Below are 105,938 nucleotides of genomic sequence, written 5' to 3'. Positions count from 1 at the left end.
CAGATTGTAGGGTACACAGAGATAGGATGCTGGGCTAGATGGACCACTGGCCTGACCCAGCAGGGCTCTTCTGTGTTCTTATGAGGGGAAGGCCTCGGCCTCCCTGCCCTGTTGCTGGCCCTGCAGAGGGACTGGCTGGCCCCTGGGTGAGGCAGGAGGCTGGACTGGAGGGACCCTCCCTGGTCTGACCCAGCAGGGCTCTCCTGTGTCCTTATGAGGGGAAGGCCTCAGCCTCCCTGCCCTGTTGCTGGCCCTGCAGAGGGACTGGCTGGCCCCTGGGTGAGGCAGGAGGCTGGACTGGAGGGACCCTCCCTGGTCTGACCCAGCAGGGCTCTCCTGTGTCCTTATGAGGGGAAGGCCTCGGCCTCCCTGCCCTGTTGCTGGCCCTGCAGAGGGACTGGCTGGCCCCTGGGTGAGGCAGGAGGCTGGACTGGAGGGACCCTCCCTGGTCTGACCCAGCAGGGCTCTCCTGTGTCCTTATGAGGGGAAGGCCTCGGCCTCACTGCCCTGTTGCTGGCCCTGCAGAGGGACTGGCTGGCCACTGGGTGAGGCAGGAGGCTGGACTGGAGGGACCCTCCCTGGTCTGACCCAGCAGGGCTCTCCTGTGTCCTTATGAGGGGAAGGCCTCCGCCTCCCTGCCCTGTTGCTGGCCCTGCAGAGGGACTGGCTGGCCCCTGGGTGAGGCAGGAGGCTGGACTGGAGGGACCCTCCCTGGCCTGACCCAGCAGGGCTCTCCTGTGTCCTTATGAGGGGAAGGCCTCGGCCTCCCTGCCCTGTGGCTGGCCCTGCAGAGGGACTGGCTGGCCCCTGGGTGAGGCAGGATGCTGGACTGGAGGGACCCTCCCTGGCCTGACCCAGCAGGGCTCTCCTGTGTCCTTATGAGGGGAAGGCCTCGGCCTCCCTGCCCTGTGGCTGGCCCTGCAGAGGGACTGGCTGGCCCCTGTGTGAGGCAGGAGGCTGGACTGGAGGGACCCTCCCTGGTCTGACCCAGCAGGGCTCTCCTGTGTCCTTATGAGGGGAAGGCCTCGGCCTCCCTGCCCTGTAGCTGGCCCTGCAGAGGGACTGGCTGGCCCCTGGGTGAGGCAGGAGGCTGGACTGGAGGGACCCTCCCTGGTCTGACCCAGCAGGGCTCTCCTGTGTTCCTATGAGGGGAAGGCCTCAGCCTCCCTGCCCTGTTGCTGACCCTGCAGAGGGACTGGCTGGCCCTTGTGTGAGGCAGGAGGCTGGACTGGAGGGACCCTCCCTGGTCTGACCCAGCAGGGCCCTCCTGTGTCCTTATGAGGGGAAGGCCTCGGCCTCCCTGCCCTGTTGCTGGCCCTGCAGAGGGACTGGCTGGCCCCTGTGTGAGGCAGGAGGCTGGACTGGAGGGACCCTCCCTGGTCTGACCCAGCAGGGCTCTCCTGTGTCCTTATGAGGGGAAGGCCTCGGCCTCCCTGCCCTGTTGCTGGCCCTGCAGAGGGACTGGCTGGCCCTTGTGTGAGGCAGGAGGCTGGACTGGAGGGACCCTCCCTGGTCTGACCCAGCAGGGCCCTCCTGTGTCCTTATGAGGGGAAGGCCTCCGCCTCCCTGCCCTGTTGCTGGCCCTGCAGAGGGACTGGCTGGCCCCTGTGTGAGGCAGGAGGCTGGACTGGAGGGACCCTCCCTGGTCTGACCCAGCAGGGCTCTCCTGTGTCCTTATGAGGGGAAGGCCTTGGCCTCCCTGCCCTGTGGCTGGCCCTGCAGAGGGACTGGCTGGCCCCTGTGTGAGGCAGGAGGCTGCACTGGAGGAATCCTCCCTGGTCTGACCCAGCAGGGCTCTCCTGATGTTTACATTGTACAGAAAGTGCTGCCAATGATCAACTTCACTAAAAGCCCTAAGTTACAAGCGAAGGGGACAGGGTTGTTTCAATCTGCTGTCTTCATACTGTGCATAAAATTGCATACTTCCCCAGTTCCCACGCAGATACATTAGAGCCCCTTCTTTTCTAATATTATGACCTAGAGATGTACGGACCCAACTGGACACACGGGGGCAGTGTTGTGCTACATGAGAAAAATCCTTCCCCCTGATATCTACCCTGCTCGTGTAAAATAGACTGAACCTCTCATTTGTCCTGTCTTGATTTGCAGGTGACAAAATGCAGAACCTTGCCAGGGGGTTTGAAGGCAAACTTGTGCGATTGCAAGCCTGTGGCAATGCGGATTGCAGCTTGCAGTAGCTGTGAAACACAGAATCAGATCTGAAGGGGTCGTCTTCCAGTCTGCAGCGCAGTCCATCACAGAGAAAAACATACCCAGATCCACAGAACTTAAAACGATGGGCAACTTATGTTCAAGAAAGTGAGCACGATTTGCAGCAGTAGATTAATCCACTGCATCTTTGACTGATTAATCCATCTGGCACCATTTTTGGGTCCCTAGCTTTCTTGTTCTCTCATTGTCCCTTTTACCCTCACAACAACCCTGTGAGGTAGGGACTGGTCCAAGTCCCCTCAACAAGCTTCAGGTTTGGGATGCAGGTTTCCTGGCACCGCCATCCTTAAACCAAACCGGCTGTCGGGGCCTTGTTAATCAGTGAGAGAGAAATGGAAGGGCATATGTGCTTATTAACAGAGGCTATTTTGGTTCCAGTGTGTTAATAGGAACTGACAAATGCAATATTAAATATGGCCTTTCCTTTTTATAACGGATGGTGGCTTTTCTTGATTAAGTTGTAAATCTTTCGCAAAAGCACCCTGTGGAGATTCTGGCACTTAAAGGTCATGAGATATCTATTGGCTGCTTATGGAAACACAAGCCAGTTTTATTGGGTTTTGTTGCCTTCACAAAATCACACACACACACACACAGAAAGTCTATGAAAAGTCACAAGCTGGCTCACACGGAGGCTTAGCCAGGGCAGCAGGTCAGGCACCACCGTAGGTTTGCAAGGTCCCCTGATGCAATGGGAGGGCAAGGTTGCCAGATCAAGAGTGGGGTTGCCAACCTTCAGGTAGTGCCTGGAGATGTCCTGGGATTACAACTGATCCGCAGGCGACAGAGATCATAGAGTTAGAGGGCACCTCCAGGATCATCTAGTCCAACCCCCTGCAGTATGCAGGATATTCACAACTACCTGCCCACCCACAGTGACCCCAATTCCATGCCCAGATGATCCTCCCTCAAAAAAAAAGCATAGTCCCTGGCCAGTCTGGTTTGGGCATGCAGGAAAGGGCCACAAGAACCAAGCACTGGCACAGTCCCTTCTGCTCACCTACTCACAATCTGCCTAGATCCGTTGTTGTTGTTGTTGTTATTGGAGTTATTTTTATTTATTTATTTAGATTTTTATACTGGGCAGTTTACATAAAACATTTTAGAACATTTACATTATTAACAAGAACAACAACAACGTTTGTTGCCAGTGTGGAATGGTGAAGAGTGGCCGCTTCGGATCAAGTCCTCCACATGCAGCCAGCTGGGGGATCTTGGGCTAGTCCTAGTTCTCTTAGAGCACTTCTCACAGGGCAGTTCTCTCAGAGCTCTCTCAGCCCCACCTACCTCCCAGGGTGTCTGACATAGGGAGAGTAAGGGGAGGTGATTGTCAGCTGCTTTGAGACTCCTTCGGGGAGTAAAAAGCCAGGTATAAAAACTAACTCTTCTTCCTCCGCCCAATCTCAGTGGGGGACTGCATCAAGTTGCCCTGAAACAAATTGCTGTTTTAGAAGGTGGACTTTCTGGCGCTCTGCCCCACTGAAGTCCTTCCCATCACCACATTTTTCCCAACCAGGACCTGGTTTTTCCCCAGCCACAGCCAAAATTTAGGAAGTGGTTGCAAGGGGACGCACTCTGTGCACGCTCAGAGGCACGCGCGGCTCATTTCTGCATGCACGTGTCCTACGACAAACGCAAGCAACGTGCCGCCCCCGCCGCCAAGAGTCTCGTCCAGAGGAGACGGCAGCGGTGACGTCTCCGATTGGAACTCCCCTTGCGGACTAGCGACTTGCGCTTTAAAAGGGCAGCCTAGCGCCAGGATCGCCGGGCCCGCGCAGAGACCACCGCCGCAGCCGCGAGCATCCCTCCTTGCGCCACGCGGAGGAAACCGGGCGCGCGCCCCCCAGGTGAGTTCGGACAGGTCAGTTAAGAAAGGAGGCGGGAGGAAAGGGGAGCTTTGTGGGCGTGGCTTAAGAGCACACGTTCCCATTGGCTGACCTCTCCCCCTCCCAGTCCCTGCCCCAGGGTTGCTAGGAGACCAGCCCAAACAAAGGACCAAAGAAGCCAGGATGGCAACGCATTACAGTTCTGGACAGGTAAAGGGGGGGGAGGGGGTCATTTTCCAGGAAGGAATCCCCCCCCTTTCCTTTCTCCACTGTCAGGGAAGGAATTTGCTATCCTATCAGTTTCCTCCCAGTTTAGAGAGGATCTCCCTGGCTATTGACCCCATCCCCCAAGGAAAACACTCCCCCCCCCCCCAAATGCTTCATTCCAAACGAAAAGCCCCCTCCCGTTTCACCCCCATCCCTGCCAGACCTTTGGTCCCCGGGGAGGGAAACCAACTCCCTTAGCGAAGAGACAATCCTACAGTTCCCCCCTCCACAGTTAGAAGAAAAATAAGAGTTTGTTTTTGTATGCCGCTTTTCCCTACCCGAAGGAGTCTCAAAGCGGCTCACAGTCGCCTTCCCTTTCTTCTCCCCAGTTAGTGGGGTTGCCAGTTCCAGGTTGGGAGATTCCTGGAGATTTGGGGGTAGAGTCGAGAGAAGGTGGAGTTTGGGGAGGGGAGGGACCTCTCAGCACAGGGGTAGTCAAACTGTGGCCCTCCAGATGTCTATGGACCACAATTCCCAGAAGCCCCTGCCAGCATTTGCTGGCAGGGGCTTCTAGGAATTGTGGTCCATGGACATCTGGAGGGCCGCAGTTTGACTACCCCTGAGAGAATAGGATACAACCCAGCCTCCCAAGCAGCCATGTCCTCCCAGGGAGTTGATCTCTATAATCTGGATAATTTATAACTCCAGGAGATGGCCAGGTCCCGCCTGGAGCCTGGCAATGCTATCACCTGGCCCCCTTTCTCTACCTCCCCTGCCTCTCTCCATACAATTGAACCCTCAGCCTAGCTTTCTGAAAACTCCCCAAAGCTAGCTCTCGTGACTGAAAGGAGACTCCTGTACACCCTCCCCCCAATCTTTCCCTTCCCCTGCAAAGACCCCCTTCCCCAAGTTTTGAGTCATTGTTCTACATTTTTTTTGTCATTCAAAGGAGCAAGATGAATCCCCAAACTTCAGGGGACTGGAAACCTCATCCGGCTGCCTCATCTGTTTTCTAACCCTTCCTAACACATTCCTTTTCAAACAATAAGGACTAGAAACTTACTTATTTATTTATTTATCATACTTCTATACCGCCCTCCCCGGAGGCTCAGGGCGGTTTACATTATAACAGAGAACCATACATATTTTTTAAAAAAATGAGGAAGCAAAAGTTGAGATTCTTCCTGCCTGGTGCAGCAAGATGAACTCTGCATCTGGCAACTGGTTAGTGCTTCTTTAGCAGCAGCAGATCCTGCCCCCCCCCCAAAAAAGCCCAAAATTGTTGTGCTCCTCCATAACCGCCCCTCCCTCTCTCTTCTTTTGCAGTATGAGGATGCTTACATCCCCCGGAATTTGCAAAACTGGAGCCTCCCTAGAGTGTGTAAGCAGGTGAGTTTTTCTCAAGGATGGATTCCTTTGAAGCTGGGGTGACACCGCCCCCACCTTCCAGCTTTTGACATAAAAATCCCTTTCGGGATGCCTAGATTAGGAGGCAGAACTGGCTGCCCTTTCTTCTTGGTGAAGTCTGGGATTGGGGGAGGGGGTTGGCTATCATGTATTCTTGTTCTGCTTTTTAAAAAGAAACTATACAAATATTTTATTTATTTATTTATTTATTCGACCTATTGCCCGCCACTTTCATAATAGGCTCGTGGCGGGATACAACTGTCCGTCAAAACCCCATTAAAACCCCATTAAAACCCATCCGGAGATACATTAATATAGACTCCTAAAACAGTTAAAAACCATATGGGTCACTAACCCGCTAGCCCCTCAGAAATCTAATGGAGGAGGAGGAGGAGGAGGAGGGAGCACAGATCACATTGCGGGTGCTACACTTTTAACGCTGGGGGGCCCATCAGATCTTCCTGCCCACCTGGTGGCAGAGCTCCATTTTGCCGAAAGCAGAACGCCGAAAGCTCCCGCAGGGCCCGCACCTCCTCCAGTAGCTCATTCCACCAGCTAGGGGCCAGGACCGAAAATATGTCAGGCAATGGGAACAATAATGAAATGGAGCCTCACAGTTCAGGAGCAGTGTACCGCTAAACACCAGATGCCAATAACTAACATCAGGGGAGGTCCTGTTGCCTCTGTGTACAGCTTGGGAGCTTTCTGGGGGCCTTTGGCTGTTGGACCATCACAGCTAGGCCAGATCTTGCAAAGCTATCAACTTGTTACTTCTTTTCTTCCTCTTCCTGTGTCAACTGCCCTGATTGTCCTCCTGCCTTCTGCCTTCCAGCGCCCTTCTACACGAGACGGCTACACTCAATTCATAGCCAATGACCGAGGACATCTACTCCCTTCGGTCCCACGCTCAAAGGTGAGTCTCTTCTCGTTCTGCAACTCGACTGGCGCTTGGGGGTGGGAGGGGCTGTGCAAAACACCTACCAGCTAACTATTGACATTTTTAGCAATAAAAATTAGGAGGAGCAGGTGGAGAAATTATTGGCCAGCTATAGGGAGGGGCTCTGGATCTGTGATAGAGCATCTGCTGGGCTTGCAGAAGGTCCCAGGTCTGATCTCCATTTACAAAGGATCAGGTAGGAGGCAATATGGAAACTCTTCACCTGGGACCTTGGATGGCTACTTGATGGGCCATTGGTCAGGCTGAAGATAACAAAGTTTAAGTAAGAAATTGGAGGGGGGGTAGGGATTATGAATCTATATCCCTGAAAAAAAATCTCTTTCGGTTTAAAAAACCCCCAATAAAACTCACCCGAAATGTTCCACATTTATGTCAAAAGGGTCAAGCTGCTATTATTATTATTATTATTATTATTGTTATTGTTATTGTTATTGTTATTGTTATTGTTATTGTTATTGTTATTGTTAATATTAATATTAATATTAATATTAATATTAATATTAATATTAATATTAATATTAATATTAATATTAATATTAATATTAATATTAATATTAATATTAATATTAATATTAATATTAATATTAATATTAATATTAATATTAATATTAATATTAATATTAATATTAATATTAATATTAATATTAATATTAATATTAATATTATTAGATTTATATCCCGCCACTCCCTTGCGGCTCGAAGCTAGAACAAAGAAAATATTTATTATGTAGGGTTCACATATCACATTCAAAACATTATAGGGGTCTGAATGTCAGACTGTACAATTTACAAATATTCCCGGTGGGTAAATACATTCTATGCATTGACTCCACAAATTGGTTGATGTTACGCGCATCCAGAGCTATTTGAAATTCCACACCAGCTTGAAACTGTGAGAGGCCTTATATATAAGGAATTCTTTGCTCGACGAAAAAGCATGGGGAAAAACACCACCGATTTGTGGAAAAGTACAGAATACTCTCTGAATGCGTGTTCCGTATATTTAAAGTATTTGTGAGCACTGAGGAAGCTTTTCTCAGCTTATTTACCGTTGAGAAACCCCTGAAACCTTCTTCAGGCTTTGTGAAACCCCATAAACTGCTTTGGGGAAGCAAGTTTCTATTTTTATTTCATTTGTTTTATGCATCAGATCTTTAGGCCTCCCCTCTCTAACAACAGTCCCGGGAACGGCTAACAACATTTAAAACTCCCATATACAAAATTATAAAAACCATTTACAGTTAAAGTACCAGTTTAAAAAAAAAACATGCTCTGTCACTGCTCCCAAAGACCCTGGGTTCCAGTAGATCTAAAATTCAGTTTACCTTCCCAGGCTCAGATGAGGGGGTAGAGTAAGGGACCAGGGGGGGGGGATTCTGATGTCACTGTGTGTTGGCCTTGAAGAGCGCCAGTTTACAGGCCCTTTGGAGTCCCTTATCGTTCCGAAGGTAAGCCTGGAATCCTGTGGCAAGGCCTAAAGCAGGGGTGGCCAAACTGTGGCTCTCCAGATGTCCATGGACTACAATTCCCATGAGCCCCTGCCAGCATGTAGTCCATGGGCATCTGGAGAGCTACAGTATGGCAACCCCGGCCTAGAAGATTCTCAGAAGGTACATTCTCGGGCGCTGAAGGCATTTCTCCTGACTCGTCCCCGAAATAGACTAAATTAATTATGTAAGATGATGGAACATGACCCACATGATTTATTCATCAACTCAGCATTTCTGGACTCGAGCCCAGGAGGACCTTAAGAGACCTACAAGATTTCCAGGGCTGGAGCATTAGAGAGTCAAACCTCCCTTCCTCGGAACGGCAGCCCCTCATATGCCAGTCAGAAGGCGGGATAAAAAGGCTGGGGGATTTCCATTCCCACTTGTATCCGAGGAAGGGAGGCCTTAAGCCTTAGAAGCGCAAACACTGGAAATCTTGTTAGTCGCTTGTTGGGATTTTATTGATTTTGGTCAATTAGCGGAGCGCACAAAGCTTTACAGGGCAGCAACGGCCATCTGGAGCGTGCCCGCTAGTAAGAAACAAAATAATAAACAGAGAGTCCGTTAGCTTTGCCATCTAATATGGATCCTTTATTACAAGGAAATCCATTCTAGACAGGAGTTCTGATCGAGTCTACCTGGCGAGGATGGAGGGAGAGGCAGGAATCTCTGTCTGGGTCTCATGATGGCAAGATGGAGAACTTCCTGACTGCAGTAACAACGGGAGGACCTCAGCCATAAACTGGGGGCAGAATGTGAGTTCCTGGCCCACTAACCAGTATGTGGAGTGAGCAAATTTTAACTTGCAAGGGATACAAAGTTTCTAATCCTCATGGGATCATGACAAGAGACTCCTGAAGTGCTGGAATTAGAGGTGGAGCATGGCTTCCTCTGGCAAGGGATGGGTGGGCTGTTTTAAATTTTAAAATATCTGTAAAAGATTTGCCGTTGCCTGCCTCTGTGCTGGAATCCTGGACTTCCTTGGACGTCACCCATCCAAATTATTAGTTATCCAAATTATCCAAACCAGGGGCAAGGCAGCTGATCTTCTGAGATCTGACAAGTTTGGGCCAGCCTGGGCCTCCCGGCAAGATATTGTTAAATTCTGATAGATTTAAGGCTGTGATTGGAAGGCCCATATCCTATCTTAGCACATCTCATCCACTGATGGTAGAAAACAGCATCCAAATTTGCAGTGGGCTTCTTGTGCCTATGTAAGACAGGGATTCCCAACGAGGGTGCTGGGGGACGCTGGGCTTTCCCGGAAATTCAGGCGGCCAATGACATCGCTAGACGCCCCTGCAGTCCACTTTCCCTGTTCCTCTAGAGCAGGGGTAGTCAACCTGTGGCCCTCCAGATGTCTGTGGAATACAATTGTAGTCCGTGGACATCTGGAGGGCCACAGGTTGACTACCCCTGCTCTAGAGCAGTGGTTCTTAACCTGGGGGTCCTTTGGGGGTCGCGGCAGGGCAAGTAGCTGGGCCAGGAGGGTGCCATCCACACAACAGTCTGGCGGGGTAGATCGAGATAGACGTTCGTCTGTCTGGAGCAGTGGAAAAGAGCGAGATGGGCATGGTGGGACAAGAGGAAGAACTGAACTGAGAAACCCCAGAAAAAAAACAATTTATAGACAATCCTGAACCATGGATCTTCACGCCATTGGTCAGTTTTGGTTTAATTTCCATGAAAGAACCCTTGCCTAATTTTATGGTTGGGGGTCACCACAACAGGAGGGACAGTATTAAAGGGTTGCGGCATTAGGAAGGCTGAGAACCACTGCTCTACAGTTCTCATCTCTCTTTCTCCACAATGGAAATGATAAAGAATTCATCGATCAGTTGATCAATCGGCTGGCTCCCACTTCTCCCTTCTGCACCCGTTTCTCTGAAGGGGTCTGGCACCACTTCCAGTGTTTCAGGAGTTCCTCCGCGGCCAAAAGACTGAAAAAGGCTAAAGTTTTCAAGTCAGTTTGCCATGGCCTGCCTCTGCTTAGCAAGCCTGAGATTTCTCAGCAGCCTCCCATCCAAGTCTTAACCAGAGTTAACCCTGCTTAGCTTTTGAGGTCTGACAAGATCAGGCCAGCCTGCGCCACCCAGCTCCTCCTTGCTCAGGTATCCTCAGGGGAGAGAGAGAGAGAGAGAGAGGGTGGGGTCTCTCACTGTGCTGTTGCCCTTCTGCAGGCTTCCCCGTGGGGCACCTACCTGGGCACCTGGGATATGCCGCTGAAGATACCGCCTGCCAGAGTGAGCCTGACGTCCCGCTCGGTCGATGCTGCCGCCCAGCTCACGGAGTGGATCAGCAAGTCCAAGGCTCTGAACACCGCCTGCAACGGCCTGGTCCCAGAGATCACCGGCAAGGTAACCAGGGGCAGGCAGGGACGGCTCAGGAGATGGCCATGCATCAGGCGAAGGATGCCCATCAGTCGTCATCGGAGGTTCAGGGGTTGATGCCAATCAATTTCTGTACCGCTGGGGGGGGGCTTTGGAGGGCCTTGGCATCTCTCCTGGCCCCTTCCCAGCAGGCTTGGCCAGAAGGAAGAAGAGCTGGTTCTTTTAGGCTGCTTTTTTCTACCCGAAGGAGGCTCAGAGGGGCTTACAGTCGCCTTCCCATTCCCCTCCCCACAATAGACATCCTGTGAGGTGGGTGAGGCTGTGAGAGCCCTGAGATAACTGAAGAAGAAGAAGAGCTGGTTCTTCTATGCCGCTTTTCTCTACCCGAAAAAGTCTCAAAGCTTCTTACATTCGCCTTCCCTTTCCTCTCCCCACAACAGACACCCTGTGAGGAAGATGAGGCTGAAAGAGCCCTGAGATAACTGAAGAAGAAGAGTTGGTTTTTAGATGTCGCTTTTCTCTACCCAAAGGAGTCTCAAAGCGGCTTACAGTCGCCTTCCCTTTCCTCTCCCCACAACAGACACCCTGTGAGGGAGATGAGGCTGAGAGAGCCCTGAGATTACTGAAGAAGAAGAAGAGTTGGTTCTTATATGCCGCTTTTCTCTACCTGAAGGAGTCTCAACGCGACTTACAGTCGCCTTCCCTTTCCTCTCCCCACAACAGACACCCTGTGGTGGGTGAGGCTGAGAGAGCCCTAATATCACTGCCCGGTCAGAACAGCTTTATCAGTGCCGTGACAAGCCCAAGGTCACCCAGCTGGCTGCATGTGGGGGAGCGGGGAATCAAACCCAGCTCACTAGATTAGAAGTCTGCACTCCTAACCACCACACCAAGCTTGCTCTATACCAACCCAACCCTGTGCATAGCCGTGCACTGGATCTTTGCCAAACCTGGGAATCGCATCCCGGTCCCTGCAGCTGCATCACAGGCAGAGGCACGAATCGTAAAATGTACTGGAGCAAATGCCACCTCTTTGCACCCACCTGGTTTCAGTGGTTGGCTTTTGCTTGGAACTGTCATTGTTTCTTTGGGGATTTTCTTACTCTGTTCTCATTTCAAAAATACCCCGTCAGCAGCGGCTCTGCCAGCATGCCAGTAATTCTCCAGCTGCATTCCATGAATGATGTGCCAGGAGAGAAGTGCTTGTGTACAAAACAAACAAAACAGCGACCGTGGTTTTAATTATATAGATATTTATGCCCTGCTTTTCTTCCCGGTGGAGAGCCAAAACTGCTGACGTTCTTCTCCTCCCTGCCATTTTTTCCCCCACAACTGCCTCCTGCGGTAGCTTAGGGAAGATTAACTGGCATAATGTCACTCATAGAACCACAGAATCATAGAGTTGGAAGGGGCCATAGAGGCCATCTAGTCCAACCCCCTGCTCAACATAGGATCAGCCCAAAGCATCCTAAACAGCATCGCTGTTACAATTATTGTAAATCATTGGTTTTTATTGTCATTTTATGGTTTTAGGGGACGGGTTTATGTAAGCCGCCTCAAGCCTTCGGGGGGAGGCGGGGTATAAATATAAATATAATAATAATAATAATAATAATAATAATAATAATAATAATAATAATAATAATAATAATAATAATAAAGCATCCAAGAAAAGTGTGTATCCAGCCTTTGCTTGAAGACTGCCAGTGAGCGGGAGCTCACCACCTCCTTAGGCAGCCTATTCCACTGCTGAACTACTCTGACTGTGAAAATTTTCCGCCTGATATCTAGCCTATATCATTGTACTTGTAGTTTACACCCATTACTGCATGTCCTTTCCTCTGCAGCCAACAGAAACAGCATCCTGCCCTCCTCCAAGTGACAACCTTTCAAATACTTAAAGAGGGCTATCATGTCCCCTCTCAACCTCCTTTTCTCCAGGCTGAACATTCCCAAGTCCCTCAACCTATCTTCATAGGGCTTGGTCCCTTGGCCCCAGATCATCCTCGTCACTCTCCTCTGTACCCTTTCAATTTTATCTACTCAGCAAGAGCGAGGATTCGTATCTGGGTCTCTACTGTAACACCCTGGTGGTGCTGCAAAACCCAAAACCCTCATTCATAGAGGAGTATACACACTGGTTCCCTGCATGATTTAGTGTTCTGGCCTTAACCCTTTCCTGTCAACCTCTCCTGCAAAATGAGCAATAAACTATTCAGGTCACCGCAGGGGAAGCAGCTGGAGCATCCAATGCCCTTGGCCTCAGAGAACGCTGCTTTTATTTAAGGACTGTACACCCCATGCCTTTCTCTTGCCAAATTAGTTAGGAACCCGAAGGCTGAGCTACAAGGATAATTTTAAAATGCAAATATTTATTGCAATAAAGTATACCCATAAAAAATTTAAAAACATCGATACATCACAGAATTGACGAGCCCGGGCCATGACGGCCAGGGCCATGGTACCCAGTTGAAAGTCCGGTGCTTGCAAATTTAAAAACCCTCTCCAAAGTCCCCTTTTAGGACACTGTCTTCTAGTTGCAGGGATGTCCTGTGGTCCGGAAACTTGCCTTGGGGTGCAGTGCTGTCTCAATGGCTTCAGTGTTGGGGGCTGGGCTGGAGAAACAAGGAAGCAGGAAGTGCAGAAGAGAAACTGGAGACTTAGACGTGTTTTAAAGGGGGAGGGGGCTTTGCCCAAACAGAGGTTTCGGACAACCAAGAAATGGGAGATTAACGCCCAGGCTCTGGGAATACTGAAGAAACCCCTTCTGCACTGACCTTCTGGCGCTGCTCCCTTGACCACTGCCTGGAACCCACTTGGGCCAGCACCCCCCCCCCCCCATTGGAGCTGGGCCCTTCATTCGGCTACACTCGTGCCAGCCGCTGGCCCCAGTAATTTGGTCTAGCTTCTGTGAGGTGTCTGCTACAAAATGCTCCTGTACGAAGCTGTCAAACTGCAAAGCGAGCGAGTGGAATCAATTTAACAGGCTCATTCAAAGTGTTTGTTTTATGAAGGGCCAGCTATGGAAAGAGGGATTTCTCTTCAATGGAGCGAGCCGCACTTGGAAGTAATAATTAGGGAGAAAAGAGAGAAGGACTGTTTTTTTATTCCGTGCTTTTCACTCCCTGAAGGTGTCCCAAAGCAGCTTACAAAAACCTTCTTCTTCTTCTCCCCACAACAGACATCCTGGGAGGGAGGTGGGGCTGAAAGAACTGCTCTAAGAGAACATTAACTAGCCCAAGGTCACCCAGCTGGCTGCATGTGGAGGAGGGAGGGGATCAAACCGGGTTCTCCAGATTAGAGGCCACCAATTTTGGCTCACATGGTGTATCTTATATTATTGGATTTTAGCTTCACAACAACCCTGTGAGGTAGGTTAGGCTGCATGTGTGTCTGCCCCCAAATCCCCCAGCAAGCTTCCATGGCAGAATGGGGATTCAAATTTAAGTCTTCCAGATCTAAGTCCAACAGTCTGACTCAGGGATTCCCAACCAGAGGTCTGTAGTACAGGTGTGGGGAAGAGAGCAAAAGGAGGGCTAAAGGCATGGGTAGTGATGTCACTTCCTGGGTGTGGCAGGGGCCAGCTGACATCACTTCTGGGGCTTCTCAAAGTCTGAAAAATTATTTCAGGGGCTCCTTCACAATCAAAAGGTTAAAAAGGCTGGTCTAACTATTATACCATACTGGCATTTCTGGATACCCTTTTGGTAGGGGTTCTCAACATGGTGCCCACATTGCCGGTGACCCCTTTCCTGGTCCCCACAAAATGGTCATAGAAAGTGGGCGGGGCCAGGTGGGCCTCTTGCCAGCAGAGTTGCTGACTGGCCATGAGAGGTCTGATTGGCTGCCCAGATTAAAATGACGTTGTTCCAGCAGCAGTTGCCCCCACGGTATGGCTTTTATTCGCTCCTCCGTCCCAGCATAGAATTTCAAATCATCCCACCTCTTCCCCACACTTCAGCTTCTTGTGTGTTTTTGTTTGGTTTTGGCTCCACCTCCTGGGACAGCCATTTAGTGCTTGGCCCCTCCTCTTGCGGCAGCCATTTTGTGATTTTTACCTGTCTCAGTGTTTCAAAGGCGCTGAAAGGCTCAAAAAGGTTCAGGACCCCCTAGAGCAGGGGTAGTCAAACTGCGGCCCTCCAGATGTCCATGGACTACAATTCCCAGGAGCCCCCTGCCAGCATTCGCTGGCAAGGGGCTCCTGGGAATTGTAGTCCATGGACATCTGGAGGGCCGCAGTTTGACTACCCCTGCCCTAGAATAAGCCAAGGGCTGATGATGAGTATCTTAGAAGTAAAAATGGATTTGATTTGTTATACAGCCCGTCACCCTGTGTGGAGTCCACTGGACTGTGCTTGTACAGATATTGTATTGTTTGTGGTTTAGATCTTTATTGTCATTCCCAGACCACACTTTGACTCAAAGTGTGTTTGGGATCCTAAGGACCACTTGAGACTGCCTTAGCAGATCTAGGATTACTCTCCTAGCCTTTAAGGCAGGGGTTCCTACGCTCTTTGAGCCTGCAGCCATCTTTGCAATTCTGACACAGGGCAGTGGGCCCAGTCACAAAATGGCCGCTGCAGGAGCCATTTACCGGCTGGCATCTCTGCCAGGTTCTATAGAACTCTAACCGTGACTCTGACATCTCAGGCAGGAACTCCGGTTAACAGGGTGCCTGTTAATCTGCACAGCCAATCAGAAGCCGTTGTGGGCAAATGACCCACCTGGCCATTTTCCTAAACTGCTCTTACCAGGTAGTTTTAATTATGATAAGTGCAAAGCATTTTGCTTAGCTCCGGATTTAAATGCCATCGTTCCCGTTGTCCCCTGCAGCCTAGCGACCCGAAAGAGGCCCCTGCCAAACCCGGACGCCCGCAGCGTCCGGATTCGGCGGCCAAGATGCCCGCTCAAGGAGAGATCAAGCACATTGGCACCGCCACTCCCAAAGGCCCCCTCTCACGCCAGCCGGGCTGCATTGACGTCCGGCTCAAAGAAGACGGTTCGCTGGACGTCGAAGACCCCAAGGAGTCGAGGCTGAGAAGCGCCAGCGAAATCCCGCTCTCCCGCCAGCCGGGCACCATGGACGTCCGTCTCAAAGACTGCGCCATGCCCCCCAAAGCCCCGGCCCTGAGCCGTCCCGGCAGCAGGGAGCCCACGCCCAGGAGAGCCACCTCTGCCGAGGCCCCCCCTTCAGGCCGGCCCCGGTCGCTGGAAAGGAAACCCAAAGGGATCAGCAGCCCCGAGCTCTTGGCCGCCCACTGCCCAGGGTCTATGGAGGCAAATCCCAAGAACAGCCTTTTGCCCGAGGCCGTGGCATCCAGCCGGCCCGCCACAAAGGGGAGCCACGCCTCGGAGGTTCGGAAGACCCCGACGGGATTGGACGAGGACTGGAGCGAATCGGCCCAAAGACCTCCATCTTGCCCGGAGCAGCCGTCCTATTGAACGCCTCTCTGACGGTCAAATCAAAAATTCTATTACCAATGACTAAAACCAGCCATTTTGCTCATGTTTTTCAAGCCCTTCTAGGTTTCGCCCCCCTTCGTCTTTTCTGCCTTTCCTCTCCTCTCCTCTCCTCCCTTTCCCCATCTCGTCTCAAGGCACCTGCGTTTCGGCCTCACCACGTCTCCTGGTTTCCTTTCCGTTTTGCATTTATCGGCTAGCATCCCTGCGAGAAACACCTTCCATCCTGAAAAGGACAGCCCAGCCCGGCCATGGAAGCCACTCCGTTCCCAGCTTGCCCCTGGAAAACAAGGGGAGGGTGGCATTCTCACTGCCCAGGAGAAGATACACCTGATCGGGCGTGGGCTGATCGATACAACCTGAGCTCTGCGATTAAAAAAGAAAAAAGCACGGGGACCGTCGATGGAGGAACGGCGCCGTCATAACCTACCTGGTGTTTTCGTGGTAATAGATACTAAATAAAGCTAACCCGGAAAAACAGTCCGCTCTTTCCGGAGGTTTTGTTTCACTTAGGGCTGTCGGACTGACCCAAAAGGAAAAGTCTTCTTAGAGACAGTGACCAGCTGCCCTCAACCCCCAGTCCGGAGACCGGGACCGGTCCATAGATCAGTCAGTACTGAGCCGGAGCTCCTCCTCCTCCCCGGCTGCTGCCTCGGGGGCTGCCCTGCCACTCTGCCGCTGGCTCACCTTTGGTGTTCTCCGGCAGCCGCCATGGCTGGGGCTCCCCCTTGGTGTGACACTGTGCAGCTGCTGCTGGCAGCGCCCCCCAGCGGGCGGCAGGAAGTCAGGGGCGCCGGCTGGAAAGTAAGCCGAGCAGGGGCTCAGGCAGCGGCAACGTCCCTCGGCAAAAGACTACCCCCCGTCCCCCCCAGGCCTCAGTAAATTTGTCAAGCGTTGACCGGTCCCTGGTGATAAAAAGGTTGGGGACCACTGATGTAGACCATCTAGTTGTAAATCGCAACGAGCCGGCTGGACCAAGAGCGGCAGTTGAGAAATGTAATAAATAAGTAAATAAATAATAATAAATCAGCCCCCTGGCCAATGCAAGAAATCCAAGACCTAGAGCCAAAACGGCAGACGGGTGTTTAGGTTGCGTCTAAAGATCTCCAACAAGGTAAGATTTGCTAAAATCCTTCCCCAAATAGAACCACTGCTGATTTTGCTGAAGTTCTTGGAGGGCTTTTAGCATCAGATGTCTGAAAATGCTACATTTTATTACTTTAAGCCAGGGGTACTCAAACTGCGGCCCTCCAGATGTCCATGGACTACAATTCCCAGGAGCCCCTGCCAGCGAATGCTCCTGGGAATTGTAGTCCATGGACATCTGGAGGGCCGCAGTTTGACTACCCCTGCTTTAAGCACTCCTTTGGTGGCTTGATTAGACACTGAGTGTAGAGAGGGAAGTAAGGGGATGCTTTGACATGTTGGGACATGTAGACCGGAGCAGGCTGGAAGTTGTGACTGAAGATTGCACAGTACCCTATGGAGCCCCGTCCCCCCCGTCCCGTCCCCCAGCCAGGCTCTCTAGATCTCCACAAATTTCCCAACTGAGTGCTGGCAACTATTTTTTCCAAAGTGCCACCCCAGGGAAAATCCCTGCATTTCAAGGATATTTATAGTCCTGTTCCCAAGTTACGGCAAATATTAATATATATATATATTTAAAAACCTCTATTCTTGTAGCTCACCCTTCCTTGCAGGCTCAGGGCGAGTAACAACAAAATCAAACATTCCGTCCAGAAATTCTAAACAATTGTTGTTGTTGTTATGTGCGAAGTCGTGTCCGACCCATCGCGACCCCATGGACAATGATCCTCCAGGCCTTCCTGTCCTCTACCATTCCCCGGAGTCCATTTAAGTTTGCACCTACTGCTTAAGTGACTCCATCCATCCACCTCATTCTCTGTCGTCCCCTTCTTCTTTTGCCCTCGATCTCTCCCAGCATTAGGCTCTTCTCCAGGGAGTCCTTCCTTCTCATGAGGTGGCCAAAATATTTGAGTTTCATCTTCAGGATCTGGCCTTCTAAAGAGCAGTCAGGGCTGATCTCCTCTAGGACTGACTGGTTTATTCGCCTTGCAGTCCAAGGGACTCGCAAGAGTCTTCTCCAGCACCAGAGTTCAAAAGCCTCAATTCTTTGACGCTCGGCCTTCCTTATGGTCCAACTTTCGCAGCCATACATTGCAACTGGGAAGACCATAGCCTTGACTAAACGCACTTTTGTTGGCAGGGTGATGTCTCTGCTTTTTAGGATGCTGTCTAGATTTGCCATAGCTTTCCTCCCCAGGAGCAAGCGTCTTTTAATTTCTTTGCTGCAGTCCCCATCTGCAGTGATCTTGGAGCCCAGGAAAATAAAATCTGTCACTATCTCCATTTCTTCCCCTTCTATTTGCCAGGAATTGAGAGGGCCGGATGCCATGATCTTTGTTTTCTTGATGTTGAGTTTCAAGCCAACTTTGGCACTCTCCTCCTTCACCCACATCAACAGGCTCTTTAGTTCCTCTTCACTTTCTGCCATTAGAGTGGTATCATCTGCATATCTGAGGTTGTTGATATTTCTTCCTGCAATCTTGATCCCAATTTGTGACTCCTCTAATCCCGCATTTCTCATGATGTGCTCTGCATACAAGTTAAATAGGCAAGGCGACAGTATACAGCCTTGCCGAACTCCTTTCTCAATTTTGAACCAGTCAGTGATTCCATGTTCAGTTCTCACTGTTGCTTCTTGACCTGCATATAAATTTCTCAAGAGACAAATAAGATGCTCTGGTATTCCCATCTCTTTAAGAACTTGCCACAATTTGTTGTGCTCCACACAATCAAAGGCTTTAGCATAGTCAATGAAGCAGAAGTAGACGTTCTTCTGGTACTCCCTAGCTTTCTCCATGATCCAGCGTATGTTGGCAATTTGATCTCTAGTTCCTCTGCCTCTTCGAAATCCTGCCTGTACTTCTGGAAGTTCTCGGTCCACATATTGCTGGATCCTAGCTTGTAGGATTTTGAGCATAACTTTGCTAGCATGAGAAATTAGTGCGATGGTGCGGTAGTTTGAACATTCTTTGGCATTGCCCTTCTTTGGGATTGGAATGTAAACTGACCTTTTCCAATCCTGTGGCCATTGTTGAGTTTTCCAAATTTGCTGGCATATTGAGTGTAGCACTTTTACTGCATCGTCCTTTAAGATTTTGAATAGTTCAACTGGAATGCTGTCACTACCACTAGCTTTATTGTTGCTCAGACTTCCTAAGGCCCATTTGACTTCACATTCCAGGATGTCTGGCTCCAGGTCAGTAACTACCCCATTGTGGTCATCAGGGATGTTAAGCTCGCTCTTGTATAGTTCTTCTGTATAATTTTGCCACCTTTGTTTGATCTCTTCTGCTTCTGTGAGGTCCCTACCATTTTGGTCCCTTATCATACCCATCTTTGCATGAAACGTTCTCTTCATATCTCCAATTTTCTTGAAAAGATCTCTGGTCCTCCCCATTCTATTGTTTTCTTCTATTTGTTAGCACTGTTCATTTAAGAAGGCATTCTTATTTCTTCTAGCTTTTCTCTGGAATTCTGCATTCAATTGGGTGTATCTTTCTCTTTCTCCCTTGCCTTTCACTTCCCTTCTCTCCTTAGCTATTTGTAAAGCTTCCTCAGACAGCCATTTTGATTTCTTGCATTTCTTTTTCTTTGGGATGGTTTTAGTTGCTACCTCTTGTACAATGTTGCGAACCTCCGTCCATAGTTCTTCAGGCACTCTGTCTATCAGATCTAATTCCTTAAATCTATTTGCCACCTCCACTGTGTATTCGTCAGGGATATGATTTAGTTCATACCTGAGTGGCCTAGTGCTTTTCCCTACTTTCTTCAATTTAAGCCTAAATTTTGCAACAAGAAGCTCATGATCTGAACCACAATCAGCTCCTGGTCTTGTTTTTATTGACTGGATAGAACTTTTCCATCTTTGGCTGCAGAGCACATAGTCAATCTGATTTCTGTGTTGACCGTCTGGTGATGTCCATGTGTAGAGTCGTCTCTTGGGTTGCTGGAAAAGAGTGTTTGCTATGACCATTGTATTCTCTTGACAAAATTCTACCAGCCTGTGCCCTGCTTCATTTTGTACTCCAAGGCCAAACTTGCCTGTTATCCCGGTTATCTTTTGGCTTCCTACTTTAGCATTCCAATCCCCCATGATGATAAGCACATCATTTTTGGGCGTTGCTTCTAGAAGGTGTTGTAGGGCTTCATAGAACTGATCAACTGATCTAAACAATAGAAAACATTAATTACATAACTGATTAGGTTCTAAAATTAGTTTAGTTAAAAGCTGTCTCTTCACAGTTAAGAACCTTTTTTGGGGAGGAGGGGTCGGTTGGCCCTTGAGTGGATCTCTTTGGATGGTTTTCGGGTAGAGGGGTCGGTGTTTGATGGGGGTCTGCTTCCCTGGCCTCAACCATAGGCCTGGCAGATGAGGTCGGTCTGACTGGTCCTCAGGAATTGTCCTGGAAGGGTCTCATCTCATGAGGCAGAGTGCCCCACCTGCTTGGGTCCCAGGGTAGAAAATCCTGGCCGAGGCCCATATTATTTCTTTGGGGCCAGGGATCCTGAGTGAATTTTGATCCTGCAGTCTTAACTCTCTCAAGAGGGTGTAGCACAAGCTTTCTGGATGGTCCTGGAAGGGTTTCCCGAATGGGTGGGAATTAATTTTGTAAATATTTTTAAAAATTGTGAAACATTTATCGGGTGATAGGACCGTACATGGTCACGTTGACCCGCCAACACCTTTCAAAATGGCCAATGATGGGTCTGAAGGGGAGGGGCCCCAGGTGGCGTGTCCACAGCTCTGCTTCCCAACCATATTCTACATGATCCTGCCACTTCTGGGGTTTCTTGAAGCCTGAAGAATGTTTCCGGGGTTTCTCAACGGTAAAAAAAGTCGAGAAAGGCTGGTGTAGTGGAAGAGGCAGTCCTTTGAATGTCAGGATCAAATCCCTGAACCCGATTCGGTCTCCAATCTGCAGCCAGCGCAGCTGGGAGAGCACTGGTGTAATACGCTCACCATGGGGTCCCAGTGAGGACCCGAACACATGTACAATGCGCGTACACAGTGCAAGAACATAAGAAGAGCCCTGCTGGATCAGACCAGTGGTCCCTCTAGTCCTGTATACTTTTTTCTTCATAGGTACATCAAATAATTGTATTGTATTCAATGCATTTATGATGGTGGTTTAAACCCCCCCCCCTTTATCTAGTTAATGGTCAATCTGATCCTTTCAGAGGTACATGCCGAATCTATGCATGTTTTCGCTAGAAAGTGCGAATAGGAGCTGTTTCACCGTTTCCTTCCCGAGAACGTTTGGGAAAGGGAAATCTGTCAAAAAGGAAAAAAACACAATGCACCCAAGCTAATTAGTTCGCTGAACGGCGACAGAATCTGTTCTGGAACCCGTAAGGCATCCGAGCTCATTAACAAGCAGTGCACGATGAAGATCACAGGGGGAGGGAGGGAGACACAATGTGGGGGGGGGGGAGACAGAATTATACCACCTAATGGGCCCATGTAATTGGTTTAGCAGCAGAGAAGGTGTCACAGGAGAATCTCTATCTTTGATCATCAAAGCACTCGGCTCTTAAAGAAGCCAGGTGGGAGATCTGTGCCTCATCCCCCTTTTGATAGAAGCACCCAGGAAGGGGGAGGGAGAGATAAACAGGTTGGTTCCCTTTCCACCCCCTCCCCCTTTATTTATAGCGTCAAAAATCCAGGCACAGCCTAGACTGGGGGATTTGGACTCTCTGCTCAGAATAGTCCTTTGTTTTCAGTTTGGAATTCTGCTGAGCAGGCCAACTAAACAACCCTAAGGTTTTATCCCATACTGTAGGGCAGGAGTGACCAAACTTGGGTTCTCCAGATGCCCGTGGACTACAATTCCCATGAGCCCCTGCCACTGGCAGGGGCTCATGGGAATCATAGTCCATGGGCATCTGGAGAGCCACAGTTTGGACATCTCTGCTATAGGGTGCCAGAATGGCACAAAGCGACGGTTGGACCGATTTAGGAAACAGCACCGCTGATAGAACCGTAGGCTGACTTCAATGGAGTCTTGCAAGGAACCGTAGCCGAAAGCACCTTTCCTGGCTACGCCACCTAGAGGCACAAGGTGTGCTCAGACCCTGTTTTTGCTGCAAACTTTTGCTGCATGCTTTGTGGACACCCACGCTGTGGGACTCCCCAAGGCACAAAACCATGTAAACTGCTCTGAGCCAGAGAGGTACAGTCATGCTCATCCCAGTGGGACATTCTGATCCTGCACTGAGCACATTGCCTGGTTGCCACGGGTTAACCACAGAAGAGCCATGAAGAAGAAATTGTTGACTGCATAGCGCAGGGGGGAGTCCCAGCGTAATCTGGTAAACTGGGTTTGCTTCCCTGGTCCTCCACACGCAGCAAACTGGGTGACCTTAGGCTCGGCATTGACCTGATAGAGCTGTTCTTAAAGGGCAGTCCTGTCAGATCTCTCCTACCTCACAGGGTGTCTGATGTGGGGAGAGGAAGGGAAGGCCACGGCGAGCCACTGTGAGACTCCTTCAGGCAGTGCCAATACTTTGTCAACACCAACGAAACACAAAATACTGGGGAAAGCCAACAAGGTCAAAGTATGCATTAACGAGCTGCTAGAAATGTTTAAACTATGTGTAGAATGGTACCAGCTAGATATCAGCCCAAGTAGCTCAGCAGTGGAATGGGCTGCCTAAGGAGGTGGTGAGGCTCCCCCTCAGCAATAGTCTTCAAGCAGGGGCTGGATAGATCCATATCCTGGATGCCTTAGGCTGATCCTGCATTGAGCAGGAGGCTGGACTAGATGGCCTGTAGAACCCCTCCCAACTCCATGGTTCTATCTGGAGATCAATTGGAACAGTAGATCTCCAGGTGCCGCCTGGAGATTGGCAACCCTGCATATAAACCCGTCATCCAGGCCCTATTCAATGGTTTCCATACTGAATGAAGGTTGCACAAGTACACGCATGATGTTCAGGTGTTCACTGCAACATGTTAACGGGGCTACTGAAATGGCTCATTAGTACAAGAACACTCAATTTGCTCAAGTGGCCTCATCCCTTGGCGTTCATACAAACCAGTGTTGTTTGTGTGTTTTACTGAACTATTTTATAATGTTAAGCGTATTGCTGGTTTGTTCAAATCTTGCAATTTGAGTGTGTTCTGCCACCCTCAGGGGCCTGATCAAAACTGTTGAAATAAATAAAGTGGCACATTCTGCAACCTCTGCGAATTCCTCATCCAAGGCCACGGAGCTGCAAAACACACGCTGACCCTTCCTCTATTCCCCACCAATTGTTTACGGGTGGTTTTTCTTAAAAACTTTGCATCTGCTTTCATTTGGCCCCGCCTCCCTCACAGGGCATCTACTGTAGGGAGAGGAAGGGAAGGCCATGGCGAGCCACTCCCTTCAGGCAGTGAAGAGTAGGGAATGGAAGGCAGCTCTTCTGTTTAAAACTGTGAACACCCAAGAAACACCAAACACCGGAAGCGTACAAAAGGATCAGACCAGCAGCTCTGCCAATGCCCCAGGAACGGCTGAGGCCAGTTTATTATTAGAAAGGGCAGCGTCCACGTTGCAAAAGGGCCCGTCCTGAATCAACGGCCTCGGCAGCCCCGGAGGGAGTTTTCGGGCGCCAAGGAGAGGAAGAATGGTTTTAGCATTTTGACAGCGCATCCGTCGACAAGAGAGAGCCGGCCTCTCGGCCAGGGCCGTCTGCGCAAACGGATCTTGTCGGTTGGAAACGGAGGAAGAGGACAAGGGGGCTCGGCCGGTCCGTCCCAAGTGTCCCCCTCCCCTCGCTGCCCCAAGTTGGGGGCCAACCGAGACCGTGCCCCGGTACCCTAACCCAAAAGGACATCACTTCCTCCCCTTTGGCATTTCGCAGGGCCGGTGAGTGACCCGCTCCTCCAAAGAAAGCAATGTGGCTTGTCAGCAAGTTGTCATGGCGACGGCGGGCGGCCGAGCCCTGAGCGGCAGGCCCGAAGCCTGGCCGCTGCCGCTTGAGGAGGCGCAGGAGGTGGCCTCGCTCCGGCCATCAATGGGGACAGTTGTCCTTTGAGAAAGAGACCCACACGCTCCCTCACACGCCGCGTGGCCGGTGCGCCGTCCTCCCCCCGCTTGGCGACAAAGCCTTGTTTTGTCTTGAGCTTCAGGGGTGGCGGCTGGAGGAGAGGGGAGCCGGAGGCTGAGATGAGCGGTGACTCGCAATGCATTGTGGGTACGGCAGCTTCTTAGCCAATCGCGCCCCGGGTAGCCCTAGCCGTCAAGAGCCTGGTATGTCCCGTGTCAGGGGCCCTCAAGCAGAAAGTGGGGCCAAAGGAGGACCCACGATCGTCCCGAGAACAGCAGCTTCATTTCAATTTAAAGTTGAGCCCCCATCTGGGGAAGGGCTTGTCCCACCTCCCTCTCCCCCCCATAGCCCCCCCCCAGATCTCAATCAATCAAAAAAATGTTCATGAAGTGGAGGAGCAGAAGACTTCGGGGGGGGGTTCTAGGGGAAGGATTCCCCACCCCACCCCACCCCCGCACTCGGGTCTTCACATGGCTGCGATCCCAAGAGACGACAGCACCGTCAGCACCAGGACCAAGACGCCGGACTGGTAGACCTGGGGGATCTTGAATCCTTTGCCCATGTCCCAAGCCTGCAAGAGAGAGCAGGGAGACGTTTCAACCAAAGCGTGTGGACGGCTGCCCTTTCCTGCTCCGGAGGGAGGGCGTTCCGAAAGCTAGGGGCGCTCTGTGGCTCAGCCTCAGGACAGGGGCTCGGCCTGCAGAAACTGCCAGTGTCAACTAACCCAGCAGCAGGTATTGGGGGAACCCTGGAAGCTTAGCCCTGGTCCTGGACAAAGTCGGGGCTGTAGGTTCAAGGATGGAATCTTGAAGGCTACGCGTTGCCAGCCTGGGCAACCCGGTGCATTGCAGCGCACCACAAGAAGCATGATCGTTGTTTGAAGAAGAATCATAGAATCATAAGAGTTGGAAGGGACCTCTGGCCAGCCGGGTTAGATTCCCTGCTCCTCCACACAAAGACCTTGGGTGACCTTGGGCTGGTAGAGCTCTTCTCAGAGTTCTGTCAGAACTCTCTCAGCCTACCCACCTCACAGGCTAGCTGCTGTGGGGAGAGGAAGGGAAGTCGATCGCCAGCCACTTTGAGACTCCTTCGAGTAGTGAAAAGCGTGGTATGAAAACCAACAATTCTTCTAAACCCACCTGCAATGTCAACCTTCAAAATAGTCCTTTTTTCTGTATAAGGCACACAGCAGGACTCTCTTGTAAGGCTTCCAGAGTCCTGGAAAACCTTGGCGCTCATCTTTCAAGGGAGGTTTCTAGGCCTCAGTATTAGAATCATAGAATCATTGGAAGGGACCTCCTGGGTCATCTAGTCCAACCCCCTGCACTATGCAGGACACTCCCAACCCTATCGCTCATCCACTGTAACCTGCCTCCCCCAATTGTGCCCATGTGCTATATCTGGGCGTGAAAGCAGTGCTGCAGGGAATGTCAGCCCCCCGGGGAAAGCCAAAACGCTCAGCCTGATTGTTATGGCGACAAAACTGGTAACCAGTTTCCAACCAAGCAACAGAATGATAGAATCTTAGAGCTGGAAGGGCCTACCGAGGCCATCTAGCCCAACCCCCTGTGCAGCACAGGATCAGCATCCAGCCTTGGCAGACTCCCCCCCCCCCCTTTCTTGCTTTCTTTGCTGACCAAATCCTCTGGCTGGCTGTGAGGGCCTCGGAGGGCAGTAGTGTCCTGCTGCTAATGCAAAAGGGAATAGTGATACGCAAGAAGCTAAGGCCCATGTCCCCCAAACTGGCAGATCTCTCTCCACCCGAAGCAGAAAGGGCACCTGTCTGTGACTCTGCATCAACCAGCTTGGCCTCCAGACTTCTTTAAAAGCCAAAGTGGAGCGGGGGGAAGTGGACGAGGGAAAGCCAAGCCTCTGGACCGGAGGGGGAGGCCGGGATGCTTATCTGGAGAGACACAGTGTGCCCATAAGCTTGGTGACGGGGATCCGTCTTTGGGCCCTGCGGCGCCGTTTCTAAAGGGAGCGGAACGCACGCGCAAAACGCTTCTCTCCCGAGGACGGCTTTTTCTCCCTCGTCTCAAGCCGAGGGCGAGCACCGAACGGTCAGCTGCTCTCGGAGGGCCGAGGCCGAGCCCCAGGATGGAGTGTTGGGAGCGGTTTTGCGGAAAAGAAGAGCGAAACAGAGGAGGCTGACAGCTCTGGCCAATTGGAGAAGTGCCAGCCTGCAGCACATGGCATGACAGGAGAGGAGAGGAGGCTGAGACGGGGGTGAGTCGGCCTTGCTCAAGGGGAGTTTAACCCTTTGCAGGGAGATTCATCTGCTGCGATTTGGAGAGAGTGGGGAGGGGGGAAGGGGGGAGGGTTAACCCCCCCCCCACCAGCTAGAAAACCAAAGCCTGGCTGGTTTTCAAAAAGCCACAGGCGTGGATACGATCAAACCCGTGTCTGTTTCACCGTCGTCAAAACTGGCCATGGCTTGTTCAAGGTTTACTGCCCAATCCTACCTATTCTTAATCGGCGCTAAACCCCGTGGAGTTCAACAGGGCTGAATCCCAGCTGCGGGGGGACTTTGACCGTGGCTCAGCAACAGAGCATGCGCCAGGCACGCCAAGGGTCCAGGGTTCAATCCCTGGCATCTCCCATTAAAATGACTGCAGAGAGAAGGGCTGCAAAGTGACGGTTTTCAGCTTGACCCCACAATGACCCCCCATCGGGCAGAGTAGAGAACATTCGATCAGACACACTTTTTCAATCATTTTTCAGGGAAGAGTCCAGAACACAGTGAGAGAGCACATGCAGGAGGGCTCGGGTTCAGCCCCCAGAGCCTCCATGAAGAATCTCAGGTCACCAGTATTGAAAAAAGCCCTTTCTCTGCCCTGATTCCTGAAGGGTCACTGAGCAAGGTGGCCAAAGTGCGCAAAGGAGCCCCGCTCATAAACAGCCCAGCTTTCCCTCCTCTCCGGCCCTCCTTCCTGTACAGTCGTGACCTCATTTCCTGCTAGATCCCGACCACAGCTTCAGCTCCTCCGCTTTGATCACCTTGCGTGTTCCTGCTAGCTGACTTTGCCTCCTCTCGCCATCCGGTTCAGTCTACGGAAGTCAGGTTTGCTAACTAGGGGGAGGGGGGCCTGGCTTAGTTCAGCCCCTGCTGCATGAGTGTTTCAAGTCGCTTCCGACTTATGGCGACTATGAATTAACATTCTCTAAAATAGGGGCAGTCAACCTGTGGCCCTCCAGATGTTCATGGACTTCACTTCCCATGAGCCCCTGCAAGCGAACACTGGCAGGGGCTCATGGGCATTGTAGTCCATGGACATCTGGAGGACCGCAGGTTGACTACCGCTGCTCTAAAATGCCTTGTCGTTAACAGCTCCGCTCAGGTGTGGTGAACTGCGGGCCGTGGCTTCCTCAGCTAAGGCCATCCGTCTCCTGCTGGGAGTAAAAAAGAGCCAGAGACCAGGAGCACCTTCAAGGCTAACAAAATATGTAGCTGGGGAGGAGCTCTCATGAGTCACGGCTCACTTAGCGATGTCAAGTCTGCAAGGTGCTGCTGGACTCCAGCACTTTTCTACTGCTACAGCCAGATTAACAAGGTGACCCATCTAGATCCATCTCCTGTTAGGTCCTGCTATTTTCCGGCTGCCTCCAGCTTTCCCTGTCTTTTCCAGAGCCCACCCTCTGCACAAGGGCCAACCTCCAGCACCTGCACAGTGTCTCATGGCTTCTGCCGTGCGAGAACAGGGCCTGAAGGGCCTTTCGGCAGAATTAACATTCTGGGCAGAGCGTGCAGCACGGGCTGTGGAGCCGAGGCCGGCGTTCCAGGTTCTGTCTCCACAGCCAGTCTGACACGTTCTGCCTCCTGCCAACTTGACCCCGCTGCGCCAGGATCACGAATGCCAGTCACTTGTGGCAGAGCGAAAACAACCTCCAGGCAAGGGCAGCGTTAGGAACGGAGCTGGTTCTTTCCATTTAGAAGTCCCCAAAGGCTGAACAGAACCATGCGTGGGCAAGAGGGTAAATTTAAAATACCGCGGACGACTCAACTTTCAGGACTAATTTGCAGGATCCTGTCCTTCTCGGTTCCTCGCCATACTGTGGCCTGAAGCCTGCCGTCAGAGCATGGAGCCGAAACTGAACGGGGGCTTGAGGGGGATTTCTGAGCGAGTCTTGGGCTGTATCAAGAGAGGCATCACATCGATATCACAAGATGTCACGGTCCTGCTCTGTGCTGCATTGGTCAGACGGCATGTGGAGTCCTGTGTGCAGTTCTGGAGGCCTCACTTCAAAAGGGATGTGGACAAAATGGAGAGGGTGAGGAGGAGAGTGAGGAGGAGGAGAATCCGGGGCCCGTGGACCAATCGCTATGAGGAAAAGCTAAGGGACTTGGGAACGTTCAGCCTGGAAGAGGTTGAGGGAGGGCATGATGGCTGTCTTGAAGTCTTTGAAAGATTGTCCCTTGGAGGAGGGCAGGGAGTGGTTCCTGTTGGCAGCAGAGGAGAGGACCTGCAGTCATGGCTTTAAACTATGTGTAGAGCGATACCGGCTAGATATCAAGGGGGAAATTTCTCACAGTCAGAGTAGCTCAGCATCAGCTGCCTAAGGAGGTAGTGAGCTCCCCCTCACTGGCAGTCTTCAAGCAGCGAGCATCATCGGCTAGATATTGATCCTGGATGCTCGAGGCTGATCCTGCCTTGAGCAGGGGGTTGGACTAGATCACCTGCAGGGTCTCTTCCAACTCGATGATTCTAGCCTTCAAAACAAAAAAAGCTGGATCCCACAGATTGGTTCCTTCCACAGCACCGTGTCCCTCTTGTGCAAGGAACCATCTTCAAGTATTTAAATGGGTGCCATATGGAGGATGGAGCAGAATTGTTCTCTCTTGCCCCAGAGGGACAGACCAGAACTAATGGGATGAAATTAATTCAAAAGAAATTCCATCTAAACATCCGGAAGAAGTTACTGACAGTTAAAGTGGTTTCTCAGTGGAACAGGCTTCCTCGGGAGGTGGTGGGTTCTCCATCTTTGGAAATATTTAAACAGAGCCTGGATAGTCATCTGACAGATAGGCTGATTCTGTGAAGGCTCAAGGGGTGGCAGGTTACAGTAGATAAGCGAGAGGTTTGTGAGTGTCCTGCATGGTGCAGGGGTTGGACTAGATGACCGAGGAGGTCCCTTCCAACTCTATGACTCTATGGTTCTATTCTATGAAAGCTCTTAAGACTGAGGACTTCTCTCAACATAAGCCCAATGGTGACCTGAAATCCAGCCCAGAGTCCTTTCCACCCCAAGGTGCTGCCCTACCTATCCGCTCAGAACCCCCATCCCCTGCCGCCACTCACCAGGTGCCGGATTCCGTTCCAGGTGTGGTAGGTCAAGGGGAAAGCCAAGGCAAACTTCCCCGAGTAGATGAGAGCTGCTGGCAAGTTAAGGGACTTGATGAAGTCCACATAGTCCGGGAAGTGGCCTGGAAGGATAAGGGCGCTCAAGCCAAACAGAGACACCCCTGCAAAGAGAGCGAGACAGAAATACAGAAAGGCATCAACGATACAGCAGGGACAAGCTGTTCCTCCCTCCACCCCCAGGTCCTTCAGAACTTCCTTCAGTCGTTACACTTCCGTGCCACGCAGGCAGTTATGGGAAAATGTTCCAGGCTGAGGGTCAGCTCCTTCTTCCCAGGCCTCAGTGCCATGCAAGGGCTTCCTGAGCACATTGTAACCCTGATGAATGCCCCCTTTAAGCCCATATAAGCCTCCCTGTCTGCTATGGCCATCGCTGAAGGCCTTGCTTTAGGTGTCTACTGCCATCTGTGGCCAGGGCCTTCTCGGTTGTGGCACTAAAATCCTGGAACTCTGTCCCCACAGAGATTTGTTTGCCCCCTTCTGTCATCGTTTCCTACTGGCAGGAGACTCTCCTGTTTAGATTGCCATTCCTTTGCTAACCCCCCCCCCCCTTATGAATTGTATTTGTTCTAAGTCTCAGGAGAGGAAGGCAAGGCAATTGGAAGGCATTTTGAGACCCATGAGGACTGCTGGGTGACCTTGGGCCAGTCCCAGTTCTCTCCAAATTCTCTCCGCCCCACCTGCCTCACATGGCGCCTGTTGTGGGGGGCGGGGGAATGGAAGGCGATTGTGAGACGCTTTAAGACACCTGAGGCCTGCTGGGTGACCTTGCACCAGTCCCAGTTCTCTCAGGACTCTCTCGGCCCCACCTGCCTCACAAGGGGCCTGTGGTGAGAAGAGGAAGGGAAGGCGATTTGGAAGGCGCTTTGAGACTCCTTGAGGTAAAGCAAAGCAGGGTATGAAAACCAACTCTTCTGACAGCGAACCATCAAAATCAGTATTGTCTACTCAGGCTGGCCTAATCTCCCTTCAGGCCTTTCCTGTCACAACCTCATTCTTTTCCCTGGAGAAGCCAGGCAACTGGAGAAGCCAGCATTGCTTTAGGATGCTTTGGGCTGATCCTGCATTGAGGGGGTTGGACTAGATGGCCTGCATGGCCCCTTCCAACTCTAGGATTCTATGATTCTAACTCCTGCTTGCCGAGCAGACGCTGCGCCACAGCCCCACCCCGTACTGTAAAAACTTTCATACACTTGGGAGGACAACTGCAGATTGGGCATTTTTATAAAGGGAGGCAGCAAACCACCCTTGGCGGGCATCTCGACTAATCGGGAAAGAGCGGCTGGATGCAGGAAAAGGTGGATGTGGAGGACAGCTCGATCCGAGCCGTCTGCCAGCTGGAGAGCTGCCGGAGCTTTCTCTGCATCACCCCCCCTTCTCCAGATGGCACTGCTAGGGGAGGTGATCTGAACAGGAGCAGAGTCAGCCAAGGAGCACTGCAGCCTGCTCCGTCCCTCTTTGCCTCGCCGCTCTGTCAGCGCCTCCCGCAACGGCCCCACCTGCGACCTCGGCCAGAAATCACGCTGAAGCCGCTCTGCTCCCAGACGTGCCATTCACGGCTCAGCATCTGCTTGGCGGGCCCTTTGTGATGGCCAGCTTGGCCAGAGATGGTGTGAGGAAGGGAAGGGGAGCTTCTCTCACCCTTGGCTCAGCGCGACCGCCCAGCAGCCATCTGGTCATCGGGCCACAGGGGACAACACCACTTGCATCATGCCTATTGGATTCCCTGACATGGTTCCGCTAACCGGAGACATCTACCTCCACTTACAAAAAGCTTCCCCCTGCGCAAGTGGGAGGCTCCCTGCAGGGAACAAAAGCTGGTTCTTTAATTCCCCACTCATCATTCATCGAAGGAGTCCCAAAGCGGCTTACAGACACCTTCCCCTTCCTCTCCCCACAACAGGCACCCTGGGAGGGAGGTGGGCCTGAGAGAGCTCTGAAAGAACTGCTCTACAAGAAGAACCCTAAGAGAACTGAGACTGGCCGAAGGTCACCCAGCTGCCTGCGTATGGAGGAGTGGGAATCGAACCCGGTTCTCCAGATTAGAGTCTGTCGCTCTTAACCACAACACCAAGCTGCGCCTCAAGGAAGGAAGGTGGCAGTCGTGGAACAGATCTGCAAGGTCCAGCCCGTTGCATCCCACCTTTTGATGTGATTGTGAGTGTGTGAAATATAAAAGAAAAAAAGCAAAAAGACCCGTAGGGAAGTTCCACAGCAAAGCTCAAAACAAAAGGCCCTGGGACAGCTGCCTCCGAGAGATACTTTCTGCTAATGAATTCCACAGGTTTATGTCTTTGACAAAGATAACCTTTTCTCCCTACAGTCTACAGCAGGAGTAGTCAACCTGTGGTCCTCCAGATGTCCATGGACTACAGTTCCCATGAACTGGGAATTCATGGGAATTGTAGTCCATGGACATCTGGAGGACCACAGGTTGACTACCCCTGGCCTACAGTTTAAGAGTCACAGAAGAGGTGCTTCCACTCCATAAGAAGTCTCAAATCGGGTTATAATCACCTCCTTTTCCCCTACCCACAACAGGCACCTGGTGAGGGTGAGGCTGAGGCTGAGGGGAGGGAGGAAGGGTGACCCGGGAAACTACAGGCCAGGGAGTCTGACCTCTGTCGCAGGGAAGATAATGAAGCAGACGTTAAAAGCGGCGATCTGCAAACATCAGGAGGACAATTTGGTGATCCAGGGAAGTCAGCAGGGATTTGTCTCCAACAAGCCCTCCCAGACCAACCTGGTTTCCTTCTCTGACCAAGTGATGGGCTTATCAGATCACGGAAACTCAGTGGATGTCGTTTACCTGGATTTCAGTAAGGCTTTGGACAAGGTTCCCCGTGAGGTTCTGATGGGTAAACTGGAGGACTGCAGATTGGATTTTCGGAAGGTGAGGTGGACAGGGAGCTAGTTAGAAAACCCCCGCCCAAAGAGGGGATGTCATTGGGATTTCGTGAGATTGGAGGGAGGAGGGGTGCCAAAGGGCTTGGTAATGGGTCTTGGTACTTCATACAATTCTGGGTAGCAGTGTCTGTGTGAACGAGATCTTGGGGTACTTGTGGACAATAGGCTAAGAAGGAGACAGTGTGATGCGGTGGTAAGAAAAAGGTGAATGCAGTCAACAGAGGCATCACATCAAAACCGCAAGATGTCATTGCCCTGCTGAATACCACATTGGTCAGAAGGCACCTGGAGTCCTGTGTGCCGTTCTGGAGACCTCACTTAAAAAAGGATATGGACAAAATTCAGGGAGTTCAGAGGACAGCAATGAGGATGGTCCAAGGACAGGGGACCGAACCCTGTGAGGGAAGGCTGAGGGACTTGAGAAAGTTCAGCCTGGAGAAGAGGAGGCTGAGAGAGGACAGGATGGCTTGCTAGAAATATTTGAAAGAGTGTCGCCTGGAGGAGGGCAGGGAGCGGTTCCTGTTGGCAGCAGAGGAGAGGACCTGCAGGAATGTCTTTAAACTACATGTAGAAGGGTACCAGCAAGATATCAGGAAAAAAATTCACAGAGTTATTCAGCAGTGGAATGGGCTTCCTCAGAAGGTGGTGAGCTCCCCCTCACTGACAGTCTTCAAGCAGTGGCTGGACAGATCCTTATCCGGGATGCTTTACGCTGATCCTGCATTGAGCAGGAAGTTGCACTAGATGGCCTGTAGGGCCCCTTCCAACTCTGATTCTATGTTCTAACTGGGACTGGCCCAAGAAGGCTTCATGTGTCTCAAAAGCACCTTACAAACTGCCCTCCCTTCCTCTCCCCACCAAAGGCCCCCTGTGAAGCAGGTGGGGCTGAGGAAGTCCTAGCAGGATCCACATGGAGGGGTGGGGAATCAACCCCGGTTGTGCTTTTAAACACCACCACAGGCATTAACACGTCCTTCAGTTGTCCTGCTCCCTCCCACTCTCCTTCTGTGAGTGTTTTACAAGCCTGCAGGCAGGATTGGTGGATCCCGGCTTAATAAAAAATATCCTCGCCATCACCCTTGCTGCAAATTCTGGGAGTTTCACTCTGTGGAGACCACAGCAAAAAAACGCTGCCTTCATCCCAGATTAAGCAGAGCCAACAGATGACCCACAGGGGTCCCTCCTAACGGCAGGACCTTCATGGGAACAGCCTTAATGGGCAAGACACAAACGACGGAAGCACCTAGACTCATTGCGACTCCAGTCCCACGGTGAGTGATGGACATCATCATAGGCAGAGACCAGCTGAAAGAGGGAAAAAGAGAGGAAAAGGTGACATTGAGACCTGGTTACAGCAGCTGCCCTCAGCACCTCCCCGATTGCCCACCTGCTCCAACTAACAAACAAGGCCCCGTTTTCTTACTGTAGAAAAGAGCAAGAGTCCGGGAGCCCCTTAAAGACTGACATAATTTGTGGCAGGGCAGAGCTTTCATAGAGACACTGCCCATTTCTTGGGCTACAGCTACAATGTCCAGCTAGGCCAGTGGTTCTCAACCTTCCTAATGCCGCGACCCTTGAATACAGTTCTTCATGTTGTGGTGACCCATAAAATTAAGCATGTTTATTAAAATTAAGCACAGAAATTAAACCTTTCCGCAGGGCCTGCAGAAAGGAGCTCTTCCACCAGGCATTTGGTTGAGACCAGGCATAATCAACAGCGAATGAAGGGCCCATGCTCCCCCCACCCCAGAACTCTACCAGAGCGCTCTGGACCTGTTGTGCCATTGCACTGTTGCACTGTTGTGCTGTGCACTGTTGTGCTGACCCTGTGGGTCATCTGTTGTGTGCTGTTACTACTTTATTTGTTGTATTATTAATTGTTATAACCACTGTTAATATTATTGTTTGATGATTAATGCAAATTGTTTTATGTATGGTTCATAAGTTCGATGTAAACTGCCCTGAGCCTCTGGGGAGGGCGGTATATAAATATAATAAATAAATAAATAAAATAAACCAAAACTGGCCAATGGCGTGAAGATCCATTGTTCATGATTGGATATAAATTGGTTTTTTTCCTGGGGTTTCTCAGTTCAGCTCTGCCTCTTGTCCCACCATGCCGATCTCACTCTTATCCACTGCTCCAGACAGACGAACGCTCTATCTTGATCTACCCCGCAAGGCTATTGTGTGGATGGCGCCCCTCCCGGCCAAGCTGCTTGCCCTTCCGTGACCCCTGCTGAAAGGGTTGTTCAACCCCCAAAGGGGTCCCAACACCCAAGTTGAGAACCACTGAGCTAGACCTACCTACTGTGCCCCTCTTGGGCCCTTTTTGGAGAACCACTTCTTGTTGCCCAGCTGGATTTGCGTCTGGAGACACCCAGCAAGAATTTCAGGATGGCAGCTTTTGAGAGTCAAATGGCTTTGTCTGATGCCGTAGAACAGAAATGGAGATTGAGCGATTGATGATTGATTGATTGGATTCTTATGAACGCCTCTCTCAGCACAGCCAGCAATAAAACAATTCAGTTCAGTAATAACTATGAAACAATTTAAAATTATTCCGTTCACTGTAGCCGCCGCGTATAGTAATCAGATAGGCCGCTCACAAATCTGTTCACGATGAGAGAAGACTCATTGGACCCAACCAAATGCCTGGCAGAAGACCTCCGCCTGATGGGCCCTTCAGAACTGTAGCAGCTCTGGCAGATCAGAATCTTTTTAGCCCAGTTAGCAGAGGTTTTGCAAAACCAAAAATGGTTGTAAAGGATGCAAAGGCACTGTACAGGTTGTAATTGGCTAGATGAGAGCAGAGGGGAAATGCTTGGGAGGGGGGACAGAAAAAACAGCAAGAGACCAGCAGCAGCTGAAGAACTGAGGTGGGACTCAACAAAGCTCCTCCCCTGCCACAAATTTTGTTAGTCTTTAAGGTACTCTCCTCTCTGGCCCATGTCCCCCAAAGAGCATTGTGCTTTGCGAAGTCCCTGGTCCCAAGGAAGGACGTCTGGCCTCAACCACTGGGTGGAACGAGCTCCCGGAGGAGATCAGGGCCCTGTGAGAGCTGTTTGGTGTAGTGGTTAGGAGTGCGGACTTGTAATCTGGCATGCCAGGTTCAATTCTGCGCTCCCCCACATGCAACCAGCTGGGTGACCTTGGGCTCGCCACGGCGCTGATAAAACTGTTCTGACCGGGCAGTGATATCAGTGCTCTCTCAAATAAATAATACGCCTGCCCTTTTCTCCGGCTACAGGCAGACCAAACATGGCTGCTCATCTTGGGTCTTCCTCTCAGGCAAAAAGGTTCCTGTTGCTTCAGGGGAAGGCGCTGCCGTTATTGCTGCAGGATCCACCCCACTGGTCCTCTGCTCATGATGAGAAACTCTAGAGAGGGCTCGGGAACGGCACCCTGGGCTAGCTCCGTGTCAGCACGCAGAATTATGCAAGGAATCCAGCCAGAGGAGAAGTGGACGGGAGGGAGGAATTTGCAGAGGTGTCCGAAGAATGATCCAACCACAACGGCAAGAATCTCGGAAGGGCAGCAAGTGAGGGGGGGGGGGGGAGCTGGAGAGCTAAAAAGAAAGCAGCAGAGGTTGGCTGCCACCGTGCTCCAAAAGACAGCAAAGCAATCAGGGTTCCTGATCCTCTCCCAGAATCCAAAATCTGGCCTGGGGGATGCAATGCAGAAAGAAAGTTTCTCATATGGAGAGGAGGCCAGGGGCTGGACAGGGAGACAGGAGGGCAAATTCTGGCAGAATTGTGAACGCTGTTGGATGACCTTCCAGGCTCAGGGGGACAGTGCAAGAATAAAACAGAAGATGCCACGGCAACATTCCCTAGAGCGGTGGTCCCCAACCACCGGGCCGCAGCTCCCCCCCCCCCTGTCCCCGTCCCCCACAGTAAGAAATCGGCCGCAAAAGAGGCCGATTAGCTTGCAGCCCAGCAAGCTTCGTTTTGCGGGAGGGGGGGAGAGGGGAGCAGGGCCGCGCATGCGCGTTTGCGGCCGCGCATGGCGCAAACGTGCACGTGCGCCCTGGCCGTGCATGTGCATTGTGAGGCATGCACGGCCGGGCGATCGCCCTCCCCGCCGCTGCCAGCCCGCAGCCTGAAAAAGGTTGCGGACCACTGCCCTAGAGGACTGTTCTAGGAGTGTAATTATCCTGGTCTCCTGCAGGAGAGTGAGACTGGAGTCCAGTAGCACCTTAGGGACCAAGGAAATGTTGGGGGTACGAGCTCCCAGTGGTCAAGTAACGGAGAACTCCATGCCCTTATGCCCCAATCAGAAGGTGGGATGAGGATACAAGGCACAGCAATCTCCGTTCCTAGGTTCCTGCTCACAGTGGTGCACCTCCCTGGTCCGAAGAACCATTTCATTAACAGCAGCGCTTTCCCCTGGTGAGCACAGCATTAGGGGAAGACACCTGGCACATAGAAAAGGGGGCAACAAACCGCAGCTGTTACCAGAACAGATCTGCAGGATCCAACCTCTAAAATGAAAGACGTCCTGCCAATTGCATGACACACCCATGTGTCCTGAGTTCGTAGTCTGTCAAAAAGGAGGGCACTGACCTGTAGATGGTGACGTGGGGAGACAGAGGGCGGTTCGAGCGGGTGTTCTTGTCCCAGAACCGGGCCATCTCCTCCTTTGCTGTCGTTCCTGTGGGGGCCACACTGGAAGAGAAACACAGGCGAGGCCAAGTCAGGTGTTGGCAAATGGCAGAGCAGGAAGGGCTATGCCCCCCCTCTGTGAAGAACAGAAGGGGAGGGCTTGCAGAATCAGGCCAAGGGTCCCTCTAGAGAAGGGGAGGCCAAACTGCGGCTCTCCTGGTGTCCATGGGCTATAATTCCCACGAGCAGGGCTCATGGGAATTGTAGTCCATGATCTGGAGAGCCACCATTTGGCTACCTCTGTGCTAGACTCTCCCACTGCAAAGGCAGCCAGTCAGATTGAGGTCCCCCATGCTTTTCCCCCCACAGTAGCAGCCTCCCACATGCCCTTTGGGAAGCCCAGAAGGAGGGCGAGAAAGGAATGGGCCTCCTCTGCCACTTTCCCCCCAGAAAGAGAAAAAGCTGGATGCTTCTAGGACTTTGCTGTCCACAGGGCCTCAGTCCCGCTCCTGGAGAGACTCCTCTCTCTCCAGCTTCTGACTGCTACTGATGGAGCCACTGCCAGAAGGGCCGGTGGCAGGAAGGTGGTCATCCACTGAGAAAGCCAGGTTCACAAAGTGTTTCCTTTACTCTTTCCTGAAAAGAGGATTCAGTTCTTGCTTGGCAGAGAGGGGCCACCTGTGTTTCCATGAAACGGAGCCATTTTACCCCTGGCTTGTAACAAAACATGGAGTCACCAGATAACAGCTTCTGCGCTGCATCGGTCAATGGAGCGGTGCAGACAACATCGTGATTTAAAGTCATATCCTGAAGCTTCCTCCACCCTGTTTCCTTATTATTTTTGTAACAGCCTGGAGAAGGGTTCTGGAGAAACACTGGCACAGTGCTGCGGGTCATTCGGCAGGTCTTAATAAAAGTGCAGCGTTCTGCATCTGGGCCACAAAAATGAGAAGCATGAATACCCAATGGGAGAGACACTGCTGGGTAGCACTGTGTGTAAAGGTGAGCTTGGCGTACTTGGGGACAGTAGTGTGATACAGCAGTAAAGGAGGCCAATGCAGTTTTGGGCTGTATCAACAGAGGCCTCACATGGAATCTGCAGGATGTCATAGTCCCACTCTATACCACATTATTCAGACCACACCTGGAGTCCCGTGTGCAATTCTGGAGGCCTCATTTCAAAAAGGACGTAGATAAAATTGAAAGGGGACAGAGGAGAGCGACGAAGATGATCTGGGGCCAAGGGACCAAGCCCTATGAAGATAGGTTGAGGGACTTGGGAATGTTCAGCCTGGAAAAAAGGAGGTTGAGAGGGGACATGATAGCCCTCTTTAAGTACAAAATGGACAAAATGGAGAGGGGGCAGAGGAGAGCAAGGAGGATGCCAAAACCTGGGGACCAAGCCCTGTGAGGAAAGGCTGAGGGATTTGGGAATGTTCAGTCTGGAGGAGGCTGAGAGGGGACAGGATGGCTCTCTTTAAGTTGTTGGAAGGTTGTCCCTTGGAGGAAAGGTTCCGGCTGGCAGCAAAGTCATGGCTTTAAACTCTTTAAACTCTTCTCCAGCTTGAAGAATTTGTTCTTACATGTTTCGAGTCCCCCATCTTTTTGAGACCGCAAGGCCCATTTAGGATTCTGACACAGCATGGGGGGGGGGGGGATGCAGGAACAAAATGGCTGCCACAGGATGGAATGATTGCCACAGGAGACCAGAAATGATTGCCACACTGTTTTATGTATTTTCTCTCTGTTCTATGTAAACTTCAATAAAAGCTGGTTTTACCAGCACCTTAAAGAAATGATTGCCACAGTTTAATTTCGCTAACACGGTGTTAATCTTTGTGCTGTGGTGGCAGCTGCTGCCAAAGCAACATTAAAAAAAAATGGCACCGCCAATCAAATCTTCAATAGTCAATCAGAAGCCTTCCTGGGCAAAAGCCATGCCTGGCTCCACCCTTTTCCTAAAAATTCTTGCTGGGCGCCAGAAAAGGGGCCGGTGGGTATCATGATGCCCATAGGCACCACGCTGGGGACCCCTTTTATAGGCCAGTCATCAATGCAGCATCTTGTAGCAGTGAGTTCCATTATGTACATAAGTCCATTACATAAGTCCATTATGTACTTGCCGGGAGGGGGATTGGCTCCCACATGGCTCTTACCTGGTGCAAGGAACTCCGAGCTAAGGTTATCCCAATACTCAGCTTCGGGTGAAGCTGGAACCGCCCCACATGTAGCTTTTGGCATGATTCAGACATAAGGGTGATTCATGGCATGCTGTCCAAGGAATGCACTGGGGGGGGGTACTTAGGCTCACCCCCCTGTCATGACAGTTTCCCCCTCCCCATCTGTAGTGAAAGTCTGCGGGTGGCAAAGAAACTTTCCTGGCTGAGTGAACTGGGGTGGGGGTGCATCTCAGCCTTGGAGCCTTGGAGCAGAAGCTCGGAGAGGGCAGAGGGCCTAACGCTGAGCTATGCCTGAAAACACCAACTGATTGACAGCACCGTCACTTCCTACACGAAGCAACTGTGGATTCTATAAAAGCACCAGTCCTGCTGATTTGTCTTACGGGAACGCACAGAGCACAAACAGACTGGGGAGCAAAATCTTGCAAAGGGTCAAGGGGGGGAGGGGGGACTCGACGACACTTTTACCGTCCGGAAAACTTACTGTTGCATAGAGAATCCAGGACCGAAACGGGCACAGAGGCAGCGCCGGCCAGCTAACCTGAAAGACAAAATATTTATTTAGGTTTATTATGTTATGTTATGTTTATTATGCTAGGTTAGGTTTATTTTACTTATTTCTTACTTACGTATTTGGTTTTTTATACTGCCCCTCACTGTGACGTCTCAGGGCAGTCTCCGACGTGCCAAGTGAGCCGCTACTTCTTTTGCTTTTGCTCCCCCAAAGGGAAATATTGGTCTACCTGTCAGGGGTGTACACACTGTGCACACAAAACACTTTGAACACTCAGAAAGCACTCCATAAAGTTGTATGGTGAAAACAGAGGGCAGCGTGGGGTGCCAGTGGGTGTGGTGAAGACAGAGCCATGTTCCTCCCAGGTCCAGCTACAGAGGTTTGCCCTGGGTTCCTCTTTGAACAATGGGGTCTACTGTACAGGCCTACCTGTCAAGGCCGGTGTTTTTGCATGTCAACCGCATTTGCGTCTCCTAAAATTCTCTTGAAGAGCCTCTTGTGGCGCAGAGTGATAAGGCAGCTGTCTGAAAGCTTTGCCCATGAGGCTGGGAGTTCAATCCCAGCAGCCAGCTCAAGGTTGACTCAGCCTTCCATCCTTCCGAGGTGGGTAAAATGAGCACCCAGCTTGCTGGGGGGTAAACGGTAATGACTGGGGAAGGCACTGGCAAACCACCCCGTATTGAGTCTGCCATGAAAACGCTAGAGGGCGTCACCTCAAGGGTCAGACATGACTCAGTGCTTGCACAGGGGATACCTTTACCTTTACCTAAAATTCTCTCGTTATCTGGAGCTGAAACACTTCCTGTCCTGGAATTACGGGGGGAGGGGGAACCAAGTAAAGCAGAGGGACCCCAACAGTTTTTGAGCCTGCGGGCTCTTTTAGAATTCTGAAACAACATGGCGGGCGCGGCAACAAAATGGCTGCCGCAAGAGGCGGAGCCTGCCGCAGAATGATTGCCGCAGCTTAATGGTGCAGACCCTTGGGCTGTAGTGACAGCTGTTGCCAAAGCAACGTTTGGAAAAAAATATGTTCACAGCCAATCAAATTTCCAGGAGCCAATCAGAAGCCTCGCTGGCCAAAAGACCTGCCTTGCCCCACCCACTTCCTGAAAAACAATTACTAGGGGACAAAAAAAGGTGTCAGCAGGCACCATGTTGATGGCCTCTGAGATAAAATATTGGAAATGTACCTCCCTTCCCTCCTTCAGGGTCATGTGAGCTTTTAGCGGCTTCGACAGACCAATTTCATTGTGTCTCCACCAGCCTAGCTCCCCACCCCACCCTGGAAACACTCTCCCTGTAACACCAGATTCTGGCTTCTATCACGGGAGGGCCACGCGAGAGAAGCCTCTAAGGATGTGGATGTTGTTTTAGAATTTTATAGTTTTAACTCATATTGTTTTACCTGATGTCCATCGGCAGAGACGGCTGGGCCGAGGAACGGTCTTCTAAATCGAACTGCGGGAGGGGCATGCAAGAAAGCTGCCTCATACTGAGTCAGAGCATTGATCTATCAAGATCAATACTGTCTGCTCAGACTGGTAGCAGCTCTCCAGGGTCTCAGGTTAAAAGTCTTTCACATTGGATTGTTTCTAACGGGAGATGCCGGGGATTGAACTTCTGCATGCCCAGGAAACATTCCTTAGTACCATTTTCCTGCATCGCTAAAAACGGAATAAAGGGAGAACACAGACGCCTAACCTGTTACGGCCAAGCAGTGGCTCAGACCTGACCCTACAAAGCTCAGACTTGATCCCACCACGCTGCTGGTGGGCCCCAGGACGGCCCATGGGTTTTGGCCAGTGCGGAGCACAGAGTGCTGGGTTAGATGGGCCACCGGCCTGATCAAACCTGGCTTCTCTTACGTTCTTATGTTCTGATGACAGCCAGAGTGGTGGAGTGGTTAAAACTGGACCCGTATCTGGGACGCCTGCATTCAAATCCCTACTTGTCCTGTGGGAGCTCAGTGGGTGACCCTGGGCCAGCCACGCTCTCTCAGCCTAACCAACCCCACAGGGTTGCTGTAAGGATAAAACAGAGGAGGGGAGATTGATGAGAGTCTCTTCGGGTCTCTGTTGGGGAGAAAGGCGGGGTACGGTGGAAGCAATAAATTAATTGGAAATCTCAGAGGTTGATCTGTATCGATTTCACTGCTTTTCTTTCTTGCACACTTTCTGGAAATGAATCCTAGAGTTGGAAGAGGCCATAAACGCCATCTAGTCCTACCCTCCTGCTCAGGGCATGATCAGCCTTATGCAGGGGGGGGGGGCGAACTGTGGCTTTCCAGATGTCCATGGACTACAATTACCATAACCTCCTGCCAGCATGTGCAAAGATCTGGAGAGCCACAATTCGGTCATACCTGGCCTAAGGCATCCATGAAGAGAACAGCTGAGCCCAATGGATTCTGGGGAACTTGTCCGGAATGATGTCTACACAGCTACATGACAGTGCCTTTCCTATCGAGCCAATTAGTGTGGGATGGAGGGTGTTCAAAGAGTGTGTCTCCTTGAACTGGCATCTGGAACAGCCCTTCTCAACTATTTACCATTGAGAAACTCCTGAAACATTCTTCAGGCTCTGAGAAACCCCAGAAGTGGCACAATCGTATAGAAAATTGCTGGAAAAGCATACCTGTGTACATGGCCCACCCAGAGCCCTTCCCCTTCCCTCCCCCTCTAGGTCCATCATTGCTCATTTTGGGGGACAACATGACCATATATGGTCATAAGGTAAAGGTATCCCCTGTGCAAGCACCTGGTCCTGTATGACCCTTGGGGTGACGCCCTCTAGCGTTTTCATGGCAGACTCAATACGGGGTGGTTTGCCAGTGCCTTCCCCAGTTATTACCGTTTACCCCCCAGCAAGCTGGGTACTCATTTTACCGACCTCGGAAGGATGGAAGGCTGAGTCAACCTTGAGCCGGCTGCTGGGATCTAACTCCCAGCCTCATGGGCAGAGCTTCAGACAGCATGTCGGCTGCCTTACCACCCTGCGCCACAAATCGCTCTATATATGGTCATATCACCCAATAAATATGGGTGCTCTTATTGCAAATCTCCCTGAGCCAGAAGGGAGGGTGGTATAGAAATGTAATAAAACAAACTAACTAACTAAATATAAAATAATATATAATAAATTAATAAATATAAAAAATATTTTACAAAATTAACTCCCACCCATTCGGGAAACCCTTCTGGGGCCATCAAGAAACCCTAAGGCTCCACAAAACTCTGGTTGAGAAAGCCTTATCTGGAGAAACATGCCCTTCTCCAGGTGGTGGGTTCTCCATCTTTGGAGATTTCTAAACAGAGGCTGGAGAGCCATCTGACGGAGAGGCTGATTCTGTGAAGGCTCAAGGAGGTGGCAGGTTACAGTGGATGAGCAAGAGGGTTGTGAGTGTCCTGCATAGTGCAGAGCAGTGGGCCCTAACCCCCGGTCCGGGGACCGGGACCGGTCCGTGGATCAGTTGGCACCGGGCCGCGGCTCTTCCTCGTCCTCCTCCCTGGCTGCTGCCTCAGGGGCTGCCCTGCCACTCTGCCGCTGGCTCACCTTTGGTACTCTCTGGTGGCCGCCATGGCTGGGGCTCCCCCTGGGCATTGCACTGCACAGTTGCTGCTGGCAGCAACCCCCAGTGGGTGGCAGGAAGTCAGGAGCAGTGGCAGGAAAGCAAGTTGAGTAGGGGCTCAGGCGGCGGTGATGTCCCTCGCCAAAAGACTACCCCCCTCCTCAGGCCTCAATAAAATTGTCAAGCGTTGACCGGTCCCCAGTGATAAAAAGGTTGGGGACCACTGTTGCAGAGGGTTGGACTAGATGACCCAGGACTCTATGATTCTATGAAAATAGAGGCTGGTCACCTCTGCTCTAAATGAAAATCTCACATACACACACACACACCAATACTTGTCATTTACGCCACTGAAACGGCAAGCTGTTGAGGCCAGGTAGCACAATGCCTCTGGCAGGGAAGCAGCCAAGCAAAGAGCAGTTATTTCACGCTGCTGGAGCCAAAGGCCCGAAGAACAGAGAATCTGCTATTCACCTCCTGCGGCGGGGAAGGGAGGGGGGGATCCAAAAACAAACTTGCTTTCATTGTGCTCTTGCGCCAACGCTGCCGTTTGTCACCCTCCAAGCGCTGGCGAGATGGCAGGTCACTGTCACACTTGGGAGAGCAGCACATTAAGTCGCAAGCCCACGGCATGGGAAAAAAGAGGTAAATTACGGGCTTCAATTTTAGTTTTGTGCTGCACACATTGCCCGCAGGCTCAGGGAACTGCTCCAGACAGATCTGGCCAAGCAGCCGTCAGGCCGACGTTCAGAGGCCAGCCAGCAAAGCGGAGCAAAAACCGGGGCTCACAGCCCGCCCCCCTGCCGGGGCTCAAAGGTTTGGAGATGTGGGCTGGAATCTACAACATGTTGGAGGCAAGGACTGCGAGCACAGACCGAAGCATTCTTTCCCTGCCACCTGCCCCTCTGACACCCCCCCCCCCAGCCAGCCAGCAGTCTCCAAGTCAGGGGTGCAGCGCTGAGTGCGAAGGACAGATAGGAGCACAGTAAAAGTGATGGCATGGGGGGGGGGGGCGCAAAGCAGGCTAGGAGGAACCAGGACAAGAAGAAGGAGGAGGAGGAGGAGAAGAAGAAGGAGGAGAAGGAGAAGGAGAAGAAGAGTTGGTTCTTATATGCCTACCCGAAGGAGGCTTTTCCTTACCCGAAGGAGTCTCAAAGTGGCTTACAGTCGCCTTCCCTTTCCTCTCCCCACAACAGACACCCTGTGAGGTGGGTGAGGCTGAGAGAGCCCTGATATTACTGCTTGGTCAGAACAGATTTATCAGTGCTGTGGGGAGCCCAAGGTCACCCAGATGGCTGCCTGTGGGGGAGTGCAATATCGAACCCAGCATGCCAGATTAGAAGTCCGCACTTGACTGGTGCTGGAAAGCGATGCCAAGCTGACGGGACGGTGTCAAAGGCGAAAGGCAAACAGGTGTGGTTTGCTGCTGCCATCCTCTCTGTAGCAACCCTGGACTTCCACGGTGGTCTCCCATCTGGATACTAACAAGGACTGATCCCATGTCAGGGTTCAACTGACTGACAGCACTGAAACCTCAGTTAGCTCCTTGCTCTGGCCAGGTGGCAAGCCAAGTTCTTCTAGTACAGGGCTGGTCAAACTGTAGCTCTCCAGATGTCCTTGGACTACAAAGCCTATATGAGTCCCTGCCAGCATGCTGCTCATGGCCATTGTTTTTGACCTTTAAGCCCGTACGCGGCCCATACGTGCGGGACCGCTTGTCTGCCTATGTCCTCTGCAGGGCACTTCGCTCTGCGGGTATGAATCTGCTGGTTGTTCCGGGGGCCCGGGACATTCACTTGGCCTTGACCGGGGCCAGGGCTTTTTCGGCCACGGCCCCAGCATGGTGGAATGAGCTCCCGGAGGAGCTAAGGGCCCTGCCAGAATTAACAGCTTTCCACAGGGTCTGCAAGATGGAGCTCTTCCGCCAGGCATATGATTAGGCTGGGTTGAGGTCCTAGAATTACCATCAGGGGGCCCCTTGAGTTACTGAGACCAGGTCCCTCGTTCCTATGGAAGTGACCTTCCGTCCCCCACCCCTGACCACCCCCTCCTCCTTCTACTTCCCTCCGAGGCTCGGAGGCTGCAGATCCCTGCTGCGTGAGAGCTGCCCCTGTCGGTGAGTTCTCTGCAGCCCTTCCCGGTCCTCCAGGGAGGAGGAGGCCCTCCACAGAGTCCTTCTACCCCCACCCCCCAATCTAGAGCCCATTGTATTCCTGAATGCAATGGGTTTGGCCCCTAATCTGGACATAAACCTTCAGGTCACAGCTATGGGACTGCTCACCCCAAAGGGGTCTAGGGAATGAACAGACCCATGTATCAGATCGGGCTTTCTCAGTCAGGGTTTCATGCAACCCTGGGGTTTCTTGAAGGACCTGGAAGGCTTTTCTAAATGGATGGAAGTTAATTAATTTTTTTTAAAAAAATTTTAAACTGTGTTACACATTTATCAGGTGATATGACCATATGTGTTCATGTCAACCTGTGTCCCTCCCCCTCGCAAAATGGCCAATGATGAGCCTGGAGGGGGTAGGGAGGAGCCCCAGCTCTGCTTCCCAACTACCTTCTGGGAAATCACACCACTTCTGGGGTTCCTCGAAACCTGAAGAAGGTTTCAGGGGTTCCCAATGGTAAAAAAAGTCAAGATGAAAGGAGTTATCTCTGAGAAGCTAATTTACTCTCTGCGGCACACTTATTTATCCTAAAGATTTGGACCCCAACTCACAGTGATAAAACAATAGAATAGAAACAGCCCTACCAGAAGGAACAAACAGAGAAGACACAAGGCAAAATCAGAGAAAAACATCAGGAGAAACCGAGATCAGGGGCAGTAACAAAATCATAGCATCCACCTAATTGGGGATTTTAATCACAGATGCACATGCGCCATTCAATACCGCAGTCGAATTGTGGTGCCCCCGTAGGGTTTGCAAGGCAAGAGATGAACAGAGGGGGTTTTGCCCTTGCTTGCCTCTGAGCAGCAATGCTGGACTTCCTTGCCAGTCTCCAATCCAGATACTAGGCAAGGCAGAACCTGTTTAGCTCCCAAGAACAGGCTGGCCGAGCCATCCGGGTCTGGCCTTAATGCAACTACGCTTGGCGACAGTCAATGGATTTCTTTTGAACTGCCGTGACAATTTCAATCAATGTAGTTAGATCAGGACAATGACACGCTCAAACAAGAAACAGATATATGCTTGTGAGATCTAGCCAATGCACACACACAAACACACACAGACACAAGAAACAGATATATGCTCGTGAGATCTAGCCAATACACACACACAAACACACACAGACACAGGGGCACAAATCTCTGCCTGCATTTCACATGGTGAATCCCAGACATACACACAGCCCCAAAGAATCCACAGTGTACAAGAAGATCTGCAAAGGAATAAAGGACTCTCGGGACTGTTTGTTAGCTTTGGACTCCATTGATCAAATACTAGAACAGATTCAGGCTGTCAGAACAGGTTGTCTGACCAGAAATGGTAGAAGAAGCTAAATATATGCAGTAATGTAGGTAGGGGGGTTCAGATCTCAAGCTGAAGAACTCCATAAAATGTTTTAATTGAGAACTGTTTACTATATATATATATTATATATATTTACTATGCCTTTTGTATATACTATGTTTTTTGTATGTGTCAGTGTAATTTTGTAATTGTATATAATATACTGCCCTGAGCTGCAGGGGAGGGTAGTATATAAATGTAATGAAATTTAAATAAAAATTAAAAATAAATTTAATCCCACAAGTTTAAGCAAGCATTTGCATCTAAATGTAGCCACTTAATTCTCAGTGCCACAAACGTCAGCTGGTGAATGGATACACACAAATACGCTCACGCACTACACAAACTTACATATGATTTTGAGCTTATATGTACACACAGGAGATGAACAAACACATAACAACACTCCAAACCCAACCATACCTTTCAGATTAGGTGCATTTGCACACATTAGGAAGCGCATGTGAACATATGCATATTCACAGCTGCCATAAACCAATTCATGTCTTTCATGTGCTTCAGCAGCACAAGTACTCAAACTGGAATGGTGCAGAGATGATTAGCATGTGCCTGAGCATAACTTTCATAATGTGTACATTTGTGCCACAATGACATGCACATGTAAAATATGGTCACAATGCCACAAAGCTATGCAGGCTTCTCAGCTGGCATGTACAAAGATCCATGTAAACACATCCAAGTTTGCAAGGCACCAAACCTTCATACACATTTTGCAAGGTGTGCATAAGAACAAAAACTCTGCATGTGTGCACATCACATCAGGTTGTGTGCACAAACAAATCCATCTGCCCAGTGACAGAAACTTATGAGCACAATTCAATGATGTCACAGAAAGCTGGTCAAGGACAGGGGTGGCCAACCTGTGGCTCTCCAGAAGACTACAATTCCCATGAGCCCACATGGTGCCACACCTGGAGGATCTGGGAGACCCTGGCTTAAATCAGCACTCTAACATGGGAGTTTGCTTGGCGATCTCATGCCAGTCACCTGATCAGAGCCTCATAGGGTTGTTGTGAGAATAAAACGGTGGAGAACAATATAAGTCATTTTTGGTCCCTACCGAGGAGAAAGGCAGGGTATACATTAACTAAATAAAGAACATAAGAAGAATCCTGTTGGATCAGACCAGTTATCCATCTAATCCAGCATCTTGTTTTGTGCAGTGGCCATTACCGGGAGGTACAGCAAACAAGGCATGGAGGCCAAGGCCTTCCCTGATGTGGCCTCCAAGGACTGTGTTTCATATAAGTGTCTCCAAATACAGGGGCTCCTTCTGTCACAGCAGCTAGTACCCACTGATGGGCTTACCCTCTAGGAATTTATCTCCCTATAAAGCCATGTGCACTTGTGGCAGCTGGATGGCCCAGGCTAGCGTAATCTTGTCAGCTCTCAGAAGCAAAGCTGGGGTCAGCCCTGCCTAGTAATTGGACGGGAGGCCTCCAAGAAATACCAGGGTTGGTAACGGCAGGAACTGCAAACCGCCTCTAAACATCTCTTGCCTTGAGCTCTGACTTCTTGGCACATTCCACCACCACCTCCACCAGGCTTGTGGCCATTATTACCCCAACTGGCAGTGAAGCCCACAACTTAATTACTCATTGAGAAGTGCTCACTTTTTCACTGTCCGCCCATCAACTTCTAGTACCATGGCAGAGCGGGAAAGCTTTTCCTTATAGGAAAGGTATTCCAGTCTCTTAAATCTTGGTTACCTTTTCCTGTGCCTTTTTAGGTCTGCAGAGGCCTTTTTATGTACAGCTAGGAAGACTGTACACTAGGAGAGGCCACCAGTGAGCATGTACACAGCTATGCCTCCCAAGCATATTCTGCACAATCAAGCCACTTCTGGTGTTTTTCAAAGCCTGAACAATGTTTCAGGGGTTTCTCAAAAAGTTGAGAAAAGCTGCTGTACTCAAAATGAAGCCACACCACAGATCTATACACAAGCATTCAAATATTTGTCACTTTATTTTCAGTCACTTTTCCTAATCAACCCCAACAGAGTCTGCGTTTTTTTTGAAAACTGTTGTGTTGAGTAAAGATTTTCATGGAGCCATGTGCTACAAAGACTATGATCTGGGTGAATCAAGCTCAAATGTCCACTTTGCCATGGAAGCACAATGGTTGACCAGGGCCAGTGTTGCACTATCGGCATAGCCTACCGCACAGGCTTGTTGTAAAGCAAAAGTAGAAATGAACAGAGCCATGTGAACCACTTTGGGTCCCCATTGGGGTCCAAACTCCCCCTCATGGACAGTCTAAGTAGCAGCTGGGCAGATACTTATCATGGATGCTGCATTGATCAGGGGGTTGGACTAGATGGCCTGAAGGGTCTCTCCAACTTTTCTTCATTCTATAACCCAGTCCTAAGATCTTCTCCCCTGCTGGCAACATTAATATTGGGCAGGACTACAAATTATGCAAACATGTGTGCAATTGGCACACAGACCTTGCAAACTGGGCCACATAATGCTTGCACGTTAACTGTGTCAAAAGCCCTGTGTGTGCATGTCGGTTTCAGCGTATATACAGGAAGACAGGCATACAAACACATGGCTAGTCTGAAATGCCGCAGAGTCCACGCACACATCCGTGTTTGCGTGCAGCAGCACACCATGCACCTATGCAGGCATGCACACGTATCCACGAACCCCTGCAGGCGCGTGCACAAACCCAGGCACGTGAGAAGGCCACAAACCCTTGCATGCATTCAGGCCGGGTTGCAGACCCAGAAACTGCCTAAGACCGGGAGACAACCAAATGTCACCCAGGCGAAACCCCTGCATTTCCCCACTCTGGGGCGGCCTCCTCGCCCCATATCCCGCCCCACACCGAAGCCTTCTGGTGCAAGCAAGCAAACACACAAATAAAAAACCCCTCCCAATGCCCCCCCTCGTCGCCCCCTTCCAGTCACCTCAACAGAGACGCCGCCATCTTGCAAAGAATGCACTCTTTCTCCCAAGCGGAAGTGGGCAGGGCGCGCGAGAATGACGTCAACGCCCTATTTCCGTCGCCGGAGCAGTTAAGGGCGGAAGAAAGGGAAAGGAGCAGGCATGTAACCTGCACGTGGAGCCGTCCTTGCTAGTGGAAAAGGCCAGTTGGGTTTGTTGTGGAGTAAGCATCGTGGTGGCGGAGGGCAAAGGGATGTTGCGTGTGGTTTTATTTTGCTGCTGAGTCTTGTGGGAGGGCGGTATACAAGTATATAATTAAGAAATAAAAATAAATAAACGTCCGTATTTATTTCGGCACCTTTCCCGGTCAATTTTCACGCATGCCATTCTTCACCCCGCCACCTCTCGTCCGCTTATTTTGCTTTCTGCTGTGCAGAGAATAGAATTAGGGTCGTTGTCAGTGGGCAGGGAGTTGTGAATGTCCTGCATTCTTCAGAGGGTTGGACTAGATGACCACGAGGTCCCTTCCAATTCCAGGATTCTAAGTCACCAGCAACACCGCCCCGGAACATCTAGCTTGAGAGGGGCATTATATAAATTAAGAAACAAAATGAATAAAAACATCCTTATACTTAAGAATATTTTCTAGGTCTTCCATGGTTGCCCTTCCTAGTCTGAACCTCTTTTTTGTTTCTTGCTTTTTGGTTGAGGATGGATCCAGGGAACAGGAAATCATGAACAATTTCAGTTTCTTCATCATCAACCTTAAAATTTGAGTAAATCCTCAGTACTCATGATCCACAGAGACTCTAAAGACTGGCAGCAATCCATAAAACAAGCCAATTTGCCCCTAAATCGAACCACAGAGGTGTCATGCGGAGTCAGATCATTGGTCCATGAGTTAAGATGGAGTCCAGGTATAAAAATGGCTTGCTGTGAAATGGCTCAGAGAATGGGGGGGGGGGGGGGGCTCTGTGACTCAGCAGCAGAGCATCTGCTTGGCATGCAAAACGTCCCAGGTTCAGTCGTGGGCATCTACAGTTAAAAAGTAGCAGGTTGAAGGTGATGGGGGGGAAGGGAACCCACCTGACACCATGGAGAGCTTCTACCAGATGGAGCGGAAGAAGCAGTTTTGTGTAGTGTTTTAAGAGCAGCGGCTTCTAATCTGGCAAGCCAGGTTTACTTCCCTGCTCCTCTAAATGCAGCCAGCTGGGTGGCTTTGGGCTAGTCACATTGCTGTTAGAGCTGTTTGCACGGAGCAGTCTTGCCAGAGCTCTCCCAGCCCCACCAAGTGTCTATTTTGGGGGGAGGAAGAGAAGGCGATTGTAAGCTGCTTTGAGACTCCTTCAGGTAGCAAAAAGGGAGGTGTGAAGCCCAAATTCTCTTCTTCTTCTATCTGACAGACAGAAGGCCCCAGTTTCAATCCCAAACACGTCTGGTTTAAAAGGACCAGGCAGTAGGATGAGTTGAAAGACCTCCACCTGAGACCCCGGAGAGTCACTGACAGATGGTCTGATTTATCTACTATCATGGGATTTATATTCCACCACTCCCAGAGGCTCAATAAAACACCAAATGAAACCCATATAACATAACATATACATAACAGGTGGCAGTAAAACTCTTTCCTCACCCCCATTTGGTCCCATTAAGTGTCTCAGGGATAGGATAGGTCAGCCCAGGGAGGGGTCCCAGATCTTCCTAGCCTTAGCTCAACCAAAGATCTGGGCTCTTTCTGCACTCACATTTTTTTCCACTGTAAATCTTGCCAAATTCTGGTCATTTTGAACCCAAATCTACAGTCTTCCTTTTCCCCATTTTTAAACGTTGCCCTTCTGCACGGCGAGGGCTGAATGGAGCACAAGGCTGCTTATTTATCTTTCTTTTCTTACAGGAGCGGAAAAAATTTAAGATATATAAAAATAATTAACTCCCACCCATTTGGGAAACCTTTCCAGACCGTCAAGGAACCCCAGGGTTTCACAGAAACCTGTTTGAGAAAGCCTGCTGTAAAGAGTGCCTTTCTCATTGCTGTAAATGTTGGGGAGGGGAGTCATTTCATCCCAGTCCAGTATGGTCTTTTCAGACCAACAGCAGCTCTCCAGGATCTCAGGCAAGGTCTTTTCAACCCTGGAAATGGGATTTAATCGGGACCATCTGCACCCAAACCTCTGTGCTTCACCATTGAGCCACATCACATCTCATTTCTCTTTGTCTCTCTCTCTCAAATATCAGTTTGGGGTCTCCTGGTCTGTCTGCCCTCTTTTCTCACTGAGGAGCAAGATATTAGCTTCTCATGTTGGCTGGGATGGCCTGATCTTTGTAGTTGGCCATTGAGAACATAAGAGAAGCCATGTTGGATCAGGCCAATGGCTCACCCAATCCAACACTCTGTCACAAAGTGGCCAAAACCTGCCTAAGTGGTTAGGTTACAGTGGATGAGCAATTGGGATGTGAGTGTCCTGCATAGTGCAGGGGGTTGGACTAGATGACCCAGGAGGTACCTTCCAACTCTATTATTCTATTATTTGCCCCTCCTCAAACCCCAAGGACATAAGAGTACCCATGTTGTATCAGGCCAATGGCCCATCCAGTCCAACATTCTGTGTCACACAGTGGCCAAAACCCAGGGGCCATCTGGAGGTCCACCAGCAAGGCCAGAACTCCAGAAGCCCTCCCACTGTAGTCCCCCCCCTCAAGCACCAGGAATACAGAGCATCACTGCCCCAGACATAAGAACATAAGATAAGCCATGTTAGATCAGGCCAATGGTCCATTCAGTCCAACACTGTCACACAGTGGCCAAAACCCATTGGCCATCAGGAGGTCCACCAGTGGGGCCAGAACTCCAAAGCCCTCCCACTGTGGCCCCTCCATGAACCAAGAATTCAGAGCACCACCACCCCATAATTTTCCATATGGGAGCCACTGATGGCCTTCTGCTCCACAGGCTTATCCAGTCTCCTGAAGCTGCCTGTGCTTGTAGTGGCCACCCTTTCTTGCAGCAGTGAATTCCACGTGTTAATTTCCTCCGTCCCTTGCCTCCATGGGACCCAGCCGTCCTGAGAGCACTCGGCTCAAACCTCCAAGCCACCCACTCCTGGAAGCATTGAGCAGAGCTCAGAAACAAAAGGTTTCCTTTGTCACCCCGGCCGTGCGGAATGCCGTGCCCACAGACCAGGGCAGGGCTCCAGGTCCAGCTTGGCTCGGTCGGAGCAAAGGCAGATGCAGACACAGAAGGCCGTGTGCTTTGGGAAAGTGGCCACTGCGGCGCGCCATTGGCTTGTGGAGCTTTGATTGCACTTTCAGATAAGAAAGAAAGTGATGGATACAGATTTCCCTCTCCCCCAGCCGTGTTTAAGAGAGCCAGCGTGGTGTGGTGGTTAACGGTGGTGGCCTCTAATCTGGACAGCCAGGTTTGATTCCCCGCTCCTCTACATGCAGCCAGATGGGTGCCCAGGGGCCAGACACAGTTCTCTCAGGGCTCTCCTCGCAGAGCAGTTCTCTCAGAGCTCTTTCAGCCCCAACTATCTCACCTGGAGGGAGAGGAAGGTGATTGTAAACCACTTTGAGACTCAGGTAGTAAAAAGCAGGGTACAAAGAAACTAGCCCTCTTCTTCTTTAACTGGTGGCCACTTCTGAAGTTTTGAGAATGGGGTAACAAAAAGTGTGCCGTGCACACTGCGTTCAAGCACAATGCTTGTAGGATGGTTCTGCTAAATGTTGGGGGGGGGGGGTTCCATGCTAAGCGTCCTCATGTGATGGAGGCAGATTTTTCCATATGGGTGATCCCTGCAGACACAAAGATGGTGATTTCTCCTGGGTACTTTTGAAACACCCCTTGTGAAATCGAGGGGAGTCTGCTTACTGAGGAAGCAAGAGGAGAGCCAGCTTGCTGTAGTGGTTAGGAGCACAGACTTCTAATCTGGTGAGGTGGGTTTGATTCCACGCTCCTCCCCCACATGCTGCCAGCTGGGTGACTTTGGGCTCAACACAGCACTGATAAAGAAGAAGAGTTGGTTCTTCTATGCCGCTTTTCTCTACCTGAAGGAGTCTCAAAGTGGCTTACATTCGCCTTCCCTTTCCTCTCCCCACAATAGACACCCTGTGAGGGAGGGGAGGCGGAGAGAGCCCTGAGATTACTGCTCGGTCAAAACAGCTCTATCAGTGCTATGGCGAGCCCAAGGTCACCCAGCTGGCTGCATGTGAGGGAGTGCAGAATCAAACCAGGCTCGCCAGGTTAGAAGTCTGCACTCCTACCAACTACACCAACCACTACATAAAGCTGTTCTGACCAAGCAGTAATCTCAGGACTCTCTCAGCCTCACTTCTCAGGAAAGAGAAGGCGATTGGAAGCCATAGCATATGAGAACCAATTCTTCTTTTAATTAAGAAGATCTGCAGCTTTTTTATACCCCTCTTTTTACTACCTGAAGGAGTTCCAAAGTAGTTTACAAACACCTTTCCTTTCCTTTTCCCACAAAAGACACCCTGTGAAGTTGGTGGGGCTGAGAGAGCGCTAAGAGAACTGCTGTGCAAGAACAGCTCTAAGAGAACTGTGATTGGCCCAAGGTCACCCAACTGGCTACATGGGGAGGAGTGCGGGATCAAACCCAGTTGTCCAGATTAGTGTCTGCCGTTCTTAACCACGACACTGAGCTAACCCACCTTTCTCACCAGTGGCAACTCAAAGTGGCTCATGTCATGCTCTTCTCCATTTTACCCTCACAACAACCCTGTGAGGTAGGTTATGTTGGAGGGGTGTGACTGGCCCAAGGTCACCTAGTGAGCTTCCATGGCAGCATAGGGGATTCAAACTTGGGCCTTCCACACTCTTTCAACTGTGATGCCCAAAACTGAACACAGTACTCTAAGAGAGGTCTAACCAGAGCGGAGTAAAGCGGTACTATCACCTTGCACAATCTGGACATTATACTTTTGATACAGCCCAAAATCCCATTTGCCTTTTTAGCCAGCGAGTCACACTGCTGACTCATGTTCAGTGTCTGGTCTACTAAGACCCCTATGTCCTTTTTGCACATGCTACTGCCAAGACAGATTTCTCCATCCTATAATGATGCATTTGATTTTCCCCACCCAAATGCAGAACTTTACATTTTTCACTACTGAAATTCATTCTAGCCCAGCTTTCCAGACTGTCAAGATCATCCTGTATCCAGATTCTGTCTTCTGCTGTGTTTGCTACCCCTCCCAGTTTAGTATCTTCTGCAAATTTAATAAGCATGCCCTCTATTCCTTCTTCCACATCGTTCATAAACGTTGAACAACGCAAGGCCCAGGACAGATCCCAGAAGCGCTCCACTCATCTCTCCGAGAGGTGTGTCATCCTCCTTTAAAATGCTTTGCAGATTAAAGCACAATAGTTCAGGTCACTTAAACATGTTCTTTGCCATAGTTTGGAGCAATATTTTTCAGCCTTTTGACGGTAGAGGAACCCCTGAAATATTTTTCAAGCTTCGAGGAACCCCAGAAGAGGTGCCATGCCCCTTCAGAGAAGTGAGTGCAGAAGTGTAATGTGGAAGCCAGTCAATCAATTGATCGATTGTTTAATGTTTTTCCATGGTGGAGAAAGAGACTAGGCCTGTAAGAGCAGCAGGGGAAGTGGGCTCCAGTGATATCTAGTGATGTCAACGGCCGTCCGAACTTCTGAGAAAGGCCACATAACCCCTGGGGTGCTCTAACATAACCCCAGGGTTTATTTATTATTTCATTTTATTATCAGCTACTCCCAAGTGGCTTGTGGCAAGTTACAGCCGTCTGAATAAAATCCCCAATAAAACTCCCCTTGAAACCCCAGACATAAAACCTACAAATCCAAATCACGAATCAAGAAAAGGTATGATGGGGGAAAAACCCAATTCCAAAAATCAATCAATCCCCCCCCCCCCCACTAGCAATCTCATAAAGCAGGGGTAGTCAAACTGCGGCCCTCCAGATGTCCATGAACTACAATTCCCAGAAGCCCCTGCCAGCATTCGCTGGCAGGGGCTTCTGGGAATTGTAGTCCATGGACATCTGGAGGGCCACAGTTTGACTACCCCTGTCATAAAGCGTGGAGGGAGGAGGGAAGACGGGGGCAGATGGCACCCGAAACCGCCATTCACAATGCTCTATCCTGAAAGGGGGGGGGGCATACAGATCTTCTTTGGCGCGCTGGCCTCAACCACAGACCTGGCGGAAGAGCTCCGTTTTGCAGGCCCTGTGGAAAGCCGGAAGGTCCCGCAGAACCCGCAGCTCCTCTGGGGGCACATTCCACCAGGTAGGGGCCAGGACCAAAAAGGCCCTAGTCCTAGTCGAAGCCAGGAGTGCTTCCCGGGGGCCAAGAATGACCAACAAATGAGTACCCACAGAGCATAAAGCCCTGGGGGGGAGGGCATAGGACAAGAGACAGTCCCTCAGATATGTGGGTCCCAGACCCCGAAGGGCCTTAAAGGTTAATACCAAAACCTTGAACCAGATCTGGGTAGCAGCTGTCTAAGAAGAAGAGTTTACCTTCATGAAGGGGAGGCTCCGTTCACCCAGAGGCCATCTGAACCTGCGGCCAAATCTGGATTCAGTTCATCGACTCGTCCTCCCCCTGCTTTCGATCCTTTTTGAATAGTTATATATTGGAAAAGCAGTGGAAGGAAAGAAGCGACAGATATAGAAAGAGGAGAGAGCATTTCGCAGTAGACAGCTCAGCATCTTGTGCTCTTACATTGCTGTAAGTGCTCTTACAGTGCTCTTACATTGCTGTTCAGCAGACAATAACGCAAACTGGAGCTGGTGGGAGGGGGAAAGCAAATGTCTGTCTTGCCACAGCAGGGGATGATGCAGCTTCAGCCACATTAAACTCTGTGCTTATCAAATCCTAGAACCATAGTGTTGGAAGGGGCCATACAGGTAACCGGGTCCACTCCCCTGCTCAATGCAGGATCAGCCTGAAGTATCCAGGATAAAGAGCCAGCTGGTGTACTGATTGGAAGGGCAGACTTCTAATCTGGCCAGATGGGTTTGATGCTGCGTTCCCCCACATGCAGCCAGCTGGGTGGCCTTGGGCTCACCTCAGCACTGATAAAGCTGTTCTGACCAGCAGTAATATCAGAGCTCTCTCAGCCTCATCTCCCTCACAGGGTGTCTGTTGTGGGGAGAGGAAAGAGACTACTTTGGGTAGGCAAAAGTGGTGTGTAAGAACCAAGTCTTCAGTAATCTCAGGTCTCTTAGCCTCACCCACCTCACAGGTTGTTTGTTGTGTGGAGAGGAAAGGGAAGGTGGATGTAAGCCACTTTGAGAAGAACCAACTCTGCTTCTTCTTCATCTGTCCAGCCGTTGCTTAAAAACTGAAAGAAATTTCCAAGCTGGCAATGGCGAAAAGCTTTATTCAAAACTGGCAGTAAGGGGGAGCTCACCACCTCCTGAGGCAGCCCGTTCCACTGCTGAACTGCTCAGTGAAATTTCCCTCTCTAATACCTAGCAGGTGCCTTTCTACATATAGGGCCATTCCGCACCAGGATCTATGTGTGAAATTGGTTGCGGGACGAAAAAACGCCCTTTTAAATAGTGGAATTCGTCGTTATGCATACCTGCCTTTGTAGTGGAATCCAGTTGCGTTTCTATCGTTTCCCACAGGTTTCCGGTCTCGGCAAAAATCGCTAGCCAGGAAGCAATATTGCCAAGCTCGTCCCGCCCCTGGCTGTCAAGCAGCCAATGGGCGGCCGTTATCATGATCCCCAAAAGCCCCTTTCCCTTTAAGGAAGTTAAAAAAAAACCACACACGTTGCAACGAATCTGCGTTGATTTGTTGCAACGGAGAGACCCATCATCTAGGTAGCAGGTGGTGTTTGAGCTGCCGTTTCATCGTTGCCACGCTCCCCCCCAGTGAAAAAAAAATTAACCCGCCCCCCCGGCATGGGCGCAATTTTCGGCTGAAAATACAGTGAAAAATAAAGGGAAAATAAACCAGCAAACGGGGCTGTGTGTTGTTTCGTGCTTGGTGACTTAAAACAGCTCTGCAGCCAGGGAAGCCTCGCTGGGCAAACGAAGGCTCGCCGGTGCGTTGATCTCCGCTCGCTCCAAGAAAAAAAAATGGCGATCGCTTCGCCGGAAGATCAGAGGAGAGAGCCAGGGGGCGGGACTTTGCAGAAACTGCAACAATGGTAACGCATAGAACTTTTTCGCTAGTGTTGCAGATTGGTTGCAAGAGTGTAGCGCTTTCCAGAGGATGAATCCACTTTTTGGGATTTCCCTGAAAGCGCTACAACGAAGCGCTTTTTGCGGATCGGTTTCAGGAGTGTTGCAGATTGTCGACGACGTTGTGCATAACAGCAAAACAGTAGCGATTTCAATTTGTAACCATTGTGCTATTTTGGACGAGTGCGGAATGGCCCATAGTTTAAACCCACTACTGCAGGTCCTTTCCTCTGCTGCTAAGTGGAACCGCGCCCTGCCTTCTTCTGAGATCCTTTCAGGGAATTTTCTCCCTAGGATCTTTGTAATCTAGAGATCAATTGTAAAAGCGTGAGGTCTCCAAAACACTCCTGGAGTTTGGCAACCCTTCCCTAGACCCTGTTTGCTGGTTCTTTTCCCTGACCCTGCTTTGACTTGGGGAGGATAGTGCATTACCACCCCCCACCCCCAGTATTATCAAGCTACAGGGACTTGGGTTTTGTGTCAAAATATACTTTTGCCACAGGCAGGCATCCTGTTCAAGCTTGCAGACACTTTTGGACTGATGGGTGCAACCACAAAATGGCTGTCCCAGGAGGCGGAGATAACCACAACATGACTGTCCCAGGAGGTGGAGCCAGCCACAAAATGGCTGCCCCTGTAGTCCAAGCCAACCCCAAAATGTCAAGTGAAGCATAACTATGGTGGTTGTTCAATATTTCAAGCAGAAGCTCTGTTTAACAGGATGCCAAAGGGCTCTTGGCTGTTGAAGGAGTGAGTCTAGACGAAGGCAACGAAAATGGTGAGCGGTTTGGGGACCAAGATGTCTGAGGAAAGGTTGAGGGAGCTTGGTCTGTTTAGCCTGGAGAGGAGACAATTAAGAGGTGAATTGACAGTCATCTTCAAGTACTTGAAGGGCTTTCACATAGAGGACCCAGAGGGTCAGACCAGAACCAATGGGTTGAAATTAATTCCAAATAATTTTTGGTTAAACATCCGGAAGAAGTTCCTGACAATTATTGGTTCCTCAGTGGAAGAGGCTTCCTTGGGAGATGGTGGGTTCTCCTTTGGAACTTTTTAAGCAGAAGCTAGATAGCCATCTGATTCAATGAACCCAGGCTAATTGTGAGTGGGTGGGCAGAAGCGATTGTGTCGGTGCTTGGCTCTTGTGGCCCCTTCTTGCATGCCCAGGGAAATGCCAATCGCCCCTTTGAGATTTCTTGCAGGCCAGACTGGCCATGAATTCGGGTTTGGGGGGCATCCTCTGGACATGCAATTGGGGTCACTGTGGGTGGGCAGGTAGTTGTGAATTTCCTGCGTTGTGCAGGGGGTTGGACTAGATGACCCTAGAGATCCCTTCCAACTCTATGATTCCAATCCCTCCCGCCTCAGAGCTGATTGAACTTTCTTCTGCTGGCCCATCTCTTTCGGCAGATGGTCTCCCAGGCGGAAAGCATACCCTGGCACGGGAGGCCCTTCGAGCCAGTCTCCTAGAGGTCAAGCCTCCAGAATCTCCTGCAAGCTGCAGAACGAAGCCCCTCGCCCGACCAATGGCGTCTGACCGCTCGGCTTTGTCGGCCTCTCTGCCTATCCTCAGTCCTGGGGGAGACTGAGACGAAGCCGCCTTCCCTCCGCGATGCTCAGTCTCCTCCAGGCCAGTGTGCATTCTTTCCAAAGGCCGCAACGCCACCCACGCCTCCAGCGGGGAATGTGCCTGAACAATGGCAGCCGTTCACCCGGCAATGCTGCCGGAGCGTGTTTACCACCTTTTCTGCGAGGCGTGATCGTAAATACCCCCTTTTCATTTTTGTTCCTCTCCGCTTTTTCCCTTCCCTCCTCCTTCTGGGCTCCAGAGGGGCCCCCCACGAAACTGAATGCCACGTTCCCATTGGCTCGGAGATTCTGCCGCGCCGGCATCCCGCCCGGGCCGGCCGTGTTCTTAAACCAAGGGGGCCACCCCCTCTGGGGCATCCTTGAGAGAGGAGCCCTGCCGTCTCCGCACCCAGTTCCGCCCCTCCATGTGGCTGGGAGCTGTACAGTAACCCTCAGCCATGGGGTCCCAAGGCAGCTTGGGGCGGGAGAGCCTCCTTTTGCTCACAGTGCTGGTCTCAGCGATGGGTAAGTGCTTCTCGTGGCCGGGGGAGTGAGGAGGCGAAGGAGTACCGGCAGGCCCCGAAAAACCTTGTGTATCTGTCCAGCACCTTAGCCAATAGCCGGCACAGTGTGGTGGTTGAGAGCGGAGGCTTCTAATCTGGCGAGCTGGGTTTGATTCCCTGTTCCTCCACATGCAGTCAGCTGGGTGAGCTTGGGCCAGTCGCAGCCCTGATAGTGCTGTTCTGACTGAGCATTAATATCAGGGCTCCCTCGGCCCCACCTCTCAGAGTGTTTGTTGTGGGGAGAGGAAAGGGAAGGAGATTGTAAGCCACTTTGAGACTCCTTCGGGCAGTGAAAAGTGGGATATAAAACCCAACTCTTCTTCTCCTCCTTCTCCTTCTCCTTCTCCTTCTCCAGGCTAGCCTGAGCTTGTCAGAGTTTGGCTGCTAACTAGGGTTGGTCTGGCTAGTATTTGGATGTTTCTGGAAAGCCCACAGGCTGGTCATGAAGACAATTGCCCTGGAGATATACTGCCCCTGAATGTGGAAGTTCCATTTAGCTCTCATGGTTCATAGTCATCTACTTTTTTCGTGTCAAATCAGCGTGTTTGTGGTTATTTTGTTTGTTTGATTGACTGATCGTTTTAAGGAGTCAAATGCATTATTGATTGGGTGGTATACTGCCTCTGGCCATGGAGGTTTCACCACTATTTATTGTAGGCAGCAGGCAGTAACGGCTCCAGTTCCCATATATTTCATGAATCCATTTTTATTAAGATTATTTGTGCAGTGTTTTGTTTTCTCTTTCTGGTATTTGAAAGTTCTGTGGATCGGAGATCCATTAACCTTGCATGCTTCTTTTATTTATTTATTTTACTACCTTCAAAGCCGTTCCTAAGAACAGGCCTTGAAAGGGCCCCCTCCCCTGGCCCCCAGCCAGGTAGCTTAAGGTGGTTTTGGGCCGCAGCTCGCAGCCAGATCAAGTGGGGCAGTGGGACTAGCCAGCTCATTAGCAGGCCCTGGAACAGAGCTCCTGAGCAGGCAGTAAGCAGACCAGGAGGCCCTCGTTAGCAGGCCCTCCACCACGACCCTTTGCCCAGGGCCTTCTCCCCTTACCTACGGCTGGCTCCAGGCACTGAGGCGCATCTGAGAGCAAAGAGGGTAGAGTCCAGGGACGAAGGGCGGGAGCTGCAGGGGCAGGGCCAATCAGGGTGCAGTCAACCCTGATTGGCCCTATTCCAACTTGGACAGCCGGTCACATTCCACCCCCCAGGCTGTTTCACAAATATATAGAGGAACCATGGAATGAATAAGGATTCATATTTAGACTTGTATACCGCCGCTCCCAAGAGACCCATTTCCCACTAACTCTTTTAAAAAGCCGTCTGAATTCAGAATGCCATGATGTGACAGATGGTTCTAGGAGCAACCCATCAAGTGAGAGGAAAAAGCTTTTGTGTGCACACTCAGAATCATAGAATTAGCTAAGCTAATAAAATCAGCCTTTCTGTCAGAGCCTTAGCTTTAAAACTTCCAAAGAAGGAGAACCCACCACCGGGATCCCAAAATCTGTTCCACCTTACCCCAGTAGTGGAAGATTTCCATGGGCACTGGAGGATCTTCCATCAGTGAAAGATCTCCTTGCATCAGGGGAGGGATCCAAGGGTGGTTCCCAATTAGAAGAAGAAGAGTTGGTTCTTATATGCCGCTTACAGTCACAGGCCATTCCCTTTCCTCTCCCCACAACAGACACCCTGTGAGGTGGGTGAGGCTGAGAGAGCCCTGATATTCCTCCTCAGTCAGAACAGCTTTATCAGTGCTGTGTTGAGCCCAAGGTCACCCAGCTGGCTGCATGTGGGGGAATGCAGAATTGAACCCGGCATCCCGTATTAGAAGTCTGCACTCTTAACCAGAACACCAAACTGGTTTAGCAGAACAGATCTGTGCAATCCAGTCAGTGGCTGCAGGGATTCTTGATCCTTTCCTTCCAGGCTTTTTGAGTGCTGCCTCTTTCTTTAGTAATTGGTTGCTTGGCATGCAAATAGATATGAGGTGAGAACCAGGGTCAGGGCTTTGAAATCTACTAAGGTGCGGATGATTTTCCCCTCCCAAAGAATCTCCTGAGAAGCTCTCTGTTATTTCAAACACATTATATTTATGGAACAGTTCCAATCTAGAGGATGACAAAAGCATAGCTGGAACATGAAGTATTAATAAATACACACGCACGCATGCAGGCACACAAGGAAGTGAATGCGAACATAAAAGAGAAGAGAAGGGGGACAGAGAGGAAAATCATCTCAGTAATGACAGTAAAAAGCCTTTTACCATTTCAAAGGCAAAACTTTGCTTCTGCCTCAGCTGTGAAATGCATCAGAACAAAGAAAAAATATCTTTGTGTTGCTCACGGATCTCATGTGGGCATTTTTACTTTTCTTTCTCTTGACAATTATTATAAGACAGGGAAAGGCAAACCAGGTTGCTAGGAAAGTATCATAGAATAATAGAGTTGGAAGGGACCTCCTGGGTCATCTAGTCCAACCCCCTGCACTATGCAGGACACTCACAACCCTCTCGCTCATCCCCTGTAACCTGCCACCCCCTTGAGCCTTCACAGAATCAGCCTCTCTGTCAGATGGCTACCCAGCCTCTGTTTAAAAATCTCCAAAGATGGAGAACCCACCACCTCCCGAGGAAGCCTGTTCCACTGAGAAACTGCTCTGACTGTCAAGAGTATTTTCCTTACCCAGCAAACTGATCAGGTTGACAATTTATGCACGACCAGAGCCCCGTGGGTACTGTTTATTCCGTCCTAACCAATCTTTGCAGCCAACAACAAACAAAAGTGGAAACTTCTTTGTTAGAACACAAGTGTCACATCACTCATTTGGACCGGGGTGGTAGTGGGTAATGACTTCGCAACAGTGTCTTGATCAGTTTCCTGGGAGTCCCTTAACCATTCATCCTTTTTTGCCAAGGGAGAAAGGAGAATTTTGGAAGCTCTGAAAATTCTTTAAGCCATTTAGGACAGGGGTGGCCGAATGGTGGATCTCCAGATGCGGCAGACTCTAATCTAGAGAACCAAGTTTGATTCGCCACTCCTCCATCTGCAGTCAGTTGGGTGACTTTGAGCCAGTCACAGTTCTCGCACAGCAGCTCTCTGGCAGCTCCCTCAGCCCCATGTACCTCACAGGGTGTCTATTGTGGGGAAAGGAAGAGGAGGGCTGTCAGCTGCTTTGAGACTCCTTCGGGTAGAGAAAAGAAGCATATAAGAACCAATTCTTCTTCAGTAATATCAGGGTTCTCTCAGCCTCCCCTCCCTCCCAGGGTGTCTGTTGTGGGGAGAGGAAAGGGAAAGAGATTGGAAGCCGCTTTGAGACTCCTTCTGATAGAGAAAAGCGGCATATAAGAACCAACGCTTCTTCTTCTTCATCATCATCACCTTTTGGTTGCAACTTGATGGGACTTTTGACCACCAAAAATGGAGGGACACAGCAAGGTCAAGGACTTTAATCACTGGAAAGAACTCTGCTTAACGTCTGACCTCATAGCTATCACACGACGGTTGTCCTTGTGCTTTTCCAGGTCACATCCAGGATGTGCCAGTTTCCTTTCCAGAGCCAACTTGGTGTGGTAGTTAGGAGCAGCGGACTGTAATCTGGCAATCCGAGGTTGATTCCCCATTCCTGCACCCCAAGCAGCCAGCTGGGTGACCTTGAGATAGTCCCAGTTCTCAGAGCTCCCTCAGCCCCACCTACCTCAGAGAGTAACTTTTGTGGGGAGAGGAAAGGAGAGGGGTTTGGAAGCTGCTTTGGGACTTCTTTGGGTAGTGAAAAGCGAGTTCCAAAGAACCATCTTGGTGTAGTGGTTAGGGGCGGCGGCTTCTAATCTGGTGGGCCAGGTTTGATTCCCTGCTCCTCCATGTGTAGCTGGCTGGGTGACCTTGGGCTTGTCACAGCCCTGATAGTTCTGTTCTCACAGAGCAGTCCAGTCAGAGCTCTCTCAGCACCACCTACCTCATAGGGTGTCTGTTGTGGGGCAGGGAAGGGAAGGCAACTGTAAGCCGCTTTGAGACTCCTTTGGCCAGTGAAAAGTGGGGTATAAAAGCCAACTCTTCTTCTCTTTATATTACTTTGCAAACCAATTAGCATAGCATCACACAGTGGTTAGAGCGGCTGGCTAGGATCCAGGAGGTACCTGAAGCTACCTTATACTGAATCACTGGCCCATCATAATCAGTAGCTCTCTTGCCAAAAGTCTCTCACAATCCCCCACTGTATCCTTTTTAGCAGGAGATACCGGGGATTGAACCTGGGATCTTCTGCATGCCAAGCAGATACTCCGCCACCGAGCCACAGCTACTCCCAGGCTGAAATCATAGAATCATAGAGTTGGAAGGTACCTGCAGGGTCATCTAGTCCAACCCCCTGCACAATGCAGGAAATCAAGGATCCTCCATCCTGAATTTCACTGCGTAACTTGAGTCCAGTTACGCTCTCTTCTTCTCTCTCAGTGGCAGCTCCTTCACAGGGTTGTTGCGAGATGGGATGGAAAAGGCAGGATCCGTGTCACGGGCGCCGCCCTACTTGGAAGGAGAGCAAGCTAATAAGGTCCAAGATGCTACGAGCATCAAAAAATGTGACAATCAAGGCACGTTTCTGCAATTGTACATCATGTCCTGAAATACATATCCCAGATGTAGAACTAGGCATTTTTACGGCTTGATTTTACGATGTCATTTATCGAGCGTTTTAAAAGCAAGCCTGTGGCAGAACGACCTGACAACGTAGACAGGTTTGCACCAAAAAAAATTATAGCTGCCGCCTTATTAAACTTTTTGAGCCATAGCCTATTATATATATTATATATATATATATATCTGGCAGTATATCTCTGAATACTAGATGCTAGGGCAGGGGTGGCCAACTGTGGCTCTCTAGATGTCCATGGACTACACTTCCCATGAGCCCCTGCTGCTGGCTGGACATCTGGAGACCCACAGTTTGGCCACCCCTGGAATTATGTCATGCACACAGCAGAATTTTCTGCGTGATGACTTTGCCATAGGGTTGCCAACATCCAGGTGGTGGCTGGAAATCTCCTGGGATTATTAGCGATTTCTAGGCCATTCAGTGTGGCTTGTTCCAGTTGGCCGTTTTGACCCACCAGTTCACACCTGCACAGTGTGGCCAGCTCTGGGTTGGGAACTACCCTCCACCTGGAGATGGAGTCGGGAGTGGGCGGGATTTGGGGCAGGGGGAGACCTCAGTGGAGTTCAATACTATGGAATTCCCTTCCCCCAAAGCAGCCATTTTCTTCAAGAGAACTGATAACTGTTGCCTGGAGATGAGCTGTTGAACTAGGGCATCCTCAGGTCCCACCTGGGGACTGGCATCCCTACCTGCACACATTCCACCTGATCTCTGCATCCATGAGGGATGGAGACTTGACGCTTAAGTCAATGTCTGCCTTCATGAAGGGTGGATATTTGTTCTACTTTTGATCCAAGGATCAGTTCTCAAGATGCCAAATGCTATATCCAGTTTTACACTTCTACATGTGTGGGAGGAAGGAAGGAAGGAAGGAAGGAAGGAAGGAAGGAAGGAAGGAAGGAAGGAAGGAAGGAAGGAAGGAAGGAAGGAAGGAAGGAAGGAAGGAAGGAAGGAAGGAAGGAAGGGTTGGGTTGGGTTGGGTTGGGTTGGGTTGGGTTTGCCAGTTTGGTGTAGTGGTTAGGAGTGCGGACCAGCTGGGTGACCTTGGGCTAGTCACAGCACTGATAAAGCTTTTCTGACCGAGCAGTGATATCAGGGCTCTCTCAGCCTCACCCACCCCACAGGGTGATTGTTGTGGGGAGAGGAATGGGAAGGCGACTGTAAGCCGCTTTGAGCCTCCTTTGGGTAGGGAAAAGCGGCATATAAGAACCAACTCTTCTTCTTCTTCTTCTTCTTCTTCTTCTTCTTGAGTTGAGTTGAGGAGTTGGAGTTGGTTCAGTTTCGCAAGGCCTAGAACAGGGGTAGTAAAACTGCGGTCCTCCAGATGTCCATGGACTACAATTCCCATGAGCCCCTGCCAGCCCCTGCCAGCCTAGAAGATGGAGCTCTTCCACCAGGCATTTGGTTGGAGTCAATGAACACCAATGCCTGTTGAACTCCCCCTCCGTATAAGACGCCCCCGAGACCACACTGGCATGACTCTTAGCAGCAGCTTAGGGGCATTATTGGATGACAGCTGTTTGGATTGTGTGATGGTTTTTAACAGGTTTTACGCTCTGATTTTAACGTTGAAGTGAACTGTATTTTTTATGAACTTCTGCATTGTTGGTGGAATACGTTGGAAACTAGACCGAGCCGGCTTCCTATGCAGGGCAGTAAAGAAACCCATAAATAGATAATGAAAATAAATAAATAACATTCCCCTCATTTTGTGGCTGCAGAATCAGATATCAACCCCTGCCTCTGGTTTATCCTGTGTGGAACAGGAATGTCTACTTCTAAAATGCCCTAAAAGGGCATTATGTAACGGAAAACCTAGAAAAAGGGAAATAGCCATTTCCACGGTGATTTCTTTGCCTATGGTGAGCCACTCTGAGGGGGCTGGCTAGGGTTGCTAACCTCCAGGTGGGGCCTGGAGATCTCCTGGAATTATAGCTGGTCTTCAGGTTGCAGAGATCAGTCCCCCTGGAGAAAATAACTGCCTTGCGGGTGGGGTGGGGGGCTCGATGGCAATATACCTTGCTAACAACCCCCTCCTCAAACCCTGGCTTCAGCAGGCTGGACTCCCAAATCTCCAGGAATTTCCAGTTCTGGAGCTGGCAACCCATGGGCTGCCTCACTTGGCAGGTTTGGGGAAGAGGGGGGGGGGTTTCTGTTAGAACAAGCGTTCTCCTGATGCTTCTGTCTTAGATCAGGAACTCCTTTTCCACCTGAGGAAAGCCTGCCTACTAGTGGATCCATTTGGCATTATCCGACTGGGTATGTTCTCAAGGAAACTCCTGGAGATTTGGGGGCCTGGGGACGACAGGGACTTCAGCTCAATGGAAGGCCATGAATTCCACCCTCCAAGCAGCCATTCTCTCCAGGCGAACTGGTCTCTGTAGTCTGGAGATGAGCTGAAATTCATCCCACCATTAAAATCCCTGACGAGCTAATTGCTACAACAATCTGGACTCGCATGAGAGTCCAGTGACAACTTTAAGACTAAGTTTTATTCTGGGAATAAGTAGTTGATACTCAGAATAAAAGTTTGTTGGTATCTGAAGAAGCAGGCATGCATGCATTCTGTCAGAGCTCTCTCAGCCTCGCCTCCCTCACAGGGAGTCTGTTGTAGGGAGAGGAAGGGAAGGCAGTTTTGAGATTCCTTTGGTAGTAAAAAGTGGGGTACAAAAAACAAAACAAAACCACAGCTCTACTTATCCACAACCTGCCTGAATCTACCTTCCTTAAGGTTCAACCCGCACAAATTTTCCCCCTCTGAGCAGCCTTTGCCCGTGAAGAAGAAGAAGAGTTGGTTTTTATACCCAGCTTTTCACTGCCTGAAGTAGTCTCAAAGCGGCTTCCAATCGCCTTCCCTTTCTCTCCTCACAACAGCCACCCTGTGAAATGGGTTGGGCTGAGAGAGCTCTGACAGAACTGCTCCATGAGAACAGTTCTATGACAACTGTGACTGGCCCAAGGTCACCCAGCTGGCTGCCTGGGGAAAAGCGGGGAATCAAACGCAGCTGGCCAAACACCGCCTCTTACACCGGGGGCCCACCTAGCTGTGCCAAAACAGGTAGTTTTTCAAGGACTCACCTGATCTTGAGCTGTGTCAGCTGAACTGACTGGCTGGGGTGGGGTGGGGGGAATCCTATGCAATGCAAATAGCAGGGGCGAAAGCTCCCAGCTCAGGGAAACTGCCCATGTGGCGGAATTTGCGGTCGAAGGCGGAACAATAGGCGCATGTTGCCCAAGACACAATGCTCCCCTTTGACGCCAGAGGTTCTGGGAAACTCAGCAATGTTCTGCAGACGCCGGAGGGGTGTTGGTGGAGAGCGGCCGGCTTCTGCCAAACTGGCCTCCCACTCTGCGCATGGATGGGTGAGGGGGCGGGGGGAGCACAACAAAGTCTCTCAGAGCTGCCACAGAGAACCATTCTCAAGAGCCGAGACCTCATGTGCTCCTCCGTTGGGACAATGGGGATTTGTACGCCTCCCCTTCGTGCCGTGGGCTCCCAAAGAGGTGGCACCATGTCAGTTTGCATGACCTCCCTTTGGAGATTGGGCTGGATAGCCTTGGTGGATGCCTGGGTTTGACACAGCTTGCCAACTCCAGGTTGGGACATTCCTGGAGACTTGGCGGTGCAGCTTTGAGAAGGGGAGGTTTGGGGAGGGGAGGGGGTGGAGCTCCATGGGTCATAGGGCCACAGAGCCTGACTAGCTGTAATTATGGGAGATCCTCAGGACCCACTTGGGTCCAGATATCCCATTGCTCCAGGGCCCATTCTGCACACATTGGATAATGCACTTTCAAAATGCTTTTGCAGCTGTATTCTCCTGTGCGGAACAGGATAATCTTCTTCTAAAGTGCATTGAAAGTGCATTATCCAATGTGTGCAGAGTAGAAGAGATCCAGGGACAAAGACAGTCTACCTCTGAAGGACAGATGTTGGAGCCATGCAACATGCCCTAAGTTCAGAGTAGGGTTGCCAGCTCTGGGTTGGGAAATGCCTAGAGACTTTGAGGGGTGGAGCCAGGAGTGGGTGGGATTTGGGGGTGGGGGGGACCTCAGTGGAGTCTGATGCTATGGAGTCCATCCTCCAAAGCAGCAATTTTCTTCAGGGGGATTGATCTCTTTATAAATCCAGGATCTCTTTATAAACTCCAGGGGGTCTCCAGTTCCCACATGGAGGCTGGCATCCCTAGTTCAGAGACATCTTGCTGGTGGACTCCTTCCTTCTTTCCACTATTCTGGACATTGCATCTTTTTCCTTCCTTCCTTCCTTCCTTCCTTGCTTCCTTGCTTCCTTGCTTCCTTCCTTCCTTCCCTCCCCCCCTCAAGTGGTTTATAACAGGGGTAGTCAACCTGTGGTCCTCCAGATGTTCATGGACTACAGTTCCCATGACCCCTGCTAGCATTTGCTGGCAGGGGCTCATGGGAATTGTAGTCCATGAACATCTGGAGGACCACAGGTTGACTACCTCTGGTTTATAACATATTGGGTCCTCTTCCACCTTATTCCTACAACAACATCCCTGGGAAGCAGGCCAGGCTTTGAGTGACTGGCCCAAGGTCACCCAGTAAGCCACCTGGCAGAGCTGGGATTCCAGTGGTGGCCTGCCAGATCCCTGCTTCTCACCCGAACTGCTCCTCTGCCATGGGTCTCCAGCAGGGCTTTTTGGTGCTCATAAGAAAACATTTGCTAATTTTGGCAAGGTTGTTCTGGCCTTGGCACCTTACTGAAAAATGCAGCGAAAGAGTGAATAGGAAGAGTTGGCTTTATTTTAGAACAAGCGGGCGGTCGTTTTTATTGATGGGACGACAAGTTAATTTCCATTTTAATTTGTTTTCGCTGGCTGTGCTGATTGCTTGCTTTTTATTGCTGCTTTATCGCCCGTTTGTCTCTTCCAAATAGCCATGGGCTATATTTCTGTCATGCCGGCCCTGATTGGGTCCACGCGGTTCACGTCCGGCAACGCCTCCTCCTCGGATGCCGCAGACCGCTCACCGGGTCTACGCCTGGCGGAGAACTTCTCCCAAAGCTGCCTTGAGCACCCGTTTGGATAGTTATTTGGAAACGGATTTGGCAAATCCCCAGCCGTAATAAAGCAAACACGTTTAAGCGAACGGACTAATCAGGTTATAACCGAGTGAATTTTACTTAGTGTGACGGAAGAGCCCAGCTGGAAGAGACTGCCGATCTCGCTAGGCTAGGATCCTGATTCCCACAGTGGCTCAAAGGCTGCAGACAGAGACAGCTCTGTAAGAGCCAGCTTGGGGCAGTGGTTAGGAGTGTGGACTTCTAATCTGACGAGCCGGGTTTAATTCCCCACTTCTCCACATATAGCCAGATGGGTGACTACAGCACTGATAAAACTGTTTTGACCGAGCAGTAATATCAGGGCTCTCTCAGCCTCACCCACCTCCCAGGGTGTCTGTTTTGGGGAGAGGAAAGGGAAGGTGAATGTAAGCCGCTTTGAGACTTCAGGGAGAGAAAAGCGGCATGTAAGAACCAACTCTTCTTCTTCTTCTTCTTCTATACCAGTGGTTCTCAACATGGGGGTCGGGACCCCTTTAGGGGTCGAGCAACCCTTTCACAGGGGTCGTGGCAGGGCAAGCAGCTTTGCTGGGGGGGGGTGCCATCCACATAACAGCCTTGCGGGGTAGATCGAGATAGAGCATTAAGTGGGCCAGGAGAGCTCTAAGAGAACAGCTCTAACACGACTGTGAGTGGCCCAAAGTCACCCAGCTGGCTGCACGTGGAATTAAGCCCGGCTCTTCAGATTAGAGGCTGCCACTCTTAACCACTACACCAAGCAGGTGCTCTCTGTAGTTGGACAGAACCGCCCAGGAAGGCAAGGAACAGCATTGTAATTAGGGGTGCCATCCTTTAGATGTCACCTGGAGAGCTCCCGCTATTACAGATGATCCCCAGGTGCCATTCCACAAAATCTCCAGGTATTACCCAACCCAGTGTTAGCAACCTGAATTATAATCCAATGCAACTGTAAGTTTTACCTGCTTTGTCTGCACTACCTTGTAACCCACTTGCTGTATAATTTTGCTGCCTTAGACAGTTCTCTAGTTCTGTCATCCAAGCCCAGGGGTGGCCAAACTGGGGCTCTCCAGATGTCCATGGACTACGATTATCATGAGTCCCTGCCAGCAGGGTAATTGTTGTCCATGGACATCTGGAGAGCCCCAGTTTGCTCCCACCCCATCCTAATCCAATCCCATTGGTTGCCTTAAACTCTCTGATTTCACTGGATCCCATAATCCACCTTGAATCTCAGCAAGAAACAAGAATTATAAATAATAAATACTACATGAAATAAATCTTGTGATAGTAGATTCCATAGGAGCGTTCTGCGCCATGTGATGAATGCAGTCCAAGGCTTTTAGCTGTGGATGTTGGCCCAGGCTTGAAGCTTTGGGATATTGCATCCCGGAAATGCTGAAATGAATAACATTTTTTGTCTCTCTCTCTGTCTGTCTGTCTGCCTGTCTCTTTTTTGCAGTGCTAACTCCGACCTTAGCCATTCACGTTTACACAGACCGGGAAGTCCATGGCAGGGTGGGCTCCAAAGTGACCCTCTCCTGCACCTTTTGGTCGAGGGAATGGATCTCCGACGACATTTCCGTCACTTGGCACTTTCAGCCAGAGTACAGCAGAGACAGCATTTCAGTAAGAGGCTTTCCTCCCCTTCCCTCCCATATAGGGTGGCATAGGGCTGGGCGGGAGGGTGGCCAAACCGTGGCTCTCCAGCTATCCATGGACTACAATTCCCATGAGCCCCTGCCATGTCTGGAGAGGCACAGTTTGGTCACCCCTGGCATATGGGGATAGTTGGTTAACATAGCAGAATTTTGCCCGGTCATAGAAAAATGATATTATGCACCGGGAACAAATCTCCAGAGAAGAATATTTTGGGGCAAAGGTATACTTAACATTTATTTAAGTGGATCCAGCTCACATTCAAGTTGCAGGCGAAATGAGAGAAAGAAAACCAACCTGAAGAGATGTGAGTCTCCCTGGAAGACCATGAGGAGCAAGAGAAGACAAAGGGAGAGAAAGGACGTTGTGAGCTCTCCCCCTCTCCTATCTTCAAACAGCAGCTGGACAGATCCTTATCTGAGGCTGATCCTGCATTGATCAGGGGGGTGGGCCAGATAGCCTCTAGGATTGCTCCCAACTCTGTGATTCTAAAGGAACGATCAGAGTGCAGCTCCCAGGTTAAGACAAAGAGAGGTTTCCCATTCAAGGAGATGACCCTATAAGCCCTTAAAACAGGGGTAGGGGTTCATGGGAATTGTAGTCCATGGACATCTGATGAGCCACAATTCGGCCACCGCTGTCGTAGGGTTAACAGCCCCGTGTGGGCAAATCCCTGCAGAGATTTGAAGGGGAGAAACCTCTGCAGGGTACAAAGCTCTCGAGCCCACCCCCCAAAGCCACTCATTTCTCCAAGGGAAACTAGTCTCTGTAGTCTGGAAATATATTGTAATTCCAGGAGATCTCAAGGCCCCATCTGGAGGTTGGCAACTCTAGTGTCAAGACAGTGTTCAGTGTTTATCTTATCTGTCCTCCCCCACCTCAAGAGCCCAGAGCTGCTTATCAGTGTTTTCCACAAGATTTTTCTTATTGTCCTGGCTGCATCCAAAAGCAGGCCTGGAACACGGGCCTGGAGTCCTTATCTTGTCGAGTTTGTTTCTTCGATGTTGCTCCACAACAGGGACCCAGCAGATTCCCAGTTCTCCCCTCCTCCGTTTGGCCCTGTCTACAACAACCCTACGAGGTAGTCTAGGCTGAGAGCTGCAGATTGGGCGGACACCCAGTGAGCTTTTGGGGCAGAGTGGGGATTTGAACTCGGACCTCTCCGATCCTAAACAATGGACCACAGTGGTTCTCTGGTACCACAGGGGTTATGTCTGTATCTCAAATGCCATCTTTCAGTGGTTCCCCACCCTTTTGTCTTTAGTAAGCCCTTTGAGCATTGACTCAAGCCCTAGATAGGGCAGACAGACAGAGTACTGAATCGAAACTAGTACAAATGGATCTGGTCATCTATGCCCATTTGGGTGAAGAACATGCCATTGAGTCACAACCAACTCATGGAGAGCCCCCTCCACCTCCACGCAAGAGGTGGACAGAGATGTTTTGCTGTTGGCTTCCTCTGCAAAGCGACCTCCGTCCTTTTGGACAGTCTCCCCTACAAGAATGGGTCATAGCCAGCCCTGCATCGCTAGGAACATGGCATCTAGAGCCAGGGAAGTTAGAATCCCACACTATTCTGCATTGGCGAGACCTTATCCATTGTTCCTCTTAATATTTGTGAAACAGCCCTGGGGGTAAAGAGTGTCCTGGCTGTCTGAGATGGAATAGGGCCAATCAGGGTGTGGCCAACAAAGCTGGCCGCACCCTGATTGGCCCTCCCTCTTCAACTCCCACCCTCCTTCCCTGGATGCTAGCCACTTTGCTCTCAGATGCCTGAGAGAGACACACAGAGAGCCCTGCCAAACCCAAATGAGCCCTGATTACCTGCTACAGCTCCTGCTATGAGGGAGAGAGACAGACAGAGACAAATTGCAAACAAGCCCCAAACTGCAAATGACCCTTGATTCCCTGCTGCGAAGGAGCCCTGATTATCTCCTATGGCTCCTGCTGGGAGAGATCTGCGCCTTCCAGTATCCCCTGGGTCCTAGCGCCCATTGCATTCCTGGTTGCAATGGGCTTTCTTGCTAGTTTGGAATATTCTGTCTTCAGAGCAGTGCAACTGGGATGGCTGAGGGGTTGGGATCCAGGCCTTACAAGGAGAGGCTGAGAGAGCTGGGTACATGTAGCTTGGAGAAGAGGAGGACAAGGGGTGAGAGGACAGTTGCACTTAACTACATAAAAGGCTGACGTGCTGAAGAGGGGGAGCAGCTTGTTTCCTGCAGCTTTCAGACCTGACTAGGCGCACTGGGTTCAAATGACTGGAAAAGAGGTTCCATTTAAATATCAGAAAGCATTTTCTGAGGGGGAGGGCTGTTTGTAGCCGGAATAGGCTGCCTCGGAGGGTGGTGGGGTCTCTTTCGCTGGAAGTTCTTAGGAGGAGATTCGATGAGCACCTGTTGGGGGGGGGTGATCTTGAAGTCCCCCAGAAGGTGGGGGGCTGGACTGGATGGCCTTTTGGGGTCTCTTCCAACTAATTATGTTTAGCTTCCATGTTCCGATGAGCCAGGGCTAAACTGGGTTATCTGGGTTACTCCTGGTTAGGACACCGCCCAGAAAACCTGCCCAGTCTCATGTGGGAAGAAAGGCAGGAAAACTGTGTAACTGAATACACACTTTCCCCACCAAGGAAACCTTTACGCTGCAAAGGGTTATGGGGAGAGCTCAGGGGGTCACTGAGATGCAGTCCTAAAGGACCTTGCGCAGTTTGAGACCTGAAAGGCATCCAAAATTCTGCTGCATTGCAGAGGAATGTTGGTCATAGAAAGCTTGATGTTTTGCAAGGGAAACCCATCTATCATTAAGACAGATTCAGGTGGGTAGCCAGGTGTCTATTGCCACATGCACCCCGACAGCGCAATCTCTAGACCTAACAACATCAACCACACAGGCTCATTCCCTTGATCATCTTCTATCTTTGTGTATGGCATCAAAAGCTAATAATGCCTTTCTGTTCTCCACATAGGGCAAACAGGTCAAAACCCTATGCCAAAGGATAAATGGACACAAATCCAACATCAGGAATCACAAGACTGAGAAACTTACAGAACATTTAAGCCTCGCAGGGCACTCAGTGGGGGACCTGAGTGTAGATGTTTCATTGCAAAGGAATTTCAGAAGCAGATTGGAATAGGAGGTTCTCGAATTATAAATTTTACACTCAGGATATTGGAACCCCCTGGGCTTAACAGAGATATCGGCTTTTTATCTCACAACCCTTCATTCTTACATTTCATGTCTACACATGAAAGCTTATACCTTAAATAAAACTTTGTTGGTCTTAAAGGTGCCACTGGTCTTCAACTTTGTTCTGCCAACCTTTACTTATCCTCTCATTGAGGACTTGGCCACACAGGGTTGTCCAAAATCATTGTTCTAGATTGATCCGATCTGCAGTGTTCTTTGCTAGTGAGTTGCTAACATCCATTCCCTCCTGTCTCACCCCTCCACAGATATTTCATTATGCCAAAGGTCAGCCGTACATAGATGACATTGGGACATTCAAGGATCGCATCTCATGGATCGGGGACCCCGGCTGGAAAGACGGTTCCATTGTCATCCACAACCTGGACTACACAGACAACGGAACTTTCACCTGTGACGTCAAGAACCCTCCCGACATAGTGGGGAAGTCATCTCAGGTCACGCTCTACGTCTTTGAAAATGGTAAATGTTATGATTCGGCATGCCAGAAAGGTAACGGGCTTGAAACGATTGTGGCAGGATCCCTGGGGAAAGTGGCAGCATTCATAAGAATGGGCAAATGAGAACAAGATGCAATTTAATAAAGATAAGTGTAAAGTTCTGCATCTGGGTCAGAAAAATGAAAAGCATGCCTACTGGATGGGGGATACGCTTCTAGGTAACACTGTGTGTGAACGAGACCTTGGGGTACTTGTGGATTGTAAACTATGAAGATAGGTTGAGGGACTTGGGAATGTTCAGCCTGGAGAAAAGGAGGTTGAGAGGGGACATGATAGCCCTCTTTAAGTATTTGAAAGGTTGTCACTTGGAGGAGGGCAGGATGCTGTTCCCATTGGCTGCAGAGGAGAGGACACGCAGTAATGGGTTTAAACTACAAGTACAACGATATAGGCTAGATATCAGGAAAAAAAATTTCACAGAGTAGTTCAGCAGTGGAATAGGCTGCCTAAGGAGGTGGTGAGCTCCCCCTCACTGGCAGTCTTCAAGCAAAGGTTGGATACACACTTTTCTTGGATGCTTTAGGATGCTTAGGGCTGATCCTGCGTTGAGCAGGGGGTTGGACTAGATGGCCTGTATGGCCCCTTCCAACTCTATGATTCTATGATTCTATGAAGAATATTGACAACTTGAATGATCATATTTCCGAGATGGATAATTCCATATTTAAGGTCAGGAAATCACAGGGCAAAAAAGCAGACTATACCCAGCACCTTATTCTTCTGAAAATTCATAAAGCAGGTAATGATAAAATTGCAAGATGCTAAGTCCAAAACAATATCTAGCGATGTCACCTGGTTTAGCTAACCCAGACTTTATCAACAGGGGTTTTTCGGCAGCCCCAAAAGGGTTTCGCCGATTGGGTGGGAGCTAATTAATTTTTAAATATATTTTTAATTTTTTTAAAAAACCAGGTGATGTGACCATATATGGTTGTCAACCTACCCCCCCTCCCCAAATGACCAATGATGAGCCTGGAGGGGGTGGAAAGGGGGCGTGGCTTCATTCATAAAATTCCTTGCTGGCTGAGGCTCACTGCATATGGTAGCAACTGGAGTAGGCTGCTGGGCCATTTCTGGCATTGGGGGTGGAGTGGGAATGTCTGGGTGATGTCACACCTGTGACATGTGACTTCCGGGGGTGTGGCAGGGAGGTGTGGCCTGATGACATCACTTCTGGGATTTCTCTAAGCCAGTTGAATGTTTCAGGGGTTTCTCAACGGTAAAAAGGTTGAGGAAGGCTGAGCTAATCTGTAGGGTTTAAGCCCTGTAAGTCATAGAATCATAGAGTTGGAAGGGACCTCCAGGGTCATCAAGTCCAACCCCCTGCAGAATGCAGGAGATTCACCACTAAAGTCACTGCAAAGTCAGCTTCAGATTGGCTCAGCTCAGCACTGTCTGCTTTAACTGGCAGCAGCTCTTCTTTGACATCCTCGGCCACTGGATTCTTTTAACTGGAAATGCCGGGGACTGAACCTGGGATGTTCTGTATGCCAAGGAGATGCTCTGCGTCTGAGTTACAGCCCATCCCCTGCAAGGGAAATAATGCACCTAGCCCTTCCTTTTCACTGGTGCACATGTGAAGCCCATTTTCTCTAAATTTATGCAATCCAAGTCAGACGTTTTGTGTCTCGGGAACTTGGCATTCATACTATTACCGGTGTTCATTCCATTTAGTCCTTGACCCTAATGTCCCATTTAGAAGTAAATTTAGATCTTTGGGAAGGACAAAAAAAAAAAAAAAAAAGACTTGGGATGTAAGAAGAAATGGGGAGAGAAGCTGACAAACATCCTTCCATAAAAGGTCCTAAAACAGTTATTAACTCCCAATTCCTTGTCCAAAGATACCTCCACTGAGAGACCCCCCAAGATGCCATGGCAATCCCAGACCGTCTACCTTGGTCAAATGGTTTTGGTGAATGCCCTTTTGATACAAACCGTCCCCCGCATCAGTCCCTCTGACTCATGCCCCTTGGGTCTAGCCTTGGTTTTAATCTTTGAACTTAGAATACATCATGGCACAAGGCCTCTGCCTAATTCTTAGCTCCAGCCAGGGAACATTCTACAGTACGAAAAAGGTCATTTCCTTGCCAGTGCTTCCTCAGGTCACTGCTCTTTGCCTTTGGTGATTGATCAGGTGATTAGAAACCTGTCAAAACCTTATAGAGAAGGCAGAATTTGAGACTTATGAGCAGAGGTTATGTGTGCTGGACACCTGGAGCTTCCTTATACTGTGTCTCTATACAATCCAGTATTGTCTACTCTGAACGGCAGCTGCTCTCTGAGGTCTCAACCGCAAGTCTTTTACGTCAGGTGTAGTCAACCTGTGGCCCTCCAGATGTCCATGGACTACAATTCACATGAGCCCCTGCCAGCGTTCGCTGGGAATTGTAGTCCGTGGACATCTGGAGGCCCACAGGTTGACTCCCCCTGTTTTACGTCATCCATCTAGCTGGAGATGCTGGGGATTGAACCTGGGACCTTCAACCTGCAAAATACGTGAACACACATGACACTGCTTCTGCCTTTAGTCCACGCAGTTCAGCATTGTCTGCTCTGACTGGCAGCAGCTCTTCTTTGACATCCTCGGCCACTGGATTCTTTTAACCGGAGATGCCGGGGACTGAACCTGGGATGTTCTGTATGCCAAGGAGATGCTCTGCATCTGAGTTACGGCCCATCCCCTGCAAGGGAAATAATTTTGTATCATGGTTTTGGCCACGCTCCACTGGGGCTGTTACAGGACTGATTGACGATGTGCAATTAAGGCAACGGAGCTGTGCTTATCGGGCACCGCTGTAGCGATTCTAATCCGCCCAGCAAAAACAGCAAGTTCGGTTTTTGCAGATAAGCATCCAGCCTGATGCCAGAAGGCAGGACGGAGAAAATTGCCTGGAGACTTCAAAGGGGAAAGGTTCCACGCTGTGCTTGTTTATCAGCAATGCATGGAGGGAATCTGTAAGTTAGTCGAGGGAAAGGCCTGAGAAAAGGGACATCTCGGTGAGACCATCTTCAGGGTGCGCTTCTTAACGGAACTCTCCTTGTCTTTCAGTGCCCGTCAGGTATGGTGTGGTTTTGGGAGCTGTCATCGGAGGTGTGCTGGCTGTGGTTCTCATCGTCTTGGTGATTGCCTACCTTCTCAGGTATTGCTGGCTGAGAAGGCAGGCCACACTGCAAAGGAGACTCAGGTAAAGCTCAGGGCTTCGTGGGAGGGCCGAAAGCAAGAAATTATAATAACGTAAGATCGAAAGAATCAGTGCTGTGTGGTGTAGCAGTGAGTGTCAGAGAAGGATCTTGGGAACCCATGCTCAAAGACCAATTCCGCCCCTGTCAGGCCAGGGGAGGCCAAGCTATGGTTCTTTAGATGACCATGCTGGCAGGGGCTCATGGGAATTACAGTTCATGGACATCTGGAGAGCCAGTTTAGCCACCCTTGCACAGGTCAATCATTCTCTCTCGGCGTAATCCCTACACCTTCTTGCTTTCTAAAAGCATCAGCAGTGCTTCATTTAGAAACTCTCGAACTCCCCCCTATTCTGTTTTGCAGTTCTCAGGGGTCTTTGCACAGGAACGTGTGACATTTGCCTCCAAATGTCAGGACTCACTTAGAAACCTATCCCTTAAGCTATTTTTGTTCAAGAGTGCATCTGGTGTTGGAACTTGGCTCAGTCCAGAGTCCCTCCAGAGAAATAGAGTATTTTGAAAGTATGCAGTTATCCTTTGTGGGTGAGGCACAGATCCAGACTCAGAGCGCTTTGAGGTTTAAAAGAGAGTACGCTTAAACGGGAAAGATTATTTGCAGACATAAATCATATTCATCTGCTTCAACCTCCTTACTGAAGCATAGTTCAAAAGCTTAAAGAGTAGTTCCAAAAGCAGCACATTGCAAGCCTCTTGTGGCTAGGCTGCAGGCAGACTACATGCCACACATGGAGAGAGAGCTTAGCCTAATGGCAGATGCTTCTGCAAAAGCACACACTGATCTGCTCTTCCTGAAGAAAGAGGAAATCAGCGGTGGCTGGCTGAAATAAAGGGAGCTCTTAGACAATGCACTGGGGTTTTCCCTTGGCTTATGGCTACAATCCCACAGGTACAGCTCAGCTGCTGAAACCACTAAACAACAGCCCTTTAAGGCTGACTCCACCAAATTATTTGCTGATTGCAATTCCAACCAGCTTTTGTCTCCATTTCATTTCAGTGCGATGGAGAAAGGCAGGCTGAGGCTGGGCAAGGATTCATCCAAGCGAGTTCGCCAGGTAAGTGAGAGACAAACCAGGAACCACATCAGAAAATAGGGGTGAGGGAAAACAGCAGGACGAAAGACACCCATGATCCTGACAGTTAGGAAATAAGGACAGGGACAAGGTGGTTATCACACAGGGCTGGCTCCACAAAAAACAGGGCGACGTCAAGCAGCTGCTGGACAGATATCAGGGATGCTTGAGGCCAATCCTGCATTGAGCAGCAGATTGGACTAGGTGGCCTGTATGGCCCTTCCCAACTCTATGGTTCCATTATGGTAATTTGGACGCTTCTGGCTGGATAAGATGGTTGCAGAGACTGATGGTCCTGTCTAGTGGTTGGAGTGTCAGAAAAGGTTCTTAATAACAGGGGTAATCAACCTGTGATCCTCCAGATGTTCATGGACTACAATTCCCATGAGCATTTGCTGGCAGGGGCTCATGGGAATTGTAATCCATGAACATCTGGAGGACCACAGGTTGAATACCCCTGCTTAATAAGACCGAGAATCCATTATAAAGAGAAAAGTGGAGCCATTGTCCTAGCGGTACCTCCAGGGTTGCCAGCTCTGGCCTGGGAAATACCTGGGGAGGTTGGGGGGCGGAGTTTGTAATGAGTGGGATTTGAGGCATGGAAGGACCTCAGTGGAGGATAACGCTATGGAGTCCCCTTCACAAACAGCCATTTTCTCCAAGGGAACTGATCTCTGTAGTCTGGGGATGATCTGTAATTCCAGGGGATCCCCAGGCCCCACCTGGAGGTTGCCATCCATAAGCACCCCATTCAGCACTTTGGCTACCCCTGTAATGGGTTTTGTAGAAGAATGAAGATAATCCGACTGCTAGACTGGGTTGCCAACTTCCAGTTGAGCCCCGGAGTTCTCCCAGAATTAGAACTGAAGTCCAAATTACAGAGAACGGTTCCTGAGGAGGAAAAGGCAGCTTCAGGGTGGGGTAGGGGAGCTGTATGGTATCACATCCCTGGTCAATCCCTTCCCCCTCCCCAGCCTCTACCCTAAATCTCTAGGAATTTTCCAGCCAAGAGTTGGCAGCCCTACAAGCGCAGCCCAGCAAGGACGGCTTCACAGTAGGTTTTGCCAGCCTCCAGGTGGTAGCTGGAGAGTTCCTGCCATTACAACTAATCTCCAGATGACAGAGAGCAGTTAACCTGGAGGAAATGGCCACTCTGGAAACTGCACTCTATGGCATCATACCCCATCGAAATCTCTCCTCTCCTCAAACCCTGACTATTTCAGGCTCCACCCCCCCCTCCAATTTCCAGGTATCTCCCAACCTAGAGCCGACAACCCAGCTTCTCACCCAGAAGATGAAAGCTGGACAGCATCATGGATTTGCCAAATATGCTTTTATGAGGTTTGCCAACCTCCAGGTGGGGCCAGGAGATCTCCTGCTTTTACAGTGGTTCTCCAGTCTACATAGATCAATTCCCCTGGAGAAAGCAGCCGTTTTGGAAGGTAGACTCTGTTTTCCAGGTCGTCCCAAGCCACCAGCAGGGCATGGGGGCTTGGGCTGCCAGATCCAGGTAGGCATTTGGTCCTACCTGGAAGCCGGTATCCCTAGTGAACTTTATGGCAGGGGTGGCCAAACTGTGGTTCTCCAGATTTCAATGGACTACAATGCCCATGAGCACATGCTGGCAGGGGCTCATGGGTTTTGTAGTCCATGGACATATGTAGTGCCACAGTTTGGCCACCCCTGCTCTATGCTATGGTACAATGCTGAGGTCCCTGCTCTCCCCAAACCCTGCCCTCCTCTCCACCACCACCCCCAGAAGCTCCAGGTATTTTTCATTTTAGAGCTGGCCACCCTAGCCTGAGTGCAGATCCGCTTCTCTGTGAGGTCTTCTCCTTCCTGTTGCTCACCCATAAACTTCTTCTTCTGGTTCCTTCCTTATTCTCCCTGCCAGACCCCAGTCCTGTATGCCATGCTGGACCACAGCCGCCTCACCAAGTCCGCCAGCGAGAAGAAATCCAAGGGCCTGGGCGACTCCCGCAAAGATAGGAAATAGCGGTTAGCAGGCAGGAAAGGTACCCCAAAAAAGGCAGGCGAGAAGAAGGTCATCATGACCATCGAGATGGAACTGAAGAAGGACCAGCTCGAGGCGGAAGGCCTCAAGCCCGCCGTCAAATCCCCCAGCAAGAACAGCCTCAAAAACGCCCTCATGAACATCATCAAAAGCGATTCAGAAAAGTGATTTAGAACGACGGGAATATCCTAGCCCTTCACCTTGGATCCTCTCCCTCTTCCCCCCCCCCCCCAATTGCTTTGTTTCTCTACCTGGCCTATCTAGTCAGGAGCTGAAGGGATTTTTGGTATATTCCCGCTCAAGCCAGCTTGGTCTCCATCCCTCTCTCTTTCCTAACCTCGGCAGAGAGACCTCCGCTGTATTATACGTAATGCAAAGCACAGGGCGCCTACACGCTTAACTCTATTAATAATCCCTCAGACTTTGTGTATTCATAGAAGGAGGAGGCAAACTGAGGCTGGACCATCACGGGCAAGGGACCAACTTGTCGCCTCCCCATCTTAGCGGCCTCTTGGTCTGCCTGACGTCAAGGGGCAGCCAGGCTCATCTTGCGACACCATTCCATCCAACGTCAACATGGCGGCCTTACGTCACTGCCGCCCGCAGCCTCTGAGGTGAATTACTGATGAATCCTGTGTGGCCCCGGTATCACCAAGGCCCACATGTGGAACGAAAAGGAAAGAGTTGTAGGTGAAGGGAATGCACCCAGAACTTTGATCTAGTTTATGAGTCAGGTCTTCAATTTTGGGTGATGCCTTGAGACACAGCAGTCAAACTCCCATCAGCCTCTGGGCCTGATAGGATGCCATAAGGACTGGGTAGTTACATGTCCCGTTCCCCTAGCATCCCTTCCAACATCCTAGCCCTCAAGCACTGATAAAAAATACCCCCAAATTCGACTGACATGGTACTTTTCCTGCATGAATGGCTCTTCCGCTCGGTGTTTTCCGAGCACAGGTGTAATTTTTCTTTCCCTTTTTAATCCAAGGATCAAAAATACATATATGGTTTTTTTCCCCACGATTCAGGAGGATGGTTTAATTCCCTTTGGGGGTTTCTCACTCCCCACTTGACCAACACATGTTTGCCAGTATTTTAAGCTGAAAGAACATGGATGAAATGTTATTTTTCTCCCCACTCTGTTTTGCTGGCACTTCATATCCACTTTACTTTCACCCTCAGGCACAACCTCTCTTGAACCCGTTCCCCACAAATATACTGCGTTAAAACCACATCGGTGAAATCCACCCGTTTTCACTACCCACTTTGCCATGGAATTTCACTCGTGGCAAATTTGGAGCCTCCTGATGGAGGGAAACATCTGAGAGCTTTCAAGGGAAGCCAGAAAAGCGGCAGAAAGACCCACGAAATTTCTCAGTGGAGGGGTTTCACCCATCTCTTGGTTGACTCCAAGCTTTGCCCAGAGTGTAATTCTAGAAGAATTTTGGCAGCTTCCCCAAAACACCTGAAGAATTCCGAGGGAAGCCGAAAAAGTTCTGATAAGCTAACTTTTCTCAGGCAGGTTTTCAAACATTATTTGGAAGAGTTTGCCAGTCCATGTGGGCATCTCTCCACACTTCCTTCCACAGCACTAATGTCCCAACTTGTCCTTCAGCTTCTTCACAAAAACCCCCTTGAAGGGAATGAAACCATCCTTGAATATGCCCTCCCTTGAGTGATTATACCGTACAGCAGGGGTGGCCAAACTGTGGCTTTCCAGTTGGCTCATGGGAATTGTAGTCCATGGACATCTGAAGAGCCACAGTTTGACTACCCCTGCCTTACAGTGTGATTTTCAGCCTAAAGGAGGGTTATTATTATTATTATTTTAAACTACTGATGTGTTTGTGAACGTTTTTTTCTCTTCTCTTCTCCCTGTGACTGAATATCACATGACGTCACATCGTTAATGTCCTGAGTTGGTCTTTTACCCTGTCCCTGCTTTTTGTGAGTTCTTCAGTTTTCAGATTAACCACCATAATAACACACAGTAGGCCCAAAAGCCGCCAAGTGAAAACATTCCGGAGAGCAAGCGTTCTGCTAGGCCACCAAAGCGCCATATAAATGGGCCACAGCATACCGACACCACTTCAGCTAGGGCGTTACCACAGTGTCCACTGTACTGTACATGCACCCCCTTCCCACGACTCCTAAGAATACCCTCCCTCATCAATTGTGCCTGAGTTTTTTTGATACTGTCAGTACACAACAGAGTCTAACAAGGAAGTTGGTCTCCATAGCAATGTATATAGCCACCTACACACATACACACACACACAAACACCCCTTCTGTGTTGTCCATGAGTATAATGTTGTCTGTGAGTAGTCCTAGTAGCCTAAACTGCATTTTAGTCCAAACACACACACACACACACACACACGTTTATGTATGGGTAGTGTAGTTCTCTCCCCTGCTACAAACCTGGTGTCTTTTCTCAACTTTGTGTACATTCTTTCAAAAACTGCAGCAACGACCAAAAAAAAAATGACACAATTAAAAAAAAAACGTTAATAAAAGACTGACATTTCTATACAGAACTGGTCTCCTTTCTGTTATGGGACCCGGTCACAAACAAAGCAGCTGATAGATACTTTAAGCCGAAGTTTGCAGCGGAGGGAGAACGGGCAAATGGAAGGAATATCCCCTGGACTAAACTAGTGGTCCCAAGCATTTTGAGCTAGCAGGTGACGTCGGAATGGAGAGGGGGCAGAGGAGAGCGACCAGGGTGATCCAGGGCCTGGGGACCAGGGCCTGTGAGGAGAGGCTGAGGGACTTGGGAATGTCCAGCCTGGAGAAGAGGAGGCTGAGGGGGGACATGCTTCCTGTCTTTAAGTCAGGCTTTCTCAATCAGGTTTCACGAAACCCCGGGGTTCCTTGACGGCCCTGGAAGGGCCGAATCATTGAGAGTAAATTAATTTTTAAAATGTTTTTGAAGTTTATTGAACATTTATCGGGTGATGGCCAACGATGGGCCTGAAGGGGATCGGAAGAGGAAAGCCCCTGGGTGGGTGTTTACGCAGCTGGACTTCCCAACCTTATTTTGCACGATCGCCACACTTGTGGGGTTTCTCAAAGGCTGGGGGATGTTTCAAGGGTTTCTCAACAGCAAAAAGCTGCTTTAAGTATTTGAAAGTTTGTCACCTACAAGAGGGGAGGGAGCAGCTCCTGTTGGCAGCAGAGAAGAGGACCTGCAGTAATGGCTTTAAAAAACATGGAGGACGGTAACAGTTAGACATCAGAGGAGAGTGACAAAGATGATCTGGGGCCAAGGGACCAAGCCCTGTGAAGACAGGTTGAGGGACTTGGGAATGTTCAGCCTGGAGAAAAGGAGGTTGAGAGGGGACATGATAGCCCTCTTTAAGTATTTGAAAGGTTGTCACTTGGAGGAGGGCAGGATGCTGTTTCCGTTGGCTGCAGAGGAGAGGACACGCAGTAATGGGTTTAAACTACAAGTACAACGATATAGGCTAGATATCAGGGAAAAATGTTTCACAGTCAGAGTAGTTCAGCAGTGGAATAGGCTGCCTAAGGAGGTGGTGAGCTCCCCCTCACTGGCAGTCTTCAAGCAAAGGTTGGATACACACTTTTCTTGGATGCTTTAGGATGCTTAGGGCTAATCCTGCGTTGAGCAGGGGGTTGGACTAGATGGCCTGTATGGCCCCTTCCAACTCTATGATTCTATGAAAAAAATGTCCCAATCCAAGAAGTTCAGCAGTGGAATGGGCTGTCTAAGGAGGCGGTGAGCTCCCCCTCTATGGCCATCTTCAAGCAGCAGCTGGACAGATACTTATCTTGGATGCTTTAAGCTGATCCTGCACTGAGCACGGGACTGGACTAGATGGCTCGTATGGCCTCTTCCCATTCTGCGATTCTATGACACAGCATGATGGGTGCAGTCACAAAATAGCTGTCACGGGTTACCTTTAGCCCCATAATGAAGATCCTTATGCCGTGGTGGCAGGTGTTGCCAAAGCAACATTCTTCCAAAATCTGTGTAGCCAATCAACTCTCCATTGAAGAAGAAGAAGAAGAGTTGGTTCTTATATGCCACTTTTCCCTACCCGAAGGAGGCTCAAAGCGGCTTACAGTTGCCTTCTGTTTCCTCTCCCCACAACAGACACCCTGTGAGGTGGATGAGGCTGAGAGAGCCCTGATATCACTGCCTGGTCAGAACAGTTTTATCAGTGCCATGGCGAGCCCAAGGTCACCCAGCTGGTTGCATGTGGGGGAGCACAGAATCGAACCCAGCATGCCAGATTAGAAGTCCGCGCTCCTAACCACTACACCAAACTTGACCAATCAGTGATTGTGAGGCACAGCAAAAGCTCCACTTGACCCGGCCCACTCTAAAAACTTTTGGTGGGATTCAGGAAAGGTGTTTCCAGGCATCATGGCTAGGTTCGCCAGCACCTGGTTGGGGAATACCTGGAGATTTGGTAGGTGGAACCTGAGGAGGGCAGAGGGGAACTTCAGTAGGGGGCAATGCCCACCTCCCATTTTCTCCAGGCGAACTGATCTTTGTCACCTGGAGTTCTACCAGGGAGAAGAGTAACAGACATGCCTTTAATCAAATTTTGAAGGTTCCGGAAGTGTTTCTTGAACTGTGATTGTGTTGGAAGCCTGTTTGTGGCGCTTACAATGGCTCAGTGTGTGTGTGTTTTTACAGGAAGTGTGTTTTGTTGTGATTAAGACACGAGAGGAAGTAATGTTTTTCTTCCTGCTTCGGGAATGACGGCAGATTCATGGAAGAGATTAAGGGTTTCTGACTCTGTTGATATGGAGTGTGGAGAGGGAAGGAAGATAAGGCGCGTTGACATGCTGGGACATGTTAACCAGGCCAGTGTGGGAGTTGTGGCGAATGACTGTGCGAAAAACGCCAGCCAGCTTCGTGACTGAAGCAGGAAGTGGCTGGACATTTCATGGACACACATCCCCTCCCCATAAATCAAGCTGCCCAGAGTCAGTGGCTGTAAACAGTTGTCACCCCCTCAGATGCCAAGCATCTGGACCGGAGACCAGTATAGTATACTCCAAAAACTCTTCTGAATTTTAACAGGAGGATGGGAATAAGAACCCCTCCGAGGCTGCAAGCCAGTCTGTTATGCCAGCTGTGGACGTTCCGATTGTTTTTTTGCCGCTAGTGATTTCACTGGAAGACTTTGCTGTAATTTAACTGAATATTTTATCCATACCAAAATAATTCTTACCTAAACAGGTCCCAAAATAGAAGAATTGAACACAGGGTCAATTTTGCATATCCCAGATTCACAAAGCCCCTGTTTTCTCTATATGATCAAAGTGCAGTCAGAAATTCTTAATCTATTCCATGAACCTGCTGTCATTCCTGAAATAGGGAAAAAAATTACTTCCTCTCATCTCTTAATCACAACAAAACATACTTCCTGTGCAAATACACACTATGAGGAGTCGTCGTTATCGCCATAAACAGACGTCCCGCACAAACGCACTCCAGGAAACACTTCCGGAACCTGTCAAAATTTGATAAGAAGAAGAGTTGGTTCTTCTATGCCACTTTTCTCTACCTGCCAGAGTCTCAAAGCAGCTTCCAATCGCCTTCCCTTCCTCTCCCCACAACAGACCCCCTGTGAGGGAGGTGAGGCTGAGAGAGCCCTGAGATTACTGAAGAAGAAGAAGAGTTGGTTCTTATATGCTGCTTTACTCTACCCGAAGGAGTCTCAAAGCAGTTTACAGTCGCCTTCCCTTTCCTCTCCCCACAACAGACACCCCTGTGAGGTGGGTGAGGCTGAGAGAGCCCTGACATTACTGAAGGAGAAGAAGAGTTGGTTCTTATAGGCCACTTTTCTCTACCCGAAGGAGTCTCAAAGCAGCTTACAGTCACCTTCCCTTTCCTCTCCCCACAACAGACACCCCTGTGAGGTGGGTGAGGCTGAGGAGAGCCCTGACATTACTGAAGGAGAAGAAGAGTTGGTTCTTATAGGCCACTTTTCTCTACCCGAAGGAGTCTCGAAACGGCCACAACAGACACCCCGTGGGGTGGGTGAGGCTGAGAGAGCCCTGATATTACTGCTCGGTCAGAACAGTTTTATCAGTGCCGTGGCGAGCCCAAGGTCACCCAGCTGGCTGCATGTGGGAGAGTGCAGAATTGAACCCGGCTTGCCAGATTAGAAGTCCACACTCCTAACCACTACACCAAGCTGGCTACACCAAGGCATACCCTTCATTCTTCTCCTGGGAATCTCCAGCCAGTACCTGAAGGTTGGCAACCGTAACCATGACACCGATGTGCACCCTGTTGGGGACCCCTGGTCTAAACTAAGTGCCAGGGAGATACATTTCTGCATCTGAAAGGGCAGTGCGATTAGCACTGGACACATCTTGGTTGAAATCTCAGTGTGTCATGAAACTCGAAAGGGGGCCTAGGGCCTGCCATGCTCAGCCTCGGCTTCCTCACAGGAACATTGTGAAGATAAAATGGCAGAGGGGTGAGTCACGGGTACCTCCATCATTAACTCTCTGTGAAGAAGGTGGGATAAAAATGGCCTTAATATAAATCAGTGTGCCCTTAAACTGCCAGTTTCCACCTCTATCATCCAACACTGTGCCCCAGTTCTGCCTAAGAAGGGTTTTTTCCTCAGGTGCCATAAAGCAGCACAGAAAAATCATGAAATCATACACTTGGAAGGGGTCTCCTGGGACATCTAGTCCAGCCCCCTGCAGAATGCAGGAAAAGTCATAACTACCTGCCCACATGTCGAGATGATGCCCCCCCCAAAAAAAACCAGAATCCTTGGCCAGTCTGGCCTGGAGGAAATTTGCCTCCCAATCCCATATTAGTGATCGGCATTACCCTGGGCATACAAGAAGGAGCCACACCTCCTGAGGAAGCCTGTTCCACTGAGGAGCCGCTCTAACTGTCAGGAACTTCTTCCGGATGTTTAGCTGAAAATTCTTTGGAATTAATTTAATCCCACTAGTTCTGGTCTGACCCTTTGGGGCAACAGAAAACAACTCTGCTCCATCGTTTCTATGACAGCCCTTCAAGTACTTGAAGATGGTTATCATATCATCTCTTAGAACGTTTATGCACTGGGAACTTCAGTGCCCCAGCTCCCATGCAGGAGCACAAATCAGGGGCAGATGAGGTACACCAGGCCAAATGCAGCCCCAAGTGAGTGCAGGAAGAGGTGGGGCAACCTACAATGACTAAAACTCCAGCCTGTAGCCCAGCATGAAACCTTCAGTGCGTAAACGGTCTTAGTCACCTTCTCTCCTAGCTAAACAGACCAAGCTCCTTCAACCTTTCCCCGTACAACTTGGACTCCATACCCCTCACCATCTTCGTAGCCCTCCTCTGGACACGCTCCAGTTTCTCTACATCCCAGTTGTGGTGCCCCAAACTGAACACAGGACTCCCCAGTGAGGTCTAATCAGAGCAGAGTAAAGCAGTAACATCACCTCCCGTGACCTGGACCCTAGACTTCTTTTGCTACAGCCCCAAATCCCATTTGCCTTTTTAGCCACCGAGTCACACTGCTGACTCATGTTCAGTGTATGGCCTGCTAAGAACCTCATCCAAAGCTTTACTGAAATCGAGATAAACTCTACCCGCAACATTCCCAGGATCCAGCGAGGTAGTAAAATTCTCAAAAAAAAAAAAAAAAGAGAGAGATTAGTCTGACATGACTTAAAGCCGCGCTTTCGCAGTACCTCTTCGCCGCTGTCCGAGGGGATGCCATAATACTGCTTTAAAGAGAACCCCTGCTGGTGGCTCAACCATTCAGACACGCAACGGAATCTCTTCCATTACAACAACTGCAGCAAATAAACATTCTGCAAAAACGTTTCCCTGCAAGTGCGAAAGCCACGGCTTCTGTTAGAGATTAGATGCTCACCGGTCCATTCAGGGCTGTCCATTCATGGGCATGCTGGACAGTTGCCCGGGGGCCTCATAAAAATAGGGGCCCTGTGCTAAGCATTTGCTGGCAGGGGCTTGTGGGAATTGTAGTCCATGAACATCTGGAGGACCACAGGTTGACTACCCCTGGTCTAACGTACTAATTTTACAGTGTAATATACTGCGTGCAAAACGCAAGCACAGAATCCAAAGCTTCACAACTCCACGGTGGAAAATCCGCAGAAAGCCGTGCATGCGCAATCGGCCCAAGTTTGCCAATAACGTTTCTTTAATGTGCATTGCAGCATTTGGTTACTAAGGCAACTTAACCCTAAAGAGAACAGGCATCTGGTGTGGTTATGATCGCACCTCCTGCCTTGTTATCTCTAAGGTCCTTGGAGCAGTCTCAATGAGCGCAGCAGGGGCTCTCTGTGTTAAAGGAGCTGCCTTGAGCCTGGGGAGAATCTTGTCAGTCATGGAATGAGGTTCTAGAGCAGGGGTAGTCAAACTGCGGCCCTCCAGATGTCCATGGACTACAATTCCCATGAACCCCTGCCAGCGAACGCTGTCTGTTTTTGCCCAATCCAATGACACAGATGGATGTAGAATTTTCATTTTGCATTTTGCCTTGTTTTCTCTGTGCGTGTCTGTCGGGTAAACATTCTCTGTGGTTCGACCCTGAGCCTCCTCCCGTTCTGCTAGTGAACCCACCTGCCCACGACAACTCTGGAAAGGCCCCCCATTACCTGTCTACCAGTCCCAAATGGGAAACTGGCCCAAGGGCAATTGTCAGAGTCTTGCCACGGGGCTGGCAAGGGGGTAGGCTTGAGTGGTCATTTGCATGCTGGGTAGAGGGTGCCACCCGTGCCACACATGCCCTGCTGCTCCTTCCTTCCCCTTCCTTCCTTCCTTCCTTCCTTCCTTCCTTCCTCCCTCCCTCCCTCCCTCCCTCCCTCCTTCCTTCCTCCCTCCTTCCCTTCCTCCCTTCCTCCCTCCCTCCCTCCCTCCCTCCCTCCTTCCTTCCTTCCTTCCTCCCTCCCTCCCTCCTTCCTTCCTTCCTTCCTTCTTCCTTCCTTCCTTCCTTCCTTCCTTCCTTCCTCCCTCCCTCCCTCCCTCCCTCCCTCCCTCCCTCCTTCCTTCCTTCCTCCCTCCCTCCCTCCTTCCTTCCTTCCTTCCTCCTTCCTCCCTCCCTCCCTCCCTCCCTCCCTCCTTCCTTCCTTCCTTCCTTCCTTCCTCCTTCCTTCCTTCCTTCCTTCCTCCCTCCTTCCTTCCTTCCTTCCTCCCTCCCTCCCTCCCTCCCTCCCTCCCTCCCTCCCTCCTTCCTTCCTCCCTCCCTCCCTCCCTCCCTCCCTCCCTCCCTCCTTCCTTCCTTCCTCCCTCCCTCCCTCCCTCCTTCCTTCCTTCCTTCCTTCCTCCCTCCCTCCCTCCTTCCTTCCTTCCTTCCTTCCTTCCTTCCTTCTTCCTTCCTCCTTCCTTCCTTCCTTCCTTCCTTCCTTCCTTCCTCCCTCCCTCCCTCCCTCCCTCCTTCCTTCCTTCCTTCCTTCCTCCCTCCCTCCCTCCCTCCTTCCTTCCTTCCTCCTTCCTCCCTCCCTCCCTCCCTCCCTCCCTCCCTCCCTCCTTCCTTCCTTCCTTCCTTCCTTCCTCCCTCCTTCCTTCCTTCCTTCCTCCCTCCCTCCCTCCCTCCCTCCCTCCTTCCTTCCTTCCTTCCTTCCTTCCTCCCTCCCTCCCTCCCTCCCTCCCTCCCTCCCTCCCTCCTTCCTTCCTTCCTTCCTTCCTTCCTCCTTCCTTCCTTCCTTCCTTGGACTCTTGCTACTGCCTCTCTGGCCATCTGTTTGGCATCTCCCCCTGAAGGCACACATCTTTTAAGAGTTTTAACTGAGCACATATACCCTACCTCTAGCCAAACTTTTTTAGCATTCCCTGCCAACTATTTTTTTTCTCTCCAGCAATTCTAATGATAAACTCATATCGGCAGACTCATCCCTGCTTGCGAACCTCCCCCCACCCAGCTTTAAATAAGCCATAGTGGAGTTGCAAACCTTTATAAAAAAATAAAAAAAATAGACACCCAGCACAAAACTGACCAATAAGGAGAGATCAACCACACACACGAACACACATACAGGGGGGGAAATTCAGTGCTGTGACTCATTTTTTCTCATTAGTATGCAGAATATACATTCTGTGATTCCCAAGAGAAAAATCAGAGGGGAGAAAGGTGTGGAGTGCAGTCAAGGCATTCAAAATAAAACTTTGCCAGCTCGACTTCAGGTAAGATTGGCAGTAGTTTCTGCATACATAAGAGAAGAAGAAGAAGAAGAAGAAGAAGAAGAAGAAGAAGAAGAAGAAGAAGAAGAAGAAGAAGAAGAAGAAGAAGAAGAGTTGGTTCTTATATGCTGCTTTTCCCTACCCGAAGGAGGCTCAAAGCGGCTTACAGTCGCCTTCCCATTCCTCTCCCCACAACAGACACCCTGTGAGGGAGGTGAGGCTGAGAGAGCCCTGATATCACTGCCTGGTCAGAACAGCTTTATCAGTGCTGTGGAGAGCCCAAGGTCACCCAGCTGGATGCATGTGGGGGAGCGCAGAATCAAACCCGGCTCGCCAGAATAGAAGTCCGCACTCCTAACCACTACACCAAACTGGCCATCACCACATTGCAATGCTCTGGTATTTGGGCAAAAACTCTATGGAAAATTTGGCTCCTACCATAGAGGTTTTGCCCAAATACCAGAGTGTCATCCCAATGTCGCCAAGGCACGAATGTCTCCTCCATGTCATGTTGAAAGCGACAAAGGCACATCGCTGCAATGTTGGAGAGGCCTTGCTCTTTTTCGGGGTAAGTCCACCTGCTGGCCAGATGATGGGCAGTGAGGCGTGGTGACAGAGGAGGCCCACCTTCACAGACAACAACCCTATTTGGGAAGAACAGGGTTTAAGGCCACAGGGTTCACCCTCTGAGGTAGCCATTTTCTTCAGGGGAATTAATCTTTGGTGTCTGGAGATCAGTTGTAATTCTAAAGGCTCTCTAGGCCCCATGAGGAGGTTGGCAAATATAAATTGAGATTTGGCTACAAAGTGGTTCCTCTCACTGGGAAAACCTTGCAACATATAAAGGAGGGTGAAGAGTTGTTGGACAGAACTCATAAAACGCTCGTGAGAGAGCAAGTGCAGGAGGAGGGAAAGTTATCAAAACGAACACCGGAGCACCAAACACAAGAGGGTATTAAATAGAAGTCTGTTACACATAGGAGTAGAAGAATAAGGTGAAGCTCTGCCCCATTGATGCTCAGCAATCGTTTTGAGGATCTGCCTGAAGATGTTGATTTAGCAATTGCCCATGAAGAACAAGCCCCCATGAAGACCAGGAAATGAGTCACAGCCCCCCACAGCTAAGAATCATAGAATCATAGAATCATAGAGTTGGAAGGGGCCATACAGGCCATCTAGTCTAGGACTATCTAGTTCTAGGACTTCTCTCCCACAGACCCCACAAAGTCCAGGAAACACTTCACAGGCCCCCACAAGTGAGAGTTCTCCGTCTGCTCCCAAGGGTAGAAAGAAATGGGTACTGGTAATTGGGGATTCCCTGCTGAGAGCCGTAGGTGATTCTATGATTCCAAGGAGGGGGCAGTAAAGTTGAGAAGCAGTTCCCTTTATATGCTGAAGCATTTCCTCACAAGAGCCTTACCCTGTTAAGCACCTTTTCTCCCCCGATTAAATAAACATTTGCACAAGGCCGTCCAAAAGATGGCCGCCTTAGCCAGCATGTTTTCTCGTCTCTAAGCATCTTCGATTCCCAGGTAGCTCATTTTCCACTTGCTGCCTTCTAACTTAAAGCATCAGATGAGCTTAATGGGACCCTCCTGGGGGCTGTGATGCAATTAAGCTGGTGCCCATAAATGTCTTAACTAGCTTCAGGTAATTGGACAAGGCTTTAGCAGCTGCTGAGTACAACAACTTAATTTCTTGTGCTGGGAAACAATTTGGGGCTTGCGGCCTACTCCTTGGCCTCCCCTTCCCACAAAAGTTTAATAGGCTGTTCATACTGATGGATGGTCATGACCTGGATAGTTCAGACCAACCCAGTCTTGTTAGATCTTAGAAGCTAAGCAGGGTTGGCCCTGATCTATCTATCTATCTATCTATCTATCTATCTATCTATCTATCTATCTATCTATCTATCTATCTATCTATCTATCTATCTATCTATCTATCTATCTATCTATCTATCTATCTATCTATCTATCTATCTATCTACCTACCTACCTACCTACCTACCTACCTACCTACCTACCTATCTATCATCTATCCATCCCTCCATCCCTCCCTCCATCCTTCTATCCATCCATCCATCCATCCTGCTATCCATCCATCCCATCCCATCCATCCATCCTTCTATCCATCCATCCATCCATCCATCCATCCATCCTTCTATCCATCCATCCATCCTATCCATCCATCCATCCATCCTATCCATCCATCCATCCATCCTTCTATCCATCCATCCTTCTATCCATCCATCCTTCTATCCATCCATCCCATCCCATCCATCCATCCCATCCCATCCATCCATCCATCCATCCATCCTTCTATCTATCCATCCATCCATCCATCCATCCATCCATCCATCCTTCTATCCATCCATCCATCCTTCTATCCATCCATCCATCCTTCTATCCATCCATCCATCCTTCTATCCATCCATCCTTCTATCCATCCATCCATCCCATCCATCCATCCCATCCATCCATCCATCCATCTATCCATCTATCCATCCATCCATCCATCCATCTATCCATCTATCATCTATCCATCTATCTATCCATCTATCTATCCATCTATCTATCCATCTATCCATCCATCCATCTATCCATCCATCCATCCATCCATCTATCCATCCATCCTTCTATCCATCCATCCATCCTTCTATCCATCCATCCCATCCCATCCCATCCATCCATCCATCCATCCATCCATCCATCCATCCATCCATCCATCCATCCATCCATATATGTATATATACCGCCGCTCTCAAAAGTCTCACGGCAGTTTACAGAGATTCATAAAAAAATAAAAAAACCCAAAAAACCATTAAAACATAATTAAAACACAATATCACGATGGCGCATAATAACCCACTCCCCTCCCCCCGTCCAGCAAGGTCTATTACTCTCTATCTGGGAGTGAGGGATTTAGTTGGTTTCGGCTAGAGATCCACAGCTGACAGCACTCGGAGTCGCCCTGGCCTCAGCCATATGCCTGGCGGAAGAGCTCCGTCTTGCAAGCCCTGCGGAAAGCTGACAAATCCCGCAGGGCCCACAGCTCTTCTGGAAGCTCGTTCCACCAGGTTGGTGCCAGGGCTGAAAAAGCCCTGGCCCTGGTCCCTTGGGCCCGGGACCACCAGTAAATTCATACTCACAGGGGGCATAAGCAGATGAGCGGTCCCGCAGATAAACCGGACCCAGGCCACGTATAGCCTTGGTCTTTGAATGACAGATCACCAAAGAAGACCCAACACACATGGTATCACTTATCCCTTGTGGGAGATCCAGACCACTGCTCTGATTTGACCTTGGCGGAAGGAGGCTCCAGATTACAGGTAGTCTCTGGCAGAACTCTCCCAACTCTTGAGAGGGAGAGCATTTCCAATTCCCAGACAGCTTGCTTTCCGCTGAGTGCCATCTAACTGAAATGAGTGGGTGGACCATCTCTGCAGTGTCTATTCCTCTTGTATGAGTGTGTTAGCTTAAATTGCGTGAAAGCGTGTTTCGGTTTTAAATCTGTTTCTCAATAATGAGGAAGAAGAAAGAGTTGGGTGTTATACCTTGCTTACCTTGCTGCCCGAAGGAGTTCCAATGGGTTACAGTCGCTTTCCCTTCCTTTCCCCACAACAGACACCCTATGAGGGAGGTGAGGCTGAGAAAGTTCTGACAGGACTGCTGGGTGAGAACAGCACTATCAGGGCTGGGGAGAGCCCAAGGTCACCCAGCTGGCTGCATGGGGAGGAGGACTGGGGAATCAAACCTCGTTTTTGTATTCTACTTCCTCAGTAAACTTATTTCTGAATTATTTTTTTTCCAAGGTCATTTATAATATAGTTACTTTTATGGACCTTTGATACTAATAGACCCAAATTATATGACTTAAAATATAAAATATAAGAATTAGGTAGTGGGTTGAAGACTTTGTTTGTATCCCTGAAAAAAAAAAACCAATTCAGAATTAAGTTTACTGAGGAAGTAAAATACGAAAACAAGGTTTTATAACTAGGAACTCGTTCTGAATAAAGCTTTTTGCCATCGCCAGCTTGGAAATTTCTTTCTGAATATGGTTGGGAAGCAGAGCTGTGTACATGCCCATCCGGGGCCCCTCCACTTCCTCCCCCTCCAGGCCCATCATTGGCCATTTTGGGAGGGGGGAATGGGTCATATCACGCAATAAATGTTTAACAAATTAAAAATATATATTTAAAAACCATTTATTTATTTATTTATTTATTTATTTATTTATTTATTTATTTATTTATTTATTTATTTATTTATTTATTTATTTATTTATTTATTTATTTATATACCGCCCTCTCCGGGGGCTCATTTGGGAAACCCTCCCAGGGCCATCAAGAAACCCCAGGGTCTTACAAAACCCTGGCTGAGAAAGCCTGTTTTAAATATTGCTGGAGATTCCGTTTGTTACTCCTCTCGCGCGTCTCCTGGAATCTGCTAATTTCCCCATCTATATTCCGGAGACAGTCTAGTTTAGGTAACCCCTGGGAGTTGAGACGCCATCTAGCTGATGCCCATAAATGCATTAATTAGCACAAGCTAATTGCAAGTGTCTTGAGCACCGACGAAGCTTGGGGCTTCCAGATCTCAATTCGTGTCGAGAGAGCTGCTGAAGACTGACTCAAGTCGGGTTGTCAGCTGGTGGCGGGGGGGGGGGTTGAGGGGAGTGCTATGTTCCTGTGGATGGTAGTGCTGAGAGGACTGGGGGTGGGCCCAGGGGGGTATGTGATGTCAGCTCCATTCCTATGTCACTTCCGGGAGGAAACAGGAAGTGACACAGAGTAGCTCTAGGAATCACTCTGGGGTAAAACTACAGAATTTGCAGCAATTCTGAGCTACCCCATGTTACTTACACTCACCCCCCTCCCTGGAAGTGGTATAGCAATGCAGCCAATGTCACCATTAAAAAAATTGTCTCCTACCTCTTCAGCATGGTATAGTAATTTAAGAGCGGTGGCTTCTAATCTGGTCAGCCAGGGTTTGATTCCCTGCGCCCCTGCAAGCAGCCAGCTGAGTGACCTTGTTCTGGGGAGAGGAAGGGAAGGCGACTGTAAACTGCTTTGAGACTCCTTTGGGTAGAGAAAAGCAGCATATAAGAACCAACTCCTCTTCTTATTTATTTATTACTCCCGTGAGGCTCGTGGTGGGTCACAATTGGTAAAAAACTCCTTAAAATCCCTAATACAACAAAACCCATCTAAAACCCAACACCCCCCAACCAACCCAGCCAATCCAAGTGGCGGCAGCACTACAACCCAAAAATATCTCGAGGAGGAATAAACAAATCAGTGTCAATAGCCCTCCTCCTCTTCTTATTCATCTGGTGTAGTTTGGCGTAGTGGTTAGGAGTGCGGACTTCTAATCTGGCATGCCAGGTTCGATTCTGTGCTCCCCCACATGCAGCCAGCTGGGTGACCTTGGGCTCACCACGGCACTGATAAAACTGTTCTGACCGAGCAGGAATATCAGGGCTCTCTCAGCCTCACCCACCCCACAGGGTGTCTGTTGTGGGGAGAGGAAAGGGAAGGCGACTGTAAGCCACTTTGAGCCTCCTTTGGGTAGGGGAAAGCGGCATATAAGAACCAACTCTTCTTCTTCTTCTTTTAAAAGAGCACAGCCCCCACCCACCCCAATATTCTAAACACAGCATGTTTAATCAAGAATGTTTCAACAAGTTATACCCAATAACAGTGATATTCCTACGTATTCTGAAAACCTGATGGACTGGTAGTTACCCAGATCCTTCTTTTTCCCTTCCTTGAAGATGGAAGACAACATTTGCCCACTTCCAATCTTCTGGCACTTCACCTGTTCTCCAAGAATTGTCAAAAATAATGGACAGAGGCTCAAAAATTTGCAAGTTCTTTCAGTTCATTTGGCCCAGAGGATTCGGTTTTGTTTAAAGAAACCAGGTGTTTATGGACCTGGCTACAACTCGGCTACAACTCCCATCCCTCATCACGTGAAATGATTTTGCCACACTGCGTATGATTCTTCTCACAAGAGAAGACCGAGAAGTAGGAATTGAGCAGTTCATTCATCACTTCATCACCTGCTAGTGTCACTCTTTGGTCCTCACAATGGTCCTATCATGTCCCTATTCTTTTTCTCTTTGAATATAACTAAAGAACCCTTTTTTGTGTTTTTAGCATTTCTTGCCAGCCTAAGCTCATACTGAGCTTTAGCTTTTTTAACCCTCTCCCTACATGTATTGGATATTTGTTTATATTCCTCCTTGGTTATAAGGTCCTCCTTGGTTATAAGGTCCTCCTTGGTTATAAGGTCCTCCTTGCATTTGGTAAATGAGTCTTTTTTATTACTCAGTTCTTTTTGAAAGCTGCTTATGGAGCCATCCTGGTTTCTTTAGTTCCTCACAGTTTTCCTTCTAAAGGGAATTATCTGTGATTGCACCTTCAGTATTTCACTTTTGAGAAACTCCTAACCTTCTTGGACGTCCATCTCCTTAAGTTTTTCTGACTACGGGATTCTACTCAACATAACTTTAAGTTTGTTAAAATCTGCTCTCCTGAGGTTTAGCCTGTGTGTGTGACTTCGTACAGCTTTTTGCTTCCCCGAGATCATAAAGTCCAAAATCACATGGTCACTACTACCAAGCGCACCCACAACTTTTACCTTGTCAACCAGTTCTTCTCTATTGGTGAGAATCAAGACTAACAATAGCAGACCCCCTGGTTGACCTTCCAGTTTCTGGGAAATGAAGTTGTCAGCAAGACAAGTCAAGAATGAATTGCACTTTTCATTTGGGGCAGAGCTGGTCTTCCGACAGATATCTGGGCAATTGAAATCTCTCATGACCACTAAGTCCTGTCTCTCTGAGAACTTTGTAATCTGGTCTAGGAGCATCTCATCCTTATAGGGGGTTGTGCTTTTTAAGACAAGTCACTTTATAATCATAGAATCATAGAGTTGGAAGGGTCCATACAGGCCATCTAGTCCAACCCCCTGCTCAACGCAGGATCAGCCCTAAGCATCCTAAAGCATCCAAGAAAAGTGTGTATCCAACCTTTGCTTGAAGACTGCCAGTGAGGGGGAGCTCACCACCTCCTTAGGCAGCCTATTCCACTGCCGAACTACTCTGACTGTGAAAATTTTTTTCCTGATATCTAGCCTATATCGTTGTACTTGAAGTTTAAACCCATTACTGCGTGTTCTTTCCTCTGCAGCCAACAGAAACAGCATCCTGCCCTCCTCCAAGTGACAACCTTTCAAATACTTAAAGAGGGCTATCATGTCCCCTCTCAACCTCCTTTTCTTCACGCTGAACATTCCCAAGTCCCTCAGCCTATCTTCATAGGGCTTGGTCCCTTGGCCCCAATCATCCTCGTCGTTCTCCTCTGTACCCTTTCAATTTTATCGACGTCCTTCTTGAAGTGAGGCCTCCAGAACTGCACACAGTACTCCAGGTGTGGTCTGAGTGTGTTAAGACTCAATATTGTATTATGCCTACAAAAGGTTAACCAAAGAAATGAAAAGTGCTCTGTTGGGGGAATGGGGAATGACGAATTGGATGGATCCACTGGATGGATCCCGAGGGAAAGACCTGAAATCAATCGTCTAAATTTTTGCCAAAGCTAATATGAATAAGAGGGCAAGCAAGGATGCCTTGACTTAATTTTCCTGTTCTACGAGGCAGTTGCAAAACAATGTGAACATCCTGACCCCTGATCAATCTTCAAGGTGTATACCAATCTGGGACTCTTTCGGGTAGAGAAAAGTGGGGTATTAAAAAAAAACCAGTTATTCTCTTCAAAGTATTATTCGAGTTATAAGCTTTCATATGCCCAGCACACTTCATCTTTCCTCCTTCATAATGCGTTAAGGGGTAAGTGGGCAGAGAGCGGGAGGGGCCGGTCTGCGTGAGGGGCCACTTCACGCCTTCTGATTGGGCCCTCGCCCGCAGAAACCAGAACAGAACCAGAAACCTGCTTGGAGGCCCCCGGGGAAGCCGAGACATCAGCGGGGAGGGGGGCCAGGGATGGCGAGGGGGCTACCCACTGCCTTTCGGCTTGGGACCTCTGTCGATGTGGCAGGAGACAGAGCTCCCGGCCCGAAAGGGAGCCTCCCGCCGTGGTGCTGCTGAGCGGGGGATGGGGGGCTACCCTCTCCTTTAAGGGAGGGGGGCCCCTTCAAAGCCCGTTCTTAAGAACGGGCTTTGAATCTAGTCAGACCATAAAATGGAAATAACCAGACCACATATATAAGGAGAAAGTCGGTCATGGATTTTTATTCAGTATAATGAAGAGCCAGCAAGTGTAGTGGTCAAGAGTGGCAGCTTCTAATCTGATTACCTGGGTTTGATTCCCTACTCCTCCTCCACATACAGCCCATTGGGAGACCTTGGTCTCATCACAGTCCTGATAGTGCTGTTGTGACCGAGCAGTGATTTTGTGACCTTGTCAGGGCTCTCTCAGCCTCCCCTACCTCACAGGGTGTCTGTTGTAGGGAGAGGAAGAGAAGCGGATTGTAAGCCAGTTTGAGACTCCTCGAAACAGTGAAAAGTAGGGTATAAAAACCAACTCTTCTTCTTGTAATCAGCAGCTGGCACTGCAGCACAAGGGTCTTCACTGTGTGACCAAAGATAAGCCGCTGCATCCATTTTGTGGCTGACTCCACCTCCTGTGGTAGCCATTTTCTAGCAGCCATTTTGTGGCAGCGCCTACCATGCTGTGTCAGAATTCCAATGGTGCCCAGAGATTGAAAGAAGCCAAGGTCCCCTGCTGTAAAGACACAACTAAACTAATTAACAGCTGTAAAGAGGAGGCCATGCTGAGGCGTTAGCACCTATAATGAGGGAGAAAATCAATGCCTTTGATCAAACACGACAGGAAGGTAGTGTTATGTATTCCAGTTCAGCCCTGTTTTGCTTTGAAGCTGAACAGCAATATATCCTGGACAATTAACATTGTTCTCCTCAATGATTTCCTGTGTATTGCAGTCTTGAATACCAGATATACATCCATTTATTCTTTTGCATAGTGCTGGTCCAGTATGATTCAACACCCCAAGACTACCCGAAGCATTGCACCAGCTCCAGAAGTCTCCTCGATAAGCCCATTAAGGCTTCAAAGTCCAGTTTGCCCGTTAATGAATCCTCTGTCTCTTTCACATTGCTCAATTAATCCTGCCAGACATTGTCACATGGCTTCCGTGCCCCGTCCCCAGCCCCCAAGGCACAACATTTGCTATAAAACGAGGACAGGGACACGCTGTTTCTGATCTTCCTTGCATGAAACTCAGCTGGCAGGATGGGCTGCTGCTCCTTGTGGACTCTTCTCTATTTGTAACTACAAACTGTCTTTGGCCCAAACTCAACCCCCTTTCACACTCAGTCACCTCTTTTGTTTTCATCTGTATGACAGTGTTTAGTTAATCTGTCTTTTGTTAGGGATCTTTTCACTTGTATTAATAAAAATCCTTTTTATTAAGGTTTAAAAAGTGCCAGTATGGTGTAGTGGTTAGGAGTGCGGACTTCTGATCTGGCATGCCGGGTTCGATTCTGCGCTCCCCCACATGCAGCCAGCTGGGTGACCTTGGGCTCGCCACGGCACTGATAAAGCTGTTCTGACTAAGCAGTGATATCAGGGCTCTCTCAGCCTCACCCACCCCACAGGGGGTCTGTTGTGGGGAGAGGAAAGGGAAGGCGACTGAGTAGTACGGTAGGGGTACCATTCCTCATCAACTTGACAGGTCCGGAAATGCCTGTGCAGCTGCGTGTGTAGATAAGAATAGCCTGGCTAAAATATATATATATATATAGGAATTTTCTGACTGCCCCTCTTAAAACTGATCAATTAAAAACATACAAACAAAACCGTGGAGGGAATCTCGCCTGGGGGATCACTTAGTTCAACAGAATGTCCATGGTTGGCACTTAAGCAGTGTTTTTTTATACTTGTTAATTCCAAAGTACCAGCCCCCTATGCTCTTGATACACAGATCCTGTGTATGCAGCCCCGCACTTTGAGAGCCTCTGAGCAGGAATCCTTGTGGTCAGCTTCCAGCCTGGCTCCCCCCCCCCAAACTATCATCCTCCTCTCCTCAGCTAAACATATTAAAAGGATGTGGAGAGAGCTAATGGTGTGTGGCTGAATTTGGGCTGCCCCCTCTCTTCCCCTGAAAGGCCTGTGCGCGGATGTTTGGGTAGATAACATTGCTTTGCTGTAGCCTTCTTTATCGTCCTGCAAGTGTGCTTTGATGTAATGAGCAACGTTTTTTTTCTATTGTTGGGAATATCTGCTGGTTCATCACTTAGGTCAACAGAATGTCCAGGGTGGATGCTTAAGCAATGGCTGTATTTTCTATCCTTGTTAATTTCAAAGTATCATAGCCTGATTAAAATAAACATATTAATTTTGGATCTTTGATGCTAAAAAAACAGCCCTGTGCTCCTGATACACAGATGCCTGATTTATTTTCTCTCCTTCAAACACACGGTTTGCAATGGAATCCTTTGCATATCTCCCAACCATGCCCCTCAGTTAACCCCCCCCCCCAACACATATTAAACGATGTGCAGAGACCACGCAGGGTCTGACTGGATTTTTAAATGGTAGATCCAGGATATTCCAAATTGTTTTTTTTTAATTATTATTATCCAACCCTCTTTGAATGTATCTCTCCTTGCACTAGATTTGTGTCAATTAAAGGCAATATCATTATTACCAGCATGTGAAACAAAAAAAAGCACCTACTCTACACTCAGCATCCAACCACGGCTTGATTAAAATAACAACATGAATTAATTTGGGATCTTTGATGCTAAAAACCATCCCTGCAAAGCGGCCTGTTGTACAGATTTACACATAGGGAGTGCTCTGGGTCTCCGAGGGGTTCTCTGTGTTGCTGGAAGAAGTCTCAGAGAGTGTGGAGGGGATGGTAGGGGGTTTTTTTTGGGGGGGGGGAGTCAGGTGAGTGTATGTAAAAAAGCACCTCTGCATTTCTTCCCTATACACACAGTATCCAACTGTGGCTTGATTAAAATAACAACATGAATTAATTTTGGATCTTTGATGCTAAAAGCCAGCCCTGCAGAGCGGCCTGTTGTACAGATTTACACATAGGGAATGCTCTGGGGCTCCAAAGGGTTCTCTGTGTGGCTGGAATAATTCTCAGAGAGTGTGCCAGGCCTGTTAGGAGAGTTTTTTTGGAACTCCAGGAGTGCGCATGCTACCAACATTTAAACGTGTCAATGAGTGTGGGGGGCTCTGGGCTGGGAACTGCCTTTCAAAAGGGAGAAAGGGGGGAGGCACCCTGCTGCAGGACCCACAGCCCCACGGAAACCACACCAGCATATCTACTGTAGAGTCAGGATGAATATATATTTCAATTCAAACACATACCTCTCAGCCTGTATGATCTGGCTTTCTAAGGAATTGCTCAGCCAGTTTGCCTACTGAATAGCTCACATATGTCAGAAAGGAAAAGACTGGTTAGGCTCCCCCCCCCCCCCCGAAACGGCAGGGAGTGTGATTGTGGTTTGCTGTAGCTTGGCTGTCCAGGGAGTGTGTTTTGGGGTGATTAGTAGAAGGGTGGGTACGAGTAATGGCTTTTTCTTCTGTTGTGGACTCTTAAAACTGATCAACATGAAGTTTTTATTTTTGTTAATTTCAAAGTAGCAGGCCTTTCCCCCCCCCTCCATACACAGAGCCTGAAAGCAGCTAGCTGTATACAGTCAATGATGTGAGAGTATCCGAGTTGACTGATTTATTTTTGGAGAGTGGGTGCCCAAGAAGATTCACAATATAAAGAAAATACATAAAATATATCATATAAAATACATACAGAAGCAAATTTTAAAATCACAATGTAGGACTACTTTAATCCGTCGCAATCCTAAATAAAGCTGACAGCTGCTTAGTAAGGACCGAAAGCGCGAGGTTCAGGTGTACAACCCAGAGGAGATTGTTCCACAAGTATGGGGCTGCTGCTGAAAAGGCCCTTTTTTCATGCAACCACCAAATAATCTTATTTGGTTACTGGGATAGCCAGGCAGGCCTCTCCCAGTGATCTTAATTCCAGGGCTGAGATTTTCTACGCAGTGGTATTTTTGTGTACAAGGAAGCCTTAGGTTGTCGGGGCTCTCACTCGCAATCTGCCATGGTAAGCCGCATGGAGGATCACCATCTCACTGAGAATTAGATCTACATTCTAGGGAAGATCTTGTGATTGGAACACCAACTCAATAATTTGGGTCTTAAAAGCAGCTAAAGGAGATCTGATGTGGACTGGAGCCGTGGAAATGGAGAAAGGGGGAGCGTTTAACTTTTGTCTCAAAGTCGTTTCACCAAGCAAAAAATGGCCTTCCCCAAGCCTGCGTAGGGGGAAAAGATGGGCATAATACAAAGGCCTGACTTTTTTCTATACCAGGACTTAACGGACCTAGGGAAGGGAGGAAAAATTTCCAATGGGGTAAATAACAGATGGAGAAAGTTCCTCATTACCACAACATCAATCTAGTCACACACATACACACACACACAACTTCTATCTAGGACCAAATTACATGCTCAGTTTTCTGCTACGTGTCTTTTTTCCTAGATGCTATTCCTGGGACATCTCTTGCTACCCTACAAAAGCAGGCTCCCCCCTCCTCTCCCATACTTTTGTTTTATAGTCTTGTGTTAATGCCACAACTCGTACTGCTGAAAACTCACAAAATAATAAATACCACAACATAGACAGAGTGTAAAAGAGCACAGACCCCTCCACCTCCCCCCAAAATATTCTCAACACGGAGTGTTTAATCAAGAATTGTATTTATTTGGATTTTTATACAATGTTTAAACAAAGTTATACCCGATAACAGCAATATTCCTACACGTTCTGAAAACCTGCTGCCAGCAATCTGAACAACAGTTTGTACAGATAGAGACAACTTAGTCAGTCAGCTTGGTATAGAGGTCAGAGTGCTAGACACTGATCTTGGAAACACCGCTCTGAATGCAGTTGTGGAGAAAAAATTAAAAGCAAAATGCTTGCTTATCAATTGCACTTAGGGTTTCTTTAGAACAAAGCAGGGGGTTAAGGGGAACATATTGCTAATCCTCTAAAATGAAATTAATGAGTCTTAAAGCGCAGACTTTAAGATTCCGTTATTCTTGAAGATGTATAAGGGGGTAGGCTGGGGTGGGACTAGGCTGAGGTCCCTGTATTTGTTTTAGTATTGATAAGAGACCCCTCCAAAAAAAAAAAAAAAAACAGGACGTGTGTCTTAACGATTTCTGTACTGTGTCCGGTCCTCTGAAAAAAACAGGCATTTTCCCCTTGCAACTATACCACATGTCTAAAAGCAGTTTGTGGATCTGAAGGAGTAACAGATTAAAGATAAACTGTCACAGATGAACATTTTCCTGTCTGTCCTTTCCTTTCTTAGCATTTGGGGGGGGGAGGGTCTAACATTATCAGCTTGCTTGTCTCTAATCAGGACTTCTGTGAAGACATCTCAGACAGAGCTTTTTTTCCACCAGCGCTATGTCTTCAAACTGCATAGGAACTGCAAGGAAGTGTGGTGTTTATGCTTGGGGAGATAACGGAAAGCAAGACAATCAGAGTACATTCCAAGATTTTGACAAACAGTTGCCTGATTGCAAATAAATTTTATTTAGCTGCTACCTAAATCATGAAGAACGTATATGCTTCAGGTTCCTTTTAGCAAACACCAAAATAGCCCAGGCATCTGAACCTGCTCATATTTATAAAATAAGAAATGATGTTTTCAAAGTACAGGATGCTTGTACAAACAGAAATATTATTTACATCGATCTTGTTAATTGTTAAATCTTGGCAATGTTATAAGCTCGAAGAAAACTTTTGGGGTCCAACAGAAATGCACTCCCCCTTTTCCTCCAAAACAACTTTACCAAAGCAATGTGCCTTTGTACATACCATCACCGTAGTTGTATCGTTAAAAAGTTTTGATTTAAAAAAAAACACCACATGCTGCAAATTATGAACCTGTGTAGGCATGGTACCTTGGTAGAACTAAACAAACAAACAAACAAAAGTCTTGCATAACAACAGAGGTGCTGCAAGGTTACAACAAGATTAAACTAAATCTCCAAAGAGATTGCCCCACAGCCTAAAGAATAAAATATCCTGAAAAAATAAGCATATACGCTATATAAGACTTGTTTTGGTAGCTTAAGAGGCCAAACCAGTAAGAAATATTGCACTACGCGTCTGCATTTTCCTTAGAGTGTTGTACTCTAAATAACTGAATATAAAATAAGACAATATTTAAAATCTTAATTAGGACCGCCAATAAATAAAACTAAATTACACAGATGTCATCCTAAATACGACGGATTTTCTCGTTCTTCCATTTTCTCGCATCAACCCCTGCGAGGTAGTTTAGGCCGAGTGATTGCCCCAGGGTTGCACAGTAGCCGTTACAGTTGAATGGGGATTTGAACTCAAACCTCTCCAGTACTAGTTCAGCACTGCTCGCTACACCATACTACTTCTCTGATTATTATTCAACTTTCCAACCAAAATACTGGCTTCCAAAGTACCCTCTTGGTAAT

The 105,938-nt window shown here is 49.5% G+C and overlaps 3 protein-coding genes across 3 annotated transcripts; 2 read left to right on the top strand and 1 right to left on the bottom strand.

The window, feature by feature from the left end:
- The first annotated feature begins 4,172 nt into the window (after positions 1 to 4,172).
- Positions 4,173 to 16,391, top strand: CFAP126 (cilia and flagella associated protein 126). The gene is made up of 5 exons (XM_077323325.1): positions 4,173 to 4,268; positions 5,592 to 5,654; positions 6,505 to 6,585; positions 10,301 to 10,477; positions 15,284 to 16,391. The coding sequence occupies exons 1-5, from the start codon at positions 4,242 to 4,244 to the stop codon at positions 15,890 to 15,892; spliced, it is 957 nt and encodes a 318-aa protein (XP_077179440.1). The 5' UTR covers positions 4,173 to 4,241; the 3' UTR covers positions 15,893 to 16,391.
- A 7,079-nt stretch (positions 16,392 to 23,470) lies between these two features.
- On the bottom strand, positions 23,471 to 49,695 carry SDHC (succinate dehydrogenase complex subunit C). Its single transcript, XM_077323313.1, has 6 exons — positions 49,606 to 49,695; positions 39,561 to 39,617; positions 36,858 to 36,959; positions 33,536 to 33,597; positions 29,326 to 29,489; positions 23,471 to 24,599 (listed from the first exon to the last, which is right to left on the bottom strand). The coding sequence occupies exons 1-6, from the start codon at positions 49,623 to 49,625 to the stop codon at positions 24,495 to 24,497; spliced, it is 510 nt and encodes a 169-aa protein (XP_077179428.1). The 5' UTR covers positions 49,626 to 49,695; the 3' UTR covers positions 23,471 to 24,494.
- A 10,015-nt stretch (positions 49,696 to 59,710) lies between these two features.
- Positions 59,711 to 83,755, top strand: MPZ (myelin protein zero). The gene is made up of 6 exons (XM_077323301.1): positions 59,711 to 59,866; positions 71,054 to 71,220; positions 74,700 to 74,913; positions 78,001 to 78,136; positions 79,147 to 79,204; positions 81,117 to 83,755. The coding sequence occupies exons 1-6, from the start codon at positions 59,800 to 59,802 to the stop codon at positions 81,216 to 81,218; spliced, it is 744 nt and encodes a 247-aa protein (XP_077179416.1). The 5' UTR covers positions 59,711 to 59,799; the 3' UTR covers positions 81,219 to 83,755.
- Positions 83,756 to 105,938: the final 22,183 nt, after the last annotated feature.

Source organism: Paroedura picta, chromosome 1, assembly GCF_049243985.1.
Source record: "Paroedura picta isolate Pp20150507F chromosome 1, Ppicta_v3.0, whole genome shotgun sequence".
Classification (NCBI taxonomy): domain Eukaryota; kingdom Metazoa; phylum Chordata; class Lepidosauria; order Squamata; family Gekkonidae; genus Paroedura; species Paroedura picta.
This window is presented reverse-complemented; position numbering and strand designations above follow the sequence as displayed.

Excerpts from the sequence above, each read along its gene's own strand:
- CFAP126 (XM_077323325.1), top strand. The coding sequence starts at position 4,242 with ATGGCAACGCATTACAGTTCTGGACAG. Across the intron at positions 6,586-10,300 it reads CTTCGGTCCCACGCTCAAAG|GCTTCCCCGTGGGGCACCTA; the intron begins GTGAGTCTCTTC and ends GCCCTTCTGCAG. Across the intron at positions 10,478-15,283 it reads TCCCAGAGATCACCGGCAAG|CCTAGCGACCCGAAAGAGGC; the intron begins GTAACCAGGGGC and ends TGTCCCCTGCAG.
- SDHC (XM_077323313.1), bottom strand. The coding sequence starts at position 49,625 with ATGGCGGCGTCTCTGTTGAG. Across the intron at positions 36,960-39,560 it reads CCTGGATTCTCTATGCAACA|TGTGGCCCCCACAGGAACGA; the intron begins GTAAGTTTTCCG and ends TTTCTCTTCCAG. Across the intron at positions 33,598-36,857 it reads CCCCACGTCACCATCTACAG|CTGGTCTCTGCCTATGATGA; the intron begins GTCAGTGCCCTC and ends TCCCTCTTTCAG.
- MPZ (XM_077323301.1), top strand. The coding sequence starts at position 59,800 with ATGGGGTCCCAAGGCAGCTTGGGGCGGGAGAGCCTCCTTTTGCTCACA. Across the intron at positions 59,867-71,053 it reads AGTGCTGGTCTCAGCGATGG|TGCTAACTCCGACCTTAGCC; the intron begins GTAAGTGCTTCT and ends TCTTTTTTGCAG. Across the intron at positions 79,205-81,116 it reads CATCCAAGCGAGTTCGCCAG|ACCCCAGTCCTGTATGCCAT; the intron begins GTAAGTGAGAGA and ends TCTCCCTGCCAG.